The sequence below is a fragment of the Polyergus mexicanus genome, unplaced genomic scaffold (genome assembly GCF_030449975.1).
Source record: "Polyergus mexicanus isolate NDT 795.1 unplaced genomic scaffold, iyPolMexi1.0 SCAF_2, whole genome shotgun sequence".
Taxonomy (NCBI): Eukaryota; Metazoa; Arthropoda; class Insecta; order Hymenoptera; family Formicidae; genus Polyergus; species Polyergus mexicanus.
In genome coordinates this window covers 5,766,531-5,897,875 of record NW_027223322.1, presented here as the reverse complement: position 1 = coordinate 5,897,875, position 131,345 = coordinate 5,766,531, and the positions used below count along the sequence as shown (strand labels likewise).

The 131,345-nt window shown below is 36.8% G+C and overlaps 2 protein-coding genes across 10 annotated transcripts; both read right to left on the bottom strand.

The window, feature by feature from the left end:
• Positions 1 to 20,747: 20,747 nt before the first annotated feature.
• LOC138944722 (zinc finger protein 836) lies at positions 20,748 to 26,649 on the bottom strand. Its single transcript, XM_070315630.1, has 4 exons — positions 26,324 to 26,649; positions 25,394 to 25,540; positions 25,217 to 25,306; positions 20,748 to 25,113 (listed from the first exon to the last, which is right to left on the bottom strand). Exons 1-4 carry the CDS (start codon positions 26,498 to 26,500, stop codon positions 21,688 to 21,690), a joined length of 3,840 nt encoding a protein of 1,279 aa, XP_070171731.1. The 5' UTR covers positions 26,501 to 26,649; the 3' UTR covers positions 20,748 to 21,687.
• Positions 26,650 to 27,658: 1,009 nt separating this feature from the next.
• LOC138944723 (ras-related protein Rab-37) lies at positions 27,659 to 121,215 on the bottom strand. Of its 9 annotated transcripts, none has more exons than XM_070315631.1 (9): positions 120,585 to 121,213; positions 106,954 to 107,072; positions 102,428 to 102,706; positions 87,669 to 87,779; positions 35,163 to 35,273; positions 34,862 to 34,970; positions 32,114 to 32,224; positions 30,708 to 30,849; positions 27,660 to 30,411 (listed from the first exon to the last, which is right to left on the bottom strand). In XM_070315631.1, the coding sequence occupies exons 2-9, from the start codon at positions 107,014 to 107,016 to the stop codon at positions 30,291 to 30,293; spliced, it is 1,047 nt and encodes a 348-aa protein (XP_070171732.1). In that variant the 5' UTR covers positions 107,017 to 107,072; positions 120,585 to 121,213; the 3' UTR covers positions 27,660 to 30,290. The 9 variants fall into 9 exon arrangements, with proteins under 9 accessions (XP_070171741.1, XP_070171740.1, XP_070171732.1 ...); XM_070315632.1 differs by having other exon boundaries at positions 120,792 to 121,213; XM_070315633.1 differs by lacking the exon at positions 120,585 to 121,213 and adding an exon at positions 112,039 to 112,298.
• Between the last annotated feature and the right edge of the window lie 10,130 nt (positions 121,216 to 131,345).

Genomic DNA, 131,345 nt, shown 5'->3' with positions numbered 1-131,345 from the left:
AAAATAAACACGATTATAATATACACAGACACACAATGCGCATATACATGCGCGCAACATTTAATTTAATACACGATACACACGCTAGTTCCGAAGATTACGATTACTTGTTCTCGATTATATTTATACCACTCTGTATGTACAAGATTTTGCAGCTTGTCAGTGCTTTTTGTTCGTTATTACATACCTTAAATATCACCTTGTCTTTTTGTACCAGTCGTCTTTTCTCTGTTCGCGTCGAGAGAAAAATGCGAAGTACTCTCTCGTCTCTATTCATTCTAACCTAGCGAATAGATAGTATTATAAGTTCCAAAGAAAACGCGGCCTCGAAACGCGATTATTTGGGTAACCTCGCAGAAACAATAGTGTAACCAGATGATATTATTCTTTGTGCATCAAACGGACGGCGAATAAGTAGGAGAGCTGCGTGCGTCAAGGTTCCCTCGATCGCGATCGTTTAACCCTTCGACGATTTAAATCCTTTCCATTTGACGAAATTTTATTACACACATATGACACTGTTAATTTATTTTCTATATATTAGGTGTACAAATAAGTTTCCGCCGTTTTTTAATCAAAAATCGGGCATTTATTGTGAAAGAACGGAACTTAATGTTTTGAGTCACTCCCAATGTAAGTGCAAGTTCTTCTTGCGTTTGGCACGAATCTTGATCCAATAATGCTTCCAATTCCGAATCTTCATACACTTTCGGCCTTCCGCTACGTTCTTTGTCTTCGATGTCTTCAAATTCACCGTTCTTAAACTTTTGAAACCACTCACGACAACTTCTCGCACTTAAGGCAGCCTCACCATATGCTTCTACAAGCAATCGATACGCCTCAGCTGCAGATTTCTTCAAATTGAAGAAGTAAATCAAAAGTTCCCGCAAATGACGCTTATTCGGCTCAAAACTCGACATTTTCGCACACAAAAGAATATAATATACTGATAAAAAATCACTAATATTTTAAGGTTATGTTATTGACTGATACTGGTGGCGCCAACTTTTGTCAAACGGCGGAAACTTATTTGTACACCTAATAACTGTAAGCCGCTTATTTATTTTCTAAATCTACTTTTCTAATTAACTTGTGTTTTCGCAATTTAATTCTTTTAGAGACAAGAATATATATATATTTATTCTTGTCTGTAAAAAAAAAAAAAAAAAATGCGAAAGCAGAAGCGGATGTTGGAAAGGGTTTATTATAGGGCACTGCGCTTTTCAGTATAAATTATGATAAGGGAGAGAACCCGGCACGCGATTATTTTCGACGCGACCGATAATTTTGAATATTTACGGTACGTCGAGAATCGGCAATTGAGGAAACCCAAGCGCGGTCGAGGGTTGAATTCAGGAGGAAAGATTTATCGTCCCTGCCGGTCTCGGATTATCCCCGAGCGCGACGCGTAAGATGTTATCGGTCTTATGTAAATTAACCGCCATTCTCGAGCCGTAACGGAGTCTGACTAATTATGACAGATAATTGCCTCGTATCTCGCGAGGCTCGGAATAGCCGCTCAATCGATTCTGAGGAAGTAAAATTTATTTCGATCGCGATGAGGGTGAAATGAGGGAGGTCTAATAAAGAAAAAAATCACTCCTCTTTTTGCGACCGATAGCGATACTTACACGCCGTTATCACGACTCGACGAGAGATCTTTTCGCGCGTAGCGAAGGGGGCACGACAAGCGTGCGAGATTCGAAAGTAAATCAAAAGAAAAAAAAAAAGAGCGACAAACGCGTTGTCGCGTCTCGCCACCTCATCCTTGAACCGGCCCGTGGGCTTTTGTAAAAAATCCGTCGAGAAGTTTCAAGAAATTTCGCTTCGTGGAAGAACGGGAGGAGGAAAGAAAGAGAGAGAGAGAGAGAGAGAGAGAGAGAGCGGTTTCTTGATTCTCGTGTTGAATACGTGCGTGTCTACGTGTGAGAGAAATGTAGAGAGAGAAAGAGAGTGTATGCACTTTTCTCGTGAACGTTCTTTCTTAGTTTCTCATGCGAGCACGGGATGCGAGGGCGGTTGCCGAATCGATTATCCGGAGATCGAAATGTCGTCGGTCGATCTCTATCGTCCTTCATCGACGTCGCAAAATCTCTCCCCGTGATCTTTTATATAGCCGAGCCTATCGCAAATTTGACTCGAGTGACGAGATTTTGTTCGAAAAAAAAAAAAAAAAAAAAACACGAAACAGCGAAATGTACAACTTGGTTTTTCTCGCCCCGAGAGTGTTTTCTTTTCTCGAGGAAATAAAAAGTTATCGAAATCTCCAGCTAACGAGGATACACACGGTTATTCTTTGCGCTTGTAATTAGCTTTCGATTAGTAAACGGAATTAGAGAAACGAAGTTTTTCATTAAGATAGGCTAAAATTCGTTACGATACAAAATTTCTCGCGCTTGAATAAATTTAATATCGAACGGCCATGGATCGAAGGACGTCGAGGGGAAAAAAGGGAGATCGAACGGCGAGGATCTAAGGACGATGTGTCGTCGGCGAAGTGAAAAAAGGGCAGGGCGCCTGGTATTAGTACACATTAGTTTCTTGGCTAGAGGGGGGGGGGGGAGGGGGGCGCCCACTTAGTTGTTGGAATTTTATAGTCTAGACGATAATTCTCGAGTATAGTTCAATGTTGTCGAGTTTTCTATTAGTTGAGCGTGGCGAGGGAGAAAAAAATATATATATATATAGAGAGAGAGAGAGAGAGCGCACATCGGGGAAAGCCCGGAATTTCGCCCAGCGATGAAAATTCATAATATTTATACAATTGTTTGTGGAAATACATAGTGTCCGTAAAATTTTGATGAAAATTTAATCCCTCGCGGCAATGATTGAAACTTGCCGAAATATCGATATGATTCGAGGGGATAGGAACGAGAAAGAGAGAGAGAGAGAGAGAGCATTCTGTAAAAAATCGCGATATCCTCTTCGTCTCATGTGCCGGAATGAAATGAAATTTTATCGGAAATACGAGGCTTCGATTTTACGGCGTCGAAGGTAATTATCGAAACGGTAATATCGGTACTTCGGCTTCGGTATCGATAAAACATTAGCACGGACGCGCACGTCGCGTTCCTCTTTCCTCGTTTATTGTGCCGTAAATCCCAGCACGCTAATTGTCTGACGTTTCTCTCCGGAACAGACGCGATTTTAACGTATACGACGCGAGCAACAGATAACGAAATTGTGAGAAGATCATCTGAGCCGCGTAAAAACGAGTTTGGAGTGCGAAGCGCGATAGATAATGTCGGCTAATAGAAATATATATATATATATATATATATATGTGTGTATATATATGTATAACACGTTATCGCGTTATATTGGCTAATGGAAATATTTATAAAATTATAGCGAAATGTCAAAAAAAAAAAAAAAAAAAAATTTGATAATATCACGGTGGCGTACACTGTGCGCGCGCGCGTTTTATTATTAATTCTTCTTATAAATCTTTTGATAAATTTTAATAGCGAATTTAGTAAATATGATACAGGGGAAAATTTTGTTGAAAAATCCCGCTTTTAAAAAAAATATAGAGTCTTTATCGAGAAAAAGAGAAAAAGATATAAGAAGCTGCTTTAGAGCAGCTTTTTGCACGCCGGGCCCTTTCACAAGAATAGATAGTTCTTCAAGGGTCTTGTAGAGAAAATCCTTCCCGACGATACGATTTCTAGTAATTTTGAACCTTGTCGTCCTGGCGAAAGCTCAATGGGGTACGGGGTTTTTCAGGCTTTCCTCGAGCGCGTTCCTCGTTGTGCAGTGTAGTTGCGACGATTTCGAATCATCGATAGAGCGTCTCCGATCACCTAGTAGAGAGGAATGTGTTGTCGGGGGTGAACCGAATGTTGCCTCCGGCAATGTCCAGTCGCGGATGTGTCCCGAGCAAAGATCGAGAGAGATCGTTCATCTCTAAAAAAATTAGATTGTCGCCTCACGGCGGAGCTGGACGAATCATCGCGATCCGTTTCCGGTTTACAATATCAAGCTTGGCAAGCGAGAACTTCCGCGACGAGATCTTCGATATCCGTCAATAGATTATATATTTCCGCATGGAAGAGAGAAGGCATGAAGCTTGCGTTTCTCCCTTTTCTTTCGTAACCATGTAACGAAATAAAGCGAGAGTTGATTGAATAATATCGATTGACGCATACGAAGGAACGAGCGGCCTTCGCTCAGCTCCGCCGACACTTTTCGAAGGAGAGAGTACTTTTCGAGGTACTCTGAAAGATTTTCCCTTCGGGAAGCGGAAGGGACGATGGGAGTGCATCGCGAACGGCCGATCACTAAATAAGGATGTAAAAGGAGTCTTCTTCGCAGGGTCGCTGTCTACGACGAGAACTTTATCTATATATTTGCCACGATATTTAATATGTGAATGAATATATATTATATATCTATTGAATATAAGAGAGAGAGAGAGAGAGAAAATGCGAGTGAAAGAGAATATGTATGGTAATATATCATAAAATTATTATTCTCTTTGTTACTTCTTTATACTTAAAACAATAAAAAAGCTACTGAATAAAAATATGCCGCATGCTGTTGTTATTTAAGGCGGATGTAGATGGCGGATGTTATTATTCTTCTGTGTATCGGTGTGTTCAGCTGTAAGGCTGTAATATACGTGTACGAGCGTTGCGCGTTCTATTCTCTTTTTCGGTTTTCTCAAGTCATTATCGTCGAGTTATTTATCGAGCAATCGTTTCCCGTCTCTCCCGAAGAGGAATTAGACAAATTAGAGTTAAGAAAAAACCGCTGTTAATTAAAAGTCGTATCTGTAGTCTTGAAAAATTATCGATGATTAAAATCATATAATGACTATAGTTAATATTTATAAAGCGAGACATCTTTATCTCTATTAATTTTCGTTTATCATCGATGGATAATCTCTTTGCGGCTTGTCGACAGCGATACATATACATTTGAAATTGGAAAACGTTAAAATATAAAGTCGTTTCTTCGAAATGTGTTTTCTTTTCTCTCATGTATCGTCGGCACGAATTTAAATATAAACTTTGGATAGTTTAAAAATCATCACTTTTCACGTTACATAACTCCATATAATAATGTCTCATATTTTTAAACACCTAAGCGTGCAATCGAAATAACTTCAAATTGTCATGATTTCATAATCAACGGAATTTTAAAAATAAGATATTATTTATTGTAACCGATACTATATTGATCGAACTATTACGTGTCTTGTAGCGCGATACTTGCAACTTTGAATTTCGATGCCTCCGAATTTATTGTATATACTGGGTGGACCATTTTAATCCATCCAGTCGAATATCTCAAAAATCAAGCCCGGAAGAGAAAAATGTTTCAAACAAAAGTTGTGTGGCTTCAAGGGGGCCATAAGATGGTGACAATGATTTGACCTTGGAAAATCATTTGAAGGTCGTGTGAAGGTCAACTTTAAAATCTTAAATGGAAATCCTTCTTTTTTATTTAGTATTCTTGTAGCTGACATCGAGAACTTTCCAAAACACTATAATAAAGTATTTTTTCATTAAGTACTTTTTGAGTTATTTTATATTTTATTCTGACATATTTTGATATAAAAAATTAAATATCTCGTAAAATATTTAGTTTTTGATAATCTTACCGTAATACTTCTATGTACAGAATAATGACTGTGTGTGTGTGTGTGTGTGTGTGTGTGTGTGTGTGTGTGTGTGTGTGTGTGTGTGTGTGTGTGTGTGCGTGCGTGTGTGTATATGTATATTTATTATAATAACTTATAATATTATTTATATATATATATATATATATATATATATATATATATATATATATATACACACATATTCACATAATAGTGTGAATGTGTACTGGGAAATCTATTTTACGTCGCGCTCCAAAAAAATCCTCGTAAATTACAATGTAAACATGTATATATTCGATTTTATATTCTAAAATAACGTTAAGGGACGCATACTTTTTACGCTAGATGAACAGATCTTTAGATGTACATGTGAAGTAAGTACATGTAATACCTTCAGCGTTAACGTCTATCGAATCTCTCCGTTTTGATATAAGAAAAAAAAAGGAGAGAGAGAGAGAGAGAGGAAAAAGTCAATTTCTTTCGCAAAAATTGAAGTTTACTTATTACTTCTCTCAGTGGCATCGAGATAAAAAATTAATGTAATGAATTTGATAAATAAATTGTCTAAAAATAAATTGTTTAAAATAAATTGTCAACATTAAAAGGGGGTTGTCAAAATAACATTTTTAAAAAAATATATTAGAATATATAAAAAGAATTGTATATAAAATTGTTTTAGAGGTAAAAGTATTGTTCGCGTATCACAAGTATTTTCTCTGATATTAATCGATTTTTTTCAGACATTTTGATAGATATTTAGAGTTTTAGTATTTGGAGGATTTATTTTTTATGTTATAGGCTATTCTCTATACAATGTAAAATAAAATGATCATCACGGCTATATTAGAGCCGAGCAAGACGATTTTAAAAAATCGATTGCGCGACACAAGCGTGTGTCCCTTGCATAAGATATTTATATTCGTATTTGTGTCCACCTATATGTACCTATATCTATCTGCCTATCAGTCTTGCACATTTGCATACCTGTGTTTTTGTATCGTTACGAAATCAAAACGTGAATCAACCGGACAAACAGGTCGATTGAAGGGAGAATCAAGCCAGGAACCCCGGCAAATGTGTCGCGATTTCTGCAAATAACGATATTTATGCGAGAGATCAAAAATATATGTGATTTCTAACATACTTAGTTATTTATGAGTAATTTATTATAATATCGCTTCCATTTATCGTCATATAGGCGCAAATTTAAAAAATTTTCTTCTATATATATTTATTAGAATTTGGACCTCTTACATCCTGATATTATTGTGATTAGAAAGAAAGTTGCTCTCTGGAAAAAAAATACACACACGTTTTCTTCACGCGCTTGGAGTTCCTGGATTGATCAAACATCGGGTGTCTCTGCGCTCTTTTAATCCTCAGGATATATCCTTAGCCATATGTGACAAAATTGTATTATATATATATATATATATATATATATGCGTCTCTCTATCGCAAAGCGATAGAATATCAGGCGTATATAATACACACGCATGCAAATACATAAGCACACTTTCACACGAGGAGAGCAGTAGCGAAGAAAAGGGGAGAAGAAACTAGAGAAGAGAGATTATAATAGATAGCCGTGGCCCTTTCTCTAAACGCGGCTAGATACTTTTTTCACGGATTTTATTAATATTAGCTGTACGTAGCTTTAAGGATTACATTTTTAAATAAAGATAAATAAATAAGATGAATATATATAAATAAATCACATATATTGTTACGCTATTTGTAAGTCTACCTAGAGTCTACCTAGATGTTTAGCTGATAATTTTTTAGGAAGGATTTTTTCGCATACTTGTCTAAAAATATAACTTTGGCGAGGAAGAGAGGGAAGAAATATACGCGGTGTTAGGTTTTAATTTCTTGGAACAAGCGTCTCTTCATATAACATGACAAAATTCGCAACGCGCGTAAAATTACTCCGATAAAAAAAAAATCGATCAATATCATGTACATTTTACGAAAACGTAGGGGATACAGAGAAAAAGATGAGGTGAATAAATCTAATTCGTCGCGTACGGAAATCAAACGAATTCAAACGCGCAAAGTTTCAATTCCGGAAGACCCTTAAGTGCCAAAGAACGCAAGGACGATTGTAAAGGACGTCTCCGAAACATTGTCAGAAGCGTGAAAAACGGCTTCTTTGTTTTCTCGACCATTTTTAGCATTTAGTCTTTGTTTATGTACGTATATGTGTGTGTGTGTGTGTTTGTGCGATTTTTTTTTTTTTTTTTTTTTTTTAAATTACATGTATTCCGATATATAAAATTAATAAGCAAAAACTCGCGAGATTTAATCTCAAAAAGAATCGAAAAGTTCACAGTGTCGAATACGTTACCGAATAATTTTCGAAAATAACAATGTCTGAATGGATCGGATGTCATAAAAATTTGATGACGGTTTTCTTATCGATACTTCCGTTCTGTACGACGTATATTATGAGACGTTTCTCTCGTAATATTGATGCGATTCTGTAGCTTCGATGTATATTATTGAAATTGATGTATTTTTACGTTTACATTACGGTAAACAGTCTTACGATTGCTACCGCAGCTGATAAGCGCTCCGTGGCATTTTTCTGCGCAACTTTTTATCGACGAATTATTAGAAGATAAAAGAGAGCGTTTTTCGTTGGAAGATTTATCTCATTGACGTTAATCATCCGCGAATGCAACAGCATCATTCAAACGGATGACCTCTCGAGTAGAAGAGGCTTATTTCGCTTGTGATGAAAGCGAGAGAATAGTTAATTAGTATCGCGATTGCTTGTCGCTGTCGGCGAGAAGAGATGAGCGTTGAGAGAAAAAAAATTGAAACTAGGATATTTATTTAAATAAATCACATAATATCGTTATAAATTGTAAATATTATAGTAGATGAGATTTGCTTGTTTTATACTCAATTTATGGCTTTTTGTTAAAAAATTGCAATTGTTAGGATTTTAAACGCTTTCTTAAAACAGCGATTTTTATCACACTGTTCTCTTGTTCGAAATCTCCTCGCGTTTGTTGCGATTAATTGAATCTCAAAGAATGCCGGGAATTTGTATTGTTTTACCAACTACATTTGTAAGATTTGCATTCGCTTTCGAACGCGTCTGTTGTAGCAAATTCAGTAATCTTAGCTTAGAACCCAGACAGCACAAGGATGTCCTTAGGATGTCCAAAGGGCATCCAGGACATACATGTAGGATATCTTCAGGATATCCGATTGTAATCCTCAGATCTCTTCTGGATGTCCTGAGGAAGAATAAATGATAGCCGTATATTAACCTCTGGAGAATCCAGGGAGATCCTGTGGAACATCCTAAGGTTTTTTATAGGATATGTTAGGGATATTTTTTGTATGTTTCAAGGAGCAAATTTAAAAATTTCAATATGAATTAAAATTATGTTTTGTTATTTACTGCCAATATTAAAAATCTAATATTAAAAATAGTTGACCGTTCTTTAATATTTGAGGCTTTCGTGCTGTACATGAATATTTTAGGTTTGGCTCCCAGGTTTGAGTTGTGTAATATTTTCTAAACAATCCAATATTTGAATTCCCTATGTTGGGATTGCATCAGAGATTGAATTAATAGAAAATAATTACATTTATAATTTCCTGTCAGTTGCTCTTTGCAAGCTTTATATAATTCTCATGACCAAATCTCAAATACGAGTTCGCGTGTCGCATAGCGGTAAACAAACGAACTAGCGGTTGAATACTATTGTTTGTAAAGTTTTTGGAATGTCGCGAACAGTAACATTTCTCATGAAATATTAAATAAATAATAATTTTGGATATATGAAAATGTGCGCATCAAATTCAATTATTAATATTAAACGAAATTAATGTTTCCAATTAATTGCATATGTATATGTCCTCTGGAAATCCAAAAGACATCCAATATAATAGACAGGGCAGATATATCCTACAGACATCCAGGGGTTATCCAGTGGACATTTATAGGACATTAATACTTATTATAATACTTAAGATTTCTAAATTATATTAAATAGCCGACACAACTAAAAATAATTATGTATGCATATTAAATTTTTATAAATATATTTATAATAATATCTTAAAACATCCTACAAATGTCCTGAACCGTCCTGGACATATTCAGGATGATCCTGAGGATGTTTTGTGCTGTCTGGGAAGAGCGAGAAGAATCTCATTCATTCGCCAGTTGCATATACGGAGTTAGAAGATTGTCAGTATTACTAACAATTAATTAACATTAATTAACATTAATTAACATTAATATTATGCGCGAATAGCGAGAATACCTTACGTAAATAAGTTTATAAGCGATTTGCGACACGCATGTAGTATCAAGTAGACGCGATCATTATCTGCGTGCGTTACGCGATTACATAAATCGCGAAAATATCTTGGCGACTCGTTTCTCGCTTGTATAATTATAGCATCTGTTCCATTATTATGGAAACGACAAATGTGTGTGTGTGTGTGTGTGTGCGCGCGCGCGAATTGGGATTAATTGAACTTTTAAGTTACAGAATCTGCGATCGGTTTCCGCCTCGCTTCATCTTACATCGCTAATTATCGCCCCGAGGGAGAAACGGTATAATTTTCCGCCCCGTCATTACACACTCGCTTCAGACAGAATCCCGATATTCTTCTGCGATTCCGATCCGACCCTCCCTTCAATTCCCGCTCGTCGTTTCTGCAATCAGCCGATCGTTTCCCCCGCGACAGATGTGTATGTTTTGCGTCGAATTGACTCGAGACTCCGACGAGTCAATCCTCGTAATTCATATCCAGACGAATACAATAGAAAATCCCGAAAGAACGTGCGAATCGAAGGGGAGATATTGATCGAGAGAGAAATCGATCTCTCTTCATTTTTCGATCCAGCCCGCGCTCGTCCTTCGTCCGGGATCCCGACTTGCCCGCAGGATACGCACGCAAGCGTTTCATGTTGCGTTTAATCAGCATTTAGCTTAATCACGGTATCGGATGGCAAAAACGAACAAGTCAGAGAGAGAGAGAGAGAGAGAAAAAGAGAGAAACGTTGAACGATCGTATTAGCGGCCCGAGAAGCCCGACTAGTTTCTACCTTCTCCAATGCGAGAAGACTCGTCAAAAGTATGGCGAGGTCGGGCCCCGGGGCCCTCTTTCTTGCCACGGGCACAATGACGTCGAATACGTGGTGGGGCCCCGAGTCGAGCGACTTCTTTTTGCACCAAATCGATCTACTGTTTCTCGACTCGTGTTGCTAAAAAAATCATTTTTCCATTCTCCGATTAGAGAGACAAAGAGAAAGAGATGAAAGACATAAAATACGTAATATATAATAATTTATATAGAAAATATGAAATTTTCGAAATTACGAGATTAGAATTATCTCAAACAACAGCCGTATCGTGAATTTTCGAGCGAGAGAGATACGCAACGTTATTGAATGTGACATGGAAAGATACGTCGCGATTAATATTTAATTATCCCGGGTAAGATGCGCGATCGTTTCTCATTCGATGACACGATCAATCATTCAATGTCGCGACACCTATTTAATTACGATCCCGTCTGAATAGCGCAATTTAAGCGCGGACAGATTAATAAAAGACCTACACTTACCAGCTAATATCGTACCTTTAAAATGACTACCGTTGATTCGATATCGATGTCGTATCTACCTACGTCTAAATTACGATCTCTTTAGAATTAATAAATATGACATAATAATGTTCGATAGCCCGTTTTACTAGCGTATAAATAGCGCTATATGATTAATAGCGACAAGAAAAAATGCTACACTTGAGTAAATCGTCGTATTGACAGCTTTTCTCGCGGCCTCTTTTCCATTACGATAATAATCCGATAGAGAATCAGAAATAGCTTCTAATTAATAAAAGATTATTATAAACAAACGAGTGTATAAAAAATTCAAAACTGAATATTTATTTTTTATGTAAATTTTATTTGAGGCTCAAGAGAGATTTTCCACTTTATTCTCGTAGTGAAGTGTTTAACGGAGTAAGATTCAAGGACGTTGCACGTAAGGCTAAAGCCGGTCGTGGTATAACGTCGATCAATTAATTAAGCAGCGACGCACGACGCATTACTCAAGGGCGCCTGATTAATCGGGCAGTCTCGAACAGCGCAGCTACACCTCGTACATGATCTTAAGGGTTAAAGTACACTTACGCCGTAGTGTAACGATTAAAGTTAGGCGGCGAGGTTGATTCTTCGTGATAATCGACCGTCTAAATGTAATTGTGAGTTTGCGTAGAAAAAAAAGCCACCGACGTCGAGGCCAGGGTCGATTGTGTCAAGGGGGAAGAGATCGCGATATACAGGGTGTCCCATTTTAATCTCTTCAGGCAAATATCTCAAAAACTAAGCCCGGAAGAGAAAAATATTTCAGACAAAAGTTGTTTGGTTTCGAAGGGGCCATAAGATGGTGACAATGATTTGACCTTGGAAAATTATTTGAAGGTCGTGTGAAGGTCAACTTTAAAATCTTAAATGGAAACCCTCATTTTTTATTTAGTATTCTTGTAGCTGACATCGAGAGCTTTCCAAAACACTATAATAAAGTATTTTTTTATTAAGTACTTTTTGAGTTATTTTATATTTTAATCTGACATATTTTGATATAAAAAATTAAATATCTCGTAAAATATGTAGTTTTTGATAATCTTACCGTAATACTTCTATGTACAGAATAATGAGACAAATCAATTAGTATAAAAAAAAAAATTGTTTTTAAGAAAATTATTTACAATGTATTTTTTTAAACAATTATTTGTTTTTTTTTGGCACTAATTAATTTGTCTCATTATCCTGTACATAAAAGTATTACGGTAAGATTATCGAAAACTGAATATTTTACGAAATATTTTATTTTTTATATCAAAATATGTCAGATTAAAATATAAAATAACTCAAAAAGTACTTAATGAAAAAATACTTTATTATAGTGTTTTCGAAATCTCTCGATGTCAGCTACAAGAATACTAAATAAAAAATGGGGGTTTCTATTTAAGATTTTAAAGTTGACTTTCACATGACGTTCAAATGATTTTCCAAGGTCAAACCAATGGTACCATCTTATGGCCCCCTCGAAACCAAACAACTTTTGTCTGAAACATTTTTCTCTTCCGGGCTTGGTTTTTGAGATATTTGCCTGAGGATATTAAAATGGGACACCCTGTATATTATGGAGAGCGACAATAATAATTTTTATTTTATGATGCGCAAAAATTAATAATAATAATAAATTATTGATTTATTATTATTATGATTAGAGGTACAAAATAATAATAATAATTATTATTATTCTTAAAGTGGTGTAATAATCGTTCGACATTTTATTACATATTTTCTTAAATATTTAATTTTCTTTTACTCAATTTGTGAATATGAAACAATAATAATTATTAATATTAATATGGAATAAAAATTATATTATACATTGTTTTTTAAGTGTTTACTTGGTTACATGCAAATTCATCGATCGAATTTTAAAAAGGCTCGTTCGATGCTGAATTAAATTTTCCGAAGTAAAAGGGAAAAGCCATCGTAAATTCGTTGCACGAGATTTCTCTCGCGTAATACACGCCGACAAATCAACCTCGACACGATCAACCATGCGATGATGCAATGGCGCTTTGTATACGCAAACCGCATTCCCTTCTGGACCTTTTTTCTTATAAAGCAAGGATATCGGCGTAAAAAACACACACACGTTACACATCGTTACAAAAGAAGAAACTAAAGAAATTCATAGTTTAGAAAAAAAAAAAAAAATCATCCAGAATCATCGTGACATGTTTTCCTATCTCTCTGGTGTATAAATAATATATATACTATATGTATATGTCTCTCATTTCTCTCGTAGATGTATATTTTTCTCGTACAAATATATGTACTCGTTCTGCTTCGGCTGATGGAAGAAAAAACGTCGGCAAGTGCAAACGTTCCCATTAGAATAGATGAGAGCTGTAAAACTATTTCTCGTGGCACGGAGTGCCATCGATTGTACCTAGCTGGTTTTCGCAGAGACAGGATAGACAAGGATAGGGCGACCGGAAGTGGGCCGGAAACTATATCAAAGTGTAAAGGGAACGCGGTCGCGCGATTAGAAAGCCGGCTTTCCGATGATCATACGCGAGTGGCGAGCTAGTTAAAAAGTCGATCGATAGACCCGCCTATGACCCAATTCCCGTATGTTGAATAATTAATCCGCGATAAGAGGTTCCCTTCCCCGCGGTAGGCATTCTAAGAACGCTAGAACGAACGATGGTGACGTGGTTTGCGACAACCGCGATAGAGACACGATTTATTTCAAACAGGCGGATGCGGATGAGAATTGACGAGATTCTCTTTTCACTTTGGAATTATTCTTCTCGTTTCGCGTTACGTCGTCGCTATAAACGATCGTCCTTTAGATTGAACGAGGTACAATTGCAATTACAAGCTCTTTTTTTTTTTTTTTTTTAAGATTTTGATAATTTTGATGAGAAATAAATAAATTGATTGTAATTAAAATCTAGATTTTTATTCAATTTTTTTTCGAAAATAAATTATTTTGTTTATCACAATACAGAATCTATTTTCGATTTTGTAATTTCATTTAAGTAAGAAATATTTCTTTTATGCAGAGACTTATTTTTCTTTTTTCTACGATACAAATAATAATGCTTACAATTCTCAAAAAAATAAAGAGCTACGGCGCTCGAGGATCTTTCGCATTGTGTTTTGCTGCGATAGCTAAAAATATCTGTCAAGTCATATCGTCGAAGATATCGGGATCGTGCTATTTTTTTACGTTACGATTCCCATATTTCCATAGCGTGGAAAACGTTTCGTATTTTCTTCCAACATCTCTCGTACTATTGTCTTCGTTACATCCCTCTCCTTTTCGTCTCGACGGAAAGATCCACTCGGGTACGTTCCGTTTGCATATACATCGTACATCTCTAGCCAAATATAATCCATTTGAGAAATAAATACAACTCATACTTCTCCATATTTTCATCCGAGCCTGATAACGAGCACAACGATATACCTCTTCTCTTTACTATTCGTAAAGCTCTTTATATGCTAACGTATTCTCAGGAGAGAGAGAGAGAGAGAGTTGAAAGGGAGAAAGTGAAATTTTTGAGCACCGCGATATCGAGAACGAGATGTAATATACCTTCGACTTCTCTATCTTTCATTTTTACCGTCATCCACGCGCGCGATACGAGCCAAATCAGATCGAGTCATTTCAAGATGTTTCTGTTACCATTGAAAAGAATTTAATGGAAAAAGAAGCGAAAGAATATCATATATAATAACAGATTAAAATAGAAAGAAGATATCAAATAAATTTTGTATGGCATCGGACGATGAATCAGTGAATTTATAATGCTTCATGTTGCAAGATGTATCCCTTAAATTTTTTTTTTTTTTTTTTATATATATTGAATTACATGTGTTATATGTAATTTCTAACACATTTATATCGTTACTCGTTCAATTTATTTCGAAAGGATACACCTACCGATTACGAGACAGAACAATGATACGATTGGAATAGAGGGACTCGCATATCAAGTCGCAATGGCTATATAACATATGACGATAGAAAAAGAGAAAAATAGAGAGGGAGAGAGAGAGAGAGAGAGAGAGATAAAGAGCAATTTGGCCTAATCTGTGTCTCCATCGATGTGTTATATACCTAATGTTTATCCATGTCACATTGTACGCATTAAGCGGTATAATACTCCCCGGCGAGAAGAGAAGGGGAGGGGGAGAAATGTTTATACAAAATCTACATCTCAATATATAAGATACCAGATCTATATATGGAACGCATAACAGCGTTCGACATCTGACATCGCGCACATTCTCGTCGGCACGCGTATACTCTTAACACAATATAATGCACACACACACACACACACGCGCGCGCGCGTTGTAACACATAATACGAAACATTGGCGAGATATTCGCGATTCGACGAGCATGAGCGCGACGTTCATATATCCCTTTTCGCCCCATCCTCTATCGTAAATGAAAAAGAAGAAAAAAAAAAAAAGAAGAAGAAAAAAAATAGACATCTTCCTAACACAAAACGCAATTGTTGCCAGATAAACTATGCGCGCGTGATATCACGCGACATTACTGTTCGTTGTTATGATTACATGTCGGCGTTTATATCGTATATAAGCACGATTAATTATTATCTCTGAATTTCTAGCGAGTTGGACACTCCAATTGTATGCAAGACGCGATGCGGGACCGTTCAACGGTTTACTTTATATTTCTACACACATTAATATATACATATACTTATACATATATATAATAAAATAATATAATTATATAAATATATAAATATATATATATATATATAATATACATATACTTAGTGAGAGACGGAAGTTTTCCATCCCGTTGATAAAAAAAGATATATAGCAAAAAAGTAAACACACACAAATAATATATATTATATATAAATAAATACAAAAAAAAATATATATATATATATTGATAAACTTGGAAAATGGAAAAAATAAAAAGTACGACGCATATATAAATATAAATATATATCTATATACATATATGTGTATAATAGTCTATAATTTTTCATATTGTTGTACGGATTTTTAAGTTTATATTAAAATGTTTTGTGCATTTATAAAAAAAGAAAGTATCAAATATTCGCGTGTCTTTGTTCTTGTATCTACCTCTTGTATCCTACCCCATTTATATCCCCATGACATCCGCGAGCCTTTGAATTTATCGCCGTCAGACATACCGTTATGCAACATTACTGAAATAAGTTTGAAAAATACACACAAAAATAAGGCTCAAATAAAATAAACGATTAGAGAGAGAGAGAGAGAGAGAGAGAGTAACGGACAAATGAAGCGTCAAGCATAAAAAACAAGCTAGTGATTTTAACATAAAAATGTCTTATACTGAATAAACTGTGTTCTTTTATCCTTATTATTACATAAAGATATTCTGTCGAAATATCTCCGTAAAATGCGATACGTAAGATCGTTTGCGAGAACCATGACGCTTTCTACTTCGGTCCTAAAAATAAGAATCCGCGATCCGTATTAACCGTTGGTCATGAATGTCTATTTATACACAATATCGTTGTCATTGTACTCGTGAACATTCCGCGTAATATGACGGTTGCGTTCTCGATTTTTCTTGGCTCTCTACCATCCGTTTGCAATTTTTTTCCGCCGAATGCCCTCCCTTTTTATCGTCCTCTGTTTTCAATCTTCTCTGGCATTGCACGCGAATATGTTCCAGATAGCCAAGTTTGTCGAAAGCCGGATCATGCCAAGTGTCTGCTATCAACTGTTATCAGCAGGAAGGCTACAAATTTGGTACAAAAGTTATTTTATTATCGATTAAATCAACAAGTTGGTGCCAATAATCGAGCAGAGCTTGCTCGCAGAATTTGACAGCGGATCGGCTGCAGGAACCGAGCAGGATCTGCGCGCGTGCGATCTGACAGCAGAAACCGAACAGAATCTCCAGCTTTCGGGCAATCAGTTATTATTTACTTAAGATATAAAATGAAAATTAACTTTCATATAAATAAAATCTTTAGTTTTATAAATTAAATTATCCTATATATATATATATATATATTACATTAATATGTATTATTATATATTAATATTTTTACTATCCAATATCAGAAAATGACGTCTCGTGGATGTGTCATATTTCGACGTCACTTTCGGATCTCATAAAATCTAAAACGTTTAATTGATCATTTTATAATGTTCATTTATGACGTTGCTATTTCGGATCGAGACCCTTTAAATCCATTTAAATGCAGCATTTTATATGAATCAAAAGCTGTAGTGTTCTGTTCGGTTTCTGCCGCTAATCTGCTATTAGATTCTGTGAGCAGGCTCTGCTAGCAAATCATAAGCCTAACGTATACATAATGTATACAGATGCCAATTTGCTAGCAACTTTTGAGTAAATCTATATATGTATGGATTTTTTCTCCTTCGGTGTATATAAATTGTACAGCGATCATTATTTGTGAAAATTGAGAGACGAGTTATAAGAATAATTAATTTTTAGATAGCAATTTTCACTATACTGTAAAAAAGAAAAGAAAATGAAGTTGGAGTTTTTAAAATTTCAATTTTTGAAGTTTTTATTTGTATTACCTCTCTCTTGCCTATCATATCCCCGTTATTTCAGAATTTAAATTTGTGTAATTTAAGATTCCAGAATTTAAATTCTAGAAATTCTTAGAATTAGCAGTTTTTAAATTTCAACTTGTGCTATCTCTTTGCTGACTATTTCTCGAAAAAGCTTAATCTTTTCGCGATTTTTGGTATTTTATATAGATTATGCCATTTCTATTTTCCTGATACTTTTGCAGATTTCAAAAGTTCAATTTTTCGCGTTTCTTGAAATTTTAGCTTGTGCCACCTGATATTTATAATGAAAGAATATATTTATGGTTTCAGGAAATGCAGTTTCAGAAATTCAAGAACGAAAAATTGAACAAAAATCCATCAAGAAAATGTATAATTAGCAAAGAGGTGTCTGTGACACGACAAGATGTGTGAGAATGGATGGGTATGTTCATTCGCAGACAAGAGAGAGAGAGAGAGAGAGACATATACGTTTTATATCATTAATAATACAGTTTAGTAGATTTTTAAAAATTACAAAATATATTTCGCAGACTATTAATGATTCTTTTATATATATATATACAGCGTGTATATATATAATTTATACATAATTCTTTTCCAGTTTGCGTTTTATCATTGGTATTCCATCAAGCAATAAAATAAGGACATTCTCGTTATATAATATGCATTGAAGACTAAATAGAAATTATTTTCAAATATTCTAAGAATAATATGACTTTATATGCACTCGTGAGTAAAAATGGATTGATTGTTTTCGCTGTTAACTATATTTTACATACAGACACACACGCAGTTATTTTTATCATTATACAATAATACACACTAGCATTTTATTCCGTATATACAATACATATGTCGGGTATCGGACGCAATCGTTTTCGCTGTTACATTACATTTTGTACACATTTTTATTATTATATTATTATATTTTTATTATTATTTTATTATATAATATACGTATATCGGATATCGGACGCAATCAGATGCAATATGATTTTTCCAGATCAGATTAGCTATTTTTGTGACGTTGCCAATTCCTGCATCACTTCTATTTCTCTGCCGCAATAATCATACTGTGATATCTCATTAAATAATTCTATCATTAAAAGATAAGCACTTCATAACTGAATGATTCGTGAAAGAAGCTGTGATGTAGCGGATGAAAGCAGATCATGCTAATTGTGTCTGCCATCAATTGTTGTCAGCGAAAAGGTTGCAAATTTGGTACAGAAGTTGTGTTATTATCGATTAAATCGACCTAACTTAGTACCAAAAATCGAGCACAGCCTGTCCCCCAGAATCTGATAGCAGATTGGCGACAGAAACCGAACAGGATCTATTAACATGATTTGACATCGGATGCGCGACATCATCCATATATACAATATAATTAAAGAATAAAATATACATTCCGAGTACCTTCCGAGTAATTCTGATATGCATCAAGTGTTACGAAAGAGTTTTTCATCTGTTCCACCTGTTTAAAAAAGATACACAAGAGCATGATTCTTAAAATTATGTATTCTCCAATTGTCAAATATTGTAGCGACCCAGTAAGCAAAAAATGCGTCCAATATCCCAGCGAATTGGCAACAGATTTCCGCAAAAGTTGCTAGTCCAAATTGGTATCTGTTTTATATATATGTGTATATATATTGTATATCTTTAATGTGCGTAATTGTATAACTCCGCCCCATGTTTTATATAGCATATATATATATATATATATATATATATATATTTTTTATCGATTTGTGACAATTGTTGAAAATGATCTGAAGAGGCTGAAACATTTCAAATTGTTAAATATATTTTTTGAAGACAATTTTTCTCGCGCCTGGCTCGCTACCCTATCCGTTTTTTGTCTGAAAAATACGTACAACTGTGTAGAACTATTTACGGTCCTATTTCTTTTCATTCGATACAAATTGATAGATAAAAGACCCACATTGTTTAAAAATAACAATACATTATAGATCTTTTATTGATCCATTCACAAATAATTAAATACAACAAAACTTATACGATGAAAATAATATCATGTTGCTGTAACATTTCGCATATAGGTGGTTCTCTAGGATTTCGACTGACAATAGCAGCAACAAAATGTGAGTTCAAGTTGATAGGACGCATTAGAAGCACAAACAATTAATTTTTGTAATTTATATGTATATATATATATATATATTTCTCATACGCATATTCTATATTCATATCTCTACGTACATATGCCTAAAAATACGTATATACGCGGGTAAAAATAATTATCAGAAATCGATATAAATTTTGATATATATTATATACCACATTGATCTCTTAACGAAAATTTAGTAAAATTATAATATAATATTTATTTAGCTTTTGTATATATTTTATTTCCTGAAAACTTCAAACATTTTCTTTTATTGCAGCTTCCTTCGATCTTAAAGAAACTGATGTCTCTCTATTGCAATTATCAGTTTTCTCTTTCTTATACCATCTAAAATGTTCGATGTACATATATATAAAATTCAACTTGTGTTAACTACAATACAAAAGCTGCACACATTTCTCAAGTTACATAATTTCTATTCTACCGTTTCAATATTTATATGTATTATTATATAAAATTTTAGTTTATATATATATATATATATATATATATATATATATATATATATATATATATATATATATATAAAAGAGAGATAGAATTAATTTATACGATCTCATTATCGAGAATACAATATGTGAAATCTCGTTTTCATCTGCCAATTTTACGATTAATCTAAAAAATTCGATAACAAAGATTAGTAATTCTTTCTTTATTTTAGCGTTTTACTTTTCTTATTACTTTTATTTTCACACATCACAAATGCAAGTATTCGAGTGAACTAATGTATAACGCATCGTTAATACAAGATTAAAGATAAAGAGGAAAAAGAACGTAATCAGCAAAAACAGAATGACACAACAATGGGGAAAACTTAATAAATACCGTGACGTAAGCAAGATATTCATGATATTTATTTGCATTTTATATATAATAATTGTTATAATCTATAATGTAGGTAAATTAAAATCTAAGCAATTGTTGCAGTAGATCTCTCAGGCGATTATCCGTCGTTGTTACTGCAACCAGGTTGTACAAAAGATTTCACGAAGCGTATTAAATAAATCAATTGATGGAAAGAACGATTTGAAAGAAAAAGGAAGAGGAGATTAAGATTAGATTACTTTTCTTTATAAAATAAAAGCATTAAAGTCGCAAATTCATACCATAATTCCACGCGAGAACCAAGGATTTCACGGATCCTATTTTATAAGAGATTGCTATGTAAATATTATCTGGCTGCAGCAATCAACTTATAGCTACAATACACCGAGAGGCTGCACACACGTTTTTTTACCAAGTCATGTAATATCTATTCTACCGCCTCGATATTTACACGTCTCATTGGTCGCAAGAATTACAACAGTTGCTGTATCAAATAGGTAACAAATCATCTACGAGTAAATCGTTCACGTTTATGGAAGTAATTGTCGCGCGTGCAAAACGAAAAAAAAAAAAACTTCTGTTGGTGTACACCGACACAATCTATAGAAAGAATATATTTATGTACTTCGTTAATACTTGTTATATCATCTCGCAAACGTCGAAATTATGGATGTTTAATATCATTTGCGAACCATTGATTTACATATTAATAAATCAAAGATTCGGTTGATCGTTTATTACGAGTTGTGTCGTAAAACAAATCCTACATTCCTTTTACGATTGATCGATTCTGTTTCAGGAACATGTCGCGCAAGAGCGTTTTATAATACGGAGAGAATCGTAATCCGAGGAACGAAGAAGGTCCGTTGATTTTTTCATAATCACGTGATATGGAGAAGAATTATTTCCACCTGGCACCAATCTAATATTCCAGCGGATATAAGCGTTTAATCGGTGTTATCGTGGAATTTAATATAGTGTATCTTTAGAGCCCGGTTGTTGGGATACTTGACATTGCATCGTGGGCACGTAGCGCCGATCGCGCCCTTTACTACGTAAGCGCCCAAATTGACCTCCCTGTGAAACGTCCTGCTGTCAGCCTGGTATACCGTGTTGTGCACAGTGGTGATGTGATGCATGAGCGCTTCCCTGTTGAAGACATGGCACTGCTTGCACAGTTTGCAGCTGAACATGACATTGTTGTGAGTCGGTGACTCGGCTTCCTTCGTCGGTCGTTCGGAGAGCGCGTCGCCGCTCGATCGCGGATGGCCGGTTTCCGAGCCCTTCTTGTGCTTAATTGTGAAGTGCTGTCGCAGATTCGACAGGCCTGGGAACTCCTTGAAGCAGATGTTGCATGAAAACTTGCCGCCTTGAGTCGGCATCGGTATGCACTCTGGTATCAAGTCTTTCCTTCCTCGATGCTTATGCACGGTCTGCTTGTGCTTGTATAGCACGCTCATATTCGGGAACATTTTCTTGCACAAGTGACACATGACTGGCTTCCTCCTCTCGCCGGCGAAATCCATGGCAAATGGCGGCAGCTTAGGCGGCGGATTGTCGTCATCGATCTCGAGCTTCATACGCTTCGTTCTCGGTTCGTCCTCGTACGACAATCTACGATTGCTATTATACAATTGTTGCTGCGTCCGTTGCGGATTCTGCAGCTCGCTATGAAAGTTAAGCTTATGCCGTTGTAGCGACTGGCCACTGGAGAACACTTTCCGGCAAAAGTTGCAAAGAAATTGACTGGCCATCGGTTTCCTGGCCAAGGATTGAAATTTGATCGACGCCACGACAGTGGCCTTGTGTAACTTCTTATGCTTCCACAAGACCTTCTTTGAGCTGTAAGACTTGCAGCACACATCGCAAGAGTACGTCTTTCGTATGTCGCTGAGAATCGGGTTGGCCTTATGCCACCGCATGTGTGACGCCAAGGTCTCCCGATCGGGGAAGACGTTTGTGCACAGTTCGCACTGGAGTTCATCGTTGGAGAAACTTTTCTCAGGCTTGTTGCGGGCGCAATGGACGTCCCATAGATGATTTCTTAATTCCGTGACGTCGTTGAACTTATCATTGCATACTTGACACTGGAAATTCCCCTCCGATGAAGTCGTCGGTGATTGAAGCGGAGGATTGGGGAATGACTTTCGTGCTCTTGCTGGCCGTTCCGAATTCTCACCCGATTCGACACCGGCCGACTCCATTTGTGACTCATCATCGGGCATCTTCTGATTACCCAGTATGAATCGTGTGCTCAGACGAGAGTTGGCCCGATTATGCCAGCCCTTGTGTATTTTCAGGGACGCTTCCTCGACAAAAACTTTGCCGCAGATGTCGCATGCGTAACCGTTTTGCGATTTCTCAAGATGAGCGGTACGAAAATGATAAGTGAAGTTCGACTGGAAGACAAAACTTTTGGGACATTGAGGACACTGCAACATCGTCTTCGAGTTGTGTTTGATTTGCATATGGTGGTCATACAGCTCCTTACGCGTAAACATCCGTGAGCATTCGGCACAATCATAGATCTTGGCGTTCCGATGCGCAATCTTGGTATGCCGGCGAAGATTGGCGTAATTTGACAGCACCTTACCGCACTCGCAGCACTCGTGAATCTGCGTACCGGGATCCGAGATGGCACTCGCGTTCATCGAGTCTTTCTCGTTAATCCTTATGTCTTCATCTAAATTACCGTACTCCACGCAAGAGATATTGGCGTTTCGTTCATTCGGGTCTTCGATGCCGTGATCTTTCATGTGGATCTCTAACGCACCCGGACTACTAAACATGCTGCGACAAATGACGCACGAATATATCTTCACTTTGAGATGGAGATTTCGGTGCTCCGTTAGCTCAGACCTCGTGGAGAATTCCTGGGTGCAGAGCGCACAACTGTATTTCTGACCGCCGATTCTTGACTTGACCAGCTTGGCGTCCCCTCGGTTCCGTTCCTTCAATGGTATCTGAACTCCATTCTGCGACATGTCCTCCTGCGTCTGACGATTGCCGCGTGTCGCCGCGCGATGATTCTCGTGATGAGTCAAGTAATCGCTGGGCGATCGGAATTTCGAGTTGCACACAATGCAAGTAAACTCTTTCTTCTTGTGATCAACCGTGATGTGAGTATGAAACTTTTTAAACACGAGAAACGTCATGGAACAGTGCACGCACTTGTACGATGTTCTATTCTCTGGCTGTAGCCGCATGCAGAATTCGCGATGCTTAAACATATTGGGTCGGTATCTGTAAATCATGCCACATAGATCACAAGCATGATTGTGCGCCGGATCGCCGTTCTTATAAGGTCCATTGATGACAGTCTTTTGTGCTTTATCGGAGCTGCTTTTTGTAGATGGTAACGGCGCCATCGGTTTCAATTTAGGTGGCGCGCGTGCCGGCGACATCATCTCCTCGTATTGCTTGTCAGAATGTTTCGACAAGTGGCTCAGCAGTTCCTTCCTGTCGCGCATCGAACGTAAGCACATGTTACATGTAAAATATCGCTCGTTACCGTGCTTGGGCACTACAAGGGCAATCTTCATGGCGCACTCAAAGGATGCGCCGCAATGTAATTGGTACATGGATCGATCGGGGAATTCAGTTAAGCAAGCAATGCACGTGTATGGTCTTAAATCCGGCAGATGTTGGCGTATGTGGGAGAGCGTGCTACGCCGATCGTTAAACGTCTGTTCGCAAGAATAGCAGGAGAATGTTTTCAATTGGCTAATAATCTCTTGTTGGACCTGCGTCAGCGGCGAGTCCTTCTCCATACTGACTAATTCGTCTTCCAAATCCTCCACCATCTCTTCGTCGTCGTCGTTCTGCGATATCGACTCCAAATTGTCGATACCGTTGTTCTCCTTACTGTGGAATCTTTTCATGTGCTTCATATAAGAGTATTTGGAATGCAGAAAAATCTGACAATACGTGCATTTCTTTTTAAAGACACGCGTTCCTCTGAAATGGGTATGAGGACCGCGTCTCAATTTCTTTTTGGGCGGCGCGCCAGCTGCATTAGATTTTTGCGTAGAATCGGCCTCCATAACCGTATCTTCCTTTGTGGCAACTGCCATGGGATTCAATAATAGTTCATTGCCGTTCGTGGATTCTACTTCGATAGTGCAATCGGTATCATCGTCATCCTGTGGCTCGATTTTAATGGAACGTAGAGCTGAAGAATCCTGCTGATCCATTTGATTTTGGTCTTTGTCAGGCTGCATCTCAGTGACAGATGGAATTGTTTCCGAGTTATCCTCTTTATGTGTGTCATTCGCATCAGTTTTCATATCAGCTTTTGCATCAGTTTCATCTAGTACTTCTTGCACTTCCTTATTATCAGTCTCCTCATTTTCCAATGTTTGAGCCGGTAGATGCTGAAAAACAGATAATGTTAAATTATGGGAAAAAATATTATCTAATAGTATCTTAATTAAAAGCTTTGTCATCTTATTTCATACAAAAAAAAATTGTACTTACTGCTTGTTCCAAGTTATTGGTAGTCTCTGAGATAATCTCTATATTGTCCTCGTAGTCAATATCCACTGGCTCATCCTTGATTGTTATAACCTGTAAAAACAAGAAACATGAATACCAAAACAGAAATGATTTAAAGGATTACCATGATATATTTAAAAGTATCATATATTTACTTACCGTAGGATTTGGTTGCGACTGAGTTGCCAGCCATTTTTGCAGCTTGTCCTGCGAACGCTGACATGACTCCTTGTAGGTATGCCACTGATTAACATTCTTCACACAATTTGCGCATATTAGCGTGGACAACCTATCAGTGGCTGAAATCTGAAAAAAGAATTCAGTATATTAAAATTTCAACAATTTCTAGAATTTTGAGCAAACGCAAATCAAACTCGCTAGATTGAGAAATTTAGCATTTTTTATTCTTTTCTACAAATTTCGCTTTTTATTTCCCCTTTTTTCTTAGAAATGTATATATCCGTTTCATTTAAAACAGTTTCAAGAACAAAAAGTGAATTAAAGATTTTAGATAAATTATGCTATATATTTTGCCCTTTTTGAGAGAAACAAGTTTATGCTTATTAATTAATCTTAACTTAAAGTTTTTATAACATTATCCATCAACATTGTTTCAAATTAGTGCTTGTCAAAAAATTAATTCCATCAGTTTGTGCTATTTACATAGTTATTTCTCCCTTTGCCATGTATTAGTATTTGATTATTACTTTCAAGTCAAAAGGCTCGAGAAGACATTGCATGCCTAGAGCATCTAAAATGATTAACTCACTCATTCATTCATCTAAAATGAGACAATCGTACGTTGATGATGGGGAAAAGAAAAGAAAGAAAATGAATAGAGAGAGAGAGAAAAGGAGCGCAAAAGTATCCCAATCATCACATGACACGAGCACTTCTTGATTATCTCGATTATCATTCTTTCTTATACGAATGTAACCTCAAAACTCGTGCTTTGGACGACGCGCATTCGATCAAAGATCTCTCAGAAATGCTCAGATCGATCGAAGATACTCCGCCCTGAAGTCGACGATTCTCTCCGCGGAAGTGCCGCGAATCGATTCGCATTAGAAGGAGGATAAAGTTTCGTACCTGGATCGACAGGCAAGCCTGGATCTTGGCGGTCAACGGCACGCCGGACGGATCTTCCTCTCGGTCCTGCGCGAACACCGAGAACCTCGGCTCGTCCGCGGACAGGCACAGCCGGCAGACATTCTCCACGTTCCCGATCTCCACCACGTCCACGTCCACCATGTCCTCGTCCACCATCGTGGGAACCGGCGTTCGCTGGAAACGCTACGCTTGAGGCGGAAACACGGAATGCTTCGTAACAATACTTCCCTTCTCCGCAGGTTAGGGGACGCGGCGTTTTGTTTGCGGCCCGAAGCCCGAAGCCGAAGATAGGACGCACTTCGGGAACTACTTGAAACCGGTGGGAAGGGATAGGGGGAGGGGGGGGGGGGGGAAGGACGGCAAGATCCGTTCCGCGTGTTCCACGCGTCCCAGCTTGCTGGCGTTGCACCAAGATGGCGCGAACAGACGGACAAAACGGCGCGTCGTCGCTTATTCTTTCGACGAGTAGTCGCAAAGTACGTTTATTCTCTTTTCGTCTGCATTTTTCGTTTATTTCCTCCGAACATATGGTCCATGCGCGATTGATTGAACGAGGAACGAGGTGAGTTAAAGTTAGTTTTTTTTTGTTTTTTTTTTGTTAATTTACTCGTTGAAAATCCATGAAATGTCGGAAAAACTCTTGTGTTTACGAGATCGTATATTTCTGCCTTATTTTAAAAATGGCCATTTGCTTAGAAAGAAAGTGTGAAATAATATTATCAAAGCTATGATACAATTTGAAAGAGAGCAATTTCCAGGAAATATTTATGAGTAGCATACATTTTTATTTTGAACTGTTAACTCTCTCTCTCTCTCTATATATATATATATATATATATATATATATATAGACTGCAGTTTTAAAAAAACAAAATGTCACATCGGTTTTGACATCACATTTTTTCCCTATTGAATACAGTTTATATAATGAGAAATATATCTCTCTTACTCTAATAAAATAGTATATATTTAACGATAACTAATTATTATTATTAATGCAATTGTATAAGTTATTGGGATTAATATAAATTAATCTTTCCATCAACACATTCATTTGCGAGAAGGATTTTCTGATTTTCTTTGTCTGAATATTCCGAGAAATCGCATAAGAAAAAAGAAAAGGAGAAATAGAGAATTATTGTAATGCTTAAATATATATTTTATACAATATTTTTACATTTTCTATACAAAAAAAAAAGCAACAACTTCTCTAAATTGGTTTTTTGGATTGGAAAGTGTTTTGTATTTTTTAATCTAAAACGAGATTTTTTATTTTGCAAAAAAAAAAATAAATAAATAAATCAGTCTGCCAATTCTATTTTTATGAATGAGTGTATATCGAAAAAAGTTGCTCGCGAGAAGAATTATGGGATTTCAATCGGGATGGAACTATTACAGAGAAATGTATATCTCTGATCGGCTTTTTTTATTTTCAGACATGCCTTGTGTGATATACATTTGATACATAAAATTTGTCATTTGTACACTGCAGGTAAGACAGATCGCACATCGTATACAACAGGATGTAACATACGCGATATATTCTTCCAATCTCTTGCGCACAAAAATCGACTTTAATTCCCCTATTCTCGGTTTGCTATAAAATTAATGTCTGCGCGCTCGCGCGCGAGTTAGATTTCAGTTAATTCTATTACAAGAAATCGAGAGTGATTGTAATGGGTCCCTCTCATAATAACGTCGATAGTATTTTCTTAAATAGTATTGAAGGCTTATTGACTCTTGCTGATAGAGCGGTTCGCAACATCGCTTAGAATTCTGACTCTATAACAATCGATAGATTTCATTAATTGTTCGATTACATTCAGAGATAATCACCGGCCAATCGACTAATTGGTATCTCTTGGATAAATATATCAATTGTCGTTTATACAAAACGCGTCTATTAACGATCACGAAATGCACATGCACTTGTCGGTTACAAGAAGAAGAAAGAGAAAGGGAAGAAGTATCGCGCGGAGCTTCCTCAAGAGGAAATCTCAAGTGTATTCACGCTTTGCTAGATGGCAGCTACGAATCGTTTCTTGACGTTCCTCTTCTACGAGAGACGCATAAAGGCTTATGCATACTATATGTAACGTCATCCGCGTCAAAATTTTTCTCCTATTTTTTATCTTAATTTAGTATTTTACATTTATTATATTTCGGTACTTTAAACAATCGGATTATCCTCTTTTAAAACTATTGTAAACTATAGATTAAGTAATTTCAAAAAGGTGATCTCTGACTGCTTAAAGTATCAAAGTAAATGTTGGATTGAAAAATGAAATGGAAAATAGAAGAAAAATGTCGATCCGAGTTTATTTTCTTTATCATTTTTCTAATAATCTTCCTTGTTTCTTCCTTTCTTTTGGTCCAAGATCATTGCATCCAGGAAAAAATCCATATACATAATCAAATATAAATATATATAATTATATATAAAATCCATATATGTTTTCTTTCTCTAGTATAATCTCTGTCTGTATACGAAAAGCAATAAGAAGAGTAATTGAAAAATTATTCTTCTAATTATTTTTCAATTATTCTTCTTATAATTTTTATATAAATCTGTATATATAAATAGAGATTATACAAGAGAAAGAAAATATATATATGAACACATATTTTACATATAATTATATATATATATTTACATTTTATTATATATATACTTTTTTCCCGGACAGTTTTATCACGAATTCGTTTAAATTCCACTTTGAAAACATTTTAATGTTAAAGACAAGAATCTCAATTTGATTAGAATCAAAACTAAGTAGCAAAGTTAATGACGATGACATGATGTTTTTGTACAGTGTGCATAAACCTTAATCTGTTTCTGTCTTTCGACACTATTATATCACAACTACGTTACTTAGTATGCCGAGAGACTTAGCTTTGCATTGATATTTTTGTTCACTTACGCATGCACCGCGAGACAGATGTAACCGCACATTGAATGAACATGCGCGCTATATAACTTGTAACAAGCATATTGTATGCAAATCGAAGATTACACTCCTTTATGCAAACTTGGCAACAAATAATTATAAAGTCGGGGCATGCGACAACCAATATAAGCTATAATTTACGCTTACGATTGCTTTTAATAATCGCGCGTCGCTGAGCATTTAACATTAATATACAATTTTCGCGAAGTTGATCGAATGTTTTAAAAATTCCATAAAATTTTTTTAAAATCCACAATAAATTAAGAAGGATGAAGAAAGGAGTGAGTATGTAAAAGAAAATTTTTAAAGCTCATACATATTATCAGAGAAAAAATAAACACGTATGTACACACAGACACATACATGCACGTACAAAGTAATGTATGCTATAAATATAATGCATTTGTAAATAATCTCGAAATTTTCAAAATATTTGATCAATTTAACGAGTCACTGTATATATGCGGATATATGGTGTACGCAAAATTAGAACCATCGAGCGCTAGAGGTTTACCTAGGGAGGTATCTCGTGTGTCGTGTATACGTGAGATTCTCTATCTTCTTAAAACTATTCACATTAATGCGCGAGCAATCATTGATATATAATTACGTTTATAACGAGATTCATGCTGTCTTTCATTCTCTTTCTCTTTTCCTTTCTGACACTACGTGAAAAGATCCAGCTTTCTAACTCTAATCTTTTAAGAGCGTGATCGATTTCGTATTCTACGAAGTAAAATAATGCCTTTTAATAACGTATTTAACAAAAAAATGCTAATACTGTCTCTCCGTTCGATTTTTCGATTCATTCGATGAAGTTATTACGAATCGAATATAAAGTTTTTATATTCATGCGTGTCCCGCGCACGCGTATGTTATACCAATAATCTTACGCGGAAATCAAACGCATCTCACATATATATGTGGCTCGAAACTCGCGCGATCAATGCGATTCCAGCTCGGGTATCCTCTTAACTTGATGTAAAAAGAAAAACGATTCAGGTTGTCAGGCAGCTGGAATTGAAGCAAGTGGGATTTCGCTGAGACTGCTGACGCACGTAATCCTGAACGTTGAATTTCGTCTCATCAGGGTTGTCGCTTTTTCTGGCCTTCAGCTCCCTGAAACGAGAATAGCCGATCAGCTGTTTTAGTGTCTATCAATTTTTTTTTTGCCGATCGTACATACGGTCCAGTTTTTACTTTTATAGAATAAAAGTTATCGGAAAAAGATATTTTTCAGTTCGATTAAAACTTTCATACAATCCTCGCCTCTTTTCAGTTTTTAAAAATGTTCAATTTTGAAAAGAGATAACGCTAATTAAGTTAAAATTGTGATTGATGAAATCGATTACATTTAAAACAATATTCATTCGCACCATTTTAACGATTATATTTGTCAATTTTAGATACCATACCGAGCAACGGCGAGGAACGCCAGTTCGACATTGAGGCCAGTCTTGGCAGACGTTTCCATGAACGGCACTTTGTACTCCTGCGCTAATCGCTCGCCGTCCTCCCGTTTAACGATACGCTCCGTTCCGCAATCGGATTTGTTACCTACGGTTTAATAAATATAGAGCGACGAGAGAAAGTAGATATATTTCCGTGATGCGGTTAAAACAGTGTTCTCGATTGACGCGACCTGGACTAGCCGAGAGCAATTAAGACCAATTTATATATGAGCCGATAGTTTGACGAAATAACTTGAATTTAAAAAGATCGACATTTTTATATTTCGAATTATAAAAAAAATTCGATTTTAAATTTAAAGCCAAGAATTAAGATGCGGGATCGAAAATAATTATATCTCTTTTTACTCTTTCGTATCGTATTGTACACTTTCAATTAAGGATAAGTTCGCGTGAAAATCGGTTTTAATTGCTTTCGAAGCGATCCAAATTGCATTTAAGCGGAAACGCTGCGAGTTAAATTTGATGCTTCCTGGAACCGAGATTGTTAGTTCTGAATCTCTTGATTTAAATTGGCTCGATAAATACAATATATATATATACACACAGGGTGGGGCATTTATATTGAGACATCTAAATATCTAAAAAACAAAGCAAGGTAGAAAGAAATGTTTCAGACAATAGTTGTTCGGTTCTAAGGGGGTCATAAGATGATGCCATTAGTTTGATTTTGGGTGGAGGCGCTTCGGAGATTTCAATGTCAATCTTATTTTATTTTCTTTACACCAATTGATGTCTCTCATTTTTTGAGCTTAAAATATTAAGGTAACATTATTGCAAAATAAATAATTTTATGAGATATTTTATAGTTTATGTAAAATTATGTCGAAGTAAAGTAATAAAATAAAGTATAAAATATCTCGTAAACTATTAAACTTTTGGCCATTATACCCCTATAATTTTTTATGCAGAATATTGCAAGGAATCGATAGATGTAAAAAAATTGGGGTCTTTCCATTTAAAAAAACAAGATTAACATTGAAATCTCTGATGCGCCTCCAAGGTCAAACTAATGGCACCATTTTATGACCCCCTTAGAACCGAACAACTTTTGTCTGAAACATTTCTTTCTATCTTGCTGTATTTTTTAGATATTTGGGTGTCTCAATATAAATTCCCCACCCTGTATATATATTACTTGGGACAATCGGATGGTGTTGTTGAAATCAAATCTGAGTCCAGATAGCTTTCTAGTGAATTCTTATCTTGGCTAAACAATTATACTTGGCCCTTATATCTGGTATTTAATTTCTTGGAGATTAAAGTTTCTCGCTAAGTTTTACGTAAATTCTAAGTAGGCAGATCTATTGTATATCCGCACGGGGGGAAACCATAAATAAACGGCGACTCACCCAGCAACATGATGACGACATCCTCGTTCGCATGTTCCCGGATTTCGCTCAGCCAAGCCCTGATATTGTCGTAACTCGTCTTATTCGTCACGTCGTATAGCAATAAAAGCGCTGGAATCAGTCGTGAACCGCTTTTTTGTAATCATCGACTTGACATATCACACACACACACACACACACACATCCGACAATTGAGAATTTTTTTTACAAAATACGTCGTAAAATTTTAATGTCTTCAACGATAATCGAGTTTAAAGAAAGAAGACACTGCATGTAACATAATTCAATAAAAAAAAACACACACACACACACACACACACACAAGATAATAATCATTTCCCGTAATTTTTTTAAGGTTTAATACAATTCCAATCTCACTCTCTTTCTCTCTTTCTAAATTGATCCATCTCGTCGCAATTTTGAAGAAATTAAACTTATAAAAATGGTTTTTTATAATGCATTTTATCGTCATTAATTATAATTAACACGACAAAATTTTTCTGAACACAAATTCCTAACAACATACATAACTTTAAATGCAACAGAACTTCTCCAACAAGTCGCACTAGTTGTAACTATAACATGATAAAATACTAACATATTAAAATAATCCTTTCTTGGATTACTTTAATCGTAAATTTTTCCAAAAATTTGGAAGCCGCAATTGTATTCAGCGACCAAAAAAAAAAAAAAAAGTGTCTCTTTCTAATGTATAAAAAAATTATTTCCCGTTGAACTGTGCAATTTACGTATGTTTATGGAAAATTTGTGCTTTGAATATTATTCTTAAAAAAATGGATTTTATTACATTATGTTAAAGTCTTAAATATATAGTTTAGATAATTATTTTATATTTAAATCATAAGTGTATAATTTTTAGATTTAAAGTATCTTGCGAGTTTAATAATAAGCTTAGTGTTCCCTTTACCCTCGGAACTTTTGCAGTTCCAACGGTTGCCATTTAATCTTTTAGATGGATATGACGCGTCTAATTATTGCGGAGTGATTACTTCGGATGAAGTTGGCGCAACGCAACGCTATTGTCGCAACAACTTTAAAACTCAGAGATGGGTTCTACCCTGGTAAACAATGAGGTCGCTCCCTTCTCCCCCCCCCACCCTTAGGCATTCTCCTCTTCCTCCTCTCTGTCTCTCTTTCATATTCCTGCCCCGTCTATCTGCGGGAATCGAGTTTTGGCTGTTGGCCAAAATTGGCGGGGCAACAAAATCGGGAGCGCGACTAGAGTTCGTGGCAAAGTTACAATTGGTTTGTGCATTGTGTAAAGTCGATTTTGATTTCGTCAAAATGCGACGCAGCGAGAATTGCAAATTGATCATTAGAAATACGAAAACGAATAGAATCTCGGAGAGCTGAACTGATAATGAGTCGAGGCGGGATGAACGCACAATTAAGAGGTGTAGCGACGTAATAATACCGCTGTTAACATATTTCGGCGAATTCCCTTCATTACCAAGTCTTCTCCGAACTGACTCTTCCAATCTGGCCACAGATAAACTGTCGGCGAGAATATCGTGACACCGTTAACAAAATTTTAATGCTCGATAATTTTATAACGAATTTATTTTTGCAAAAATTTATTTGTTTTCACTTTTACGGAAATATTTTTAGCGTAAGTGTTTAAAAAAAAAAAAAGTATTGTAGTTGGAGAAAATGAGATGTAAAAATTCTTCGTTAGAAAATTTAATTTTAAATCGATCGATATAGCGCATCGATAACGATCTTCGTGTTTGGCATAGAAGAAGAATCTCCCCGATTTTAAATCAAACGCGCGTTAAACGCCTGATGCTCTTGTCGGAACCGCTTGTCATATATCCCTCTCTTTTTCTCGTCGAGATATCTCTCATCATTTCCCGCTACGCACTCTCAGAAAGGATTTCTGATAACGAGACGAAAAATATTCTTGACATATTTAATCGTATCACAACCTTATGCGGTATAGAAATAAAACAATTTTAAAATTAAATCAATAATTCCTTTTCTTCTCTCTCGAATTAAATAAGATTGTCTTACTATCTTGAGACAAGAGTAACATATACAAATCTAAGCTTATATATTCTTGCGTTTAGAATAACTTGATGTTAGATCGCTACTAAATTTCCATCTTCATCTTTGTGAGAAAATTAACGGGATAGCACCAAGAGCATTTTATTCTAGATTTAAGAATTTTCCATTTAAGATTAAAATATTCCTTTTTCAACGATAAATATGATTGTCGCTATATCGATCCTATTTTACGATAGATTGAAGAGTAATAGCATCAGATCCGGAAATCTTTTCTGTGGGTGCGATAAAATACGAATAGAACGTTTTATATGTCCAATATTGGCGCGAGAATAAATCGTGATATGAATGATGAAAAATCCTCTTAACGATCTTGGATTTATCTTTATTATGTTATTCGTTACGCGAAGCAAAATAGACAAACTGCGTTTCTATGAAATGGCATCGCTGAATTATATCGTAAAACATCAAATCGAGACACTTGTTAGTCGCAATTAGTCATGCGCGAGCATTCGAGCGTGATTTATATCGCGCCATGTGAAAATACATCTCATTAACATATCGTTAATGAGATGTATTTTTCTTATTTTTGAACGTCAATGTTAATTCTGCCAATTTGTATCTAATTTTAATTTTTCTCCGACATGTTTATATATCCATCAATTAATGATCAATATGCTAATTTCGTTCTAATTATTATGGAATTGATGTGAAAGTATGATTTACCATGCGCGTCTCGGTAGTAAGCGTGTGTCACGCTTCGAAACCTCTCTTGGCCGGCCGTGTCCCAGATTTGCAGCTTGATCGGCGTGTCGTCGACGGTGACAACTTTGTTCTGCAAGAATATACAGGAAATATAATTTTTATAACCATGAGACGTCGAGGATCGCAAAGTTACGTCTTCTAATGCGAGCAACGCACTTTCTCGTCTAAAGAACAAAACAAGTCGTGACAAACGTTCTCGCTGGTTCAAGGGCACCGATTATTAAATTACGTATACGTTTAATGATGAAATGACGTCTCTCACCCTAAAATCAATGCCGACAGTTGTTATGTAGTTTCCCGACAGGAAGCGGCCGTCGCGAAAACGCGTCAGAAGACAGGTCTTTCCAACGCCACTGTCCCCAAGTAACATCACCTGCATCGTGAGCGAGAATTTTCAAACAATCCTTTTATTCAATTCATTTTATCGCTCGCTCATCCATACGCATAATGAACGCTGATCACGAGTCTTAATTGAAAGTAAAGTATAGAAAATAAAAAAAATTTAATGCGATCGTAAGAACGCAATCTTTGATTGGAATAAAATTTATTTCGAGAAAAATTGACGAAAGCAAGATTTTCATATCCGAAGAATCGAGATCAGGAAGAGAAATATCATCGTGATCAGAGCGCGGGAGAAGCGAGTATCGGCGAGATCGATGAGCGAGAAAGCGCGCCAGAGTATCAGGCGACAGAGACCTTGAAGAGGAGGTCTGCGTGATCGGGTGGGGTGTGCTGGCCGGCAGTGGAGTCGACGCTGTCGCGCGACGACTGGCGTCTAGTCGGGCCCGCGATGTCCTGGGCCCTGGCGGGGGCGCCGGGCACGGCGACGGGGGCCGGCTGGGCCGGGCCCCGCGCGCCAGCCGCGGACCAATCGGCGGCGGCGGTGCCAGCTGATCCGCCACGTGTACCGTGCCTGCTGCGCCTCGACACGTTACGCAACGTTTCCTCCACGATGCTCATGAGCCCCTGTTACCGGGAGCACCAATTTGCTCTTCTTCTTCTCGGCCACTCCTCGTCGTCCCGTCGCGCGCAGCGTCGTCGCGCTCGTGCACGTTGTCGTTGTCGTCGTCCTACTCCTTCGGCTTCTCCTTAGGATTATGACGACGAGGTCACTAAACCCTTTCTCCTCCTCGCGAGTACGTTTATGCGTGTGTGTTTGCGCGTGCTTCCTTCTCTCGCTTCCTTTCTCCTCTTCTACTCTCGCTTCCCGTCTCTCTTGCGTCTTCTCCTCTTCACGACGAGGGCCCACCGTACCTGACACAGGGTACGCGAAACGGTCCGCGCTCTCTCTGCTCGAGACGGAACTCGACTTTTTCGGAAGGGTTCTTCTTTCTTCGGTATGAGAACGAAACCGCGCACTTTCGCAAAACCCCGCGGTGGGGGATGACGTGTTACGGAATGCACTCACCTAGATTAGTGCAAATGTTCGGAATAATTCACTCTGTTGCCTGTTGTTCCGGTATTTCTACTACTAAAACACTAGAACGCTCCCGTTGCTTTATCCGTTTGCAATTGTACGAAGCGCGAAGTGAAATTCTTCAGCGAACGCTTTTTCATTACACGTTTCGTTTTATTCATACGTTCTACGTTCACGCGATGGAATGTTAAAATAATGTTTTATTCTGGGGTGCGCGTTTCTCTCTCTCTCTCTCTCTCTCTCTCTCTCTCTCTCTCTCTCTCTCTCTCTTTTCGTAATCGGAAGTAATATGGACAATTTATACAATCGGAGAGAGATTTGAAAACGCGTATTTTCGCGCGACAAATTGCGTATAAAAGCGTGCTCCAATATAGAGTTAGCAGCCATCACACACACTACAGCGGACGCATTAAACGGAATAAATCGATCGATGCGAGTGCAAAGGAACAAAAATTTCCTTTGATTTCCCTAAACGCGGTGAAACCGAGCCATTGAAATGTCCCGTGACGTTTGACAAGCGGGAGTATAGTTTGGAGAAAGTATAATTTGTCGTTGGGATAAACGGCAATTTGTACGAAACCCGAAAAACGCGGATATGTGCGTCTTGAGTACGTCGCGACTAGTTACGTCAAAGTGCTCGAATGCGGGCGAGTGGTTTTAATGAATTCGCGAGGTACAAACGATCTTGGAGCTGCATTCTCCTGCAACGAACCATCTACGAGATTGAAATTGATCGTAGTATACAAGACGCGCGAATAATTGGCTTCGGAGAAATGTCTGAGAAATTCCGCGCAATTTCGCCGTATATCTAACATTAATGCCAAAATTAATGACATTTCGAAAATGATTATAAGCATTATACTACATATATATATACGTATATATTATAAATCAATCATTTTCGAAGTTTCTCTTTCATTAATTATGTATATATATATATATATTAATTATGCATATACAGGATGTCCCCAATTTAAATGGCAAAACTTCAAGAGCGTATAGGGGACCAAAAAATTAAGACAAGAGGTCCTTTAGAGGTTTGCTCGTTTTTACTCCATTTTAGAGAAAATCGCAAAAATTCAATATCACATTGTCAGTTGTTCTCTCGAGTCGATTGGCACCGAATAAACTTTCTGCTTCAAGATTCCTTACGTATGTAAACACTCGATGTTATCCTTTACGGTGCCAATCAATTCAAGAGAGAAATTAATACCCGTATTCATAGTCCTTCCTTATTTTAAGGACGGAGGAAGCCTCCATGAAGAATTCCTTGAATCTGCAAGGCCACCTTGTTTCATAGATGAACCTCGAGTCTCCCTTTCAGAAGGAAGGAATATTTTAGGGATTTTTAGTGACCGACTGGAGGCAGCACCGTTTTATGCTGCCTGCAACTAATTTCATATAATACATATGAAAACTTTTTCGTATCTTCAAAAAATTCCACGGGATTTTCCCAATCGCGAATGTATCTTTTCGGAATCCGCCACAGAATCCGATTCTCTGGATTTTCGTCTTCAAATCCATCGTCAGAATCATTTAAAAATTCATTGTCCATTATCCCTTTTTCCTTTATACACTTTCAGTTTGAGAGCGCGACAACAAATAACCACAAAACCACAAATGTAACGAAACTAACTTTTGGAGGTTATATTTGGTTATATTCTGCGTATCGTCTGCTAAAAAGGTCGCATCCACTCCTCAAGGAAGCTCGTGACCTTCCTTGAGATAAGGGAGCCAATAAGATTCCTTGTTCGGTCAAGGAAAGTTTCTGAAACGTGGAACGAGGAACAAGGAATCCTTATTCCTCAAGGACGGACTATGAATACGGGTATAAGAGACCGAATCATAGATGCAGTGCACCAAATATCATTAGAACAATGTCTAGTTGCAATTAATGAGGTCGGTGCTAGATGTAATGCTCGCGCATTGATGCAAGAGAGCAACATTTTGAATAATATCTGCATTAAATGGATGATGACGCGCGCGCGTGCGTAAGTTCCTCTTTTAAATTTCTTCTAAATGTAAGAAACTGTACACGCGTTTACTGCCTATACTTGAGATACAAAGTATAAGAATTCAATTCCAAAATAAATTAAATATATCTAGAAATCTTTTAAAATTCAAAAATATAAGAAAATTGAGATCGAAAATAGGAGAAAAATTTCGATTCGACAATATATTAAAATTATTGCGGTGCGTAAGCAATGTCGATTTTTTTAATATAGAAAAGTTAAAACTTAACGGAGATTTAATTTCGCAGAATCGATGCCTTTTGCACGTCATATATGCAGCGAAGCTGCATGTCGGGGCTTTCCATCGCGATACGATAACGCCGTCACCTGCCGCGATAACGACGAGCCGTCTCGCGCGTCAGGGATCGGAATGGCTTTATTTTGAGGATCTTATTGTTAGAAAACATCTGGAAGCTAATGGATACTCCATACTCCCGCATTTGACAGCTCATATAAAACTTTTATACGTAAATTCTTATTATATCCGACAATAATGGACGTGCGTATCACGTATCGTGATAAAGAGAAACCTTCGTATAGAGCCGACTTTGAAGTGCATTCTCTAATGGCGCTTGTAAAAAAAAAAAGTCTCCACTGCCATTTTCATTCGAAGCTTTTCTCACGAGTCGATATATTCGACAATCGCTCTCTTATTATCGCATTTTTATCTTTAAACGCGAAATAGGTTTTCATTTGTGTCAGTTTAATGTCGGCAATTTTTTTCCGACGCACGAGAGAGAAAGAGAGAGAAATTAATGAGGCGCGATTCGAAAGGAATTCCTGCAGCCGATCAACGCGATAAACCGGATTGCAGATTTTGAGGCCCAGCCTACCCAGCTCTTTTGGGCCCACCCACGCCGCGCGGCCGGGCATCGAGGAAAAAAAAAGACTCCCTGCGGCTCCCGTCCGGTTCTACCCGACAGGTGGCGCCCTTTTGCAAACATTTCTCAGAAGGGAAACGACCGAGAAGCGTGACTAACGCGCCCTGTGACATCGACACGATTGATTATATGTATCGACGCGGCTCAGCGACGCGATTATAAAACTGAACGTGGATTAATCGAGGTACGCGGACGAATTACTCGTGCGTACGACGCTCTTGGCTCGGCCATTGACACCACCCTCCCCGTGATTCTCGTCCGATTTCGCGAATCGTTACGTCACGTCGGTGATCGGCTTCTCCCATATATTGCTCGCGGCGACATTTTACGATTTTTCCCGATTCCTAATGATGTATTTTTAGTCCTCCCGTTATCTCTTCCTGTTTAATCAACAACTAATACACCAGTAGTATAATATTTTACATTGTAATAAAATGAAAATTCACTGGAGAATAAAAGCACACATGTGTAAAGAAATTTATATTTTTAGAAGAGGATATTCAAAGATGAATTGTGCATATTCTATTTTAGCGAAACGTTGTTAATAACAAGAATAATTATGATAGTTGCTTTATCGGAATAATAATTTTTGTTCATCTACGTCCGCGATTAAAAGACTTTCAATTTAAAAGAGACGTAAAGGTAAAGGTGTTTCGTTCTGAACTCTGTATACTTAGAACTGTATTTTTTTTAATATCTCTCGACAATTTCCTGCGCGATATTAATTCCGTAACTCTCTTTCTTTCTTTCTATTGTTTTAGTGGAATACTCACACATCAAATCCTCATACATATTTCTAAGATTAAATCTTTTAATTTTGCATTCGCATAATTTAATATTCTAGTGCATAAGTTTATGCGTCTATTGGATGTAAAAAAATATATCAGACTTGTGTTGTCATGTGCCGGCAACGAAACGTGTATTTATTGATTAACAGATTATTCTAATAGTTATATATATTGATGGAAATAATTATTACAACAACAACAATAATAATAATAATATAAATAAATTTAATAAATATACATATATTGTATGTATATATCGAGCATAAGAAATGAAATTATTTGCAATAAAGTCGAGTAAAATTTTAAATTGCTCAAGACACTTTGATTAGAGACTTAATAAATAATTAAGTATATATACTCTGACTATTAATTTACGATAATTTTTTTACTTTTCATTTATATGGAAATAATAAATCAAAAATACATCGCAAGTGTGCAGCTAGAAAGCTTAGCCCCTCCCGCTTCCTAAGCGGGACCTAACCTATTTCTATACCGTTGCCGTAACGTATACTAGCGTTCGATTGATTCACGACCCGAAGATAAAATCAGTCGCAAGGCAAACGGCATAACTGCCAAGTGACAAATAACTCATTTGCTTAGTCGCGTGCGTTTATACCTCTTCGCGTTCTAACTAATGCGGAAGTGTTTCTTACGGGAAACATTTTTATATACCATGACGATAGAGAGTCCGTCGGGTTGCAAGAAGGTTGAACGCCTCTCGTTATAACGAAGATATTTTGCGCGTCATTACTTTTCCTCCGGTCAGCTCTCGCGACGGTTGAGATGTCTCTTCCGCGATTTTATAGCAAAAGTAACCCTTTCCCTTTCCTCTTCCCCCCCCCCCCCAAAATTAATTATTTTAGTTTTTTATGCTCGATATGATTCTCTTCGGCAATATTCTGCTACGTCATAATTTTGAAAAATTTGTTCTAATCTCGTAAAAATAGTTCATTTCCATGTAATTTATTACGTCAACGCATATTCTATTCCATTGAAAATTAAAGGTATTATTAGAACTGTCAATCTTCAAAAGGTATTCGTTGTAAAGAAATTAAAGTTGAGAAAATATTCTGTTCAAATATCAGATTTATACCGCAGGAAAAATGTAACAGCCAGTATCATATTGGATACGTTATATTGTATATTTATCGAGATTTTAGTTTCATATTCGATAACATAAAATATAAATTTTGATAAAAATACGATAATCTTCAGACTTTAATATCGATCATAATAAACTCAATGACATTTCGAATTTGTTTTGCGATACACGACTTTTTAAAAATCCTTATATTTTTACATACAGTTGAAAAATATTTAATATAGATTATCTATATTAGTTACAATGACTTGGCACTCTTCCCGATCCGATATGTTTAAACATTTAAATTTTATTAATTTTTATCTTCACAATAAATTTCTTTTTTAACACGTTACATGCTATAACTGTAGCATGATAAAAAGCAACCATTTTCTACGATTTTAATTTCAACTTTCTCAAAATTGTGTCGTGATAATTATTTTCAAGTCAGAATTGTGCATTCAATATTAAAAAAACAGCTACAAAAATTAACTCTACTGTGTGTGTGATATGTGTGATCAAAAATAAAGTTATCTTTTATTGAATTATATATGGATGATTGCATAAGTTCGTGCCCGATTTTCATAGATGACATTAAGTTGCTGCATGGCGGAGTTCTGTTGTTTTCGTGTGGTAATTGTTACTTACACCGAATAGATGACGTTGTCTTATGTCAATTTAGCGTCAGACATTGTTCAGATAAGTCCATTTGTGCATAAGAGAAATCATTAAAAATGGAGAACGAAAAGGTGCATTTGCGGCATGTAATGCTATATGAATTTCGGAAAGGCGTGAGTGTTGGGATTGCATAAAAAAATATTCAAAGCGTTTATTTGGACCGCGCTCCTGCTCTCCGAACAGTCAAAAAATGGTTTGGCAGATTTCGAAATGGTGATTTCAACATGGAGGATCAACCCCGCTCTGGACGGCCTTCTGGCATTGATGATGACATTGTGCATGCCTTAGTGGAAAGAAACCCAAGGATTACAACTGAGGATATTGCTGAGAGGCTGAACATCGATAATTCAACCGCTTTTCGTCATTTAAAATAGCTTGGATACATTTCCAAGCTTGATACGTGGGTGCCGCATCTCCTGACTGAAAGGAATAAGCTGCAGGAAAACTGCAGGAGTTGCAATGGGAAATTCTGCAGCACCCGCCATATTCTCCAGATATTGCGCCTTCAGATTTTTATCTGTTCCGGTCTTTGCAGAATAGTTTAAATGGCAGGAATCTCAATTCCGAGGAAGCTGTCGAAAACCACCTTACAAACTTTTTTCAAGAAAAACCAAGTTCTTTCTTCAAAAATGGAATCGACAAGCTTATAGATCGTTGGAAAACTATTGTAGAAAAGAATGGAGACTATATAATTGATTAATAAAAGTGTTATCTCTAAAATATAATCTATTAAAGTTTATATTTAAATCGGGCACGAGAGAGAGAGAGAGAGAGAGAGAGAGAGAGAGAGAGAACTTATGCAATCACCCATATAATACATATCTCCCGTGTCAACTTACCGGAAGAGATGCTTTATCAAAGGTCAACGATCACCGGCGTTCACAAATTAAAGCGGTGATTGTATTTATCGTGGCGAATATGTCACTCGTCATTTTTCTCTCACGCAACTGTCAGCCGACGACTGTCCGACAAAGCGCGTTTATTAAGAGTCGGCGCAGCGGCCATTATGGAAATTAATCACGCCCTTTCGGAGCGTGCCATTGGCCATTACGAAGAGTGCATCGGCCGTGGAACCGTCGTTAGCCATTAAAAACGGCGGTAAAAACTGACATGGTCTCTTCTTTCAATCGCGGCTCCTTCGAGAAGAGAGGAGAGAAGAAGGAAGAGTGTACAAAGTTTAAGGTCGGTTGGCGAAAGATCGCCGTAAGTACGGTGGCCCGTTGTTACACTGCCGTTAATTACCATGCTAATTAACACGCTTAATTGTGACAGATCGCACGATATCAGCGTGACGCTTTGCATTGCACGTTCTGCAGAATACAAATATCGCGGGCGTATCGTAATTTAAATTTACACTATGCGTTTCTTGAAATAATCAATTTAAAAGAAAATTGATATACATGAAATTGTTATTTTTTTCTCTTTAAGAAAATTGAAGCAATACTAAAAAATAACTATATTTATAAAAAAATATATATATATATATATATATATATCTATTTATACTGTACATATATAATATACACACAAATAACACTAAACAAATAAAAAAAGCATTGTTTCTTTATTCATGAATTTCACACTCAGAGTAACTATGACATGATAACTCATCACCTTCAGAGCAGTTCTACGAAGAATAGAAACTGTCGAAAGAAAGCTCAATGTAAACGTTTAGATATCATCATTGTGTGAAAATTCTTAGAGTGAAAGAATTTACTTTGCGTCTTTATTATTCAAAAGTCACTCTCTCTCTTCTCTCTCTCTCGCTCTCGCCAAGCGTGCCAACGGTCGGGCTTGAACCCGAGCACCTCTCTCTGCAATGAGTGGTGGTGGCTCGCTGGCATCACGCTGGCTGCACAGCCAATGTGACTAGTAGGTCTTCGTATTTTTGTGGGACTATAAGTGTTGTCTTTTAAAAAATATATATTTAGACGCGTAGAAGATAGCCTCGAGAGATAAAAAGAGCGAGAAGATATGATCGAATTAATCGTTCAAATTTATCATAAATCCTCATATCTTTATATAGCGGCTTGTGCCTTTTCAATAATGTTTTTTCAGTTTTTAATTCAACCGTTATCTCGTTATTAATAATTGCCTCGATTCGGCTCTGGCGCTTCTTATTTTATTAATTCTGTTTAATTTAAAATTATTTGTATTTTGTATCAAATGCAGAATTCTATTATTTAACAATTATATATATTTAATTAGCTATATATAAAATAAGATTTATCTTATTTTTAACGAGATATTATGGCAACTTTTGCACAAATTCCAGAGTTTAAAATTGTTTTTTAACTCTCGTTCGTATCTATTGTATAAAGATATTGATTTCAATACAGTAATCTTGCTATTTTATTTATTGTGCTCTTAGATATTAATAAAAATAATAAGCTTCATGTAAAAAAAAAAAAAAAAAAAAAAAGCACAAAAAAAGATATTTAAGCGATTCTTCATTATCGATTTTGCTGACTTTTTCTATATCAATTAAGGATTAAAAATCTAGATAAAAGTGACTTTTAGTAGAAATAAAGAGCAGAGACGATTATTCAGAAATAGCTGATTGCTCTTTGACAATAAAAAAATTATACTTTCTCAAAAATAATTAATCTTAGGCAGAAATGAAAAAATTTTTATCTAAGGATATTCAGAGATATGTAATAGAATCGTTTCAAATGTAAAAAAAATTCCAAAAATACACGAAAGATTGTAATAAATAGCTTTTGGAGCATGACGCTTACAGCCATTTATTCGTAAAATTATCATTTCATCGAAACGCTAAAATCAGACAATTGTATATTTAATGTGTATAAATACGCACCTTCTGCCCGTTAGCGGCGATTGTTATTAACGGAGGCGCGGAAACAGAGAAAATATCCGGCTCGTTGATTTGATCTATCCCCTCGTCTCGTGAACATCAAATGTCAACCAAATATAAGGGGGAAAAAAAAAAAATCATCTTTTTTATTTCAAAGCTTGAAATTTTTTCTGTTGAATCGACAGTTATCTTTCATAATGAAATTTAATGCGATTATTTCGTAAAATGTAAAGATCACGAGGTAGCGAATACAAGGATCAGATAAGATGAAGTGCACGTGTTTTATCCTTCAACCAGAGAGAGCTCGATTATTTATTTCAAGACTACCGACACTCGCGCGGATAAAAAGTTTTATTAAGCGTCAGCATGTAAACAAGTTGTACCTATAAACAGTCCGTCGAGATCTCCGGAGGCCAATTAATTGAATAGAATCTTCTAGATCTTTCATTTTCTTTATGCCACATTTCATAATCAGTTTCAGCTTGTTGAATAAACGCCTGTCTAATGAATCGATAAAAATATGGATAATATTTTTGTATGGGTATAGGAAAATAATATAATAATATATATATGTATAAATATGTGAAAGAATAATAGAATTGTGGAAACGTATAAATCGATATAAGTATCTTCGATATTCTCGGAAATGTAAGGGGTGATTATTAATAGTTATCACTCTGGGACGAATATATATGTATACGCGACACATTTCATATGTAAATTTACAAATTATAATAATAATGTTGAATCGACTGCGTGATGATGATGTCGATGCAACATGGTTAGATATTAATTATAATTGTCATTCCAATCAGTCGCTTATGCACCGAGAAAAAAAAATTGTTAACTTGACTAAATTCGTCCAACTAATTGCTATTTCTTTAAAAAATGAAATATTTTAATATTTTAAGTCAAATACGACGTATTAAATAATTAAATCTAACATGAGGTATATTTGATCTAAATAGTTAAATATTTCAATTAAAGAAATACAAAGGAATAGTAAGTAGTTGGACGAATTTAGTCAAATTAACAACTTTTTTTTTCTCAGTGTGCGTTACAATAAATCCGTCAACGATTAGATAATATTAGTATTTATATATAATAATTTAATATATTGCATAAAGTAAGCTTTTTATATTAATAAAGTATAAAGATGATTATCGATTATCGTATAATTAATTATATTAATAATCAATTATTATAATTAATTATGTATTATGTAATTACTCGTGCAATTAATTATTTATTGATTTGTATTTGTATTAGCAAATTCCAAAATACAATTCGCGCTTAATTATATCACACCGTGGTGTATTTATTACGGTTTGATGAAGTAATCATTTGCAACTATGTACTAACAATTGCATCGAGATTAGCACTAAAGAAAGAGACTTGTTAGATCAAATTTACATTTCAATTTAATAAAGACGATATCTTCCGGTGATATAATTTTTTTTTAAATGTTGAATGAGAAAAAAATGCAATTTTTCCCTCGATGCATTCGTATCAAAGGACAAATTTGCAGAGAGATTTGCAAGCTGTCGGGACCCTTTCGATGATAAGGTGCAAGCGCGAGATGCATTCAATCACTTAGGTCGACAAGTTACGTAATAAGAGGTGCGGCCGCGCCTTGTGCATTAGCGGTTGAGGGAGTCGCTCTCTCCGTCATACCCTTCATAAATCATTCGTTTAACGTGCCAGCTGACAGCCGGCGTTCGGTATTTGCCACGTCGGCGACCGATTGACAGCCAAACAAATCTCGTTACTAAGGATAAATGGCGGCTTGCGATAGCTGTCTTCGACAGATGGCATCTTGCGTGGCATTTCGCACTGACGAAACACGTTTTGCGCGTGCAGATAATCAACACAGAACTATATAATATTGGATGATTGCATAAGTTTGTGCTCGATTTTCATAGATGGCATTAAGTTGCTGCGTGGCGGAGTTCTATTGTTTTCGTGTGGTAATTGTTGCTTACACCGAATAGATGACGTTGTCTTATGTCAATTTAGCGTCAGACATTGTTCAGATAAGTCCATTTGTGCATAAGAGAAATCATTAAAAATGGAGAACGAAAGGTGCATTTGCGGCATGTAATGCTATATGAATTTCGGAAAGGCGTGAGTGTTGGGATTGCACAAAAAAATATTCAAAGCGTTTACTTGGACCGCGCTCCTGCTCTCCGAACAGTCAAAAAGTGGTTTGGCAGATTTCGAAATGGTGATTTCAACATGGAGGATCAACCCCGCTCTGGACGGCCTTCTGGCATTGATGATGACATTGTGCATGCCTTAGTGGAAAGAAACCCAAGGATTACAACTGAGGATATTGCTGAGAGGCTGAACATCGATAATTCAACCGATTTTCGTCATTTAAAAAAGCTTGGATACATTTCCAAGCTTGATACGTGGGTGCCGCATCTCCTGACTGAAAGGAATAAGCTGCAGGAAAACTGCAGGAGTTGCAATGGGAAATTCTGCAGCACCCGCCATATTCTCCAGATATTGCGCCTTCAGATTTTTATCTGTTCCGGTCTTTGCAGAATAGTTTAAATGGCAAGAATCTCAATTCCGAGGAAGCTGTCGAAAACCACCTTACAAACTTTTTTCAAGAAAAACCAAGTTCTTTCTTCAAAAATGGAATCGACAAGCTTATAGATCGTTGGAAAATCATTGTAGAAAAGAATGGAGACTATATAATTGATTAATAAAAGTGTTATCTCTAAAATCTAATCTATTGAAGTTTATATTTAAATCGGGCACGAACTTATGCAATCACCCAATATATTATAGCTACACCTAACACATGTTTGAATTCGAATAAAACAATTTATGAAAATATTGCTTCCATTACATTAAGATGGATCTTCTCGATTTAATATTGTTCAATCGAAAGAGTGAGAGGGATTCGTTGAAATTGCAATATTTATTAAATTTAAAATTGAAGAATTGACAGGAAATCGTTCGTTAATTTATATTCGACGATAACTCCAACGATATTAAATTATCCAAGCACGATTACATATGGAAATATAATTTTTATTCCATTCTAAAGTTCTGATTTTATTCGATTTAAATAGAAATTTATCTCGTTGTATGTATATGTGTGTAATGTGTGTAGGTCGCGAGAGCGAAACGACGATGCATAGTACATTCTCTAAAGTTCTCTGCGAGAGATATCTGGAATATCTTGTCGCGCTAATTAGCGTGGCTTTAGACACTTGGAATTTGCCACTGTGCACTGGCGTTTATGCAAATGGCGGGGCATAATTACCGCTCTAAATCATATTAATCGCAATGGACGTTGGATTACGCTCTTATCCGACTCGTTTCTGCCAAGAACTGGTTCTCTCATGGACTTTCCGCCTCACTTTTTTTTTACACGTCTCCTTTAAAGTGCGCTCGCCGCATCTACCCGGTTTTTCTTTTCCCCTCGCTATCTCATCCCTCCCCTTGTAAAACGATAACGAATCCGACGCGTACGCCGGTTTCTATGATGAAAGAAAAAAGCTATCTATCATCGACGATTAGATTCTTGTCAACGTCAGCGTGTCGACGTAGCGGAATCGAATCGCAAGAGTATGCGAATCGGAAGAGGGGAAGAGATATTCATTCACCGGTTAAGCAACAAGTAAAGCAATTCCGATGATTTTCAAAGATTCAATGCGATCGCGGAGGATTTTCCGGACAAATGTAAACAGTCGTTTTATCAGACGCGGAGAAAATATTATAAAAAAAATATATAATTTTGATATAAATATAATTTTAATACGAGGCAAAAAAAGTCTATCTTCTTTTTTTTGGGGGGGCTTATTTTTATAAGAACCGTTCTCGGTTGTATCGCGCACACCCTGTATATGATTTCGGAGGCAGATGCTGCTGCGAGACCGTTCGGGTTTATTATGAGCTTAAATGCGCGGATATCCCCGAGAGTATATATATCTCGTTGATAAGTCCGAATGTGTAAGCCGCATCGTTTTCCGGACCGCTTACCTAATCTGGTAATAGCTGCGCGTTACACGTCGTTATCTACACACACAAGTCTTTCATTTTCGACTAGCATTCGTCTCGAGTTTCATATCCATCGGAGAACAAGTTCAGAGATATTTTAATAAATTGCAACATCATACTCTCGTCACATAATCGGAAAGCGATCGATATTCAATTACGGATCGCAACGGGAGCGATATCGGGCGATACGATGCTAACGAGAGCGCGCGAGAATATTAATATATTATCCATCCGATAGAGAATATATATTTTACGATATCGCGAGCGCTCAAGACAGCTGTCGCCTTGGGCGAAGGCGAAATGCGTTTCGCGCGATATTATCATCGGCCCTCTCTCTCTCTCTCTCTCTCGTCGAGACAATAAGAACTCGCGGTAAGAACGGCGTCAGCCGGGCATTCCGAAATTAAGCGATCTTATCGAACGATCTGTTCTCTCTCTCTCTCTCTCTGTCTCTATCTACGCATATAATACGATACGGCATGCGCAACCTGCAGCGCGATGAATATGCAAGAGCCCCTCGGCAGCGTTATGCTAATCCTGCTTGAGGAGAAGTAACGTCTGGACGAAGGATCGATAGCTGATAGGAAATTGCTCAAGTATTTTCCTACGAGTATTTTTCTTGCGTGATATGTTTATCAAGCGAGACACTTTCTAAGGAAACTCTCGATCCACGTCACGAGAAGAATCGGCGAAATTCAAAAGTCTCGTCGAGTTAAATGTAACAGCGATTCGAGAAATCGAGATCGAGCGTCTCGAAAATTAAACAAAAATGTATAGAAATAGATCATAATATATTATTCTTCTTTCTGATATGTATATAAGCTACAATATATATATATATATATTTTTTTTTTTTTTACAATTTCGGTAAATTCTCCTACTTCCTCTCTCTTTATCGTTAAAACTTTTTCAACAATATTTATCCAATCTCATGAGTATAATCGTTGCTATATTTTAAACAAAGTTCTGTTTGTGTTACTCACAATGCTTGATTTAAAAAAAAGAGTGCTCTCGAAATAAAAAGATATCGAAAATTTAAGATATCAAAACAGATATAAAATATCAAAGCTTTTTTTACTTAAAAAAAAAAAATTGATAATTTTCTGCTTTCTATCACTACAAAGAAAAATTTTGAGCCGTATAAAATAATTTTTGAATATATCTAAATAATTAAAAAAAAAAAAAAAACTAAGAATGGCGTCAGAAAACGCTTTTCTATAAAAGCATGTTTTTCTATCTTTATACACTTTTTTCTCAAAAATCCCTGATCCAATTGTTAACATCTTTCATGTTGTTCAGAAACAAGAAAACTCGATCTCGCTCAAATCTTAATATAAATAAAAATTCGGAAAGAGTTTAATCAGCGAAAAAGCATCGATCTCACAAAATGTAGACAAACATATGGGAAAGAAAAAAGGATTGTTTAGACACGTTCACCCAGTATTAGAGAATAAGGAACATAAAGATAAATAGTAATATTTGCCACATGATTTTTGCGCTCTCTCTCTCTCTCTCTCTCGCCTCCGTTTCTACTCCCCTCCGTGGATGAAAAGTAATTGGTACGACAATTGCGAAAGATTCTTTTTATCGTTGCCACCAAAAGAGAAATTAATATGTTCGATGCGAGCGTATCAGCTGATCAGCTGAGTTTTTAAAACTCCCTTTCGCGGAAAAAAACGATACGCTTCGATTTTGGGAACAAAGAGCAGAGAAGTGTGAAAAATTGTATCCGTTGAAAATGGAATGGTCCCTCGCTCTGCTGCTATTTTATCGAGAAATATCATTCGTCCAGTTTTTGTTCTCGAAAGAAAAATTTCGATTGTAGAGTTTAAAAGATTTATGAGAGAGAGAGAGAGAGAGAGAGAAAAAAGGTAAACGTTTGTGGCCTCTCTCGACGTGTCTTTCTGATGAAAGTTCAAGATATACGGTACATATGTCCCCGATATAAATGAAACGTATCTCTTCTTTCGTCTTTCCCGTCCAATCCCTTTGCGACTTCATCATCGAAGATACCCTATTTTCGTGCATTCGGGATCGGGTAAGCCTTTGAGACGGGGGGGGACACATTCGTTACACGAGAGCGCGAACGTATTGTCGCGGAATATACATTCTGAATATATTTCCATCCCTTTTCGTATAATGGAGCTCCTAAGATCCGGAATAATGTAACGAGCCGCGTCTTTCAAATTGTGAGAGAAGTCGTCGCAGCGGGGGAAGAAGTCAAAGGATAATGTTGCACGATGAACAGTGCGCGGAAGCGACAAACGAGCGATGGCAAAATACGCCAAGTATGTAAAATACATATGCGGCGGAATATGTATACGAGAAGTTTCGCGGGTTCTGTCAATTTTGCGAGGTATATTATCGACACGAGGGCGAAACTGGAGTCGAGAGTAATTCAACGTGCAATCATCGTAGAAGAGAAATAATATTATCCGCGTTAGCAAAATTTCTTCGAGCAAAATATTCTACGCGAATATATCAGCTTATAACGTTGATTTATATCGTCATTCGATGATCACGCGATGATCAAGCTTTACATCCCTCCTAATGGCATCGCGTAGAATTCGCCAAAAAATTTCCTCGTAAAGGCGTTTCCCTTGTCAAAGCGTTTATCCCTTGTCGATACGTTTCCTGATATTTTTTTTTCTCTAATAAAGCGCCTTAATTCCACAACATTGTGATATAGGACCTCGTAAAGATTTTATCCGAGAAAATTTCTCGCGGCGGGAGGGCGTCAGGAGAGGGGGGGGGGGTGGTGGAGGGAAGAGGGGGAATAAAGTTTTCTAGCGGATAAAGTTTCGCGCATGCGTCTCTATGCACGCGGCTCGCGCTAAAGTATCGTTACGTAACAACGCAAGCTGCGAATGACGATGACACGTACTTTTATTACACGCAACGTGTGCGACACACATTTGGACAAGTGGTGTGCCTGGTCTACTAATAAGACGCTGTCCGAGATGACAGACGTTTACGTACGCAGCTGGTCCCCCGACAACGCCCGCGTCGCATGAGACCTCGGTGTATTTTATATACAGGGTGATCCTCGTAACGGTCGCCACGATTTTTAAGGCACTTACAATAATCTGACATAAAAAAGTTTCAAACAAAAGTTGTGTGGCTTCAAGGGGGCCATAAGATGGTGACAATGATTTGACCTTGGAAAATCATTTGAAGGTCGCGTGAAGGTCAACTTTAAAATCTTAAATAAAAACCCCCATTTTTTATTTGGTATTCTTGTAGCCGACATCGAGAGCTTTCCAAAACACTATAACAAAGTATTTTTTTATTAAGTACTTTTTGAGTTATTTTATATTTTAATCTGACATATTTTGAAAAAAAAAAAAAAAAGATAACGAGAAATGTACTCGCATTACGAAAATAGGCTAATGCAAGACAAATCGCGCGATCTCGCCGTTATCGTCGTAAAAAGCTGCAGATCGGAAACGCGGATTCGGAAAGAGGGGACAGGCAGAGAGCGGAGCGTGACTAAAGGATGCAAAAGTTTATCCGGCGAGACCGGCGCAAACAAACGACACCCCGGCGACTACAGACACGATTTGTTCTAAGGAACAAATTGAATTAAACGGGCGAATCCCGCTGTAAAAGCGTCGCCGCGCAAATTGCGCGAAATTCTCGCGAGTCTGCGTCCTTTGGACTATACATATACGACAACCGGGCGCGTACACGCTAATTGAATTAAACGCTAATTCGTCAAGCGAACGGGACAGGATTAGGTGGTCCCCCGACGCTGCTGCATCTTGTTTATCGCCGGACGGAAAAAACGTTTCTCTTTACGTGGAAATATATTTTTACATCGATATTGATATTTCGCTAAACTCAATCAATTATATGTATATATATAAAAAGAAAAAAAAATCTATTGTAATTTTTTTTAACATTTAATATAATTTTGACCGAATGATTTTATCAATGTCACCGAGAAATTTGGGAATAGAGTTATAAAAAAAAACGACTGTTTTTAAATAATTTACAAATATAACTATACGCCGTATGTAATATGAAATAGTCTCATTTTTTTTTTAATTAAGTATATTATTAGAAAACTTCTCTCTCTCTCTCTCTTTCAATTTTCAAAAAAAATTTAATATAAAAATCAAAATTAATAACTGATCGAATACTAGATCTACTTTAAACATTTTCCAATTGTCAAGCTTACGAGGTTCTTACGACTTCTTGTAAAAGTTCATACATATATAGAGGATTTTCAGATTACTGTATAATCGAATCCAATATTAAAATTAGCGAATACAATCTGGCGTACCCAATATAGCCAAAGAATAGATAATCAAATATGAGCTACCTGCGATTTAATAGATTCAATATCCCCTCGCGAAGATCCCATGAATTTTAATATACGCGAGAGATTTTTTTTGACATTTAAAAAAAATTCTCTAGCGATATACGGACTTAATTTCGAACGAAATAAAATTTTCTTCGTACGTATCAGCTATAAATTATGTTGGAATAAATCTTTGGCGACTTTAATATCCGATTTTCTCAAAGCATTTTATCGAGCATCAAGTAAAGCTACAAAGATATGATTTGTTTTTGCTCGGATTATTTTTTCTTCGTTTCTGTTATTAAAGCGGCCAGGTTCTTTGACCATCGCGTTAGATCAGAAACATCCACCCACACCCCCATCGCGGCTTTTACACCGGGAAAATCGAGACTCTATATCAGAAGCACACGCCGGATCATCCGTGTTGTAACTCTCGTGCGATTATCGCGTAAGCCCCTTCGCATCCCCCAGGCCCCGAGGGATAAATGGACGTTTTATCCGCTCGCCCCGAGGCGCGATAAACCCAAGAGCTGCAGCGCGCGAGCCACCCTTTATCACGTCCTGATTATCGTTGGTTTCGTGCCGCACTGTTGCATCATTACGCGTGCGGGGATGAAAATTAACGGCGCAAACAACCCCACCCTTCGTTCCGGAGCGGAGAGAGAGAGATGCCGTTTTGATTCCGCCTGCGGTTCATTAACGGTCCTTCTGTCGGGTAGCACGTGCCACCCTACGTATATATAAACGCGCCAGCCCTATGATACGGTGGATACGATTCTCGGGAATCGGATACGGTGTATTATCACGGACTTCGATGGGGATAGGGATTCCCTTTACCACAGAAAATCTCATCGAATAATCTTGAATGCTAGTGACAAAAGTTTGAATGAAAAACAGAATTATATTACTTGCAGATACTTTTTCGTCTCCTTTTTCTCACAATTCTATAAATCTTGCTTTTAATTGTTAAAGAAAATTTTATAAAATATATATATATATTTTTTTTTTTTGTACAATAAGCGAGATATTCCTATCCTACAATATCTGAGATCGCATTGGCAGCTTATAAAATAACTGACACGCGCAGAGAGAGAGGAGATTGCTTCGAACGGAAAGGAGGTTGAGGATTAAGAGATCCACACTGAGAGACCCATTTTTCGTTAAATAAAACCAAATTATTTGGTCGAACCATTTTATTGACTGATCATGTAATTTGGTTTTATTTAATAAGAATTATATTATTGGAAAGAAGTTAAATGTCACGCTAACAAACTATTTTGTTTGCGTGGAGTTGTTTATCCGAATAAAATTTTATCGTCGCGATAAGAAACTCATCCATCTCATCGCGTTCTAAATAATTGTATTCGTTACTTGAACTAAATCGTTTAGTTGAATATCATAAGCTATTTTGCGCATTCGTGTGTCACTGCGCGGTCAATTGTTATGCATTGTAGTGCGATGTGCAATATGCAGTGCATTTTCAATCATGGCGGATTCGTCTGTCCGGGAAATACTGATTAGTCTCTCGTTAACGACGAGAGAATTGAAAAGATGAAGAATATAATCTATATATATCTTTCTCTTATCGTATCACAAGAGACAACTATCAAGTAAATTTCTTGTTGAATATGGATAAACTTTGGTCGATGTAAGAAAAGCGAATGTAATAACTGCAGTTGAAAAATTTAGTAATACTAACAGACAAATGTGATTCGGTGAACAAAATTGAAATAGAAAGCAACCAAAAATTTTATTTTATACAATTAATAATTTTGTTCACTGAACCAAATTTGTCTGTCAGTATTACGAAATTTTCCAATTAAATTTTGTTGTTGTATTAATTAAAGGATTTGTTTGCCCATATCCAAACAAGAGATTTAATTGATTCAAACAAATTTTATTTCATTCAACAAAATGGGTCTCTTGTCAGTGTATTTGTTGCCGCCTTATCGTACTTTCGCACTGTCTGTATACAAAGTTGCATCGGCAAGATTGAAAAAAGAAACGATTAATCGCATAAGAATAAGTCGAGTACGTATAGGATAAAATTTTTTTCAGTGCGTTCGATTCTCTAAGAAAATTAATGTCAATAATTGGGAAATTAATAACACGCTTCTTTCTACTCGAATAATGTCGAACGATAATTGTCGAATTTATCTTGATAGTGTGGCTATTGATACGTAATACAAAATACAATATATTCACATTTAATAAAACAATAAAAAATAATCCAAATTACCAAAGGTGTTGGATAGTAAAATATCAAAATAACTTTTGTTTGTTCAATAGAAAATGCTGTATCTTTTTAGACATTATATATTTTAACAAATTATAAGAAAATATTAGATATTTTCTCTCTTACTCTCTCTCTCTCTCTCTCTCTTTTTCTCAAGTCGGGGAAATATCTTATTTATTTATAATATAACGACTCTCGGTTTATATTGATATAGTTTCGAAACCTCGGTCGATATCTCTGCGTCAGTCATTTTCTTTTTTTTTTTACGCAAAAATACACGCAGAAAATAACGAACCGATGCCTCGATCCGTTATCCGTTTCCTCTTCTCTCGCGATATTGCAATCTAGTTGATTCAAACAAATTTTATTTCATTCAACAAAATGGATTTGTCAGTGTACCTTCTCGTACGACGTGTCTCTCTTTCCTCCTTTGCTTATCCATCTTAGCGGCTAACGAGCGCATGCCCGATATACGAATCGTGTATACATGATTATCGATACTCCTCTAGTCGCGAATAAATACGTGAATAAAGGAAGACAGCCGCTCTCGATTGTCTCTCTTTCTCTCTCTCTCTCTCTCTCTCTCGTAAAACACGTCAATATGTCCGGCGAATTCAATCACCGGCACATAACACACATCACGGGTTATCCACGTGTGCCCTATATAACGAGATACGCGAACGAGATCCATTTTTCACTTTCCAGCCGCGATTGTTCTCGCGACGACTATCGTTTACTTTGTAAATAAACTCATTTCGCCGTCGTTCGATATTCGTGTTCTTCTGATCGACGAATATAAAAGTATATACAATGTCTTTATTTTTTAAACATTATAAACGCGTTTATTTTTATATTGTCAATAGACAGAAAATTGAGTACTTGGATGAAAGAGAATAAGACAGAGCGAGAGAAAGAGAATCATAATTCAAAATGACGCGGATAAGAACCAGCAACGGTGTGGATGACTATTTTTCCTCAAGTAAGAAATTGAAAATTTGATCCTTTTAAAAATAAACCACGAGATTTCACAATGAAATCGTTAAACTTCGCGCGTCGATCAATTACTTTAACTCGCGCTCGTCCGCGACATTCTATGTCGCATCGCACATGTTTACACTTTCTTCTTGAAAGTCGAATTAATAAACGCCACCGGAATAAGCGGGAATCGAAAGCCGCGACGAAATAGTTTCATGCGGTAGTCTCGCACACACACACACACACACACGCGCACACAACTCCCATTATAGCCGCGCGACTCGATATACCGTGCGTAATAATTTCATGACGAAAATATCGTCGACGGTCTCGAGGGCCGTTGCGGCGATAAAATTTTTTATCACGCCTCGCCGCGAAAATTCGTGGAGAGATACGTCGGGTCGCGACGCCCCCCCGCAGCCTAAAATCATCATCGCACGTTCCCTTTCACGGGACGATCGCGAACCAACAGAGAGAGAGAGAGAGAGAGACAAGAGAACCGGGCTCTCGTAACAATCGCGCACACCATAGATGCACGACGAATCGCTTTGTGGCAACTATTTCCAGAAACCAGGCGTCGTCACTCGTAGGTGAGCGAAGGGCGCTCGTGACGGGGTGGGGACGAAAGGGAGTTAGGGGTAGGATGGGGGAGGAGGGGGGGAGAAGCGCATGGACGGGGTGTAGTGGCGTCTGTGGGGTCCGCAGCGGGATGGGGGATGGATGCGAGGGTAAGTGCATCGTTACGGAAGATCTGACGGAGACGCGTTTGCCGGACACCGCAACGACCGCGTGTTGCCGATGCGGACTCTACCACCCCTCCTGTCTCTCTTTCTCTCTTTCCCGCGTTATTCCCTTTTTCCCTTGATTTCTTTCTCTCCCCTTTTTTTCTTCACCGCGCTACCGGTTTGGCGACCGACGAGGCTTCTTGCTTGAGTTAACAACATCCGGACTCGCGCCGCGTACGAGGAACGGAAAAATTTAATCATGAAAGATCATTATTGGCGGCTGGGAATAATTTGAATCAGTAGAGATTAATATAATGCTCCTGTAAATGGAATCAATGTATTATCGTTGAAAAATGGTAAATAGTCATTAATTATCTCACAATCGGTTATAAGTATAGTATTGCACTCTCGGAAAAGATTTCTGATAACGAGACGAAAAATATTCTTGACATATTTAATCGTATCACAACCTTATGCAGTATAGAAATAAAACAATTTTAAAATTAAATCGATAATTCCTTTTCTTCTCTCTCGAATTAAATAAGATTGTCTTACTATCATGAGACAAGAGTAACATATACAAATCTAAGCTTATATATTCTTGCGTTTAGAATAACTTGATGTTAGATCGCTACAAATTTCCATCTTCATCTTTGTGAGAAAATTAACGGGATAGCACCAAGAGCAATTTATTCTAGATTTAAGAATTTTCCATTTAAGATTAAAATATTGCTTTTTCAATGATAAATATGATTGTCGCTATATCGATCCTATTTTATGATAGATTGAAGAGTAATAGCATTAGATCCGGAAATCTTTTCTGTGGGTGTATAAATTGATGAAATTTCACTGAAAGAATTAGTTAATAGTAGTGGTTGTTTTGATCAATAAAATATTTTAAAATGACATATTATAATGTTATATGTAAGATAAAAATTTATAGCAATAAATGTATTTTTTTAAAAGAAATATTTGAGTTTGATCAAGGGTCTTGTTTATCTTTTATCATATTTAAAAAAAAATAATATGTATATATACATATATATATATAATTTTTAATTTCAATACTCAGTTAACAGTAGCATAGCAGTTACTTTCAGTGAAATTTTACTGCCATTAAAATAAAATATAAAATGGATAAGCAAAGCCAGTATTTTCATTGAAGATCGTTAGAATACTCACTGATCCTCGGTCTCATGTCACTACTTTAATCAGTGATTTCTTTTAAGGGAGCGCGATACTGAAATGCTATTAATTGGCAGAGAGATGCGGACGTTCGAAAAGTGTTGAAATTAAAAAATGGGTAGTTCATATATTATGGATTATAAAAAACAAACTTTAAAATGATGAACACTTTCTAAAATGTGCGACGAGATACTTGACACGAAGAATGCATTATTAAAAATAATTCGGAGGCGTGATGAGTTGATGCTCAATAAATCTCCACTCGATTCGATCCGAAAGAGACAGACGGAGGCAATATATTACAATAGTTACGTTGGCGCTTTTTAAATGTGAAATTTAACTCTGCGGGATACGTATATATGCCGTCCATTATTTGATATAACGAGTACATCGCGTAAATTACAAAACGGAACGCCTGCATGCACGCACGCCCTATCACAGCGGATGTTTGCGCCCGCTTCAAAAAATACCTATATATATATATCTCGGGAATATGAAACATTTTGATTTATTCAGTCGACAATTGAATCGCGCGACTATGGAACCGCGAAATAAATTCAAATCGAATTTAATTAATAGCAATGTTTTGCTCTAATAATATATACATATTTCCCGTTCAGGAAATAATATTGGATGATTGCATAAGTTCGTGTCCGATTTTCATAGATGGCATTAAGTTGCTGCACGGCGGAGTTCTATTGTTTTCGTGTGGTAATTGTTGCTTACACCGAATAGATGACGTTGTCTTATGTCAATTTGGCGTCAGACATTGTTCAGATAAGTCCATTTGTGCATAAGAGAAATCATTAAAAATGGAAAACGAAAGGTGCATTTGCGGCATGTAATGCTATATGAATTTCGGAAAGGCGTGAGTGTTGGGATTGCATAAAAAAATATTCAAAGCGTTTATTTGGACCGCGCTCCTGCTCTCCGAACAGTCAAAAAATGGTTTGGCAGATTTCGAAACGGTGATTTCAACATGGAGGATCAACCCCGCTCTGGACGGCCTTCTGGCATTGATGATGACATTGTGCATGCCTTAGTGGAAAGAAACCCAAGGATTACAACTGAGGATATTGCTGAGAGGCTGAACATCGATAATTCAACCGTTTTTCGTCATTTAAAAAAGCTTGGATACATTTCCAAGCTTGATACGTGGGTGCCGCATCTCCCGACTGAAAGGAATCAGCTGCAGGAAAACCGCAGGAGTTGCAATGGGAAATTCTGCAGCACCCGCCATATTCTCCAGATATTGCGCCTTCAGATTTTTATCTGTTCCGGTCTTTGCAGAATAGTTTAAATGGCAAGAATCTCAATTCCGAGGAAGCTGTCGAAAACCACCTTACAAACTTTTTTCAAAGAAAAACCAAGTTCTTTCTTCAAAAATGGAATCGACAAGCTTATAGATCGTTGGAAAACCATTGTAGAAAAGAATGGAGATTATATAATTGATTAATAAAAGTGTTATCTCTAAAATATAATCTATTGAAGTTTATATTTAAATCGGGCACGAACTTATGCAATTACCCAATATATCATCGATGCAATTTGTTTTGTCCATTGCGCGAGAATTATAATACGATAAACTTTTCTTTATTCAGAACACTTTACTTGTATTACTGTAAAAAAAAAAAGATTTTAATAAAGCAAGTGATAATCGCGTTAATTGCAAAGATTCCATTACGAAAAATAAATGTGACGTCAGAGTTACATCGAGTAAATGTGACGTACGTGTTACATGATCGTGTGTAAAACTCATACTTGGACGAACGATGTTCTAAGAAATCAAGTAAAAATCACGCGATTCTGCTCCGCTTGTTTCGGTTTTCCGTTTCCACTTCGAATGCGTGTATTCGATTCGATAAATTCGCGAGAAGGGACAGCTTTTCGCGGCCTTTTCCTTTCCTCCGGCCTCGCGCATAACTGACTTATAACACGAAGCGATCGCCCCAGCGACGTGCCCGCGCTGATGAAATTAATTCTTATCGCCTTTATTGCCCATTGTTCATATTGTATACGGCGAGCAGAGGCCGATTTCCTACCTACCTACAATTAACCAGTCCAAAACAGTCATCGTCGACAACTCGTTCGACTTATTACCAGAACCGATAACACTCCACCATTTTACGAAAATTAAGCTTAACTTTATTTAGAGATATATGCAAAATTTATAGATAGACATTGTCGTATCATTGGGGAATTCTTAATCAATCTTTATCGCTATTGATGTATTATTCGATGCGATACATGGCGAAAATGATTTCCGAGCAGCGCAAAACGTATAGCGTGATTGTGATAAACTATCGTAAAATATCTCTCCGTTTAAAAGAGAGAGAGAAAGAAAGAAGGATAGTGTCTCCTTCGAAACAGGTTGAGCGTGAATGTCGCGGTGAGAATACTATTTTCAGAATAGAAAGGAAGTTCGTGAAGATCTCTTCAGGTTTTAGCGAACTTATCTCTTTGCGAAAGTAGGTTACCGTTTGGGAAAATGAAAGATTCGCGTTTGACGTTTTAGAGATGAATCTATATTCTACGTTATACGATACTATAATTCATGAATTAATAAGATTTATATATTGGGTGATTGCATAAGTTCGTGCCCGATTTAAATATAAACTTCAATAGATTATATTTTAGAGATAACACTTTTATTAATCAATTATATAGTCTCCATTCTTTTCTACAATGGTTTTCCAACGATCTATAAGCTTGTCGATTCCATTTTTGAAGAAAGAACTTGGTTTTTCTTGAAAAAAGTTTGTAAGGTGGTTTTCGACAGCTTCCTCGGAATTGAGATTCTTGCCATTTAAACTATTCTGCAAAGACCGGAACAGATAAAAATCGGAAGGCGCAATATCTGGGGAATATGGCGGGTGCTGCAGAATTTCCCATTGCAACTCCTGCAGTTTTCCTGCAGCTTATTCCTTTCAGTCAGGAGATGCGGCACCCACGTATCAAGCTTGGAAATGTATCCAAGCTTTTTTAAATGACGAAAAGCGGTTGAATTATCGATGTTCAGCCTCTCAGCAATATCCTCAGTTGTAATCCTTGGGTTTCTTTCCACTAAGGCACGCACAATGTCACCATCAATGCCAGAAGGCCGTCCAGAGCGGGGTTGATCCTCCATGTTGAAATCACCATTTCGAAATCTGCCAAACCACTTTTTGACTGTTCGGAGAGCAGGAGCGCGGTCCAAATAAACGCTTTGAATATTTTTTTATGCAATCCCAACACTCACGCCTTTCCGAAATTCATATAGCATTACATGCCGCAAATGCACCTTTCATTCTCCATTTTTAATGATTTCTCTTATGGACAAATGGACTTATCCGAACAATGTCTGACGCTAAATTGACATAAGACAACGTCATCTATTCGATGTAAGCAACAATTACCACACGAAAACAATAGAACTTCACCACGCAGTAACTTAATGCCATCTATGAAAATCGGGCACGAACTTATGCAATCATCGAAAATTCGTCGCAATGAAACCCCTTGCCCTTGGCTATTAATAACGTATCACGAATTCATCGTCGATAAAGACCGAATCGAATCGCGGACTCGTTACTTTTGCGCGGCTTATCCGCGATTGCTTTCGACGAGCGAGCTCTTTTCTCATCGAGATGCCATCATCATACGCGCGCGAGACGTGGAATTTAACGTAAAATCACGTCGACGCGATATCTCGGATCGAAATTCAAGACGGATCTTTCCGAAGATCTCTCGCGAAGAAATCAAAACTCGAAAAGAGAGATGCCGCGCTTATAGGCACATAAACATGCGTAATTTGAAACGACGTCAATAATTCAATGAGCTGTACGCGCTTGACAATTAGGTGAATACACATACATTTCCCGGCGAATGATTAATGCAATAATTACCGCGCGACCTGCGTTCGAAATGCTTACTCTTAAAACAACTTGCGAGTTTGCGTTGCGATGATCGTATAACGATTCTTTTCACGAAAAATACAACGGATATCATAGTGATATCCGACACACACGACGAACGAATATTTTTTTATGTTACACTGGTGCGGATAAACAATGGAAAAAAGTACAGAGCTTTAAAATTGGATAGATTTAATAACCCGCAAAATAATGTTATGAATAATATCAATCGAGCTTTAAATCGCTTTGAAAAAAGGAAAAAAAAATTATTTCGCTACGCGATAATGTTGTTATCGAAAATTTCATTAATCGAAGAAAGATGAAGAAAATGCATGATTAATTCTACTTGTTATCAAAGTTATAGTTTCGCGAATAAAGAATTTTATTATGTCGGGTCTGTCGAAGTTTGAATACACATGTCTATATATATTTCTCAAATATTATTTTTTGAAATCACAAAGGCAAGATACAATATCTCGAGAAATTTCGAAGGATCGAAAGAAGAAGTAGTAACATATTTTTGTATATTCCATACGCTTGTAAGTCGATTTCCAGATTCAATTCCGCGAGCAAAATATTGTATTTGTTTGATTGTGTTTTGACTTTGTTTTCTTTTCTCGTTTGCGCGCTTTGCGCGGAAAGGGAGAGAGCTCGTCTTTCAATAAATACATCCTGTATATATATATATATATATATATATATATATATATATATATATATATATATATTGGATGATTGCATAAGTTCGTGCCCGATTTTCATAAATGGCATTAAGTTGCTGCGTGGCGGAGTTCTATTGTTTTCGTGTGGTAATTGTTGTTTACACCGAATAGATGACGTTGTCTTATGTCAATTTAGCGTCAGACATTGTTCAGATAAGTCCATTTGTGCATAAGAGAAATCATTAAAAATGGAGAACGAAAGGTGCATTTGCGGCATGTAATGCTATATGAATTTCGGAAAGGCGTGAGTGTTGGGATTGCACACAAAAATATTCAAAGCGTTTATTTGGACCGCGCTCCTGCTCTCCGAACAGTCAAAAAGTGGTTTGGCAGATTTCGAAATGGTGATTTCAACATGGAGGATCAACCCCGCTCTGGACGGCTTTCTGGCATTGATGATGACATTGTGCGTGCCTTAGTGAAAAGAAACCCAAGGATTACAACTGAGGATATTGCTGAGAGGCTGAACATCGATAATTCAACCGCTTTTCGTCATTTAAAAAAGCTTGGATACATTTCCAAGCTTGATACGTGGGTGCCGCATCTCCCGACTGAAAGGAATAAGCTGCAGGAAAACTGCAGGAGTTGCAATGGGAAATTCTGCAGCACCCGCCATATTCTCCAGATATTGCGCCTTCAGATTTTTATCTGTTCCGGTCTTTGCAGAATAGTTTAAATGGCAAGAATCTCAATTCCGAGGAAGCTGTCGAAAACCATCTTACAAACTTTTTTCAAGAAAAACCAAGTTCTTTCTTCAAAAATGGAATCGACAAGCTTATAGATCGTTGGAAAACCATTGTAGAAAAGAATGGAGACTATATAATTGATTAATAAAAGTGTTATCTCTAAAATATAATCTATTAAAGCTTATATTTAAATCGGGCACGAACTTATGCAATCACCCAATATATATACATACATATCTATCTCTCTTTGTGCGAGAACGCGCGAATATTCTGTGCGGCATTCGACGGGAAATGCGCGCGGATGATGATAGTTATTTTATCCGCTCTACGAAAACAGGGCTAAAGTAAAATAAATCTCTGCGGCCGTTTATTCGACGACATAAATATATTCAGTTGACATTCTTATCAAAGCTGGCGAATATTGTGACACTTTCCTTGCGTTGCATTTTTCTATCCATATCCGATATATCGTAATTCTTCTAATCATCGTCGATCAACAATCCTTCCCCACCCCCTCCCGCCCAGAACATATTCATTCATCGAATATATTTTCGAATGAACTCACTGTGTGGATCGTTCCTTTCGGCGGAAAGATACGCCAAGATTATGGCCAAAGCAACGAAGAACTGGTTAGGTCATAAATTTCAACGATCGGCTCGCTTCCCGATTATTCATCTCGCCCTTATATACGTAGCGAGAGAGGCGATTGACGATCTGAAAAATGGCCGTCCTTCGACCCCTGTAACGCCCTTCGCCAAAGGCGACGACGGAAACGGCAAGGTCGGCGACCGTGATCGACACCCTCACCCTTGGAAACGCAACGCGGCGGTGAGGTCGAGTCCTTTCATCTCTCAAAGAAAGAACCAGGAAGTGAGGCGATCGCGCAAGGGCCCCCAAGTAAACACACTCGCATTGGGGAAAGGAAAGGGAAGGGGGAGAGTGAGGGAGAAGGGAAAGCGTGCGGTAATTAACGCGCCGACTGTAAGACGGCGAAGTTACCGTTTCCGAGAGAGAGAGAGAAAGAGAGAGAAATATGCACGATGACATGTCCTTATTCGAAAGATATATCACCCAAGAAAAAAGATTGCGCGAGAAAGTCACGAAGCGTATAAAAAAAAAGGGGGGGAGGGAGGAAAGAAAATATGAATTTATAGGACTGAAGGGTTAAATGAGAGATAATAATTCTTCGCAGAATCGAAAAATATGTACGTTTAATTTCAAACGTGTATAGATTAAATATAACGCTGGTAAAAAAAAAAAAAAAAAAATATTTTTTTGTATCATTGATAATATTTCTAAATACAATACAAGGTCCTGCTTCTAATATAATTTTCAAGGCAAGAAAATATTCGCGAACGGAGCGTTCTCGAAAATTGAACGCAACTAACACGGTATACGATCTGGCGAAACTTTTAGTCATCCCGACAAGATGCCGTCGATTCCGTAAATTTGTAAAGTTCGGCCAAGTTTGGCCGTTAAAGTGGACTTGTTTCATCTTCCGCGAGGTTGAAATCTTGAGCGCGAGCAGAGAGCGCGTCATGATTTCCGCCATAATTTTCACCGTTGTTTACTCGCGGTGTAGTTGTAAGCGCATAGAATCGCGCGTGTTTTACATCCCGTCTTCCATCAGAGACAATCTCTCTCATTCCATATTACTCTCATACGACGAAGTGGGTGACTTTCATTTTCCAACTTTGCCTACTAAAGAAAATAAATTCCGAGAATAAGGAATCGCGCGTATACAACGTCACGACGTCTATCTAGAGATTTATTTACGCGCACATCCACATTTTCTTTACAAATGTGTAAATTAATACTCTCCTTTTTTATAAATAAATAATATTATATCAAATGATCATAATCAAAAAAATAAAATAATTAAAATATAATTAAAAATAATAAAACAATATAATTTTCTAATAATAATAATATATACTTAATAGAGCTAAGTTTGTGTTAGCCAAAATCAAGCCAACTTTTCTTCGAGTCCAAATACAATCCATCGAATGATACAATATATATATATATATATATACAGGGTGTCCCATTTTAAAGGACTCACTCAAATATCTCAGAAACATTGCGTTAAATCGAAAAATGTTTCAAACAAAAGTTGTGTGGCTTCGAGGGGGCCATAAGATGGTGGCAATGATTTAACCTTGGAAAATCATTTGAAGGTCCAGTGAAGGTCAACTTTAAAATCTTAAACGGAAACTCCCATTTTTTATTTAGTATTCTTGTAGCTGACATCGAGAGCTTTCCAAAACACTATAATAAAGTATTTTTTTATTGAGTACTTTTTGAGTTATTTTATATTTTAATCTGACATATTTTGATATAAAAAATTAAATATCTCGTAAAATATTTAGTTTTTGATAATCTTACCGTAATACTTCTATGTACAGAATAATGAGACGAATCAATTAGTATAAAAAAAAATTGTTTTTAAGAAAATTATTTACAATGTATTTTTTTAAACAATTATTTTTTTTTTTTTTGGCACTAATTAATTTGTCTTATTATTCTGTACATAGAAGTATTACGGCAAAATGATCGAAAACTGAATATTTTACGAAATATTTTATTTTTTATATCAAAATATGTCAGATTAAAATATAAAATAACTCAAAAAGTACTTAATGAAGAAATACTTTATTATTATAGTGTTTTGGAAAGCTCTCGATGTCAGCTACAAGAATACTAAATAAAAAAAGGGGGTTTCCATTTAAGATTTTAAAGTTGACCTTCACACGATCTTCAAATGATTTTCCAAGGTCAAATCATTGTCACCATCTTATGGCTCCCTCGAAGCCACACAACTTTTGTTTGAAACATTTTTCGATTTAACGCAGTGTTTCTGAGATATTTGAGTGGATCCTTTAAAATGGGACACCCTGTATATATAGTTTTCTCGGACACAAAGTTAAATCGAGGGGGCAACGGAAATTACGTTGCTAATCACGTAAACTTATCGCGAGTGCTCGATAAAGAGTTTGCTTCTCATTAGCGTTAACGATAGCGATGACGCAGTGCGTGATTTCCCTCTTGCGATTTCACATCCTCGCAACGAGATAAAAAAAAAAAATTGATCCATTCCTGACGTAATGTCCCCGATCGTTCCTGAGAGACGAAATTATCATTGCCGCTGCTTCCGGCGCCGATCACGTCGGAAATTCCCCATTTGCGCTTTCCGGAATACGTTAATCCCCGATTTAATGGCTTCCGAGCTTATACAGAAGCAATAATGTAATCCGAGTAATATCTGTTAGAATTTCGCGCTTACATTAGCAACTATTCCCTGGGAAGGGAAGATTACTAAGCAGCGATTCTCGCGTAATTTCGCAACTTGTCTCGCGTCTTCAATATAGGTGTCTGCACTCGCGTTAAATTTATCGATTAAACTTGGTATCCTTCGATTATAAAGTGCTATGTACGAAGCGTTTCTAGAGATACTTATATATTTAAATGGCATAGGATTCTAATAAGCACAGGATATTAGAATAATATTCAATTCTCGTTGCACTTGACACTTATCACAAATCTAATACGCGCGATAAAAAATTGAGAACACGTTGATACGCTATGGCTAAGACGCAGGTGTTCGATTTTATGCAAGCTATAAATAAGATTGTCTCTCTCGGATAAATCGCATCTTCACTCAATTATTCTTTTCTCTCTCATTTTTTTTTCATCTTTCGAACTTTCAACATCCTCGTAACTGTGCTTGCCATTAAGATTCTAATAAAGTAAAAGCCAGTGAAAATTAAGCCAGAAAGCTAAGTTGAAAACTAAGTTGGGAGAAAATCGACGTGAAATTATCAATCGGAGAATTTGTAATGAGAAGAATATGCGGTGATATTATATACAATAAATTGATTTCGCGTATCGGTTCAATTACTTCCGTAGGAAGTATCGCGACACTTTGATATCGATCGGGAAGATCACCCGCACCCGACGCCGTCTCACGATTCGACGTCTAGCCGATAGACTAATTAAATCGCTAATGAAATTGGTAATTGATCCCATGTTCGAGCGCGACCTGCACTCCCTTTCAATAGCAAAAAAACATCTTGCTCGTGTATATCATCCTTTGTTAGATAATTAATTGGACTCGAATCGATTATTCTGTGAATCTATTAACGATATCTCGCGAGAATCTCTCTTCTTTCGTCGTATTTTATCGTCATCGGACGGGGATCGAGAAAATATTCATTAATTAGCGTGGGATAATTTATGCGGGTACACGCGTGGTAAGATTTACCAATGTATATATTTTTTGATCGTGCTTGAAATGATACTGATTAATTAATTATTGGATGATTGCATAAGTTCGTGCCCGATTTTCATAGATGGCAACTTAAGTTGCTGCATGGCGGAGTTCTATTGTTTTCGTGTGGTAATTGTTGCTTACACCGAATAGATGACGTTGTCTTATGTCAATTTAGCGTCAGACATTGTTCAGATAAGTCCATTTGTGCATAAGAGAAATCATTAAAAATGGAGAACGAAAGGTGCATTTGCGGCATGTAATGCTATATGAATTTCGGAAAGGCGTGAGTGTTGGGATTGCACACAAAAATATTCAAAGCGTTTATTTGGACCGCGCTCCTGCTCTTCGAACAGTCAAAAAGTGGTTCGGCAGATTTCGAAATGGTGATTTCAACATGGAGGATCAACCCCGCTCTGGACGGCCTTCTGGCATTGATGATGACATTGTGCGTGCCTTAGTGGAAAAAAACCCAAGGATTACAACTGAGGATATTGCTGAGAGGCTGAACATCGATAATTCAACCGCTTTTCGTCATTTAAAAAAGCTTGGATACATTTCCAAGCTTGATACGTGGGTGCCGCATCTCCCGACTAAAAGGAATAAGCTGCAGGAAAACTCCAGGAGTTGCAATGGGAAATTCTGCAGCACCCGCCATATTCTCCAGATATTGCGCCTTTAGATTATTATCTGTTCCGGTCTTTGCAGAATAGTTTAAATGGCAAGAATCTCAATTCCGAGGAAGCTGTCGAAAACCATCTTACAAACTTTTTTCAAGAAAAACCAAGTTCTTTCTTCAAAAATGGAATCGACAAGCTTATAGATCGTTGGAAAACCATTGTAGAAAAGAATGGAGACTATATAATTGATTAATAAAAGTGTTATCTCTAAAATATAATCTATTGAAGTTTATATTTAAATCGGGCAGGAACTTATGCAATCACCCAATACAAATACAATAATGTACGTGTATGATGTGACGGGATTATAAATTTCACATTTTGATTAAATTAAAACTAGCTCGAAAAAAATAATTAAACGAATAATTAATGAATAACATAAGCGTAATTGACGAATATTCATTATTCCGAGATTTATTTCTGAAAGTAGGATGCAAAAGATAACGGGGTCTTACAGACACGCGCCTTCGGCTGAATCTTTTAATTGCTAATATTCGACACTGTCTCTCATGACTTCATCGCGTAGATCTAAATTCTAAATAATTAATTCGGAATAAATGCGGATTATCCTGTACACATTTACTTTCCGCGACTCTAAGGCAGAAAGATCAATATGATTTCCGGAAACTGTTCCGGTCCAGCTCGCCGAACAGTGAAATAATAATCAAACGGCGAATTCGGCGAAGCCGGCACGACCTCAGGGATCCGGCTTAATAGGAATTATTCGATAATTGAATCAGTTGCAATCAGTTAACAATCTGTCCGCAAATTGTGTACAGAACTGGATTCCGATAGGGCGGCGCGTATATTAAAATTGGCGAAGAATCGTGCCAGATTGGGAGAAATTTGGGAGAGATTAATTATATGTTTTTCTTCTTATTTATGTTTCATCTCAAAGAAGATCGATATATTTGTGAAATTTCGCGTAACAAGATTATATACATTATATTGATGAAGCGGGTAATTTTCGTAGATTTAGCGACAGATTAAACTAAATTATAATATCTTAAAAGGATAAATATGTTTTAATAAATCTCTTGCAAAATATATATTTATTAAGAGATGATAAATATCATTTAAATTTTATTTAGGGGAATATAAGTAACATAAATAGCGCAATGTGTTTTTAATTATTTCTTGGCAGTCTTTTCTCTGTTGTACAATAGGTATGATAAAGCTTAAAATTTTTCTTCAACAATTTTTTGTTTCGTTAAAATTATGTGACCGTTAAGGATGTAAAAGTTTTTAAGGATTTACAACTTTGTCCAAGGGAAAAACGATTTAAGTTCAGATTAATATCGTTGAATCGTAAAACAGGCAGTTGGATCCTCGCAAAGCAGGGGGAGGATATTATCCGAAATTTATCTGAAAAACTTTCAGGGGGAGAGACCGAAACGAGTGATAATGACCAACTGCTCCCGACTATCAGAAGCTATTTCGGCAGATTGTAATTAACCCGGATTAATCGCAACAATCTTTCGTTGAAATGGACGAACGTGTCGAAAGCAAACTCGAGATACAATTCGACAATCAAAAATATTTGTTTACGTCAAAAATATTTTATTTACATCAAAATACGAATTTTTTTCTGATTTTATTTTCATAGTCTTGTTAGTTTTTTTTTTCTTATTCCTTATTTTTTTCGATCTGAGAAAGCACTCATTAGCAATTAAGGAATTTATAATCCGCTACAGATATTCCACATTCTCGTGAATTTTCTCGGGAATAATTCTATTTCTCGATTTTCTGTATATACAATATATATATATACACAATCAAAGAGATACGTTGTTACATTTAAATGTACAACGACTTCTCCATTAATCATTATTATACAATTACGACATTTGTATGCACATTAATCAAATATCTAGACAACTCGAGCGACTCTGAGCGACGTATGTTCAGCGCCAAGAAGGCTGTAATCTACATATTACCTATGTAATTAGCATATCATAATGTTGGAAGATTTTGCTATTCAAGCTATTCGTAGATATGAAAAAGTACGTAGGCTCTAAAAAATATATATAACCAACATATTTACTAGAAATCACGATATTACGAGAAGTTTTCTAAACTTCAAAAGTTTTTAATAAATTTGTTAAATTAATGATATATTTATCAATAAATGATAAATATTATTTAGAGAAATATAAATAGCATAAATAGCGCTTTTCTCTCTTGCGTTGTAACGCACGATATGAAAAGGACATCTGAGGAAGTGATTGTATGTGACCGACTTAGATAAGAACTTACATAGTATACTAAAAAAAAAAAAAAAAAAAAAAAAAAAAAAAAAAAAAAATGCAACACTATTTTTTATAATGACATCAATAGGAGTGAAAGAGAGTGTCACGGCACAACTTACGCCGAATTGGCCAGAAAATATTGTAGATATTCACAAACGTATCGCACAACGAGAGAAACCATCGATCGATATCGATTGATCCAACGATAGACAGAGAGCTAATATACTCTACGCGTGTCACAAGAACACGAGACTACTTTCTCCTTTCTCTCCGGAGGAAAGAGAGAGAGAAAGAGAGAGTGTGTGTCGAGACTCCGCGGAACGATCCCGCGGAACGGCCGCGGATTCGGAAACTGAACGACTTCGACAGTTGGGGGAAACTGTCGGCGCTCACTGTGTGTGACGAGGGAGGAGGGGGAGGGGGGTGTTTTCCTACCTACCTACACCTCCTTCCTCCCCCGCGAACCCCCTCCGGGGGGGGGGGAATTTCCTCCGCACCCGCGCCGCTCACCCACGCAGGCAGACACCCACGAGAGCGCGAGCGTCTCGAGCCAGGAACGGTTCGCGTTCCCATGACGACACGTGTGCCTTTCTTCCTCCGCTCCCCTGCCCCCGGCCATCTTCCTATCTCACCCCCCCCACCGCCCTCGTTGCTGCTTCTTTGTGACGCGCACGCGCCACCGACCGGGCACCTCGTGGCAACAGGTTTTAAAGTAGCTCGCGTGTGCCCGGAATCGGGCACACCATGGGATCGGGACGAGCGATCGATAGAGATCGAAGCCGCGTGACGCGACGGCGGCGATAGACAGAGAGAAAAGAGAGAGAGAGAGAGAGAGAGAGAGAGAGAGAGAGAGAGAGAGAGAGAGAGAGAGAGAGAGAGAGAGGCGAAGGGAGATAGAGCTCGAGTTGCGGTCCAGGATCCGGATTATCGTAAGCCTCGTAACGCTTGGATTTCGCAGGAATAATGTATGTCGCGGCAGGGAAAAACGACGCGAGTCGAGATCGAAGTGATTTTGCGAGCGCAAAAAGACGAGCTTCTTTCTTTCTCTCTCCCTCTTTTTTTTTTTTTTTTTTTTTTTTTTTTTTTTTTTTTTTTTTTTTTTAGCGACAATACGACCGGGACGCGAAATCAAAATTGTTATTACGACGGAGGTTTACGATTCCGCCGGGTTGAAAACCATTCTGGATTTATGCGATGGAAGGGCGAATTATATGATATAGGGTGTACCTATCCCAAGAGCTCGGCTATCCCCTTTTCGATGATGAATTCTTCGAATTCGTTTGAAAAATATATGAATCTTAAAGAATGGACATAAGCTGTATTTCGTAATAAATATTTGATCTGCGAAAGAAAATATTTGTATCGAGAAAATAATTTATTTTTTAAAATTAATTTTTTTAAATTAATCATTAAATTATTTTTGTTTGTTGCAATAATTATATATATATATCTTATTAGAAGAATTTTACACAGATTTGTAATTATATATTTTATATTATACTTATTAATTATATTCATTATATATCTATATTTTTTTAGTTATATTTATTAATTTTATTAAATATTTATTATATTATATTTATCAAGTTTATTAAAAATATATTTACTGTATTATATTTTTATTAATAATATTATATTTGCCATTCTAAAAGGGATAAATCAGGAAGAAAATATTTAGTAAGCAACAAAACATTAATTTTTTTTTCCAACCAAACATATAGTTTCGTCATACGACAATGAAAAGAATTTGAAATTGTGATTCCGATATGTCAAGCGAATTGAAACTATCGACGTGCCCCTTTTCCATATACACAATTGTTTTGGTCTATCCCACAGCTGTTCGAAAGAGAAATGATGTCTACTTGACAGAGAAAACAACCGTATAAAACCGATTATCTGTGATATTCCTTTTCTGTCTCAAGTTAGATGAAGTGGAAGATTATCGTGAGCGATTCGCAGAAATTTCTAGAGTCTGACTGACCCGCTTGAAAGCTAGCTTTTATTGTTAGAGAAAGTTGCAGCGTATCTTTTTTTACACTGTTTCAGTATATGGGGATCTATCATATTTTCTTTCGCTTTTAGTGAATGCGATTTGTTAAAAAAGTTTGAAACAGTATTTAGTAAAAACTCATCTCCGACAAAAGGAGCGACAAGGACCCGATCTCTAGGCAGGTTACGTAAATCTTTAATTTCAACTTACATTTATTAGTTTAAGTCCGACAACACGAAACGCGACATCGATTTTCGTCGATACTTTTTCTCTTATAATGTGTTAATATAGGAAAAAGAATTGTTTTTTTTTTTATTATATTAATGTATTACTTTATCCAAAATGGTGATATCAGGATTGAATAAGATAAATCATCACGTGTAGGGATGTAAAGGGATCGATCGACCCTTTGTTTAGACAACTCGTTTCGCGTCCCTGAATACATCTGGGGTTTCACCCGGAATTTTCTCAATCGAGTGATGGAATCTGTGATTACAATTAAAGTACTTCATACTTTGAAGATATCGCACAATCCATTGAAGATTCTCTCCATTCGTGAACAAATCGATCGTATTATTATTGTATACAACATTTTTACTCGCATACCCGACGTTCCATTTTCTATTTAGCGATAGAAAAAAAAAATCCAGTTGTTTATTAATAATTTTACCAGAGAAGATGTGGTTTCTTAGAAAAATTAGCGTTTACGTAAATAATTTAAAATTAGATAGAGATATATAATTGCTATATGGGATATTAATATTATAATATACGAAACGCGGAAATTCTTGACAAAGAATAAAAGGAAAAATATGAGTGAGTTTTGTGGTTTATTTTTACGTTCATCGGAATCTCTCTCTCTCTCTCTCTCTCTCTGTCTCTTTCAATCATCAAATTTCAATTAGCGTCGACGTAGAACGCAAACTGTTATCGAAGAGATCGATACACGGCGCCTATTAGTACATCAAAGTGTCAAACGGAAAAAAAATTCCTTGTCGTCGGTCGACGTTTTTCCTCGTCGATGTTCATGGAACAAATTGGCCCCTGAATCCTTCTCCAATCATTCGTCCCGTTCGAGGAAGGAGAAAAAAAAGTTGTCGCGACTCGTTTCTTTTCGGCGATTTATCCGATTTATATACGGTTCTCGATGTCGCTCTTTCCGCGCAATTGGAAAATTTATGCCCTTCGATCACATTGCTCGATCGTGATCTCTGCTCGAATAAGATTTTTTTTCGCCGAGTAAAAAGATTTATGAGCGCGATTGAGCGTTGCTCGCTGATCCCCCTCATTCGCGGGAAATGAAATATCTCCCGGAAATAAGAAAGAAGAGCATAAAAAAATCGCGGAAAAAATATTTATGAATTTTTTTTCATGTACAATATAAAAGACTTTTAAATGATTTGCGGCTCTTAAAATATTGATAATGGATTATTTATTCTATCAGCGAATAATTAAAACTCTTGCCCTCGATCCCGAGCGATCGTGTTTTCGATAAATAAATAAAAAAAAAAAATAATAATAATAAAAGAAAAGTTATTTGGATTCGATACAATTTCTCGTTCGATTTCGAAAAATATATTTGAACAGCTTCCGAATTTTTTTTAAATATTTCATACACGAGTTCCCGTAAAATGTTTGATAATTTCGTCAGTATTTCATGTTTCATTGAATCCGCAAATATTTCGAAAATATCGTCCCTCAAAAAAGGAACTCTCGACACAAATGGCTTGCAACGAAGCTTGCTCGCGACTGCGATATTAATTATTTACCGAAACGCGATGTCATTAGCAAAGCACGAATTATACATGTTGCGATATTTACAATCCAACAGCCGTCTCGTTAAACAAATGAGCCGCATAGGCCGGATATGAGAGTAACAGTAATAATAATTATATGCATGCGCGCGTACACACGATGCTATTTCAATTATCACAATCCATCATTACGAAACTCGGTAATATCTATTATATCAATCGTCTGTATACGATTGATTCAGAGGAAGAGGGAGTCCTTTGCATATATGTTGCGTTGTGTTGGAATTACGTAATGCCAATTACATAAGCGCACTTTATACCCATTTTTATTTGGATAAAAATCACGATACAGATGGATAATATATATTGAATAAAAATAGCGTGTTGAAAAATTTTGCTGACCTTCTGCAAATTGCTACGCAAAATATGAAATCGCAATGTCGATACAAGAAACGCGTATAAATCATAAAGAGCGCTGTAGATTTATATTGTGAAATATCGTAGAACCGAAAGTAACATGATATAATAAGAATCGCGAATAACAATATCGGATCGGGCGTGATACTCTTCGTCGATGAAATTTCTTGAATGCGACAAGCATATCCTATCTGTCAAGAATATATTTTATTAGTTAGAATACAGGGTGGCCCCGAACGTTCCAGCCAGACTTTGAGATCTCATAGGAAATTTAATTCTGAACAAAAGATTTCCTACAAACACGGGTCGAAAGATGCTTCCTTAAGAAGTTATCGCTCAAAAAACCTGCGACGCAAAGGAAGAGCAAAAGGTGAAAAGAAAATGAAACTTAAAAAATTTCTTGAAAAAACGATGAGAATAAAAAATAAAGATCTTTTTCTTTTATGAAAATAAAATTAATTTTTTTTTTTTTAACTAAAATAGCACGTAATAGTAGAAAATGAATAAAATATCCCCCCCCCCCTAGCCCCAATACACTTTCGGCATCGAGTAATGACCGATCTAGTCGCTTTAAGGATCTCCTCCTGATTTCAGCTTTAATCGATCTAACAATAAGTAGCAAAAGCACTTTTTGTACCTTTGAAACTGATTATATCAAAATCTATGGAACGTGCAACAATCATTTTGATCTCATTTGAAAGATGATTTAATTGTCTACAACTTTTGTTTCGATACTTTTTGTTAAAAAACGCACATTTCCCATGATATTTGGAAGACGGTGTAAAATAATCACGATTTCAGAGATTTTTGAGCGATAACTTCTTAAGGAAGCATTTTTCGATTTATATATATTTATAGGAAATTTTTTGTTCAGAATTAGATTTCTTCTTAGATCTCAAAGTCTGGCTGGAACATTCAGGATCACCCTGTATAATTCGCAACATTTATCATTATAACTTTTCATTCAAGTGTATGTCTTGTTAATTTATAATCTTAATTAAAATATGCTTGATTGTTCACGAAATGTAGAAGAACTAATGATTATATATATATATATATATATATATATATATATATTTTTTCAAACAGTTGTATAATTAAAGCTTTAATGAACAAATAATCAATATTGAAGGCTAGAAAGTCGCGAGTACTCTCGGCCTATATTTTGAATTTAAATTAGCATGTAAATTTGCGACAGCTTGCTGATAAATTTTGCGATGCGAATCAACTGTTCCTGTCGGCAAGTCTACGAACATAGACTTCGGGAGTTCACCTCGATTTTACGCAACGGACGACGGACGTTTACGCAATCTTAATTATGCAGGCCTTGACGTAACATTAAGGCGATTACCAGTGAACACAGCCGGCAATTATCGCACGCATCGTGACGGTGCGTCGCGAGTCCAACGGTGGCCTCTAATTCCGACAATTATTGCACGCGGTTAACGCGAATAATGCACTTAACAACTCCCGTTTACAAACGTACGATCAGTCTTCTTGTACAATATATCTTGCGTCAACCTGCCGCAACGTCGCACAACGTCTGCAGCCCCCTCCCGCAGAATTTCCTTTCCATATATCCCCCTCCCGCCCTCCTCCCTTTCTCATGTATTATACGGATCGATTATAATTGTATCTGGACATACGGGACATTACGTGTATCGCGTGTAAATTAATGCTATCATTAAATTTCAGTCGCGTTTCTCCGATTAATAGCGCAATCTGACAAGCTCTCTGACAAGTAATAGGATTTGCGAATCTTAAATCGCGATCTAAATCAAAGACTTTCAAAGCTTCGGTTCCCCCTATTATACTGTAAGGTTTTTTTTTGTTAATTCAATTTCGGATTTTTTTTTGGGGGGGGGGGGGGCAATTGTTTACGGAAATCTCAACGCGCGCGGCTTTATATCTTTCTTTCTCTCTCCCAACTGATTCTTCCTTACACGGATACACACAGACTGAAAAGACGAAGACAGATAAAATCTGCTATCGGGCGTCCCATTGCGAGGGAAACCTAGAGGCCGAAGTTTATTAGCTCAACCCTCGGTCAAGAGAGAGAGAGAGAGAGAGAGAGAGAGAGAGAGAGAGAGAGAGAGAGAGAGAGAGAGAGAGAGAGAGAGAGAAGAGACTGAGAGATATAGCAGAAACATAGTAGCGTGTATAAAAAGAGGTCATCATCATCAGCTAGAAAAATTAATAAAGCATAAATACAGAAGGGTAACGTATACCGGTGTAATTAACACCGGTGGGTGTTAATTACACGAGGGGTGTTGATTTCGCGCGAAACTTGGGATATATAGAAAACATATAAGGGCGCCTCCAGCCGCATAAACGAAGTGCTTTTCCCCGACGTGACGAGGATGGGGAGGGGGGGGGGAGGAACCGAAGTCCCCCCTTGGGCAAAAGGAGGAAGGAAACACAGAAGGGAGGAGAGAAGGGAGCGATTATATGCACGCCGCGAACGGTCGGACGATTTCGTTTGTGCCACCCCTTGCTGGCAGATGTCGGATGTCTTCCTGACATGGGACTGTGTACGTGGGCCTCCCACTCTCTCTCTCTTTCTCATTCCTTTTCAAAATGGCAGAAGTACAAAGTATTTAAGGGCGTGGGCCCGCTCCCCGTCTGGACCGTTCACGCCTGACCTTTTTCATCGTGGGCCCGGACAAAGGAAGTGGGAAGCTACTTTGGGTACGGATCGCTCGAACTTTTGCACAATGACCTTTTCGCGCTGATCACGAGGCACGATGATAAAGGGTAAACATATTATGTAACGAAAGTTTTCGATAAAAGTGGTGAATACACAAAGTCCATAGAGTACGATGGACGAAACGTAATTCGACAAGTCTGAAAAGAAGAAAGAAAAAAGGTTTTCGCAGTCATATGATTATGACAGATCCAATGATTCATATTCTGCGCGATTTGTATTCCCTCGCACGATTTTCTTGAAACGAGAATCCACCCTAAAAAGATGAAACCGTCCGTAATGATCGGTTATCAGCGGCGCAACTCGGCCGAATTATCATTAAATGACATTCGCTGAAAAGGATGAAAAAGTATGGGGGGAAAATCCGCAAGCGAACAAGATGGTTGATATCGCTTTTGAAATCGCGATCGTCAAACAATGGAAGCGCATCTCAAACATCGCGCGCCGCTCCTAATTTAATCCCTTTAATCGATAGCGGCGCCGCACGTGGCCGATTATTTTCGAGGGGAAAACCCGCGCGCGCACAATATCGAAAACCAATAATCAACGACAAATGTTGCCCGGTCCCTTCCCCCTCCTTCCTCCCCCACGCCACGCATCACACACGGTCTGATGTTTCAGCGACGCGTAGTTTACACTCGGCCTCGATTAAATTACACCCGGGCAGAGCAACAGGCGGATATATGCGTGAAAGAAAGAGAAGGAGGGATTAATCTCTCTCTCCGACGCAATTTATCGCGCTCGCACGTCGCCTGAAACAGTAATAATTCCATTATATTGTCGATAATTCGATTATATGAATACACGATGGACGAATCAGCTGACTATTCGAGGCACAAATTTAAAGCAAGCTGAGACATTGTGTAGGGCCGATAAGAAATGTGAGAAAAAGATAGTAATTCCCTCTCTCTCGATCGACATTCATATATAGGATATCCTACACGAGTATACGTATAAATTAATAATGTATTCGAACGGAATGTAAGAAAAATAAAGAATGATATAAAAAGAGATTATAATAAATATTGAATTAGATAATAAATCTCAATAAATTACGTAAACAATGAACTTTTCGATCAAATACAGCAAAATTCTGTGAACGTTTTATTTTCCATTATTTTTTATTAGTTTAAAAAATAAACGAACTTAATACTTGAGAAATAATAATATTAAATGGCGCTTGTGTTTTTACTTATTTGTTTAAATAGTATATATATCTTTTTTTATCAAATGTGAATTTAATCCCTTCATTTTTCGAAGAATGCGAACACTTGCGTTCCGCTTTGTGGTAAAACAAAACTGCTGCGAACACGATAATTAATAACGTCGCATATTAAATCCAAGAAACAAACAAAAATTGAAAAATTGATTTCTTTTTCATCCTCCCAAGAAAATGAACCGCTGAAGTCAGCGATCGTATCTTTAGAAATGGCTTAAATGGATGAAAAGAAAATCAATTAACATATATGTATTGAGTATGTCGTTGAATTAATTTTAATTTAATCAAAATAAAGATGAAACGCCAAATAAGATGTCAATTGTTGTCATGCAAAAATCTTTGCCGAAATTTAATTTGCCACATCTGTCAAATTTCCTATCCTTTTTCTTCCCTTTCTCGCTCTATATCACTGTATTAAAAGGAACGATTCTCCGAAAATTACCCAAGATATCTCGGGTTCGCTTAAATCGCCGTTCGCTCGATGATGAAGTAGCAATAAATAAACGAATCGGGGAAATTTTTTGACGCACGCGCGATATTCTTGACGAAAGCGAATCGATATAAATATTGATAAGCAGCGCGGAAGTCCACGACGAAGCAGGAGAAGAACGAGAGGAACAAGAACAACACGAAGAGGCGGAATGGAACAAAACAAACTCGGAAGGAGAGAGAGAGAGAGAGAGAGAGAGAGGGAAAGGAGAGAAAGGCCAAGTTCGTGACCAAAATAACGTTCTCGAATCTCTCTTGTATGCTGACGCACAAGAGCAAAAAGGTATGAAACGATTCGAGCAACACCGGTATCGTCTAGAGTCGGCGACCTACTCGCTTCTACTTATAAGTACTTCTCTCTCTCTCTCTCTTTTTCTCTTTAGGAAGCCACTATGGTGAGAAGAGACCTGCGATAAATCGCTCTTCGGAGGTAGAAGAGAGAAGCGAACGTTTTCTGCCTTACGATCTCGAAACAGATCTCCACAAACGGATCTGTAAAGATGGAAAAGGGGAAGGGGAAAATGAAATCTACGGGACAAATACCATTGTTCAAAAACATCTCGCAAGTCTTTCTCCGAAAAAAAAGGCCCGCGGGTGCGCTCGCCTCGTATAATTCTCGGCGACGCGCGTTGCGTATAATTAAAATCTTTTTCCCATCCCGCAAAAATCTCTCTCGCTTGCTCTACAGTCACGTCGCTTCGACGTCATAAAACGATCAAGAATTTCCCTCAATGCGCAAATAGATACGAGCGATCTTCGTTATATTATGAAAATTAAGAAAACAAAAAAAGGAATAGAATCGCCTGCGTTACTTTATAAATAATTAATTATATAAACGACATTAATAAGGTAACTAGGTGCGTCAATTAATGTTCATATAAATTTAATAAATGGATATTTTTTGCATCGCATATATGATGAACCACATGTAAAGATATTCTACAATGAAAATAAACTGCTATTTTTAAAAATCTATAAAAAATAGAAACAATTATTTTCATGTATGTGTGTGCTGATATAAGTTTTCTTATCGTTATAGAATGGCAAATAAAAGCGATTAGATTGATTTCTCTTTTAGTATGTGTTACATTGAATAGAATAGATGAACCTACGGGAAAGAAATTGATAGTATATCTAGAGAATTGAGTTTAAAAACTATTTTTGGAGAGAAAATAAACTGAAACTTTTACAAAAATTATATGTAGATAATTGTTTCTGGATATATAATACAATCAATAATTTTGTATTAAAAATTAAGTTATATTTATTAATTATTAGGATATTTTTGTGGAATCCCAATATATATACAGGGTGTCCCATTTTAATATCCTCAGGAAAATATCTCAAAAACCAAGCCCGGAAGAGAAAAATGTTTCAGACAAAAGTTGTTTGGTTTCGAGGGGGCCATAAGATGGTACCATTAATTTGACCTTGGATAATCATTTGAAGGTCATATGAAGGTCAACTTTAAAATCTTAAATAGAAACCCAAATTTTTTATTTAGTATTCTTGTAGCTGACATCGAGAGCTTTCCAAAACACTATAATAAAGTATTTTTTCATTAAGTACTTTTTGAGTTATTTTATACTTCAATTTGACATATTTTGATATAAAAAATATCTCGTAAAATATTCAGTTTTCGATAATCTTACCGTAATACTTTTATGTACAGGATAATGAGACAAATTAATTAGTGCCAAAAAAAAAACAAATCATTGTTTATAAAAATACATTGTGAATAATTTTCTTAAAAACAATTTTTTTTTTATACTAATCGATTCGTCTCATTATTTTGTACATAGAAGTATTACGGTAAGATTATCAAAAACTAAATATTTTACGAGATATTTAATTTTTTATATCAAAATATGTCAGATTAAAACATAAAATAACTCAAAAAGTAATTAATAAAAAAATACTTTATTATAGTGTTTTGGAAAGCTCTCCATGTCAGCTACAAGAATACTAAATAAAAAATGGGGGTTTCCGTTTAAGATTTTAAAGTTGACCTTCACACGACCTTCAAATGATTTTCCAAGGTCAAATCATTGTCACCATCCTATGGCCTCCTCGAAACCAAACAACTTTTGTCTGAAATATTTTTCTCTTCCGGGCTTGGTTTATGAGATATTTGCCTGAGGAGATTAAAATGGGACACCCTGTATATGTAAAATATATATCCTTTTAGTTTTCATTCATTATTGTACAAAAATTCAATACTTTATTTGTATTTAAACGGCAATCCACACACACATCTCTCCTTCGGAATTACCTTATATAATATCCTCTAAATAACACATCCAAAAAAAAATTTTTATCCATAGCACTAGTTTCGCTTTAAGCGTTTGAAAAAATCGCGTTCAATAGTAATATTATAAAAAATGACGAAACTTTGGCAGACGCGTGCAGCAAAATTAATATCCCCCAAGTGTACAGGCAATTTAGAGAAAATATTCTGGAAATCGGCGCGTTTCGCCTCGGGACTTTCACGGGCGCGAAAGAGGGAAAGGGACGGACTCGGAACGCGGGGAAAAGAAGGAACCGAATCTGCTTCGTCACGTGGCGTAGCCTCTCTTGGCACTCTCGGGCCGAGTGATTTATTGCCCCGCCTTCCCCTTTTAACCCTCGATACCTCGACGAGCGTGCAGCAACCATCCTTACCAAGCTTGAAATATTATAATCAACTTTACTCCCGTCTTTTATTCCTTATTTCGCAGAAATAAATTTCCTATCCACGCTAGTCGAACGTGGCTGGAAATCATGAAAATAATGGAACGCAAGTTTCCGCAAGTAATTATTGATATTTCTAAGAAATAACGATTTTTTTAACTCTCGGGGGAGATCGCTTTCTACGCGATCTCATTTCAGATATATTCATCTGACATCTCACTTGATTTCGCATCTGAAAGAAGAGACCACCGTCTTTTTCCGCGAGAACGCTTCTCTTTATTCATCCCTTCCTCATCCCGACTCCTCGTAACTTTTTACCCTAAGTATGTCAACGTTCAACGGAACTCTCTATCCATAGGCTTTGTCTTCTCTTCTTTCATATCTTGTCAAAGATAGTACTGTGACGCGTTTTCATCGTTTTCTACGCTACTCGGCTTCAATGCGATCACGGTCCATTTTATCTCTTTGTCACTGCGAAGCGCCGCGATTTCACCAACCCTCTCTGCGTGACTCGTCGAAGTATTATAAGCGATATCAGTGAAATTTCGCTAGAATTTGATAGGAAAATGCAATGATATTCTTTAATTCGAAAGATTATAAAAACTCATGAAATAAAATTACACATTAAAATCCCTTCGCGAAACTGACAGCAAAGGGGGAAAAAAAAAAACCCCAGTATATTTTGAAAATGTCCAAGAATTATTTAAAAATGTAAAAAATATATTATATTTTTTTATTATTATTCTTTTCTCCGATAATATGCAAATTATGAACAAATCTTTCTTCTTTTCGCTTTAAAAACTTTTAGGAAATATTTTAAGCATTCAATCGATTTCGTGAAAGTAATTTCAAATAAGAAGTTAAAAATACAGAGAAAATTATTTTATAAAATAAACAATATGTATGTGCATATTCGCAAAAGACAGAGAAAGAGAGAGAGAGAGAGAGAGAGAGAGAGAGAGAGAGAGAGAGAGAGAGGGAGGGAGCTGATAAGGCGACATTATTGAATCGCGTATAATACGTACTTGGAAACTATCGCCGATAAGAATTCAATACGATTCGCATCAATTGCAAATAACTGTTAGAAATAGACGGTATCTAAATTATTGTAATAAGTAAGAGAATCGATACACAGATTACAAGGCAATTCTGAGAAATTTCAATATTAATTATTTTCATGAATTCATCGAATGATATTTTTATTAAATATCCAGTACCATCGGCACGAGGTAAATTAATAAGGAACCGCGCCGATTTACGTCTCATATTGCTCGTATACGAGTTGCATATTAAAGATAACGTTGGAATTTCGCGAGATTTACTTAATCGAGCATATATCGAGATTAATAAGACGGACGTATATAATACGCGCAAGCGTTTAATTAATACTGCGCCTCGACTCCTCGTCGATTAAGCGAACGTTGATCGACTATAAACGGTCTTTAACTCGGCCCGGAATTCGCAGTAATTAATTAGTTTGAACCATCGACTCTGGCCTCGGAACAGATTAAAACCCTCGAATACGACACTTACGCCGATTACGCGAGATACTCAAGTCGTCTTTCTTAATTGCATCGTAACAAGTTTCCGCGAGGAACAAGGGTGTACCGCAAGATATTTGTAAATCGCGAGATACATATATACAAGCCGTCGCTTTAAATTAAAATAACAAACGTATATACAAGCAGCATTCTCCTCGCGAATGCTTGTTTATAAATTCTATAGAAATTTATAAATTAGCTTAACGTTCTTTTAAAGTAAGTTTTCGATCAAATTATCCGTGAAAAAAAGAATCTGTATGACAATCGCGTGTAAATATAAAGAGGAAGTAGAAAAGAGAAAACTTTACGAAATCTCGACAAATACAAGAACCCCGGAAGAGATATTCAATTCGAATGAAACTTGGGTTAATGATAATTAAATATTAATTACTGAAAGGGGAAAAATGCGCCCCGGTGATTTCGCGAGCGATTTCTCCGCGACGCGATTCCTCGGTATCAAAATGAGACTTTCCATGCGGGAGAGCGTCCTGAGGCGACATTTACGAGGGATAGTTTCTCGCGTTACCAGTGAAATCCTGCGGCTAAGCAGTCGTTTTTGATAGATGGCAATTGCAACTTTCTCGACGATACGGTAAACCGAGCTGGCCGTGCGTCCCTGCCGAGAGAGACGGTGTTCTTCGCAACTGGAAAGTGCGGCGACTCGTTTTGCCCCATAATCATCGACACCGGGGTCGATGTCCACGATATTTCCGCCGCAACGGGTGATAAATAGCAAAATCCTCAGCGCGTATGAAAGACGCGAATACGAATCGCGCAAAATTTTCTTCCACTTTTTGCGTATTTTATGGTTAACCTCATGTTTGGAATCATATATATTTTGTATGTATATATATATTTTTTTTTTTGCAAATTTTATTTGCGACGAAAAAATATTTTCGCGCGTGCGGAAAAAGATATTTTGATATAAAGTAAATTATTGAAGGAATTTTTTATAAAAATAGATATTTGGATATATATATATATATATATATATATATATATATATATATATTTTCTTTTTCGCGAAAAATATTTTCTCGCAGTGATAAAATTTGCAAAATATCAGAAATAAATTCTACGCACGTACCACGCGGATTTATGTTAAATGCCAAGGTTACGCTAAAGTCACACCATAATCCGTAAATCGTGGCCGCTACCGCGGTCGGTCGGTCGGTCGATCTCCTCCCCCGTAATTGCATAGTTTGTATCACAAAGACTTTCTCTCCGTCGGCGATCGTCTCCATCAAAGGCAAGCCAGCCACCTGAAAACCTCAATACTCAAACGCCTCTATGCATAAAATCCCACACAGACCGAGCCCCCTCCCTCCCCGGTCTCTCTCTCTCTCTCTCTCTCTCTCTCTCACCGGTATCTGCATCTCCCTCTCTTTCCCATCTTTCCGATGATTCGCGAGAGTTTGCATCGAACGGAGAACAAAAAGGTGGGGTTCAAGGCACTCGCTCCAACGACTCTTTTTCGAGACTGATGCCCCCTCCCCCCTCCCCTTTTCTCCCTCTTCGATAATCGTTGGACGGACCGCGAAAATATCAAATATGCGAAGGGCAACTTTTTTATGGTCCTCCCTCAAATCGAAGTAATAATATTATAAATCGAACTTCTCGCTGACGACAGGCGCGCGCGTTCTCGTCTTCGAGGAGAGAGGTCTGTCATAAATATTCATTCGACGGATCGCGATCCGCGCGTAGACACAGCTTTGTCTTCGAGAAGGTAATACTAAGCCGATCATGCAGCGAATAATGTATCGCCGGTATTTGGAGCATAAAAGTGACCCGATGCGCAGGGTTGTTCGCAAGTGGGACGCGTTTATCGAGAACCCTCCCGCCTCAAGGGTTATGATTTACTTTGAGCTAAGAACTCCAAGTCGAACATACACAAGAGAGCGTACTGTAACTCAGTCTCGGGGATTTGCGTCTAGATACATGGGACAATATTGTCATCGTTGGGTGCAATTCACACGTGCGATAGCTAGGCGATAGTATTATTCGGGATTGGGAAGCAAACGCGCGTTACTTGTAACGTCGTTACCGTTACAGTTACTTTTTTCTGTTTGTAACGGTAACGGTAACGTCGTTAGGATAGATTTAGAGTAACGGTAACGAATAAGCCGTTACTTTTATCGTTATTTTTTTTTGGTTCTTTATTATCTTATATTATCTATTCAATAGATAGATATATTGGGTGATTGCATAAGTTCGTGCGCGATTTAAATATAAACTTTAATAGATAATATTTTAGAGATAACACTTTTATTAATCAATTATATAATCTCCATTCTTTTCTACAATGGTTTTCCAAAGATCTATAAACTTGTCGATTCCATTTTTGAGGAAAGAACTTGGTTTTTCTTGAAAAAAGTTTGTAAGGTGGTTTTCGACAGCTTCCTCGGAATTGAGATTCTTGCAATTTAAATTATTCTGCAAAGACTGGGACAGATAAAAATCTGAAGGCGCAATATCTGGAGAATATGGCGGGTGCTGCAGAATTTCCCATTGCAACTCCTGCAGTTTTCCTGCAGCTTATTCCTTTCAGTCGGGAGATGCGGCACCCACGTATCAAGCTTGGAAATGTATCCAAGCTTTTTTAAATGACGAAAAGCGGTTGAATTATCGATGTTCAGCCTCTCAGCAATATCCTCAGTTGTAATCCTTGGGTTTCTTTCCACCAAGGCATGCACAATGTCATCATCAATGCCAGAAAGTCGTCCAGAGTGGAGTTGATCCTCCATGTTGAAATCACCATTTCGAAATCTGCCAAACCATTTTTTGACTGTTCGGAGAGCAGGAGCGCGGTCCAAATAAACGCTTTGAATATTTTTTTGTGCAATCCCAACACTCACGCCTTTCCGAAATTCATATAGCATTACATGCCGCAAATGCACCTTTTCGTTCTCCATTTTTAATGATTTCTCTTATGCACAAATGGACTTATCTGAACAATGTCTGACGCTAAATTGACATAAGACAACGTCATCTATTCGGTGTAAGCAACAATTACCACACGAAAACAATAGAACTCCGCCATGCAGCAACTTAAGTTGCCATCTATGAAAATCGGGCACAAACTTATGCAATCATCCAATATATTTTTTGAAAAATATTTTGTAGCCTTCTATCATAGGCTGTATTCTGATAGTCACTGCCAATACTGAAAATCTATAGTAACGTAAATTATAGATTTTGCAATACCGATAGCGAATATTGGAATATACTCTTAATGATATCGATATTTTCTCTTATCAATATTTAAAAACAATGTTTGATAAAAATTTTCGACTAAATTGAAATTTCCAAATTACAATTTAAATTCCTATAAAGATAAGTGTATTAAAAAGTAAAGATATTAACATAAAAAATTAGAATCATTAAATAAGTTTAATATAAAAAAAACGCTTGTGCTATATAGAGACTAATTTAGAGTTTTTAATTGTAACATAGATTTTATTACATTAAATATCGATTATTAAATAAAAACAAAAACATAACGAAAAAGTAACGAATCGTTACTTTCCAAGGTAACGGTAACGGTAACGCGTTACTTTTTAAAATTAGTAACGAGTAACGGCGTAACGAGTTACTTCTTGAAAAAAAAAAAAAAAAAATAACGATAACGGTAACGCGTTACTTTTATAGAGTAACGTTCCCAACCCTGGTATTATTATAACAGATGCAGTTATGAGAAACTCGCGACAATTGAGATTAATTAGTCTCCTCTCTAGATTTATGTGACAAAATATTTTTGGCTCTAGACGGATAAACGCGAACGATTATCGGCAGTTTGGGAGTCTCTAATCACGCCGATCGTTGTGTTTATGATTTTCCTTTTTTTTCGATTAGATCGTTCGATGCACGATGAAAGATTTGCTTCGATGACAAAGTCGCAGTTGAACGCATAATATGAACGAGACATAAGAAGAATGCATGTGTTGCATCATGTTGCTCGCATTGTCAGACGTTAACGTCATCGCGATTCCGTCTCACGTGCATTGTAATTAATAGTGCACCAGACAAAGAACGTATGTAACTCCGTTAAAGAGAGACTAATATACACCTTCCAGTTCATATACTGATTGTTTTTCGCGGAGAGAAAGATCATTAAAAATAATTGTAACCTTAATCCACAAAGCGTGGATGTTAAAAAATTATCGATCTCGAGAAAAATTGTACAAATTGACGATTGGATGTAAATTGCGATAGGACGAATAAAGAAACGTAAAAATCTTAAGCGAACGGAAACTTCGATGCGAAAGTTTAACTTCGCGAGATAATACTGAGAAAATACAATACATTTCGACAGACGTTTCGACGGACTTGGAAGGCTTTTAATTAAATATCTCAGCGTGGAGACTCTCTGTTACTTACCGTAAAACCGATACCGACGGTGGCCGCAAAGTTTCCAGGCTGGAATCTTCCGGTATCGAACTGGACCAATAACGAGGTCTTGCCGACTCCGCTATCGCCGAGGAGGATTGTCTGCAAGCACACAATAGCGCATGAGTCGTCGTCGTGTGTAATCGGCATTGGATTGCCGAAACTTCATCTTGTAGAAAAAGCGGTTTATTCCATGGAAGAGAGAGAGAGAGAGAGAGAGAGAGAGAGAGAGAGAGAGAGAGAGAGAGAAATTTTGCGCTATCTATCTCGAGGAAGAAAATTTTTTAGACATATATTTTTCTCCGAACTAATATTCTTCCAACGCGAACATTTCCATGTTTTTTTCTCTCCCTATGGAGAGCACCGTATAAATATTTTGCCGCTGTCGTTTTGGCGCGAAACGAACAGCTGTACTGACAAAGAGCTTACAAAAGCGTTCGCGAATGTAATTACGAGGATCAGTTTTCCGGCTCTAGTCAAGTTCGGTGCATCTCTCGAACGCAATCACTGTCCTATTTTGAGACCGTTTGATCCGCTGTGTACGAATCGAATGAAAGGAGAGGGAGAGAGAGAGAGAGAGAGAGAGAAAGAGAGACACAAACAACGGCGACGAGACGATACTTCGGACGCGTAGCTCGTTCCAATCAGTAGTAACGTCAAAGTCGATTGTCATCGATAAACGATCGATACGCAACGAAACGCACCGATGTTCGTCTTCATACTTGGACATCTATTTGCATTCATCTCGCGATTCGCGATGCTTGTTTAAAACGGATCGATATCGCGGACTATCAACATTGTTCTCCTCCTTGCGCAAGCTTCCGTAGATGGCAGACCGATCTATTCGAATGAATATACGATACATACTTGTATCAGATTCGATCGTGGATATTAAATAGAGAGATATAGTAAATAAAAAAAGATATAATATTATTAAAAATTATTTTAATGTATTTTATCCCGAAATAAATACGGTAAGCGATGTATATAATTCTTGATAATTTCGATGAGATAATTTTAACGATACTGTATTGAATTCATATCTCAATGCTATCAAAATATATAATATATAAAAATATATATGACATTCTATTAGAAAAATAAAAGTAATTCTTGATAAATAAATTCTTGATAATTTCGAGATGATAATTCTTTAACAAACTTAAGTTTTGCTGCAATGAAAATCGAGTATGCTTGTGTTAGGAAGGCGTCGCCATTCGCAATTGTCGTAAGACAATTTTGTATCGATTATTGTTAACAAGATATTCATAATTAAAAAAAAATATGGAAATGTCATAAATATTTTAGACCATTGAGGCTCTATCAAATAGTTTTCTTTATTCAAACTTGAGGATTTTTCTTCAGATTTCTGAATATGAATCCGTTATCAGAATTGAATTCAAAATGTCGAGACCAATATAACAAATACCAAAATTTAAAAAAATTGCCAAGATCTTTATTAATTTCGTTGTTTTGAATTTGCCGATTTTAATATCAGATTCATATTTAGCAATTTAGAACATTTTTATCAATTTAAATAAACATTGAAAAAAATGTTTTTTTCAAATGATCTCGTCTCTCTTTCTTATATTAGAAAGAACATTATTTTTCGAGTATCGAGTAAATATTACTGTACTACTGTACTGTGAACTGTATATGAATATTACAAAACTAGGAAAAAAAAAAACTTCTCCTTTATTTTCTATTTCTCCTTCTCGATTTATTTTTTGTTCTATATTATGAGACCACCATGATCGTTGTCGGACAATGGCGAAAAGATTGATACGTTGTTCGATGCACTAGAATATCAATGCCATCGCACCTGTAACGAAACAAAACGTAGGTTCGCAGGTAGGTGGGTTCATATGGCTGGCAGGTGCGCCTCCATTGTGTTCTGATCGTTGTCCTTCGCCTGACGATAAAAGCACGTCATCGATCGGCGAACGGGCAATAAGTGGTTAAATGACATATACTCTTAAGACTCTTTGCGCTTTTTAACTGCCAAGAAAGAGAGAGAAAGAAAGAGGCGCCTGTACATTGAAATAGAAATGCCTTTTTTACGATGGCGTACGACGGCGATATTTTTAGACTTGGCGTTCACGTGATTCTATTATACTTCTCGGATCTGACAATGAGTATAACTCGTGCACCCACATCACTATCTAGAGAGCTATCATTATCGATAATATTTGTTATACTTTATAGGATGGATATTTTCAAAAATGATTCTAAAACCGAATAAAGTACATCATTGCCCAGGAACGGTAAGAAGGTCGTTAAAAATACTTCAAAACTTTCTTTTCGCACACGCTTTTATATATTGGGTGATTGCATAAGTTCTCTCTCTCTCTCTCTCTCTCTCTCTCTCTCTCTCTCTCTCTCTCGTGCCCGATTTAAATATAAACTTCAATAGATTATATTTTAGAGATAACAATTTTATTAATCATATAGTCTCCATTCTTTTCTACAATGATTTTCCAACGATCTATAAGCTTGTCGATTCTATTTTTGAAGAAAGAACTTGGTTTTTCTTGAAAAAAGTTTGTAAGGTGGTTTTCGACAGCTTCCTCGGAATTGAGATTCATGCCATTTAAACTATTCTGCAAAGACCGGGACAGATAAAAATCTGAAGGCGCAATATCTGGAGAATATGGCGGGTGCTGCAGAATTTCCCATTGCAACTCCTGCAGTTTTCCTGCAGCTTATTCCTTTCAGTCAGGAGATGCGGCACCCACATATCAAGCTTGGAAATGTATCCAAGCTTTTTTAAATGACGAAAAGCGGTTGAATTATCCATGTTCAGCCTCTCAGCAATATCCTCAGTTGTAATCCTTGGGTTTCTTTCCACTAAGGCATGCACAATGTCACCATCAATGCCAGAAGGCCGTCCAGAGCGGGGTTGATCCTCCATGTTGAAATCACCATTTCGAAATCTGCCAAACCACTTTTTGACTGTTCGGAGAGCAGGAGCGCGGTCCAAATAAACGCTTTGAATATTTTTTTGTGCAATCCCAACACTCACGCCTTTCCGAAATTCATATAGCATTACATGCCGCAAATGCACCTTTCGTTCTCCATTTTTAATGATTTCTCTTATGCACAAATGGACTTATCTGAACAATGTCTGACGCTAAATTGACATAAGACAACGTCATCTATTCGGTGTAAGCAACAATTATCACACGAAAACAATAGAACTCCGCCGTGCAGCTACTTAATGCCATCTATGAAAATCGGGCACAAACTTATGCAATCATCCAATATTTACGCTTCTTTAAGTTTTAACGATATTGTATTGAATTCATCTCTCAACCAAGCAGCTAGCAAAATATATAATATATAAAAATATATAACATTCTATTAGAAAAATGAAATAATCTACACACTCTTTATAGAAAAGTTCTCCAGTATAGAATATTTTCTCAACTACTATCGAGATGAATTCAACAATATATAATAAGATCGTTGAAGATTATTTAAGTTAGAACAAGGATAAAAAAAGATGATATTTCTTAATTTTGAAAGTTAAAGTTGTTTAAGAATGGAACCGCACGTGAAAATAGTATCCCACATATTCCACTTATTCTTGCACAAAAAGTAAGTTCCTTTTTTTTTCTTTTTTATAATTTCGGACGCATTCTCTGTATAATAAAGCACGACACGTAGCTAAGTGGATTTACTAATTAAAAGATTGTTGAAATTGATTGTACAGCGCGTAGAAAAGGGAGATCAAACTTGCAATTAATAATCACGACGTGACTAAAGAGCGTTCTTATTGGCAAAAATCGTTAAGCCAGCACGATCTCGACGTTCAATATCCCGTTGCTCTCCGCTTGAATCTTTCGCAGAGAGATCTTTTTTCTCTCGTCTTATCGAGCGTGCGCCTTTCGAAAGAAACTTTCCGCTCGAAGATCGCAATCGGCGACCCGTTAAGAGACAGAAGGGCGAACGCGCGAAAAGGATCATCGCAAAACGGAGAATACTCTGATTTTAGAAGCCGGCTTTCAGAATCTCGTTTTTCAAACGGGATATCGAATCCTCGGGTGAGGATCCGCGCCCGGATGTCACGTCGCGAGGCCCCGAGAATTTACAATTCCCTAGGGGGCGGGGGGGCCTCGCGGCAGCGGCGTCCCCTTCGCGAGTGAGAAATTTTCATCGAAAGATTCGCAGGGACCCCCAGGGGATGGTCGTGACGAGTGTCGGCGAATGTGTCGGCCTCAGGGGCGGAGAAACTTAATTCACTGCCCTAACTTCCCCGTCTCTCTCGCTCCCTTACGCTACCTCTCGCTCCTTCCTGCGTTCATTCCCCTCCTCTCGCTTTCCTTTTCTCTCCCTCGCTCTCTTTTCGCTGCCGATCTACTACTATGTTCTCCCCTTCCCACCACCCACGGCGAAACCCCGTCGCTTCTTTGTAGATGGTCGCCCTACCGCGCGTTTTCAATTAATTGCCAAGTAATCACCGTGGGTGAGCGAGCGTTAAGAGCTCACTGCGAACCAGAGAGGATTTCCTTGTGCGATGACCGAGTCGCGTGAAACCTTCTCAAAAGCCGTTACATTGCCGGAGTTGTAAGGATTATTTTTATCCGAAGAAATTGAGATGAAAAATGAAGATATAAAGGAAAACTGGCGTGTTCCGACATTAAAATTTGACGTACGATAGTAAAACGCAAGAGCTTCTTTCCATATACACGCATACTTTGAAAGGAGTATTACAAATTAAATATTTATTCTGATTAATGTTACGTCAGTTTCGATTATTTGCTCAAAAGCCATACGATTATACAGAATAGGTAATCCCTTAGCTCTCTCGACTCGAAATACCTCTGCTATTTTAAACATAGGAAAATTGAAGCTAAAGGACCTCACGGTTTCGTGTTGCGTGTCAAATGGTGACAATAGTTTCGTTTTATGGATGGAAGACATGAAGGAAATTTAAAAGTTGATTTTATCTTTTTAAATAAAATGATATTTTTTTATGATCGAATTCTACAGAGCTGTAAATTCTGCGAAATAAAATATTAAAGCGCACGTGTTCCTACAACTAATAAAGTTTCATTTAATCTAAGTTAGCGTCACGGCTTAATTCGTCGATTTTTCCCCTTAATAGCAGAAATATTTCGAACGAAGAGAATTAGTAATCACCCTGTACATATAACTGATAATACGATAAATCTATTGTCATCGATTCTCTCTCTCGTTCTTCTGTACGAAGCTTAGTTCGCAAAAAATATGTACTTCATCTTCGCAATCATAAATTACGAGAGCTATAAATATCTCGGTATTCTTAACGGAAAAAATTGATTCGAATCAAGCAAAAAATCTCTAGTTCAAATATAAGATTGCATTTAATAATTTTAGAATCTTGTTACAGATTGCTGTGTGAAAAATTCAACTTTCAAACACGTGGATGTTTGATCAGGTGATTATAAAATCCGCGATATTTCTTGCAACGAATATGTTTCTTGTGTATCCGCCGTGAAACAATGATTAACGATTTCTTGTGCGATCAGTTGCGGTCACTCTTTGCATTTTTAGTCATTGGCGATTTACAGCCGTGCTTTTTATATTTTTTTTCGCGACCACACTCGTCGCGATAAATATTTCTTTGTATCGCAAGTTTATCTATGGAAAATTTTTTTGTGAAAGATATCGAAAGATATGAAATTGATGCCCTATCTCTTCTTTACATTTATTCTCAATTTTCAATCTATTTTCTTTTGAAACTAATATTTAATCTATAATTTTGTCGAAAGCTCCCCCTTAAAATCCCTAAATAGGAATTGTTCGTTTACTGACTATTTGAAGTAGAAGGTAGAAGTTGAATTCTTAATTAAACTTATGTTGAAGATCTTCGCCGGAATCCATAAAGGGGAAAAAATTGAAAAAGAAGCTAAATTTCGATTCGAACGTCAAGAATGTTAGACTGTCCATTATAATAGACTCTTTTTAATCATATACATTCGTGGAACACAGTCCATAACTGAAACGGAAATGTAAAGTTGAATACGCGATCGGTCAGAGCAGTCATAAAAAGCGTGATCGTAAAACGTACCGTGAAAACAAGCCGTAAAAATTTACAGATGACGATGATGCGGAATTCACAGGTTGTCACAGCTGTGATCCTGCCAAGCGACTCCGCCCTACAACGGTCTTTAATGGAGAAAAGTTTTACGAACTTCTTTCAATCGGACACATATATAGTTAAAGCTACTTATTCGCGGGGATAGAGATCCGCCAAAATGGCCGCGAATGGATGCATTTATTACACACAATACGACTATAAAAATAAAATATCTATTATTTATAAATGTCTTTACGCGTAAGTCAATTACAAATTGAAACATTTCTATACGACTTTTACTTGTGTAGAATTTGTGCAATTTAACAGAGTTTAAAAAAAATAATATCGGTCGCTAACAAAAGCGAGTAATGATAATACGCGTGTCGTTACACATGTATACAAATTTCCGCGACACATGCGTTCGTTTAACGCGCGTCCGTTGCGATAATGCGTATATGCATCGTGAGCAATTCCAGAATGCATGAGATATCGCGTTACGCATTCACGACCGCGTGCTTCTAAAGGTGGGTATACACTTAGCGAACGAACGCCGAACGAACAGCGAATGCAAACGTTCTTTATTATCAGGATTGGGGAAGTTACTTTATAAAAGTAACTCGTTACCGTTACAGTTACTAAAAAGTAACGAGTCGTAACAATTTCCGTTTCTTTTTTACAATACAAACTAATAAATTATTTTGCATAAGAAAAACTTTTAAAAAATTGTAAGCAAGATTTCATTCAAGGTTTATTACAAAATAAATGATTAAATTTTATCGAAATTCTTTATTAATTTTTAATAAAATTTGTTGCTCCATAGTATCATCATTTAAATGCTCTCTTTGTGGTGTTAATACAGAGCCACCGATGCTAAACATTCTTTCTACAGATGCACTGCTTGGTAGAGCTGTATTATATTTAATAAAAAGTTTTTTAAGTTTTGGATAGTCGTTTAACATTTCTACATTACAATTATTTGATTTTAAAAACCGTTGCAATTCTTCTTGTTCAGATTCATTTTGCACCGTTTTTTGCTCAAAAATGAAAAAATCATCGTGATCGTCAGATTTTCCAGCTTTTGAAGAATTTTCAGTTGATCGGATTCCCAATAAATCCTCCAAGTAATTTTCAGCACGTTTTCTTTTTTCTCCGGTTAACCAGTTTAACTTAAATTTTGGATGTAAACATGCTGCTATTATTAATTCTTTTGTTTCAAATATTGTAAGAAATCTAAAATCAAATATAGTAAATTAAGCGACATTGTTTGTTTTATTGAAATTAATACTTTTGAATCAATAGTTTAAAATAAAATAATATTTTTCAATTAAATCCTTATTTAAAATTAAATAACATATGTATTAATCAAATTAATAAGTTACCTTTTATTTAAACCTTGCTGAATAGCTTCAACTAATGAATGGCAATCTATAAGGTCAGATTTATTGAGATTTTCTAATTTTCGTTGCAAGGTACTTAGAACTGGTAGTAAATGAGATTACAACATAATAAGAATGCTAATTGGTCGATTTGCTTACGGCTTTACGGTTAAGATAAAAATTTTATCACCCACAATAGCAAGAATAATATCTTAAATAAATCAAAAAATTTGAAAAAAGTAACGATAAAAGTAACTATTAAATTCGTTACTCGTTACCGAAAAATGTAACGAAGTTACTTTTTCCGTTACAAATAAAATTTGTAACGCCATTACCGTTACAGTTACCGAAAAAAAGTAACTGTAACGGTAACGGCGTTACAAGTAACGCGTTACTTCCCAACCCTGTTTATTATCATTCAGCAGATATATACGCCAAAGCGAATGCGAACAGAACGTTCGATTCGCATTCGGCTTGATTCCCTCATGAGGCGGTACATCAAAGACAATTCGTGCGAGAAAAACGTTCAAAACGTTTCGCACTCGCTGTTCGTTCGCTAAGTGTATACCCACCTTAAAGCTCGCACGCGTGAAGAAAAAAAGCGAGGATACGAAGATGGAGGCATCGTATACCCAGCGGTGCTCAATCAAACGTCGTCTCTTCGAGAAGAAATAGATGCCTGAATAATCTTGAAAATTGGCTTGATGTAAAAAAAAAAAAAAAAATATATATTCTCTTCCTTTCGAGAAATCTCAATTTTTAATTTAGCATCTATTTTGATATTTTAAGCAGTCGAATCGCTTTTTTTTTCAACCTACTTAATCTATAGTTTGACCGAAAGCTGCTCTTTTAAACTTGTACGTGGGAAATCGTTCGTTTACTGTCTATTTGAGATACAAAATAGAATTCACAATTTTTATATAAGTTAAATCTATCGAAATTCTATAGAAGCTATAAACGTGAGAAAAATTTCCAAAGAAAAAAATTGAGATTGCGTAGTTTGAAAAGTTCTTTATCAAAGGATAGAAGGACCTTATCACACAAAATGGATAAGGGGGAGAGTTTTGTCAACGGACAGATCTCGTTCGACTGCGATCCGATGCGAGACGCGACGACCGAAAATCCCACAACACCGCGAAGAAAATGCCCACGATAAAAAAAATACAGAGACATCCGAGAACGGAAGAAAAGAAAATAAAAGGACGCGAGAATCCTATGATATCGAGGAATGATCTTTAAGGGGGCGCACTCTCCGACTGCGAGTGCGAAAGGAAAATACGTGAAACATGGGTCGCGCAGACATATATCAAATATTCAGAAGAATATTTCGATATCGTACTCGATGCTGAAAGTGTAAGGATCAAAGGGAGAATATCATTTCCATGCGTAAGAGAATTATAAGAAAAATACAGTATATATGACACAAAACAACCCTTTTACATTTGAAATTATTTGATAGTAAATTTGAAAATTCCATTTATTTCATTGGCAAAATATCTTTCTGTTAAATAACTCCATAATTTTTCCCCTCTCGTAGACTCGGTTTTTTTTTTTTTTCTCTCTCCATATGCGACAGCCTTTAGCCGCGGACAATGCCGCTTTTCGTGGTCGCAACGTTCAATGGCGCATGACAAGGCCGTGTGCATTCGTATGCTAATCGTCGACGAGGCGGAGGGAGAGAACGAAACGGAGGAAGAAACAGAGGAGACGACGATCCGGTATACGACCGATAAATGCGAGCGTGGGTTGCGTGACTCGCCCTCTCCCCGAGATGAAAATCGATGTTTCGCGTTTTCTCTTTAATGTGTCACATCGCGCAGTATCCCATAAATCAAAACACGATGCGAATATAGTGTTAAAAAATACTGAAACGATGTGGTGAAGTAAAAGATAGATTAAACAAAGGTAAAAAATATAAAACTAAAATGAAAAATGGAATTTATATAAAATTAAATAACAACAAATTATTGTATAAATGTCAAATTCATCGATATGCGCAATGGACATATTTAAATATATATATATATTATTTAAACGGTAATAATTTCTCGAACAGTGCATATAAATATCTATTGTTATGAATGGGAACAGTTTAGCAATAAAGTACACACATCCATATTTAAATCGCAAAAAATATGCGATAATATATTTCTTCATATCTGCATGATGTGATGACGCGTTAGAGAGGCACGTTTTATGTACCGTGACATTTATAGGCGGTTTATATTTTTTCCTGAAAAAATAATATCCCGTTTATATTGAAAGATCATTCGAAAAATTCGGGAAAATTTCACTTTGGAATTCTAGTTATAAAGAGAGAAGGGGTTTTATCGCAGCCGCGAAAATTTGATCGATCGGCAACGCGTCCGCTGTCAATACGTGATTTTGTCCTAATCACTTGCTCGATTATGATATTAAAAGCCTCGGGTTACGATATTCCGCGAATATAAAGGCGGACGGGGTGTCGGGATACAAATAGCGATGAATCGCGCGGATATAAACGCGACGTAGACGATGATGATGATTACACCGCGGCGATGATTCGACGAGAGACTCGCTCTGATGAGTGACACATAGCGCGTCGGTCATAAATCCGTCTTGGTTTCGCTCGGCACGTGTCCGTCGTTTGTCCCGCGTAAACGCGCAGGGCGCGATGCGCGAAGGGAGGCATTAATCGCGAAAACGAGATTTATCGCGACGAGATAACGCGGCAGTTATCGAGGTCCGAGTATCGACGTTACGGGCGAGTAAGGTCACGCGGATAAATTTAATGAGACTCGCGGCGCGTGGTGCCAGGTGACAGATCCGACGCGAGTTCCCTTCCACTTTCCTCTTCTTCCTCGAAAGAAAAAAAGAAAGAGAGAGAGAGAGAGAGATCTCTCGAGCGGTAACCGCTGGATAAAAATAACCCGAGCGGAGTCGCGGTGGTGACGACCGCTGGTTTAATAGAACCTTCCGGCGGCTCTTTGGTGCAACAGCTGCGGTTAGATGGTTAGATTATTATCAAACTCGGATCGAATCAGCCGAGCGCGAAATGAAGTCGAGCGAATCCCGCGAGCGGAAACATCGCGCCGCGCGCTTTCTCGGTGAATAGAACAAACTCCAAAAGAGAGAGAGAGAGAGAGGGAGAGAGGGGAAGGAGAGACATTTACGTAGTTTGTAATTACATTAAAGTCGGCGCGCAATTAAAGGGCCAATTTGTATCCTCTTTGAACAACAGTACGGATAATCGTAAAACGTGTGCGGGAGAAATATCTATTTTCTACGAGTTTTGCGGAAAGATAGGAAAGTGGAAACTCGTTACATGTTCCCATGATTATGTCACGAATATGTGTATCTATAATTTATTATCTATCGTTTCTCGACAAATGTCAATTCAATTATTTCGTTCAAGAATTCGACCGATAATTTCGATTCGCCGATAAAGATGATTGAACGATCGCGATTGTCTTTGTCTTCCCTTGTACATTGTAGCAGAAAAATATATAAGCGATCCGAGACGAAAAATTTTTCTCCTATTTTCAATCTCAATTTTCGATCATTTTTGAAATTACTTTAAATTATAATTCTATCGAAAGCCCCCTCTTGTAAATCTCTATCTGAAAACCTGTTCTCTTTTATCGTCTATTTGAGACACGCAGAATAAAGAACTACAATTTTTATATAAATTTAGTTTATCGAAAACCTCTAAAATTACCATAAACATGAGAAAAATTAGGTTGAAAATAGGAGCAAAATTTCGACTGGAAAAAAAAAAGGAATTACAATCAAGTAATCTCTGTGATTCAAACTAATTATTGTATTTTCGAGAACAAGCTCGGATCTGCGATTAGACAATTCGTTTACTACTGAAGTTCCATTGGCAGTTAGTTAGAGCTTAATAATTGAAAGGAAATATTTTTCTCTCTTAATCATCGACTCTTCCGAAAACAAGATTGCGAAAAGTCATGAATTATTCATTCATCTATACGTTAATAAATCGCGCGCATATACAAAATATTTGATAAGTTAAAGGGAATTTCAAAATTATAAAATAATAAAGAAAATTGATTATATATTAAATATAATTTGAAAAAGAAATTAATTTCGTGTATTAATTTAAATACATAATTCTCAATTTTTCTCACCTTTTTGTTTCTTTACTTTTCCTTCTTCTTATCTATTCTTGTATCTATATAAATTATGTTTTTTATATAAATTGTAAAATTTATCAATATACAAGATAATTTCAATTCATATATATATAAAACATAATTTTTCGTACAAACGAATCTAACCATTACTGCGTCGCATTAAATATCACACACCATTTGAAATCGAAATGCTTCAAAAAAAATTTATGAACGATATTTTTTCAATTCGCCCAATCTTATACGTCGACAGTTATGGGACAATAGTTTTTCTCGCTACGTGGCACGAAACAAGAGATAAAGGAACTGTCTCTCTTTTCTTCTCTCGTAAATTTCTGTACTTTACCCAAAATCCTTCATCTATGTATTGTATATACAGATGTGTATGCACATATATGTATCGCGTCGCTTTTGCATTACCACGCGGTCGCTAACTCAATTGGTATGCGAGCCTAACGCAGATGCACGAGCGCAGTTGAGGTCAGCGCATTGTCTAGCCGAGGCTTCGATACGCTCCGTTGTGAAAAGATATTGTCGGAGATAATTAATCTCACCTCATCCGGAATAAACGAAACTTCACGAAAGTTAAAATAATCTTGCGACGAATATACGCACGAAATTGTGAGATTCCTCGAAATTTTGCTTTTATTTTCCACCTCAATCATCTCACGCATTTATGGATCTTAAATTTCGATAGGTTTAATTTATATAGAAATTGAGCTTCGACATTTTGTATTGTATTGCTAAGTGCGAATTTGCTAAAAAGTACGAATTATATTTGCTCGCGGAAAGTCTTTAATACCCGTATTCATAGTCCGTCCTTGAGGAATAAGGATTCCTTGTTCCTCGTTCCACGTTTCATAAACTTTCCTTGATCGAACAAGGAATCTTATTGGCTCCCTTATCTCAAGGAAGGTCACGAGCTTCCTTGAGGAGTGGATGCGACCTTTTTAGCAGACGATACGCAGAATATAACCAAATATAACTTCCAAAAGTTAATTTCGTTACATTTGTGGTTTTGTGGTTATTTGTTGTCGCGCTCTCAAACTGAAAGTGTATAAAGGAAAAAGGGATAATGGACAATGAATGTTTAAATGATTCTGACGATGGATTTGAAGACGAAAATCCAGAGAATCGGATTCTGTGGCGGATTCCGAAAAGATACATTCGCGATTGGGAAAATCCCGTGGAATTTTTTGAAGATACGAAAAAGTTTTCATATGTATTATATGAAATTAGTTGCAGGCAGCATAAAACAGTGCTGCCTCCATTCGGTCACTAAAAATCCCTAAAATATTCCTTCCTTCTGAAAGGGAGACTCGAGGTCCATCTATGAAACAAGGTGGCCTTGCAGATTCAAGGAATCCTTCATGGAGGTTTCCTTCGTCCTTAAAATAAGGAAGGACTATGAATACGGGTATAAGAATCTTACCAGTTTTATCAAAAAACTATTACATTTTTCTGTAAGATCGCATTCGAAGATGCCGGAAGCTAGCAGCTTTTTTTGTTGGAATCGGGGAAAAACTATATTTCGATAGAAGCGGAAATGGAAATGAAGCGACGAGAAAAAAAAAACATGCTCGAAGGAAGGCGGAGAAGGATGAGACCGCGCTCTTCTCTCTCCTCTTAATTCGATATTTATCTTCTCCCTCCCGGAGAGAATTTGCAAAAATCGTGAGCCGGTTGCCGCACCGGGGTCTTCAATTATCCTTTATAGGCGGTACGAAGTGAGTACTGACGAGGTGCCCGGACGAGGGCCCGAAGAAAGTGCAAGGCAAGAACCGGCTCGAGAGGTGCGCGGTTAGACCCCCTACCGGTTTTACTTGGTCCCCCTTAGTGTGTGTAAGTAGCTTATTCAAGCCGACTCGGTCCCCCCTTTCTCCTCTCCTTCTCCTCAACATCCTCTATGCTCTACCGTCCCACGTTGAGTGGTCACGAGAGGGAACTCACTCCTTAATTGCGACGGGGCAACCGAGAAAAAGTGTTCGATGGCTCCTGGGTTCTATATTTTATTACCGCGGCGTTTCTCGCGGCTCGAAATGTAAGATTAAACGTCACGTCGCTATCTGAGCTGAAATCGATCGGAAATACTTCGCGATAAATCGCTCGGCTTTCAATGGAATCTCCACCCGGATCTCACGGATACTCGCGTAACGCGCACATCGCATCTTGATATCAATTATTATCAAAGATTTAAAATTCATCACTGGATGAATCGTTACGATCGAGAATTCACAAACTTATAATGTAATTTGAAAATAAATAAATAAATTCGTTATTTTATAAAATGTATCAGAGGTATTCGAAACATCTTGTCTCCCTTCGTTGCAGAAAATGTCTGTATCTCTTTATGGACGATATTTATTCCCCAATTCGAGCATTTTGTATTCGCGTACATTCATGGAAAATTTATAAACGGAAAGTAAGATGCTTGACAAAACTTCGTATGACTACTGAAGAGATATACGTGATGATCGTGAATGAGAAACGTACATAATATTATGGCGTGTATTTATTGTGGCGATCAAAGTGTTGATAGAAAAATATTATTTATCCAGAAATAATTTTATACGAAATTTAAAATGCGCAAACGTCATTCAATTGACACTAGTAAATCTCTCTGCAGATCCGAATAAAGACAATGATAAGAAAAGGCGGTGAAGAGAGACGGAATGATCTTACGCGACGAACGGTTGGGCAGCGAACGAAGAGAGGAAAAGGACAACGCAACGAAACGAAGAAAGAAAACGGTATTCGATGGGAGAGGAGGAGAAGAGAGGGCTGAAGAAAAGGGAGAGAGAGAGAGAGAGAGAGAGAGAGATTGCGAGAGAGCGAGGAAGAGGACGAGGATGCGAGATGATGAAGGATGGGGAATCGTCTCGGAGGCCGTATCGCGGGACCCCCGGCATTCCCGATCATTATTCCACGGTTTCGCCGAAGAGAGGAGGCTGCCTTGTCCTTGGCACGAAGGAAAGGTTAATCTCGTTGCGTATGTTTGCGAGGTACTAACACACAAGCGTACTTTTATCACGCTCGATATAAACGCGAGACATCATTACAGAGGAAATAAAATTTCTTAGAGAGAAAAAGTTTATTTTTTAATTTATAAATAGAAGTGATTTTCTTAAAATTAATGAAGATAGAAATTACACCGTATTCTTATGAGAATTTAGCGATTCTTACCTTGTGCGCAAAATTATCATCCTTCTGCTGGTCCCTTTTCAACGAACTCCTCACGTGCTCGAAGTCGCTCGTTGCTCGAAACGTTGTACTATAATTGTTATCGAGCACCTCGGCAGGTGGCTTATAATCGCGGTATCCGGTAGGCGAGGGTGTCTTATTGAGGGGTCGTTGCCCGGTTGCGGGTGTAAGACCGCCGGAATGGGCACTCGTGACAGCGGATGAGCGTTCGTCCTCCATCTCGAACACGTCGTCGCTCATGCTATCCTCGGCTGTCATAAACTGCGAACAATAGTTAAATGACGATCTTTAAATATCTCCGATGATTCTCTCTATCTCTAGCATAGTTTTAAAAAAATTGCTTAAAATATTGTGTTTACAGGTTATTCTTGATTCAGTATAAAAAAATTTATTTGCTCTGATAGACAATATATATAATTAATAAATAAAAATATAATTTAATTAACAAATATACATAAAAGTTATGTTTATTAATTAGATTAAATTATATTATATGTTATTATAAATTATTCTCTCTCTCTCTCTCTCTCTCTCTTATACATTCTGTATACATAAATTATTCTATGTACAGTTTGATTATAATTCTCGAGACGTTTTATCTTTAAAAACTACCATAGAATCTACCGTTAAAAATTATCGCTCAATGATTAAAATAAACTGACATGGACAACACTAACGTGTTAACTTTACAAATTCAATTATATACGAAACTCGATCAAGAAGCTGAGCTCTGCGATCCGCGAGAGATCCAGTTTGCCACCTTGGGATTATCTCATTGTAATCTCAAGGCCAACCCTTTAGTCATCATCGAAAGTGTTGTGTCGGACGCAAACAAGTTTAACTCGCGATAACTTTCCGATCGCGCGATAATTTCTCTCGCGAAACGCTTGTCGCGAATATTATCGTAGCTTACTGGAGATCGGGGAACCAGTCCAATGAAAATCTCGTCTGCCATCGCCGTACGAAGGCGAATGCTAAAATAACTGTCCTTCGATCGGTCTTCGATGTCTAGAATCCCCGTAAAACGGACGTTGTAACATCGAGATACTTAATGTTAATTAATGAGTCTACGGCGAAACCAAGATGTAAACGTTTACATCCCGACATGGTCGTACGTGAGCGTAAAATAAGGTACAACCGAGTATTGCCGGGGATCCCTTTTATGGAGTCGCGAGCGCGATGTAAACGATTAACTCGTCTAACACATCGAGGTATTCATTTCGATCTCTCGCCTGCAAAGGCGAGACTTACGGTCACTAATACCCGTATTCATAGTCCTTCCTTATTTTAAGGACGGGGAAGCCTCCATGAAGGATTCCTTGAATCTGCAAGGCCACCTTGTTTCATAGATGGACCTCGAGTCTCCCTTTCAGAAGGAAGGAATATTTTAGGGATTTTTAGTGACCGACTGGAGGCAGCACCGTTTTATGCAACTAATTTCATATAATACATATGAAAACTTTTTCGTATCTTCAAAAAATTCCACGGGATTTTCCCAATCGCGAATGTATCTTTTCGGAATCCGCCACAGAATCCGATTCTCTGGATTTTCGTCTTCAAATCCATCGTCAGAATCATTTAAAAATTCATTGTCCATTATCCCTTTTTCCTTTATACATACTTTCAGTTTGAGAGCGCGACAACAAATAACCACAAAACCACAAATGTAACGAAACTAACTTTTGGAGGTTATATTTGGTTATATTCTGCGTATCGTCTGCTAAAAAGGTCGCATCACTCCTCAAGGAAGCTCGTGACCTTCCTTGAGATAAGGGAGCCAATAAGATTCCTTGTTCGGTCAAGGAAAGTTTATGAAACATGGAACGAGGAACAAGCAATCCTTATTCCTCAAGGACGGACTATGAATACGGGTATAAGCCTCTAGATATTTCTCGTTTTGATCTGTGGTTCGTCTCATTTCAAAACTCAATCTATTTCAATATATATGTATATCTCCATTGATAGAATATTATATAATCAAACAAAGCATATTTTAATAAAGCATCTGCTGCGATATATCATATTAATAAATTAATCGCAGTAATACATTTTAATAATAAATTATTCTTGATATTTAGGGTAATTAATTATATACTACTAGTAGAATATAATTTAATTAATATTATATAATATAATTTAATTAATTAATTAATATAAATATACATATATTTAGGGATTGATAATTTTATGAATTATCCAATTTACTAAATTTAATAAATATTATTATAGATTAGCCTTAATTTATTTATAGGTTTTGTTTGTAGAATAATTTAATCAATACAGATATATTTAATAGGTAAATTTATATTTATTAATTATCTTATCCTAACAATAAAAAAAAAATTATCATAAATAAAGAATAGTTTGTAATAATATTTAGTGAATTTGATACATTTAGTTATTTATTTATTATAGCAAGATAATTTAATTAATATACATATATAAACTTACTTCCTAAAGAATTTATTAATTAATTGAATTACCTACTAGTAAATAAATTTTTTACCCTAACTAATAATTACAAAAAAGATTGCATTTACGAGTTGAATGTATATCCTCCCTTGTAGAATGAAAATTATCAAAAGACATCTTTCGTGACGTCATGGTGTTGCTTTTTCGTCATCGAAAGGAAGCTCACATGGAATCGATAAATTTACATGAAGAGGAAAGGCGACAGGCATGCATGATTTATAACACTGTTCTTTAGCGAAGTGGTACCGAAGAAAGAAAGAAGTCCGATATAATCTCTAGCCGGCTGCTCGTTGAATATTTAGCTCTGCTAAAGGTTACTCTAGCGACAGTTAAAGTACTTTGCGTATTCGTCGCACGGCTTAATGATTTTTATCGCTAGGGCGTATAAATGATGGCATAGGAGCGAATTATTAAGTAGTACTATCGTTAGCTCTCGTATTAATTATTGACATTACGGACTCGATACCTTGTGGAAATATCATATTTCATATCCTTTCTTTTTCCTACTTTTGATATAGACGTAGACGCCGGTTGTCCCGATTTCAAGCCTTGAATTAAGTTATAATGATACTACTATGCTACATAATTGCTTGACGCTTGTTTTGCATACAGCGACTTTGATTGTGTGATATCAATTCAAATATATATGTATTCACGTTTGATAAAGAATGGGAATATATCTATAATTCCCGCAGAGATAAATATTGTACATATATCTTTTTTTAATTATGCAAAATATAGGGATAAGCGTATTTTTTCCGAATCATAAATTCTTTCAACGACATTAATCTAATTAATAATATCTTTATTCGCTTACGGATATGAATTTTTCTATTAAAATATAATGAAAATATTTCTTTTTTATATTTATTTATTTTACTCCAATTTTCTTATTGTTTGGAGAAAAATGTATTTCAAATATTGAATTTGAAACAATCTTCGGAAAAAAAAAAAACTGGATAAGAACTTTTAAGAAATTTATACATTATTTTCGAGTATACAAAACGGATAGTAAATTTATGTCACACAAAACAAATTATTTTTCATTACTAAAAAAAAAAAAATTATTATTATTAAAATATTTAGTGTACAAGTCCAATACGTAAATTTTATTTATATCCATCTGATTATATTGCCAATAATTTAGCTTCAAATAATATTCTTCGATTGTTATTTTGTCTCAAATTCGTTAGTGTTCCTTTTATTTCTATACAAAAAATAATCACATAATCACACACGCACACACACACATACACATTTAACTTGTCTCTTTCTCTCTAACATATTTATTGGAAATATATTTAGAAAGACATAGAGCTCTTTTTTAAATTGCTTTTTTAAAAAGTTAAAAATATTTAATAGATTAAATTAAATTTAGCGATATTACATCGAAGAACATAATATATAATAGAATTTATTCTCTTAATTTTGTTTTGCTCTTTGCTGTTATAAAAAAAAAGAATCTTAATATTTCATATATATTTAATATTACTTTAACTCTCATCCAAAATTATAGACGAATGTAAGCAATATCAAAGATAAACATCGCTGTCAAATAGAATGCAATCAAAAGACACAAACAATATCGTTCAAGCTACATGTCAATTATCGACAGTTTTGGAATAGATATGTTTGCGCAAACATTGATACGGCATTTTTGGAACAACTGCTTAGCCAGGATAATTTACCGGGGTGATCTATCACTGTCCGAAAGGAAGATCCGATCCCTCAGAAAAAAGAAGGGGGGATGACAATTACAGTTTCGAGAGTACCTTATTGATCGAGCACGCCAGATGCTTAATCGAACGCACGATCGACGGTGAGCCCCGTGATCCCGAGTACAACTACCGTTCTCAGGATACCTGCCGCACCGGTTCTCCGCGCTCATTACTCAACAGCGACGACCTCGTGGCCTGTATGGCGCCGGTGATAAAGTCGACGACGGATAATCGGGATGTTGCGTACGATAGCGTACCCCGCGTGTCGAGATACCGTAACACGTCGAGCGATCGATTTTTCCAAGAATACATACTTACGTTATGGGACGCCGAAGTGGGAACCGTGACCATGGATGAACCATCACCAGCGCCGCCTCTCATTGTGCCCCTCTAAATGCGAATATCGCCCCACGGTGATAGCCGGTCGCATTGGGTCACTGCGAACAGAAGAATCACGCCCACCGGGTCATTGCACGGTCTATTTAATCGTTGTGAGAAGGAATTAAAAAAGATCTATCGCGAGGAATTTTTATGGAAGGTCATGTAATCTAGAAAGGACGACCCCCATTTAGAAAATTTTTTTAAAAAATTCGGAAGATGTCTAGAAAATTCTGCTTTTGGAAAATTCCATGTACGATATACATGTGCATAATTTTATATTGGATGATTGCATAAGTATGTGCCCGATTTTCATAGATGGCAACTTAGGTTGCTGCATGGTGGAGTTCTATTGTTTTCGTGTGATAATTGTTGCTTACACCGAATAGATGACGTTGTCTTATGTCAATTTAGCGTCAGACATTGTTCAGATAAGTCCATTTGTGCATAAGAGAAATCATTAAAAATGGAGAACGAAAGATGCATTTGCGGCATGTAATGCTATATGAATTTCGGAAAGGCGTGAATGTTGGGATTGCACAAAAAAATATTCAAAGCGTTTATTTGGACCGCGCTCCTGCTCTCCGAACAGTCAAAAAGTGGTTTGGCAGATTTCGAAATGGTGATTTCAACATGGAGGATCAACCCCGCTCTGGACGGCCTTCTGGCATTGATGATGACATTGTGCGTGCCTTAGTGGAAAGAAACCCAAGGATTACAACTGAGGATATTGCTGAGAGGCTGAACATGGATAATTCAACCGCTTTTCGCCATTTAAAAAAGCTTGGATACATTTCCAAGCTTGATACGTGGGTGCCGCATCTCCTGACTGAAAGGAATAAGCTGCAGGAAAACTGCAGGAGTTGCAATGGGAAATTCTGCAGCACCCGCCATATTCTCCAGATATTGCGCCTTTAGATTTTTATCTGTTCCGGTCTTTGCAGAATAGTTTAAATGGCAAGAATCTCAATTCCGAGGAAGCTGTCGAAAACCACCTTAGAAACTTTTTTCAAGAAAAACCAAGTTCTTTCTTCAAAAATAGAATCGACAAGCTTATAGATCGTTGGAAAACTATTGTAGAAAAGAATGGAGACTATATAATTGATTAATAAAAGTGTTATCTCTAAAATATAATCTATTGAAGTTTATATTTAAATCGGGCACGAACTTATGCAATCACCCAATAGTTATTCTAATAATAATAATTATTATAATAAATATAATTATTATTATAATAAAAAGATTATAATTAATTATTAATTAATTATATTAATAAAATGATAGTATTAATTAATAATATTTTAATAATAATATTTAATAACGGTCTCTACGCAAAAGACGCACTTTAAGAAGAGATTGAGCAGATTTTATATCTCTTCAATATTTTGGTGATTCAACAAAAAATTTGTATATACGGAAGGATTTATATAATAGTAGGACGTTATCATGTTTCCAGATGGCTGATTATAAAGATTAAGTATAAATTTGCTCTCGAAGTATGCATATGTTTGCTTCGGGATAAAAATCAAAATTACTGACACGCCACGTGACAAAATTATTACGTCGATTTAGCCCTGGTAGAGAAATCGAAAAATATAGCGCCTCCCTCGTTCGAACTTGATCTATCCATTCATTTTCAACCCTCCTCGATTCACGCGCATACACACGCATCTCGTCGCGATGCCACAAACGAACGCTCCTGAGATCATCATTTCTATCTCGATGCTACATCGGTGGGTCTGCTCTCTGTTGAGAACCCAGCTTCTCTCTCTCTCTCTCTCTCTCTCTCTCTGATTAGTACATTTTATAGCCTAACGCGCTTCATGCCTTCTCCATTTAATCTTCTCTCCCGCTCTCTCTATTTCTCTCCTTTTGACACGTGTGCATTCTCATCGCGTCTCTCTCTCTTTCTTTCAAGCATTCATCTCCGCACCCGCACACGCCGATGCACTTTCTATCTCCCTCGAATGCGTACTTTAATCGCATTCGAGTATTACTCGTCACACTCGACAGGCCGTTCCATTCTCTCTTTACATCTTCTCTTCCTCTCTCTCTCTTTCGCTCTTGCCATCGCCACGTTCCATGTTTCAGCTCTCTTCTATTCTCTCAACAGATCCTCTCACTCGCGCACGTTTCTCATCTCCGTCACGTGAGCAATCACATCGAGAGCCTGTCATTCGTCTCTGTCACACATTCTCTCGACGTGGCCCACCCACTACAATAAGTTCCACCCGCCCACGTTACCTCTTACTCGCGCTCTTCTCTCGCCGGCCGATCATCCGTTGAGGGATCGGGAAGCGAGGGATGCAAAGGGCATTCTTTTTTTCCTCCGCCAATCGTACATTCGCCCTAATTACGCCCGTAATTACGATTCGCAAATTATATTACGTTTCGGAAACACGATAGCGACGGAGTTGGAGTCAACATTTTTTTTTATAATAAACCTCTCTTTAAATCTCTTCTCGAGTAATGCGCATAATTTTTTATCTTCAAATCCCTTCTCGTACAGTATTTCATCGATTTATTTCGTCGATAAATTTCAATGCGAATTGAGCTCCGACATTTCTCATTTTAATAAGACGATAGATTCGATTTGAGAAATGTCGAACGACTATTGTAAGAAAAAGGCGGCTCTTCCGCTAGGATCCTTCGTTCATCTACCGCGGAAATTTTCTGTCCTTGAAGACAATACTCGATGCACTCCAGGTTTTTTTCTTCGATTTCTGTGGCCAGTCAAGCGAAACGCTCGGGAACGTTTATCAGAAACAGCACGCTCGAGGAGAAAGAGAGATGTCATTATTTTATTGTCATCCATTCTATGAAACGACTTGTGCAAGAACGTTTACGCAAGAGATTCTATTAAATTGAACTACAATATTTTTGCTGCTTAATCAGTATACAACCGCCACGTAAAAGCTATCGAGATCTTCGAGAATCTTATGACGAAAGCGCATCTCACTCTAACAAGAATTCGATAAAATATTTTCAAGTAAAAAATTTTGAAGAGCTTTTAGAAAGTCTCTTGTAACTTGTACCGATGCTTGTGGAATAAAGATCACCATATTAAGTTTAGAAAGTTTAGAACATCTCAAAATTTTCACAGATCCCCAAGTTTATAAATTTCCTATATAGTTCCAGGTGTTTCAGATCGATGAAACTTCAGAATCTTATAAAAAATTGAATTTGGAACAAAAATGTTTGTATAAACATAGGCCTGAAAACGCTTCGTTACAAACTTATATTTAATAAGTACTCTCTGTATAAGTATAATTAGTTATGATCAAAATTTAAAAACATTTTAACATTTTGCATTTGTAATATTTGCACTACAAATGTAGTGTTTACATAAAGACCATCGAAGGGTGATTTTTTTCCAAGTTTCTGACCCATATTAAGTTAGCCCCTCCACCAATGCCAAATTAAATCAAATACATCAAATAATTTAGTGCTAATTATGTGCTAATTAGTTGCCGTAATCCGAATTTTGTTGCTCAAACCGTTTAGCAGGAATTTACATTCAAAGTGGGGGGTGCTAGCTTGACATTAAGCCAGCCCCCCCCCCATAGTGAAAAAAATATATATAAAGCTCGAATCAAAAAATAAAATACACTAGAATTTGTTGCTATTTTGTTGCTCTAAAATAACATAAAAATATTTTTAAAAAAGTATATAATTTAATTAATACCACTATATACTCAGTCTCGCCGCGCCGTACCATTCACTTGCGCGAAGTAAATAAAAGTAAATAAAAAAATGTATCGCTCGCATGTATTTGGTACTGAAATAATCTGTGGACAATATACTGTCGAAATATATGAGAAACTGAATTTGTTGCTCGTCTTAAAGTATTAAAAATCGATACTTAGTCGCCGCGGACCCTATACGACGCGCTATTATATTATATAAACTAACTAAAAGAATTTGTTGCTCGCATGTTTTTGGTATTAAAATAATCTGTGGACGATGTACTATCGAAATATATAAGAAACTGAATTTGTTGCTCGTCTTAAAGTATTAAAAATCGATACTTTGTCGCCGCGGACCCTATACGACGCGCTATTATATTATATAAACTAACTAAAAGAATTTGTTGCTCGCATGTTTTTGGTATTAAAATAATCTGTGGACGATGTACTATCGAAATATATAAGAAAAAAATGAATTTGTTGCTCGTCTTAAAGTATTAAAAATCGATACTTTGTCGCCGCGGACCCTATACGACGCGCTCTTATATTATATAAATTAACTAAAAGAATTTGTTGCTCGCATGTTTTTGGTATTAAAATAATCTGTGGACAATATACTATCGAAATATATAAGAAACTGAATTTGTTGCTCCTCTTGCTTTTTTAAGAATGACGCGTTAAAGATATATGTTAAGATTACAGAGTGATCAGAGTTAAATAAAATGTAATCGTATTAATGATGATTTCGAATGCTAATAAAATAGTAAAATTAATGCGCTCAACGATTATAATTATGAAATCATTAATAATCATCAATGATGAATAATAGAAATAATCAAGGCAAAGATAATATGGTCAGTTTTAATTCTAAATATTTATATGATTATCAGATTATAAATAATTAATCAAAAAACAACTCGATTTTTCAATATCATCGTTTCCATAAATTAAAAAATAAATTGACATGCATATTGTTAATTTCGTTAATGCACATGTTTGATAATTTTCATTCTCTAAAAATGACGCGTTAAGGATGTTAAGATTACAGAGTGATCAGAGTTAAATAAAATGTAATCGTATTAATGATGATTTCGAATGCTAATAAAATAGTAAAATTAATGCGCTCAACGATTATAATTATGAAATCATCAGTAATCATCAATGACGAATAATAGAAATAATCAAGGCAAAGATAATATGGTCAGTTATAATTCTAAATATTTATACATGAGCTATAAATCATTAATAAACCCCCCCCCCCGATTTTTCAATACTATTGTTTCCATAAACTAAAAATTATATTGACAATTTTAAATGTTTAATAATAAATTCTACTGACCGACCGATGCACCGCCCTTGCATGTCTCACTTCTTTCCGCATCTGGTCATCGCGAGATCCTTTCCGTTTCCGGTTGCTCCCTTCGCTTCAAATTGAGACGAGACAGTCTATCAATTTGTCCACTCATGCATAATCACTATTCTCATAATCACTATTTCACTCGTAGTCCAAAATCCGCCATATGCAATGACGCGGTAAAATTATTTCCATGCCGATTATAAACATGAAAGAACATATAATCGCGTATTAATAAATGGACGGAGACGATTTTCCGTGATTCTAATCGACATTCTCGATACTCACGACATCCACTTTATACACGGGATAAACTTGTGATGGATAAAAAAAGGCGAGAAATACGGAAAGAATATTTCAATCTCGCACGCTAATGCAATACGACGGTTACTGTAACGGTTACGGAAAATTTAGGCAGGTTGAGTAGTAGTAGATGGGGAGGGGGGAACGCGTCGTCGAATATCCGTTCCAGGAAAAGGAGCGAGCGCGTCTCTTCCAAGAAATAAACCGTACGCGAAGAATCCTGCGCGAGATAAATCAAACTAGCTCGAGCGACGCTCTTTTGCGATCTCGATTTATGAAATTGTGAATATAACTCTGAAAAAAGGATTACATTTGAAAACAATATTAAAGAATATTAAAGCAGAAACGTGTGGAACGCGACGCGCTTATATTTTCAACGCAATATTATTATATACGACAGCGAGTAAATTATTTCAGCGCCTAAAAATATGTTAAATAATGTATTCATCGATCGTTGTATCGTATTATAAAGTCGATATATCAAAACTACAAATTACTCTCGATTCGGATATTTCGAATATTCGTTCGGATGCGAAATTCATTTTCGATAGATAAAAGATGCGTGGGAAAAATCTTGTCGTTTGCGAGTATATATATATCGAAAGATGCCTTAATCACGATTACACGGGTTAATATATTACACTCGGATAATCGCCTGTTATTCGATACAAGACCCCCCCGACACTCGTTCGTACGCGGATCTCACTTTCGACGGATAAAAAGACGCGAGAAACACGGAGCGCGACCGTAATTCGTCTTGAGACTCGCGCTTGTGTGAAGAGACTGACACGATTACGGAAAATTTAGGCTGGACGGGTAGGCGAGGAGAGGGGAGGACCGCGTCGCCGAACGTCTCGGTACAGAAGCGTTCGAAAAAGTTGGATGAAAACATTCAGATATAAACAAAGAAGCGCGGCTCGAGAGAAAGAGAGAGAGAGAGAGCTTATATTACAAAATCTCGATCAATTTTCATGGCGAAACGATAATACAACGAGAATAATCGTTGAATAGAATGTGTAAGATTCAAGGAGGAATATATCTGAAAAGCAGCTCACACACCACATATGAACATTCCTAATAAAATATTCTTATTTAAGAGAAAAAAAAAATGTGTTCGGTTAGTCGACAGTTAGTCGACTAATTTTACACGTCAGGTTTAATAATATTCATGGTTGTAAAATTGACCAATCACGGTCATTCGATTCTTGATTGGTGATTGGTTAGTTTTAAAACTATGGATGTTACTGAAATCCAATTAAGGGTGACATGTCAACGTTAATCGATGTCTCTGAAATGCCGCGAGAAACCACGAGTACCAACAGCTAAATGAGAAATTTTACAATTGGTGAAGCTTCGCGTCGCGTTTTTCACACGTTTCGTATTTCAATATACTTTAATATTCTTTTAAAATATATGATTCTTCTTCAATGATATGTATAATTTCGCCAGAAAATAATCGCGAGATTGCAAAAGTATCGCTCGAGCTTCGTTATCTTATCCTTGTTCGTATCGCGAAGGTTTTTTGCACGATTTTTTTCTCGCAAAAAACTCGCTCGCTCCTGTTCTTGGAAGAGATATTCGACGACATTCCCCTCCCCTCCCCCCACCTATCCGTCCAGCCTATATTTTCCGTAACGCTCTTCACACAAGCGCGATTATCGAGACGTATTATTTGTTGCTATTTTGTTGCTCTAAAATAACATAAAAATATTTTAAAAAAAGTATATTATTTAATTAATACCACTATATACTCAGTCTCGCCGCGCCGTACCATTCACTTGCGCGAAGTAAAAGTAAATAAAAAAATGTATCGCTCGCATGTATTTGGTACTAAAATAATCTGTGGACGATGTACTATCGAAATATATAAGAAACTGAATTTGTTGCTCGTCTTAAAGTATTAAAAATCGATACTTTGTCGCCGCGAACCCTATACGACGCGCTCTTATATTATATAAATTAACTAAAAGAATTTGTTGCTCTCATGTTTTTGGTACTAAAATAATCTGTGGACGATATACTATCGAAATATATAAGAAACTGAATTTGTTGCTCGTCTTAAAGTATTAAAAATCGATACTTTGTCGCCGCGGACCCTATACGACGCGCTCTTATATTATATAAATTAACTAAAAGAATTTGTTGCTCGCATGTTTTGGGTACTAAAATAAACTGTGGACGATGTACTATCGAAATATATAAGAATCTATAAAAAAGAAGGAACGCGAGATAGTCGTGCGCGACGCGGATCCGATGTCAAAACAAAACGTGCCTTTATCTACTTTCAGACGATACAAAGCGCTGCCGAACATTTCGGCACGATGACATGAAAAGGCTTCTCTTTTCAAGAAACATATATACTACATATTGACGTAAGACACTGCTATGTCTTTTTATATATATACATATATGCAAAACTGTTTGAAATTAACAAAAATGAAATTTCGAGATATAGAACGATAAAAGATAATCATATGTATTCTGTAAAGAGCAACAAATTCAAACTTTTATATATCTCGATAGTATATTGTCCACAGATTATTTTAATACCAAAAACATGCGAGCAACAAATTCTTTTAGTTAATTTATATAATATAAGAGCGCGTCGTATAGGGTCCGCGGCGACAAAGTATCGATTTTTAATACTTTAAGACGAGCAACAAATTCATTTTTTTCTTATATATTTCGATAGTACATCGTCCACAGATTATTTTAATATCAAAAACATGCGAGCAACAAATTCTTTTAGTTAATTTATATAATATAAGAGCGCGTCGTATAGGGTCCGCGGCGACAAAGTATCGATTTTTAATACTTTAAGACGAGCAACAAATTCAGTTTCTCATATATTTCGACAGTATATTGTCCACAGATTATTTTAGTATCAAATACATGCGAGCGATACATTTTTTTATTTACTTTTATTTACTTCGCGCAAGTGAATGGTACGGCGCGGCGAGACTGAGTATATAATGGTATTAATTAAATTATATACTTTTTTAAAAATATTTTTATGTTATTTTAGAGCAACAAAATAGCAACAAATTCTAGTGTATTTTATTTTTTGATTCGAGCTTTATATATATTTTTTTCACTATGAGGGGGGGGGCTGGCTTAATGTCAAGCTAGCACCCCCCACTTTGAATGTAAATTCCTGCTAAACGGTTTGAGCAACAAAATTCGGATTACGGCAACTAATTAGCACATAATTAGCACTAAATTATTTGATGTATTTGATTTAATTTGGCGTTGGTGGGGGGGCTAACTTAATATGGGTAAGTTTCTGCTTCTTTCGTTGTTTTGAGCTTATTTTCTTTTGAACGGAAATATTAGAATTAAATGAAATTAGTGTAATTTAGTTTGTTATTTAATTACCCATCAGATTTATTTCGTTACTGTTTTCAAATGAATGAAGGATCTTGAAATTATTTTTAAAAATCATCAAAAAATGATCATGATTCATCCAAGCGTTTCCAAATCTATGTTTATATGGGAGCTTTTTTTGTTCCAAATTCAATTTTCTGTAAGACTGAAGTTTGACATTTCGCATCCGGGCTTTCAATCAATTCCATCGTCGACGTGTAATACGATCTACCGAATATCGATCCCATATCTTCGGCCGCAGAATTACGGCGACATTTAATTGTACGACGCGTCTTGTCTCGCTGTGGTCTTAATGAGAGCGAATTCAATCGAGTAGAAAGATCATTGGGGCCCGTCGATCGTTCGGGTGTCGCGTCGCGGTAAAAGTCGTCTCTCTATATTTAGTCACATACGGCTACGTATAATTCCTACCTACGTGTCGCCGGTACGTCCCGCTTGCTGTTTTACGAGCCTGTGCCACGTTTTCATTACGTTTACACGCGTCGCAAAATTGTCGTGCATCGCAAATCGCGCGCGCACGCGCTGGAAACATCGATCGACAGACGCCGACGAGTTTGTCGATCCTCAAACGGTTACAACGGTTCCATGGAAGAAAGAGAAAGAAATTCCAGAAAAAGAGAATAATAATTCCTTGTATTTTCTTCTTATGTTATTCATTTTTTATTTATTCTTTTTATGTATTCGATACGATTTCGACTTTAGAAAGATATTATCGCGTTGCAATTTTAAACGATTTCAGATCATCAAAAGTTAGCTATGTGACGTGCTAGAAAAATTGTTCAATATTTAAAGGCATTGTTGGAACATTTAATTGAAAGAAATTCGTTGTGAAGATTAAGATTAATAAGTGTTTCGAGATATTAACAAGATTGTAATTAATTGTCCATTCTATGCCCGGCATATTGATATACAGGATGTAACAGTGCGCCCGTATCAGCAATTTTTTTCAGGAAACGACGCATTTTCGTGAAAAATGTTTCATGCAAAAGTTGTAGAGCTCTAAATGGCGCATTGTATAATAATATTAGTATGACCTTGAATAGCACCGTCAAGGTCATATAAAAATCACTTTAAATTTTTTTGATGGAACCCCCTATTTTTCATTACATATTCTTGTAACTTACCTCGAGAGCTTTCCGAAACGCTATAATAAAGTATTTTTTCATTGAGTACTTTTTGAGTTATTTTATATTTTAATCTAACATATTTTGATATAAAAAATTAAATATCTCGCAAAAGTATTCAGTTTTCGATAATCTTACCGTAATACTTTTATGTACAGAATAATGAGACAAATCAATTAGTGCAAAAATAATAATAATAATAATAATAATAATTGTTTAAAAAAAATACATTGTAAACAATTTTCTTAAAAACAATTATTATTTTATACTAATTGATTTGTCTCATTATTCTGTATATAAAAATATTACCGTAACATTATCGAAAACTAAATATTTTACGAGATATTTAATTTTTTTATATCAAAATATGTCACATTAAAATATAAAATAACTCAAAAAGTACATAATAAAAAAATACTTTATTATAGCGTTTTGGAAAACTCTCGAGGTAAGCTACAAGAATATGTAATGAAAAATAGGGGAATTCCATTAAAAAAATTCAATGTGATTTTTACATGACCTTGACGGTGCTATTCAAGGTCATACTAATATTGTTATATAATGCACCACTTAGAGCTCTACAACTTTTGCTTATGAAACATTTTTCACGAAAATACGTTGTTTCCTCAAAAAAAAACTGCTGATACGGGCGCTCTGTAACACCCTATATATCATATTATGTTTGTCGATTTTAATATCGGATTCTCTTAATCAATAACCCGTTTTAAAAACCCCATATAAATACGAATCTTGAATATTCACAAAAGCCCACTTTTTTTTATTATTATTATTATTATTATTATTATTATTATTATTATTATTTCGATATCTGCAATGTGTCATCAAATCGATTCAGCAATCTTCGATAATTTATAATTTTCTTGAAATAGATTAAATACTTAATTATAAAATTCTGTTACTCTTAATCTTAATATTAAATTCCAATAAAAGGAAATTGTTCGAACACGTCACACGCTATAAAAAACTTTAAAATAGTTTATTTTTATCTGAAATTTCCTAAAATTATAACAGAATTATAAATTGATACACGATGTATATAATATTATATAAAATATAATATTTTCAGGGATTATATTTAGCATCGGAAAAACTATGGGGAGTAATTATTCTCTTGGATTTGACAGAAAAAAAAACCGTTCTTTTTTTTAACTTTCTTATTTAACAATTTAGCCAAATAATAATAAAATATCTAGAAGATTTTTATCTCCTATACACACAGTCGCGGCCACAAAGTTATCAACCACCAAAATGCCATCTTAAATATTGATTAATCTACGTATATAATTTGCTATCACGGGGAATATATAACAGTTATCTGGCGATCGCGTATGAAATGAACGACAGGCGTCGACTTTACGTGTAACATCCACGTGGCAAGATCGAATCTTGTTCTATTGTCATTTCGAAGTCACGTCTATGACCTGCCGTTTTATACCCACACGATCTGCACTATCTAATCTCCACATCTTCGCGATACAATTATAGGGGTTGCGACTTATAACAGTGAATTCTACCAATAATAAATCATATCGCATCCTGTTATCTTACAATTGGAAACGTAATTTTTAGTTATTGTTATTATTCACATGGAAAGTTCATCGATCGATCATATTTGCGGCGCGAAAATAATCGTCAGAGCGAAAATTACAGGAGGATTATCTTTTTTATGTTTTCTTGCATTTTAAAGCGGCGGATAATTCTAAATTAAATAAATTATTTAATTAAATAAATTATTGAGATAAATTAAAATTGAATTAATAAATTAAACATAAATATTGTAAACAATTTAAAGCTTCAACTTATTACATTTTTAATTAACCAAGAAGTCCGAGCAATGTGTCAAGAAATTAAAATCGAATTAATAATTAATTATTATACATTTTTATTTGTGTCCGAATGATCCGAATGATATATGGAAATGATGTCGTAACTAACGGTAGTCGGTTAGATGCTGTGAATTGAAGTTATGCATAAATACTCAACAACTTGTTACACTTCTCGTCACGCATGCGTACTATCGAAAGTGACGATATGTCTATCGCAGTAAATACATATCTTATTAACGATTCATTGTTCTATTCTTTCGGATGGTAATTTTTATAATCACTTGAACAACTTTACGTTTAGAAAAAGAAATTATAATCGAGACATTTTTGTCTAAAAATTATAAAATATTATATAAATCAAGTTCTGTATAATATATACTGGGTGGCCCATTTTAATACATCCAGTCGAATATCTCAAAAACCAAGCTTGGAAGAGAAAAATGTTTCGGACAAAAGTTGTTTGGTTTCGAGGGGGCCATAAGATGGTGACAACGATTTGACCTTGGAAAATCATTTGAAGATCGTGTGAAGGTCAACTTTAAAATCTTAAATAGAAATCCCCATTTTTTATTTAGTATTCTTGTAGCTGACATCGAGAGCTTTCCAAAACACTATAATAAAGTATTTTTTTATTAAGTACTTTTTGAGTTATTTTATATTTTAATCTGACGTATTTTGATATAAAAAATAAAATATTTCGTAAAATATTCAGTTTTCGATAATTTTACCGTAATACTTCTATGTACAGAATAATAAGACAAATTAATTAGTGCCAAAAAAAAAACAAATAATTGTTTAAAAAAATACATTGTAAATAATTTTCTTAAAAACAATTTTTTTTTTTTTTATACTAATTGATTCGTCTCATTATTCTGTACATAGAAGTATTACGGTAAGATTATGAAAAACTAAATATTTTACGAGATATTTAATTTTTTATATCAAAATATGTCAGATTAAAATATAAAATAACTCAAAAAGTACTTAATAAAAAACTACTTTATTATAGTGTTTTGGAAAGCTCTCGATGTCAGCTACAAGAATACTAAATAAAAAATGGGGGTTTCCATTTAAGATTTTAAAGTTGACCTTCACGTGACCTTCAAATGACTCTTTAAGGTCAAACCAATGGTACCATCTTATGGCACCCTCGAAACCAAACAACTTTTGTCCGAAACATTTTTCTCTTCCGGGCTTGGTTTTTGAGATATTCGACTGGATGGATTAAAATGGGCCACCCAGTATATATCATAAAGCTATTGTACATTAAATTAAATAAATATCAAAGGCTCGAACATTTCTCTTCGTTGTTGTGAGAAAAGTTTCACCTATAGACATAGACGGTGACTTTGAAACATCGCTTCGACAATGCGATATTGATTAAATTCCATTCCCCGAAAGGTGTTACGTCCATTCTCGTATTGAAGTTGGAAGCGCGTTCCGATGGACATGAAGGTCGCGTATGAATATCGCTTTTCTCTATTTCCTTGTCTTACGTCTTACATATGACTTTATAGAGTGAAAATTAAATATTAAAGAACGAACTGACGCTCTCTCAAACTATCGCAACTCGCTGGTTCTTTTCACGCCCGACACAAAATATTCCTTTTTAAAATGACACGAGCATTCCCGCGATATAGCATCGTTTAGGATAATCGAGACGCTGAAAAAAAAAGAGTCGTTGAAAAAGTGCTGCTTCAATCCTTTAAAAAGATTAGTTTTTCTAAAAATGCAACGAGTAGTTTATTTGAGAAACACTGACAATGAGACCGCGCTGTCACACGCACGCACGCACGCACACAGTTACAAAATACGACTGTTGCATTTGTCGCGTAGACACGGTTACTCAAATAATTATTAAGATTGATCCTACCTTTAAAGAGTCCGACTGAGTGGCTCGCTGTCAGAGAATCTCATCTTCCAATCGGAAATCGAACATCGACACACCTATATTCAGCGAGTCCTCTCGCCGAGACGCTATCACTTTACCACCGCGTTACCGCTTTCCCGATAAGCGGACTCTATTCTAGCCGATAACGCGCCGCGGTGACGTAACGACGACGACGACGGAGACACTCACCTTCCATCGCCGTGCGGTAGGTCGACCCACTTTTCCCATGAACGCGAACGGGCAAGTCTTACTTTCCCTCTTTCTTCCTCGCCTTATCGATCCCACCACTCCCCCTCACTCTCTCTCTCTTTCTCTCTTTCTCTCCCTCGAATGTCCCTCCTTTTTGGATGATGAATCGAAGACTCGTTCGTTGGAGTTTGAAGCGCGAGGAGATTAACCGTACACTCGCGATTCACTCTCGTCGAGTCACCGCTCCTACGCCTTTCGAGAACGAGTCCTCGTCGTCCGTCGTGACGACGCTCTCTGCCCGCCGTCCGTCACGTGACTCACTAGCCTGACCTTTACGCACGGAGTCACGGTTGTCGCGCAGCTGACGCGACGGGGGCCCCGCCGGCACAATGGAACGAGCGCGACGAGAAATCCGGAACGCACGCGAGGACGCGAGTGTCGGCGGGGCCCCAGCAACGCGAGTTTCCGCGACGCACATAGCACATATTCCACTCTCGGAAGTGCAAGGAGCGCGAAGGGACGAAGAGGGCGCACGCGAGCGCGCGGCGGTTAATTCGCGCTAACTTCTCTCCACTCGACGCGAGCTCGCGCGCCGTTACGTCACGTGCGCCAATTCGCGCGGGTGTTGCGTCATCGGACGCGCGCACGTGTTCGCGTATGTTCGACATGGGAACCTCGCCTGCGAGAAACTCGCACTGTCAGATGAAATGCGAGTGAGGCATCGATGTTTAATTACAGACGATGGAAATATTAAATCGAGAAGACATCGTGTCGCATTTCATTTTTTTTCACATTTTGCACAAATTCGCACCGCGTAAATATTTTTTTAATTTTCTTACATTAAAATATATATTTTTTGAAGAAATAGAGAAGAGAAGAGGAGAAAAGGGGAGTAATAAGCACAGCGATTGCAGCAGCTAAAAGGAGCAGATTGGAGAAATCTTTTGACACATTGCGATCAGCTGTAAATGTTAAGGAGCAATATCACCTGTATGATAGCAATTCTTTTATCGCGCTTTCTCGATAGATTCGCATTTTCCGCAAAGGTAAATTCTGCTTTCTCTCAAAATTTGCTCTCTCTTTTTCTCTGCCTATGTAAACTGAACTATCCATTGATACAAATAAAGTAATTAAGGGGGGAGCACTGATAAGATAAATAAAATATATCTAAGATAGAGAGAGTAGATGTAGCAACGCAGTTTTGGGAGAGAAATAAATATATTGTTTATAGAAAAAATAGGTTTCTTTTTGGAGATAATTGGTTTTATATTTTCTAAATGAGAAAGAGAGAAAGAGAGAGAGAGAGTGCATTTTTCTCTAATGATGTAGAAATATCAAAGAAATCCTGGATTTTTTTAAAAATAAATTTCTACTACAATATTATTATTTTTAACGAAATTTTTTACGAACTAAGTGTTTCGCAGTCGCATCGTTAAATCGAACATTCAATGTACTATCGATGACCATCTCGTTAATTTAAAGTCCATACGAATTATGTACAGTTGATGACAATTGTATTCTGTAGTTTTAAAGTTATCAGAGCTTTATTCGTTTACGCAAATGCAAATTTTTAAGACATCTCTGAGAATGACGTGAAAAGTTAGAATTTATCCGAGTGCAAGTAAAGCTGACTTATATAGATACGCGAGAGAGCACGCTACAAAAGATTCAGTATCTTGTCACTACGTATACACATTCACATTTACGCACAAGATACTCGATCTTTTGTAGCAACATTGATAATTAAAAGATAAATGTGTCTTACGTTTTTGATCTCTCGAGGTGATGATAGTATCGTTGGATCAAACGATACTAAACGACTTGTCAACAATAGGTTGACATATGACGACCACAGTCTCCAATAGTCGGCGAGGAAAAGCATAAACGAGACGTTCTGAAAAAGGAACGATTTATGAAAATTGAGTTATCTCGTGAGAAGTATATTAATCTCAATCGTGTAATAATGACAAATTTTATAAACAGCTTTACATTGTTAAAGAAGAGCAATCGCGAAAAAGATAGTCTCATAAAGTTCGCAGGGATTTTAATAAAGATATAAAATATGGTTGATTTAAACATCTACAATACATGTATCCTAAACGCATCGTGAAAAATATAATTTTATCTATTTAAAAAAAAAAAATACTCTCGCAATCGGAACAAGCAGAGCCCTCGTCATCCCCCGCGAGTTTTGCCGCAAGTCGATTCACGGCGTATTCGCCGCCGATAAAATCGCGCTCCCGCCCTGAAATTACCAACCCCGATCTGCCACGAGGTAAGGGTTGACGGGGGAGGGTGCGGCGGAGGATCGCGCGGAGGGATGACGGCTCGATGAATTCGCCTGCACGGAGCTTTCTGCGGTTTGGCGACTCGCCACGGGATGGCGACGCTTCTTCGAGCGACAGGAAGTCGCGCCTTCGACCCCCGCGCGGACGAAAGACGAATCGGCCAATCGTGGCGAGAGCGGCGAGTCCGAAGTCCGAGCACTTTCCTTGGGGTTCAAGGGCGGCGCGACCGCCATTTTCGTCGATTACGATCGGCGACTCGGATGCGATTCTGCCGATCGACGCCGATTAACGTTACAGGAGATTATCGGGAGTACGATTTATTTTCGTACCCTTTACGATCATATATACGCGATATATACAGGGAGAGATACGCAGAGAGAAATTTGTGACGAAAACTCGTATAATGTTTGCGTATAATCTAAAAGACATAAATGTCAAGTACATTTCTTCGGCTGTAACTCATAAGTTTGCAAGTATCTCGCGATAGAAACAGATTTGTACGAGCGCACGTAAATACGCAATTGCGTATATATCCACTAGAAGTTTTGCTCTTATTTTCAACTTTCAGTTTCTACACTGAGAGACTCATTTCGTTAAATAAAACCAAATTATTTGGTTCAACCATTTTGTTGACCGAACATGTATAATATGGTTTTATTTAATAAGAATTATGTTACTGGAAAGAAGTTAAATGTTACGCTAACAAACTATTTTATTTGCGTGGACTTGTTTATCCGAATAAAATTTTATCGTCGCGATAACAAACTCATCCATCTCATCGCGTTTTAAATAATCGTATTTGTTACCTGAGCTAAATCGTTTAGTTGAATATCATAACCACTGCGTGGTCAATTGTTATGCAGTGTAGTGCGATGTGAAGTATGCAGTGCATCTTCGATCATGGCGGATTCGTCTGTCCGGGAAATACTGATTAATCTCTCGTTAACGACGAGAGAATTGAAAAGATGGGGAATATAATCTATATATATCTTTCTCTTATCGTATCACAAGAGACAACTATCAAGTAAATTTCTTGTTGAATATGGATAAACTTTCGTTGATGTAACTAAAGCGAATGTAACTGCAGTTGGAAAATTTGATAATACTAAACACACAAATGTGATTCGGGTGAACAAAATTAAAATAAGAAACAATCAAAAATTTAATTTTATACAATTAATAATTTTGTTCACTGAATCAAATTTGTGCGTTAGTATTGTCAAATTTTCCAACTAAATTTTGTTGTTGTATTAACTAAAGGATTTGTTTGCCCATATCCAAACGAGAGATTTAATTGATTCAAACAAATTTTATTTCATACAACAAAATAGGTCTTTCAGTGTAGAAGATTTCGATATATGTATAGATTTGATTTATAGAAATTGAGCTCCTCTACATTTGTAAACATGAACACACAGTAAACAAAGAATTTACCGTTAGAGAAGGTTAAAAGGCGAGCTTTTGACAAAACTGTAGATTAAATAGCTTAAAAACGAAAGCGACCCTGCTCGACTGCTTAAAATATCAAAATAAATGTTGGACTGAAAATTGAGATCGAGAATATAGGAGAAAAATTTCGACTGGTATATGCGCATCGTAATTAAAATAAACGGGCGTGCTCGACTAATGCAAGTAAGCGCGTGTGTGATATATTGATATGATATACATTTGATATTAATTTGATAATTAAATAAATATTATTAATATAATAATGAAAAATTATTATATTAATTAATAACGAAAAATACTAACAAAGATTCACGTATAGATTCGTGAGTCGTTCGCGATTCTCCCAAAAGCTCATGCACCCGTCGTTTTATATATCCTTCGATCGTATCGTATTTAATGTCCCATTCTTGAACCCCTTACAAGAGGAAACGTAGTAAAATTTAAATGAGACGTAACACTCTCGTCTTTGCGCTTCTATTAAACTTTCACTGCCGCTTCTTTATTTATTTTCCCGCGTCTTCGATCGTCCTTGCGACGAATTTCTCGAAAACGTCGAACGCATCGACACGTGAAATCTTTCGACCCTTCGGTCCATCCGTCGTATCAATTATGCAGATCCGCCCTGCATCGGCAGCGAAAGAAGAAACGATATTTACATATCGCGAAAATATGCATGCCACAGGGATGTAAATCACGTACGCGTTCGCGTGCGACGCTACGACGACGTCGAAGTTCGTATTAGAAAAGGGAGGAGTCGAAAGGAGATCGGGAACAAAGGTACATCGAGCGGGAGAAGATCGGGGCAAAGGCTGCTCCGGAAGGAAGCTCTCCAATTAGCATGAGATTTAAACAATTCAGCCGAAACCGCGAACGGATCGAGTGGGATTCGAGAGGTTACAGCGAGCGAACGAGGTACTTTTACACTACGGATACATTTTCCATGCTGCTTTTCTCATCTCAACTCAATGCGCGTTTTATCCTTTCTTCTATCTTCTTTTCTCGTAATTTCAGATACATATTAAATAGGATTTAGTGGTATAAAGTATATTTAAGTTTTTTTTTTCCCCCCCTATTTATCGCACTCATTTTTCTTTTTATTGATCACATACACACACAGATATGTATATATGAAGAAATTACTCTCTCTTTCTTTTTGGCATAAATTGTAAAAAATAAATAAAATACAAACGGTTTCCAAACATTAAATTTCTGAGATAAAATTCTAATGATTAAAATTAAAATTAAAATTCCTCTCATCTTGGAGATAAATTTAATAATAGAAGAGAATAAAGCTTCTTGTAATTATTATTAATATTAATCTAATTTTGAAAAATAGAGATAATCCAGAAGAACAAGATACTAGCGTTTATTTCGGATGTAAAAGAGGTAAAAAATGTATTAGCCTGTCAATTTTTGTCATTCCTCCATTAAGACGTATATCGCATCGATTTCTAAAGTTTCAATTAGCGTCCGTAAAAATTATATGTAACATTTACAGTCACAATTTAAAATGATTTTCATTTCTGATGATCCAATATGCGACGCAATTATGTGTGAATTAAAAATGAATAAAATTTAAACCATTAATAAAAGCCGACATATATACAGGTATTTGAAAGAGCTTTGAGATTTTCAAGAAATTGGGTTATTAAAAATATATACATATTATATCAAATATTATTTTCAAATTTATCACAAACATTACTTTCTCTTATGAAAACGCAATCATTTATCTAGAAGCCAGCAATGCAAATATATGTCTCGATAAATCAAAAATGTCATTACATTAAGAGCAGAATATCGAGACCGACGTACCGTCTGGTTTTTTTAGGCTGCAGAAAATTAAAATTTTTATCTACACAAATATTTAATAGAAACTGCTTTCTATTAGATTATATAATATTATTATCAAAATTTTGATAATATTGTATTATAATTTTTTCTTTTTTCTCGAGCAACTGATTTTCAGCGCCTTCGAACTTCAAGAACTCCCGACTTGACACACGAATTATAAGCCTTTGATGTATGAACAGACCGACAAAAGGCATAAGTTGGCATATTAGGTCTGATAATGTACTTGGCGTCTCCAAGAAATAGATGACGTCAATTGAAAGGAAGCTGTTTTGATACCCCCTCCTCTCTAATCAATTCTAATTACCATCATCGCGCGTCATCGATTTTCTGCAGGAAGGATGAAGGGATGGAGGAAGGAGAAGACGTTCGATCCCGAATGCGCGATCCCGCGCATAACGATCGCCAGGATATAGGAGCGTCGGAGCCGCGATGTTACTGCAGTCGGCCCGATGTCGGCGCATCGTCGTTGTTAGTTATTATTAGCGCGAGCAAGCGCGGTGATCGCGACACCGCGAGAACGGAACACCATGGCTGGCGACATGCGATCCTGTTGCCTGGACGGCTGTCAGCATCGACGGCGTCTGCGTGGCGACAGCTGGGCGTGCCATCTTGCACGTCTGCGTCCGGTTGCCCATGGTACCAGGCGAGCATAACGGAAGACAGTCCGGGTCTCGTTTAGGGCTCGCCGCCGACCGTCTGTCACATCGTCGAGGAGAGGAGACCTCCTCGTTACCAGCTGACAGCGTACATGCGCGCAGTTTCGTTTACACGAAAGCGCGAGAGATATATATATGATATAATAATCGATAAGAGTCTAATACCCGTATTCATAGTCCTTCCTTATTTTAAGGACGGAGGAAGCCTCCATGAAGGATTCCTTGAATCTGCAAGGCCACCTTGTTTCATAGATGGACCTCGAGTCTCCCTTTCAGAAGGAAGGAATATTTTAGGGATTTTTAGTGACCGACTGGAGGCAGCACCGTTTTATGCTGCCTGCAACTAATTTCATATAATACATATGAAAACTTTTTCGTATCTTCAAAAAATTCCACGGGATTTTCCCAATCGCGAATGTATCTTTTCGGAATCCGCCACAGAATCCGATTCTCTAGATTTTCGTCTTCAAATCCATCATCAGAATCATTTAAACATTCATTGTCCATTATCCCTTTTTCCTTTATACACTTTCAGTTTGAGAGCGCGACAACAAATAACCACAAAACCACAAATGTAACGAAACTAACTTTTGGAGGTTATATTTGGTTATATTCTGCGTATCGTCTGCTAAAAAGGTCGCATCACTCCTCAAGGAAGCTCGTGACCTTCCTTGAGATAAGGGAGCCGATAAGATTCCTTGTTCGGTCAAGGAAAGTTTATGAAACATGGAACGAGGAACAAGCAATCCTTATTCCTCAAGGACGGACTATGAATACGGGTATAACTCTCCTCGCTATAAATTGCTGTAAACTGTCTCGCGCGAATTATTGTTCGTCGTCGCGAATTTACGTTACAAATCTGACATTGTGCGTATCCGCCGTGACGGAGGGCGTTTCATGGAAACGAGATAGTTTACAGAGACGGCGCCTGATAGAGATGTACAACGGACATGGCGTTATTAGGAAATACGTTCATCTCCTCTTCGAGGGGAAAGAAAGGAAGCGGCGAGGTCTGAGAAGAAAAAAGAAGCACGCGCGTGCGACCTCCTCGATCGAATCGTTAAAGATCAAACCGGTGCTGCCACGTGGGAGAGAATCACACTCTCTCTCTACTCGTGTACGGTAGAAATGAGGAGAGGGCCTACGTTAGAGCGTGATCGCAGGAACGGCAAGAGGTCGTCGAAAGCGATCGACTGGGACCTACGGATAGGCTATTAAGGTCGCGCGAACTCGCTTCGCGAAACCGCCAAACGGCAAAGAAAGCCGTATTCTCTAATTAGCATTAAACGTATATGTCTACTAACGTCAATGAAAAAAATCAAGATGCGTGAAAAACGTGGAACGTTCTTCTCAAGATTGATAAATCAAAGCGATAGGGGAAAAAAAGGAAAAAAAAAAGAAGTTGCATCAAAATCTGCTACTTTCCGCTTCCAAAGGAAACTTTATATAAATTAATTGTAAGATCGTATAATAAAAATTATAAATGTAGTTAATTTTTGAAGCCACGAATAAGAGAGAGAGAGAGAGAGAGAGAGAGAGAGAGAGAGCGCTACATATTTTATATAAAATTCCTCATACATGACTTATCATCCCTCTGAAAAATTAATTAATTTAGTAAGATGCGGTCTCTCGAGACTATTATTAAGATCGCGGCTCTCGCGTTAATTTTGCAACCAGTTGAGGTCGATGCGCAGAAATCCTTAAATATACACTCGAACAAGCGCGATTGGGCCCCGAAAAGCAGAGGCGGGGCGGGGTGGGGGGGGGGCTCGCTAATATAGGACGGCGTTGCCGTTAGAATTAACGCGAGACCGAGAATATTAGTCCCTTCCGTTCGTGAACATACCGAAAGAGATCCGCTTCGACATCAGTCTCACTTTTACGAATGTCGCGAACGTCGCGAGCGACGCTTTCGCAGCGAAATGGAAAATTAATTCCTCTGACGACATACTTAAAAAAAAAAAAAAAAAAAAAAGGCGCACGTATATAGGGAACCCCGCGATCGATACTCATCGACAAAGAAATTCGCGGCGTTCGCGACCCATTTCACCGCGAACGAACAAACAAACGGACGGACGGGCAATTCGACGATCGAATAAATTACAACGCGGAAATTTGCGAGAGATCGTCGCTCGAGAGGTACAACCGGAAACGACCGCCACTTTGAGAGGAAGAGAGAGAGAGAGAGAGGCCGGTTTACGATATTTTTACGCGACCGTCGACGAGATTTTCCCCGGCGGCTGCAATTTTATCAAACGTGTCGGTGGCAGCAACGTGTCAGTGACCCCCAGACCAAAGGTCGGTCGCAGGTAGGAGAACGCGAAACCGCCGCTGTGCGCGAGTGTAGATATCGATTTGCCATCCGTGTCTGCGTTCGATGCGGAAAAAAAAAAAGGAGCAAGTCGCGGCCGGCCTCCTGACATTCGCCGATATCGCCCCCGCGGCAGTCCACCGTTTATTCACTCTCTCCGACGAGATTGAGCCACCTCCTCCTTTCTCTCTCTCTCTCTCGAGAGAGAGAGGGAGAGACAATACCTCTTTCTCGTCGTCGAACTCGCGCGACTCGCGAACTCGATCGAAGCGAGGATCAGCTCGATATACAGGGTGTCCCGTCTCTGTCGAGGTGCAAGAATCCATTATAGAGATACGGACGATGGAAACGTTATACAAGCGTCTTTCCGTATGAAAATGTCTGATAATTGTTGTTTCCTATCGTTAAAACCTCGAAGTGAAATCCGTAAAATCAGAGAGATAAGGGATAATATGTGTACACTTGAATTTTAGCCGCGAGAAAGAAAAAACAAGATTCTTATAGAGATTTTCGGTCGAGATTAAGTCGAGAGTTCAAAGACAACTGCCGAAACTTGGAAGGTATAAATTTCGTCCTTTCTTCCTGCGGAAAGTTCGATAGCTATAAAAATCCTGGAAACGCAACGTCGCCGCACGGCGTGCAATAACCATAAATCCGGTACTCCCGCTTCGTCTCAACTCGTTGAAACACCATAGAGATAAACCGACTACCATCGCCTTCGAACGATCGTGAACGACGAACTCTCGTTGTTTGTCGTTTATTATATTTTGCCGAACTTACGTATATAATTGTCGTAGAATATTAGGAACTGGCGGAAAGGAAATTTTACTTTTTTTCTTTATAATTTTTACTAAATATAGATGTCTATTGTTAAATCGCATAATCTTGCGATATTTAAACTTCTTAAATTTTTTCGCATGCAACCTTATAAGAGACTCGGAATCGTCGAAAAATCCCTTTCGAGGTGGATAAGGAGAAAACGATCAAGTTTAAAGGAACTCTAGATCGATGAGCTCGCTGTGCGAGAACAAAGAGGGCCTCGCTAGCTCATGCGAAACGAGGAAAGTCTTAATGAAGCTTCACGGGAAGCGGGAGAGAAAGAACGTCTCTGTCGTTCGCCGGCCGTGACTTGGAGGGCAGCGCGCGATTGAGATTTCTGCGAGCAGGTGGTCCCCCGTAATAAATCGTATTGTAAGCGATCCTCCTCCCTCCCCCCGGGCAACCATCTGCGAATCGATATCGACGACCGGTCCCGCATGCAAATTCGCGGAAAGTCACGAGAGGAGAGGCAAGTCTTAGGCTCTTCCTGTCCCTCTATACTTCGCGCCCTTCCTCCTCTACCCTTCTCTCTTTCATCTTCCATCTCGCTCCTTTTTCTCTCCGATCTCCCGGAGTGTCGGCTTCGCGAGCACAAAGACAGTCCTTTTCGGCCAGTTATAGTGTCACTGCGAGAAACGCCCTTTCGCATTTTTTTCCTTTCAAGGCTCGCACTTGGCGAGATTAATTCATTAATGAATTAAAGATGTTCGTTATCGATATCTGTCACCTCGCTTTTAGCGCTAAACGCGATCGTTTAATCCCTACCTTCTTCTTAGATTTATTTATTTTGTATGAAAATCGTATATAACATCATCTTTCGTAAGTGCCAAGTGAGGGCGCTTAAATAAGCATTTAGGAAAATTAAACTTATCTCACGAATTAAACGCTTATATATCTGTTTGATCACGATCAATGTATAGTATTAGTATACAGCTTTACATACACATCTACGTATTATTGGCGTAAATCACAGATATAATTACACATTCGCGCATCTTTAATATTGACAGTAAATTACCACAGTGCCTGTGAAAATAATATTTCATTGATTTATTCATAATTGGGCATTGATAATCCCCGAGGCGTTACGAGAATTAAAATGTATATTTGCCTGTAACTGAATTAATCGTAAACCCGACATATACGAGAAACGCATACACATATATATCGACGAATA

Bases quoted from the DNA above. Each gene is read 5' to 3' on its own strand.
- LOC138944722 (XM_070315630.1), bottom strand. From the start codon at position 26,500: ATGGTGGACGAGGACATGGTGGACGTGGACGTGGTGGAGATCGGGAAC. The intron at 25,541-26,323 runs GTACGAAACTTT...TTCTTTTTTCAG, and splicing joins AGGCTTGCCTGTCGATCCAG to ATTTCAGCCACTGATAGGTT. The intron at 25,114-25,216 runs GTAAGTACAATT...TCTGTTTTTCAG, and splicing joins CCAATAACTTGGAACAAGCA to CATCTACCGGCTCAAACATT.
- LOC138944723 (XM_070315631.1), bottom strand. From the start codon at position 107,016: ATGAGAGGCGGCGCTGGTGATGGTTCATCCATGGTCACGGTTCCCACT. The intron at 30,850-32,113 runs GTGAGTCGCCGT...ATTAAACCGTAG, and splicing joins TGTCGTCATCATGTTGCTGG to GTAACAAATCCGATTGCGGA. The intron at 30,412-30,707 runs GTATGGTATCTA...TTCTCGTTTCAG, and splicing joins GCGTTCCTCGCCGTTGCTCG to GGAGCTGAAGGCCAGAAAAA.